Source organism: Mustela lutreola, chromosome 5 (assembly GCF_030435805.1).
Source record: "Mustela lutreola isolate mMusLut2 chromosome 5, mMusLut2.pri, whole genome shotgun sequence".
Taxonomy (NCBI): domain Eukaryota; kingdom Metazoa; phylum Chordata; class Mammalia; order Carnivora; family Mustelidae; genus Mustela; species Mustela lutreola.
In genome coordinates this window covers 48,860,285-49,004,463 of record NC_081294.1, presented here as the reverse complement: position 1 = coordinate 49,004,463, position 144,179 = coordinate 48,860,285, and positions in this window count along the sequence as shown.

Genomic DNA, 144,179 nt, shown 5'->3' with positions numbered 1-144,179 from the left:
CTGGAGAAGGGGTAGACTTTGAAGCCAGCCCATAGCAGATGATGCTGTTGACAACTTTGATTGGAGCAAGTGAAGACAAGCTGAGAAAGCCTAAGTTCCTAGTGTGACCATGACCAGACTTGAGCCAAAGCCTCCCCCAAGAATGCTGCAGAACTATGCTTCACCAGCCACACCATGCTCCAATGAGAAACTATATCACTAGAAGATTGACCATACTCCAATTCCCTCCTCAGTAGGTGCCCAACGAAGATTAATAACCCTTCAGGCTAAGTAAGCTAGCCTTGGGGTTTGGAATAAGTCAAGGGGTGATGGGAGACTCTGAGTTTGCTTTAGTAAGTCATGGTAGGATTTTTTTTTTCTAAAGATTTTATTTATTTATTTGTCAGAGAGAGAGCGAGCGAGAGCGAGCACAGGCAGACAGAGTGGAAGGCAGAGTCAGAGGGAGAAGCAGGCTCCCCGTGGAGCAAGGAGCCCAATGTGGGACTCGATCCCAGGACGCTGGGATCATGACCTGAGCTGAAGGCAGCTGCTTAACCAACTGAGCCACCCAGGCGTCCCATGGATTTTTTTTTTTTTTTAAGATTTTACTTACTTATTTGCCAGAGAGAGAAAGAGAAAGAGAGAGCAAGCACACAAGCACAAGCAGGGAGAGTGGTAGGCAGAGGGAGAAGCAGGCTCCCCGCTGAGCCAGAAGCCCAATGTGGAACTCAATACCAGAACCCTGGGATCATGACCTGAATCGAAGGCAGACTTTTAACCAGTGAGCCACCCAGGCATCCTGTCATGTGAGGATTTCAAGCAATTACATGGAAAAATAAGAAAATTGATTCTATTCACACACTTAAGGTTGCTCCCCAAGCAGTGATATGACAGAATTTTTCTTTGGTGTTTCTCCTGTTAGTCTTCGTATTCTGTTGGTGAGATATGACAAAGGAGTAATTGGAATAACCTGCTCAAGAAAGCCATAACTCGGGGCGCCTGGGTGGGTCAGTGGGTTATGCCTCTGCCTTCAGCCCAGGTAATGATCTCAGGGTCCTGGGATCCAGCCCCATATCGGCTCTCTGCTTGGTGGGGAGCCTGCTTCCCCCTCTCTCTCTGCCTACCTCTCTATCTACTTGTGATCTCTCTCTCTCTCTCTGTAAAATAAATAAATAAAATCCTTTAAAAAAAAAAAAAGCCATAACTCACCAACACAAAGATGGTTTCTCTCCCCTAGCCCCTAGTCAAGTTAGTGTGGCCATATAAGGCTATTCAGGCTGTACACTGCTCAACTCCAAGGGACACTATTCAAATAGACCATGATATAAATGCTTTCTCCAGGAGTTATGCAATAAAGAGACAATGAACTTCACTCTCCCATTTTTAAGAATCAAGCCAGACATATCCTTCTCCACTCTGCCCTCCCCAAAGAGCCCAGCTGATAATCGCTCCCTCTTTTGTACACAGTGTACTCCTACAGTGTATACTCTAAAGACACTTCCTGCCTTGTAGTTACTGCTTCATGTGAATAGCTTATCTTTCCCACCAGACTATGGTTCTTAACCCTTTCAGAGGAGTCCTGGGCCCCTTTGAAAATCCTATCAAAGATACAAACATTTCCCCAAGGGAGGAAAAAAACATGTAATTTTGTATCCAATTTTAGGAAGTTCATGGATGCCCTGAAGTCCATCCACAGCAAGTTAGAATGTAGCTTCCATAAAAGCAAAGACAGTATGTGTCTTGTTTATGATGGTACCCTGAAAATCAGCACAGTGCCTGAGACACAGTAGCATAAGAAATGCCAGCTGAATGAAAAAATGATTGAACCCTGGGAAGGTCTTGAGTGCGGGGTCAGTGTCAGAACCATTTCTTTAGCCTCAAGAAGGTTTCCAAGACAATGGACCCTCAACCAACCTGACATAACACTCAAAAGGCCAGCTGATAAATTAAGGCTCAGTCCCCCTCTGGCATGGGTACCTCAGCCAGCCTAGCCCGTCCAGGCCCAGCCAGACAAGGAAACTTTATCAAGCTCCAGAGTCTCCACCATAGAAAGGCAGTGTCCTTGCTTGGTGAATGGGAAATCTAATCTGACACGATTGGCTCTTTTGGCCACTTAGAATCCTAAGAATTTATGCTTCCCTTCCTTTCTGCCCAAGGAAATAGAGAAGTTTGTTTAGGGACGTGAATGATAATGTTAATAAAATAATAATAACCCCTCTTATAATTTGAAAATTAAACTAACTGCCCTCCACACGTTCACACGCATGAGCTCTTCCAGTCTTCGTACAACATCCTGTGAAACAGGTATTGCTCTCATTTTACAGGTCAGGAAGTCGCGGCTCAGCAAGGCCGAGTTATCCAAGTCACACCGCCTGTCAAAGGCTAGAACTGGGCACCCTGGAATTCTATCTGTTTTCCTAGATTCTTTTGCTGACCTCAGGCATCCATCTGAGCAATTACTGAATCATGTATTAAATGTCTTCCATATGCATATATCAGCTGATTCTGAGTTTAATCTATCTAGGCCATGCCCCAGTCTTACTACATCAAGCTAGCAAAGTTAATCTGCTCAGCGACTATCACCTGCCACAGGCCTCCAGCTGCCAGAGGCTAGGCTAAATCTGACCAGGTACTGCCACGAGGACTCTCTTAGGTCAACGATCAGCAACACAGTGGACTAAAATGGCCCACCTCTCCTCTATTATCAACTGCTGGTCACAGCAACTTCTCAATCATACCTGCTCTCCATCAAGAGTAGGCTAGGTATATCCTCACTCCTGGACCACAAGACAGGAAGGATAGAAATTGGACAATTGGAACCTCAGCTACCACAAAGAACAGTACAAATAACTGAAGGAAAGAAAGTGAGATTGGGAAGTAAGTGAAAAGACCTCTGAGAGCAGGGACCCCTCCTGGAAGGAAAAGAAGTCTGTGGGGGGCACTCCAGGTGTTCTTTAAGGACACAAAGGTCCATGCCTCTGTGGCTGATTTAGACTTGCTTTCTTGCTTTCTATTTAGACCTGTATCAGAAGTAAAGAAAGGTAAGCGCTCCCGAGGCAACAGGCAAATTTTAGGTTAAGTACCAATAAGGACACAGGAGTGAATGAGACTGTGGAATGCCCACCCTCCAACAGAGAGTTCCAGAGTAGGATTTGCAACCTCCAGCATCAAATTGCTTAAGGGCAAATCACCGTGCACTGAGATGAAGTGGTAGATCAACGAACTTCTACACAGGATTCCCTTCCAAATTTGAAATTATATTGTCACCTCAAATCAGGATAACATCTTATAGTTGTACGGACTTTACAGTGTTCAAAGCACTTTTATGGAGATTGGATTGCCTTTGACAATTCTGGAAGATGGTCTGGGAAGAAATTACTATCTCCATTTTAATAATAAAGAGTGAGATTAGGACCCATACAGGACAATGCTCCTTCTAACGCGCTATAGAGGACTGTGCATCTTACCAGCTGGGATTTCAGCTCTTAGCAGCTCAGCTGACAAGGTCTGGACCTTTAATGCCAACCATTTGGATTTCTGAGAAAGCCCAGGGAAGGCCGCGCGCAGACACTGAGGCCTGGGCTTGGACAACAGCATAGTCATAGCAGCCAAGAGTGAGAAATTACAGTGACACCCCTTATCTGGCCGGAGCTGCCTGAAGATAAGTAGAAAAAGTGCACGTCACAGCTACTTCCTGGGTTTGTGTTCAGACAACCGTGGCCCCATAATCCCATTAAAAAAGACTCAGGTCATGAAATGCTCCTCTCTTCCTGCCTTTTTTGTCTTTTCTCTGCTCTTTGCTCTCTTCCAAGCCTCCTTCCTTATCTTACTGATAAGATAAGAGGCATGCTAGTCCTCACCTCTCACCTCTTCCTGTAGGATAGAGAAGCCACTCGCATGATGACAGGTGCTGGGAAAAGTCCCTTGCCCCCAGAGATCACGGCTCTCATAAGAGTTAATGTTCCCAAAATGAAGGGCAGCCTGACATATGTATATTAATTAGTTAAATCGCTAGCAACTTTGTGGGAATTATTTTATCACAATGTGTCCCTTTGCACCAAGAGTGGTTCCATTGATGTATCTAGTCAACAATTATGCTAGGCACAAAGACACATGGCTCTAGACCTCCTGGCAGTCCTGGTCTGTTACACAACTTCCCACAACTCTGTTATAGGAGTACATATCCTAATTTCTCTCAGCCTGCAGGCAGCTGAGCAGCAGACACAGGAGTAGCCTGGCCCCCCATATGAAGTTCTCATTTCTCATTTTCTGTGTGCTGCATCATGAGAAAGGCTGAGTACTGGTCTGGTGGTCAAATCCAAGAATCCTAGAGAGGAAAAGACAACCCCAGACCAAAGAATGGGAGAGCCTAAAGATAAACATCACTTCACAGTGTGTCTGGGATTTACCACCCTCCCCACTGCCACTCCCAGTCCATTCACACACACACATTACAACCCAAGCAAAGAATTGCTATGGACTCTGCCTTTTAACAGCATCTGATCTTGAAATCAGGGACCTGAGAGCCTCTGACCTCCTACTTGCTTCAATTTCCAAGCCTCCTGAGATGTGAGAGGCCCAAGACCACTTTATTACTTAACTTGCTTACCTTCCCTTATCTATACAATGGGTATTCTAATAGTACCTAAGTTGCTGTAGTCTACTGAAGACTAAACGAGGTAGTACAAGGAGATGCTTAATACTTGGCAAATAAGCATTCAGAAATATTAGTAGCCAGGTCTAGAGCCTTTCCGTTTGGATTTGTGGTAGTGTTTGTTTTGTTTTGTCACTAAATTACCCTTTGTGTCATGGAGAGGCGGGCTGAGATGTTTATGATTCACTTCCTGATTCAGGGAGCGGACTGACCCTTTGAAATCTCACCGGAAATGTACTTTGTCCTGCTGCAGAGTTTTGTACCTCCCCATGTCTTTTGTATTTCCCGGTAGCGCAAAGCACACCCCAAACCTGAGGTCTCCCCAACCATTTCTCAAGACCAGCCTCTTGAATCGAATTACAGGAAGATGATCTTTTCAAATGCAACTTTGATATCAAATTAGCCAAAAAGATACAGTGCTCCGGTCTTAGTGACACAATTCTTATCTCACTAGAGATTCTTGCAAAGACAGATATGAAAGTCTCATTCTTCCACAGAAGGGCTTGAGTAGAATTGAAGATTGTGCAGTTCAGGGGAGACTTGCTATATAATATCTGAAATCGCTAGACATTTGAAAGCAGAAATGTCTTTCTCCTTTGAGTATTGCATCCTAACTGCCATCCAGAGATGATTTATATGTGCTCATCCTTATTACAGACTACACATAATAAAGGCATGATAGAAATCATATCTGCATAGATTCAGGCAGCTCTGGGAGAGAGGCTGCCAGTTTTGTTTGACAAGACACTCAATCAAGCAAAAAGGTTTAAAATATTCCAGGAGGATCTCACTGCCTGCTCAAGACTGTATATTTTTATCCAGATAACAGAAATCCTAATTGAGCACAACATTAGTACTCATTTTTCCTAACTCCTTCCTGCAATAAGAAGCACCAAAGGAAAATTATGGAAACACTTTGCTTTTGGGGGCTCGGGTTTGGAAGGAGGAGAGTTTGCCATTCGGTCGTTCTCATAAACTCAGGCATTGCCATTTGTTTGGATGCTTCTAAGTAGAAAGTGAGGTCAGTGCACACCATGCTCAGAAAGAAATACACACAGCTGAGTTTTTTGCTACATTTTTGACTCACTGTGTGAAAATTTGCCTTCAGGACTTCTTCATATGCTTAAATCCCTTTTAAAGTCTTCTTTGCCCTTAGGTTTATAGTGGGGTCTAAACCAGGGGAGGCAAATGAGACACTTACCCAGGTGCAAAATTTAAGGGCGTACCAAAAACTCAGGAATCAAAAGAAATAGTTTAGTGCAATTTTAAAAAATAGAAATGAAGGCCAAAAAAAAAAAAAAAAATCCATAGTGAACAAAATACCAGAATTTTAAATAAAAACAGAAACCCCAGTCTATAGTTGTACAATGTTGCCTCAACTCACCTTATCCCAGCTTCAGCCCTGGATCTGGAAAAATTCATTTGCAAAATCAGGTCAGCTGGTCTGCGAGTTACATTTTCCTGATTTTATTTCTTAATGTTGTATTAAAATATTATTTATCTCAATTCCTGCACTTTTCATTGCCTACTTAAATTTTGCCCAGGAGGAAAACACTTTACCTGCCTCATCCTAGTCCCAGCCCCAAAATAGACAAAGATACTCCAAAACCCTCCAGGAAACTTAAAAACGTCAGATTCACTCATTTAAATACCCCCTCATCACCAGGCCATCCAGTGGCACCGAAGACCTTTAATCCAGACTAAAGGGGAGCAAAAGCGAGGGTGTGGGGCAAAGCCATCATCCTCCTTCCAAAAAGAATCTCTTTTCTAGCCATTATAAGAGCTGACAGGTTGATAAAATGTTTCAAGGCATAATGTTCAAACAGAGAAAAAATTAAAAATGTAATAATAAAGTTAAATGTAACTGTTTTAAAGCATAATTCTTTTGAGAGACGAGTTTTATGTTGGACCAGCATTTGAAGTAGCAGAGTAGTCATTATTAACAGGAACCTCTGAGAGAGAAGATTTAAATCACCAAAGTAATAAAAGCAGAACAAGGACTAGCACCTTGAAAGGCACTTGGAGAGAAGATTGCATACAAATGCAATTAAAACGATGCTTATAAAATACTAAGATGTTAATTGGGTTCGGTCCCAGAAGCCCCAGCAGTACAGTATGTCAGAAGTTAGCTGGTTTGAAGTTTAAAAAGAGTAGTTTAATTTGTACACCTTGTCCTAATTACAGAGCTTTCTGCAGCCCACGTATCTGTATGGTTTATTGTAGCTTGGAGCTTTGTAAAACAAACACACACACCAGTTAATTGGGTTATTGCGATGGAAAATTGGGCTACAGAACAGCAGCCTCTCTTGCTGGCGTGCCTTTACGGCTGGTAATGAACGCTCCAGCCACGTCAGGGAACCCTGATTTGTAAGGTGTGCGGTTTACAGCTTGGTGATTCTGTTGGTCTGAGGAATCGGAGGTGATGCCGTGAAAACAAAGAATCACACCAGATAATGTTCCCGCACCACCATGCTCCCGCCCCAGCTGGCTTGTTTAGAACTTTTAACACAGCCACCCTACTCCCTGGTCCCTGCCCTTTCAAACATCCCAGCCCCCCGTCTGAAGGCCACGTTCTCACATTAGAGCCCTAAGCCCCCGGAATGGAGCAAGGACAAGGGGCTCCTCCAGTAGGCCTGTTTTTAGAGCACCTGCAGGGAGAGGGAGACGCTGTGAGGTGGTGGTTTTTCTCCTAACCAGCAAATAAATACGTAATACTATCAAACTAGGACCATTAAATCGGATTAGGGTGAGTGTGGCTGAATCATTTTCCAGGAGTCCTATCGGAACGTGCTTCCCACGGTTGGGATTTGGGCCATTTCGTGCCGGAGACTGGCGAACTTCCTTCACGAGAGAGGCCATAAAGCTGTGACATATCCCGGGTTTACGGCCTCTTGCAGTCACTCTCCCCGTCCCCTTCTACCTCTAGCTGCTAAATGTGAATCCTAAATGAAGTGAGACGAGGGTACTGGCACTTTTATTCCTAGGCCAACTAAATTATTCATCTCTGGGAGGTTCAGCGTGAGCAATGAGGTAGCAGAGAGTGTGGAAAACAACAAATTCAAGATCTCCAGCCCTGAACCTAGCTTTTGGAAAATACAGGAGGGCCCCTCAGTGTAACCCCGGACAGACCCAGAGCAGTTTTCCACACGGAGTCTGTGGTCCAGGCCAGTGCCAGGTGGCTGACACAAAGCAAACCCAGACAGTCAACACCTCATTGCCACTGCGCTTCTACCTGGGTGCCGGGACGCTGGTTCCTCAAAAGAGAGAGGAACGGGGAGTCTGGGTGGCTCAGTGCATTGAACCTCTGCCTTCGGCTCAGATTGTCATCTCAGGGTCCTGGGATCGAGCCCCGCATCAGGCTCTCTGCTCGGCAGGGAGCCTGCTTCCTCCTCTCTCTCTCTCTGCCTGCCTCTCTGCCTGCTTGTGATCTCTCTCTGTCAAGTGAATAAATAAAATCTTCAAAAAAAAAAAAAAAAGAGAGAGAGAGAGAGAGAGAAAGGAAAGTAATCTGGTAAATGAAGGCACCCTAACGAGCTGATGTCTCCAAGTTTTCTGCAACCAAGAATACTGCAGCTTAAAGGAGAATCGCCATGGGTTGGCCGTGCTTTACACAAATTGGAGTAGGAAGGGCTTGCAAGCCAGGACCCTCACCCAAGAACTCATTCACCATGCAGAGTGAACTTCAAAACTCTCTTAACATTGGGGATCAACTTTCCAGTGTGCTGTAAAGAATCTCAAAATGCAAAGTCTGTCTGGTCAATGAGCTGACATTCGGGAGAGGCAAAGCCTGAACTTGGCTGTAAGGGCTTGTCTGGGGGGTAGAGCAGAGTAGGGATAATTATCTGTACCAACAATCTCCCTGGACCTGAAAATTTAATCTTAAAAGTATTTACTTTGGGTTAATCAAAATCCTAAAGGGACAATTCCCCTGTCCCACAGTCTGGATTTTAAGTAAGCCTGGCCATGGTGACTGCCACTTAGCATGCAGGAGACATGGAGCAGAGGCTCAGCCCTGTGAGTGATCCCAGCCCACTACTCAGCAGCCATGTGGCCTGGGGTACACACTCCTCAACTACTCTCTGCCTCAGTATCCACATCTATAAGCCAGAGACAATTCTATTACCTCTCTCGTGGGGTTCAAAGAACCAATGCAGATAACGTACTTAGGATACGGCCCAGGACACAACAAGCACAAATAAATGTTGCCTGTGATAATTACTACTATTCATACTATTCTTGTTTTACAGACGAGGAATTGAGGCTCGGAGAAGCTAAGTAATATCCTCAAGGTCACACACACACACAGAGGTGAAAGAGTAGAAATTCACATTAGAACCTAGGCATTCAAAGCCCAAAGCCCAAGATCTTAATCATTATGCAGGGCAAGTGTCCCTGAAGTGGGTAGCCCCTCAGACCCCAGGACTCATTTACTCAATCTGGGTCTTTTCCAACCCATAACCTGGAAGAAAGGAAGGGGAAGTCGGGACATTTGAGAATACCATGGTGCCCAAGACAGGGTGCATCCGAAGAGAGAAAAAAACTGCAGATCTGAGAATCCCAGGTCACAACAGACACATCACCCATTTCACAATCTCACTAAGATGGGTTCCAACCCTGGGAATCAGACTTAAGGACAGTCGCAAGGAGAAATTCCTGCAGTGCAAAGCTGCTATGGTTTCTGCTTAAAATTGACTTTGAGGTTGTATTAAGAAGCAAGAAAGCGTCAGCAAACCCAACCTCCCTGGCTCCGACAAGCCTGCGGCAGGTAGGTTATTATTATTATTTATTATTTGTTGATGGATATTCAAAGCCATCAGTCAGGTCTCCCCCTCGGGCCAGGAAACCGAGGAGCAACAGAGCTGGAAATCTCGCACTTGGTTTCCAGAGCTGCTCGGGAAGTGAGTTATTAAAGTACACTTTGCTATTGCTATCTGCTCTGTGGAGTGCTTGACCCTACATCTGACTGCAGGCTTCTGCTGTCCCTGCAGTACAGGCAACAGAAAGTCCTACAAATTGCAAAGAGGGACTCCCGGGAAGGGTGAGGAGGAACTGGACGGAAGCAGCAGAATGCAGGAACTTCTTGGAATGGGGATTTCAAACCCTTGTTTTGAACCCTCTATGCCTTAACCATTCATTACTCCATAACCACTGGACTCAGTGAGATCAGAAGATGAAGAAATTGTCCATTTAAGGATGGATGAGCTGTCAATGGCAATAAAAGTCCACAGAGTAAGAGAAGAGTCACTTGCCATATCATGTCACAAGGGCGAATAGTGACATAGTGACAGTACATTCCTCACCAGCGTCTTTCAAATTTTTTTGACCTTGACTATGACCCACAGTTACAATAACCCCCCAGCACCTCAGGCACATACTCACAAAGTGAAACGGACATTTCACTAAAACAGTACCCACTTGTACCACATGGGATGCCCTCCGATTCTTTCTATCATCTTTTCATTCTCCTTTTTTTTTAAAATCTTGATGAAGATCCATGATGTTAACTTCATAGCCACTGTAGGAATAAGAATCCTCTTGGGATTAAGAATAAGAATAAGAATCCTCTGAGAATGAAGTCAGGGAACCAACATTTTTGACAACAAGCACTCTGATGGTTTTCTTGCACACTAAACTACGCCTTCAACCCTCAGCTGCCTCAGCTCACCTTCTCAAGGAACTAGCGAAATCAGCCAGGAACTCTCAAAGTCTGGAGGTGACCAGCTCTGTAACACCTACTTCCCATCCGTGTTGCTTAATTTTATGTGTCAGCTTACCCGCCCTGTGGTGGCCAGTTATCTGGCCAAACACTAGTCTAGATGTTGTGGTAAAGGCATTTTGCAGGTATGACTTATTGTTACTCTCAGTTGACTTTAAGTAAAGCAGATAATACTCCATAATGTGGGTAGGCCTCCCCCAGTGAGTTGTGGGCCTTAAGAGCAAAAACTGAAAAGACAAAGTTTTCCCGAAGAAAAAAATTCTACCTCAAGACTAAAGAAATCCTGCCTGAGCAGCCAGCCCACCAGCCTGCCCTCCATATTACAGACTTGCCATCCCCCACAAGTGCATGAGCCAATTGTTTAAAATACACACACATACATACAAATATATATGCATATACGCATAAAACTCCTAGTGGTTCCTCCTTGTGGTTCCGTTTCTCTGGAGAATCCTAACTGACACAAGATCCTAAGTCACATTTACCATTCTGTGAACATCTTAAAACAAGAAAAGAGCATGTTTACTCTGGCCACATGGTGCAAACTAAAGGACAGGAAGAATCGAAAGAGACTTGAAATCTGGGTGAGATAGAGGCACCTGAGCTTGAATAGTGGGAATGGAGACAGGAGGGTGTGTTCCCAAGACGTTTATGAGCCATGAGAATTAATGGTTAATTTCTTCAGGAGTTTGAAGGAGAGTAAGGAATACAGAACGACGCCCAGGGTTTTGGCTTGGCATGGTGTGTAGAAATAAAAAACAGAGTGAGCAGTTTGGGAAAGAAAGATCATGAGCTGAAATTTACGCAGTTTCCAAAAACCTGCAGGGGAAGATACCTACTAGGTGGCTGCTACATGTATCCGGATTTTAGAATCAGATCCAATCTAGAGAGAGATTTTGGAGTCATTCGCTCCGTAATAAGCAGTACTTGAAGACATGGGGGTAGATATGTATATTAATTAAGACGTTAGTTAAGACACAAATTGTATGAACCAAAAAAGTTGGTGGATGGGTGGCAGGCAGTAGTATTTTCTGGCTCATATGTTTAAAAATGCAAGAATATGCTGGCATTATATACAGTTGCATAAGGATGTCCAAATATCCAAATAGCATGACTAGGTATCAGCCTCTATTTCTTATTTCAGGGTTTCTTTCCCCTCAAGGTGGGAAAACAAACACCGCCAGTACATCCAGACTGACATCCTACAAATTTAGTAACCTCCGTATAAAAAGACTACCTCTTTGCAAATAAATCCAGCAAAAGTTCCAGGGTTACAGGTTTGGGCTGCTCCCCCAAATCTTACCTGTTTTGCTTCTCCTCATTCAGGTCTGAGCTCAAATGTCAGTTTCTAGTGAAGACTTCCCTGAACATACTGTCTAAGATAGCTTCCTACCTCAATCATTCTTTTTACTTTTATTCTACTTTATTTTATAGTACTTGTCATTACCTGATATTACCTTGTTAATTAATTTATGTACTTAATTAATTGTTTTTATCTATCATCACACTGGAATAGGAGCCATGAGCACAAAGACTATTTAAATTCTATTCACCTTCCGGATTCCCAGTATCTAAAACAGTACCTCCTGGCACATATTAGGTGCTCAATAAACATGTGTTCAAAAGGCACTAACTATGGTGGGCATATTTACACCAAAAAAATGTTTAAAATCATGGCTTCCCTCCCCGCCCCGAATGCTGATTGTCAAACATTCACCAGCATACCAGAACCACATACACTGAGATTAGGAGAGGTTTTGTTGGTTCCCCACAATAAATCAATTCACTTTAACTAAAGGAAGGGTAGGATGGATACAAGGAGGGCCAAAAAAGCAGATAGCCACCATAACAAAGTTGACCAGGAAAAGGTCATAAACCAAGAGAGATATAACAGTGATAAAACCTTGTAGGCTAACCAACATTTAAAAGAAAAGTGGGTGAAGTAGAACCCACAGAGCATATATTGAGAAGGAGTCACCAGAAATGAGAAAATCAAGTCATTGCGATGGCACAGAAGCCAAGGAAAAAATAAATTTGAAGAAAGAAGAAATGGTCCATTCTATCTTACACTGAAAAGTGTAAGATCTTGTAAGATCATGCTTTTGTGTGGTGCCAAGTATGAGGATCAAGGGAGCCTAAGGTAGTAGTTCAAAACTAGGGTCTTCATTTGATTGATGAGATGGCAAGATTATGACAATCACTGGTCCACATTTCTCTATTGGGCGGAATTAACATAGCAAAAGTTATTTAAGACCCCTATCTCTTTTTCTCAACTACTGGGGTTCTTTGTGCCTACAGGAAAAAAGCAGGGCTCTATACTTTATGTGGCTCATTGGAGTACCACTGGCACAACAGATCTTATTCTTTCCTTGAGTGATATCACCTTTAAACCCAATTTGGTTGTGCCAAACACTGCTATCAGATACCTCAGCTTCCTTCCACATCTGTGTATCTCTGCCCAAGATTGAAATGCTGGGAGAAAAGGTCATATACTTACCATGGTGATCAAAGAACAGTGACTCCTCCTAGAAGAATAGTGTGTATATGGTATATGTATATGTGCATATATGGATGTGTGTAATGTAAGTGTGCAAGAACATGTATGGGTATGTGCATATATATGTGTATATACATGTAGCTACATCTATATATGGTACATGTGTATGATTCTATGCATATGAGATTGTATATGTGAGTGTCTTTTATGTTTATACGCACACGTGACTGTGCATACATGTAAGGGAGGAACATGCTGGGAAGATAAAGTCCACAGTCTCAAATATTTTTTGTTAAAATCTGTAAGATATTTTTGAACTTCAGTAACATTCTCTACCAGCTATGTAACTAGGTATATATAGCCTATTATCTTTAAACACTAGTTACTCCCTTTTATAAAATGGGAATAGCAATACTTCCCTTTCAGGGTTGCTCCAAGGATAAAATAAGACATGTATGCAGTAGTGGTACAACTGGTACAATAATCTTAATAAATAGGAGTTCCTATTCTTACTACCTTATTATCTCTGATACGCTATGGTGTTCATAAATAGGTCAAAATCAAGTCCCAAAAAAAGTCCTATTCAATCTCATTGTGTCTGCCCCAAAAGCATCACTTTGGGAAATTCACTCTTGTGCCAACCCCAGGAGGCTACTCCCTCACTCTCATCTCAGGGGCTTTGTTAATGTGCTTCTTTCCACCTGGAATATTTTCCGTTCTTACAATTCTACTGCTAAATTCTTCCCCTTACTCAGAGCTGGGCTTCAACCCACCATTCCCATTTAGCCTTCACTGACCCCTCCAGGCCTTCTTAATCTCCTATTCCTCTGATTGACAACAGTACTTACAGGAAAGATGCGACTAGCTCCAAGAGTTGTGGCCACCTGAGATGCTACGTTGAGAAGGATTCTGAGACTGAAACCATGTCCAGAATCAGCAAGAAAAGAATTACAGGGTCTGACATGGGGTGCAAGAAGTAGATGCTATGAGCTACCCACAACATGGTTGCAATACTTGCCATATTAGTCTTTCATCACACAAGATATTGTACTATTCACCCAATGCTTCATGTGTGCTCTTTCCTTGAAACCAGGGACCTCGTTTCATATTTTTTTATTTATGCCCACTCTAACTAGTGTGGTGCTAAGTATGAGGCAAGCTATCAATCAAGGCTGGTGGGAAGATTAATTCATTCCTTGATTGGTAGCCAAAAAGCATGAGGTCATGTACTACAAACTCAGAGCATCTGGGGACAATGAACAAATGCAATCCCACAACCTCCCCCCAGGGACCACGGGGACAATGGCGTGATCGTGGCTTTTTGACTGAGCTAGACTCCAGTCTACCTATTAGCTGGGTGGCCTAATGGCCAGGTCATGTAACCACGCCAAATGTCAGTGTCCCTATCCAAAAAGAATGGTGCTAATAATATCCACATTGCAGGATTATTGAGAGGATTAGAAAAGATCACACATATAAAAGGCTTGACCCAGTTCTGAATAGAAAAGAGGCATTCAGTGTATCTGAGTTTCATTTTTTAAGATATGAATAATGAATTTGAAAAGAATTCAGAAAATCATCATCATGTGGCAATCTGGTCCCCCAGGAAGACAGTCCACACCAACCCCTTGGATCATGCTTTTGTGTGGCACTTATGAGGAATCCCCTCTTCCGCTCCCACTTGGCTGCTAGCCTACTACCCACCTTCTGCCCTCTCCACCATCCCCTTTGCAGGTAATTTGGAGCTCTTCCTACGAGCACAACAGGCTCTCTTTATAAAGGAGAAGTGAGGACTGGAATGTTCAGACACGTTTTCCACTGAATCAAGCCTGTATTTCTCAGGCAGGAGCTAAGCATACTTAGACATGTGGAATGTCAGCCAGGATCAACAGAGACCCTGGATTACCCTTGCTTATGTAATTTTCTGGGGAAATCCAGGGCATTAAAGTCACTAACCACTTTGCTTCAGTTGAAATAGTGCCTCCTTTTAGAGCCAAATGTCAATCTAGGATAAACCATACATTCCAACCCATAGATAAAACATTTATTTTTGAAAACAGCCACCATTTATTGAGTACTCACTATGTGCTAGGAACTATGGTAAGAACTTAATAGACAGAGTCAGACTTTATCCTCCCAACAATCTCAAGAAGTAGTACAAATTACTGCTTCTCCTCAAATCTATATAAAATCCAGTCATTATCTGAAACGCTGTGTTTCAGTGGTACTTAAAATGCACAGAGACATTGCTCCTCCCTGGGCTATATCTCTGCCCTGCCGAACACTCAACACAATCACCAGGAATCCAATGGAGAGAGATGCCCAGGGACAAAATTCCCAGTCTTGCTCCAGAGCCCCCAGAGATTTCCTCCTACAATATCCATTAGCCCCAGCAGACGTGCCTGGTGTAAATCACCACCCAGCACTAGATGAGAATATAGTTATTATAACAATTGCTGCATTGCATGATGCTTGTGCCATTCGGAAATGTAGGTCTAATTAGCTCTAAGCTCTAGAAGATTTGAGTACGGTAGTTTCATTTTGGCTTAATGCTCGGTGCCTGGTGTAAAATCTGAATTTATTACTCTTTTTTTTATCATTTCTGCATGGCTCAACCAGTTGTATCAAAACTACTGCATGTTATAGACTTTAAAAAGTGATTCCCTGTAGGCATTTTAAGGTATAGGATCTATTATGAGAAGATATATATTTGACAGCATTCTGTTTATTACTCAGTTCCGCTACGTTGTTCATGAACCCAGTGAAAGATGTTCACAGTGGTAAGTAACACTTTATTCCAGGAAGAAGAAACGCAGGCAACTTCCTTCAGTAAGTATTCGAATCAGTGTGTGACAAGACTAATGGTCAAATGTTTCACATACTCCATCAAGACTTCACAAGCAAGAAACTGCTTTAGTGCTACATGGCTCCCTAGATTTTATCCAAAAATATTTTTGCATTAAAAGTAGTGGGTCTCAGCAGTAGATAATCTATGTTGCATTTCTGAACATTTTAAAGAACAAAACCCAGGTACCATCTTCCCTACTAACCCAGCCCCCGAGAATAGCTATTTGGAGTTAGGAATGGAAGACATCCCTGTTACTCCTTATCATATTTATTTCTTTATTCTGTTTGTGCCTGAACTAGTCCAGATCTGGGCCAAGTGTCTTGGGGAAGCTAACCCAGAAGCCCTGACCTCACTGAGCCAAACCAACAAACCCCAGCACTTCCTAACCTCCAGAATTCTTGTGTGCAATAATCCTACTGTTTAAACCACTTTCTCTTGGACACTCTGTTATGTGCAGCCAAAAGCATCCTGATTAAATCACTAGAAATAGTATAATCTTCCATCCTCAAAGTATACAAATAGGTAGAGAAGAACATGTACTCGACACTTGGACCTAGATACACATCTTGACTCTCTCGTTTATGGATGTATCTGTCTCCCTACTGGTCTGTAGTCCTCTTGAGGATAAGGAACATGCCTAGGTTATTCTTTATTTGTGAAGAGAATGTACTAGTCTTTTACAAACTCAAACATCTTGAATGCAGCCCAGGCTCTGCCATTTACTAATTCCGTGACCTTTGAGCAAATGATTTAACTGCTCTAACTTAAAAATAAATAAATAAATAAATAAATAAATAAATAAATAAAAATTAGAAAATTAGTACCATAATACCTACTTTATAGAATTGTAATGTGAACTAAGATAATCCATGTAGTAAACTACTTAGCACAGTACCTGAGACAATGAAAGAATTTTTTTCAAAGACAGTTAATAGTAGTAGTTTTGTATATTTACCACCTGCCGATTTAATAAGAAATTATTGAATCAGTGAGTGAATGAATGAATGCATGAAAGAATTAGTGAGTAAATGGATGAGTGAATATTAACTTTGCTTATGTTGCTTTGAATGTTCGAAAAGGCATAAACCTTAGAGGCTTGAGACACTGAGAATTAACTTGGAATTACTGAGAGGCAAAAAGAAAAAATAATAAAGGAAATTAACTTGGATTGTGATATAATTTTTAAATCATGGACTTCTCAGCTTCATTGTATCAAGTTTATGGTTCCTTATCCATTTTTAAGAATCTCTAGGAAAAATTTGCCCAAAAGCAATCTGTTCTCTTCTTGGGAAGTAGTCTCTCTTGGTCTTGCTCCCAAGGACACAGAGGAGAGATGCCTCCCACTTTCATGTCCCGTATCGGCTTTCCAAAGCTGAAGAGCACCTCTGGCTTCTGAGGCTGCGCTTCTGCTGACTCTACCTATGTCCTCTGCATCATTCCACTGTATCTCCTGGCCTTGGAAAGCAAATATTTTGGAACATCAGCCACATCTCAATCACATGTAGAAGTGCTGTAGGACACCACCCAAACTAACACATTCATTCTCATAGTCTCTGGGAATATTGGCTCTTTCTCCGGCAGCTGCTCACATCCAGAAATGATTGCTCATTTCTGGAGCACAAAGGCCTAATCCCCTTGCTTCAATTCAGGGCAGCCCAAGGTCCATCCCAGTGCTGAGGCCACAGTCTCTGCTGCAATTCTACATCCACCTCTGTCCAATCTTAACTTCCTCACTCCCTCCTAGGTGTTATTCCTGCAAACCTGCCCCAGGAGATACCTTTCTCTTTCTCACTAGTCTCAGAGCCTATTTTCAGGAAATCTGGCCTAAGACAGAATCATTTCAGGTGCCAGAGATAATAGCAGTGGGTTTTTATGGAGGCTTCATTACATCGGCATGATTAGTTAAATCATTGGTAGTTGACAGTTAAACTCAATCTCCAGCCTCTTTACCCTCCCAGGAGGTCGGAGGAGGTGGGACTAAAAGTTCCAACTCTAATCACAGGCTCAGCTCCACTGGCAACCAGCCCCCTTCTTTAGCTGCACTCTAAAAGTCACCTCATTAACCTAATGAAAGACACTTTTTTTGTTCCCATCACTTAGGAAATTCCAAGGGTTTTAGAAGCACGAAGCCAGAAACAGGGACAAAGAACAAATACATAAGTCTTACTATAAATCATAATATCATACCCTTCAATCTACATTTCTGAAGACTCTCAACTGGAAGGAACTACTTTTTCCAGAAGTGAGTTGTCCACACAGTAGGTATTAGGTATTTAGCCAAAGACCCAAGGACATAACAGCTATAAAGGTGGTAAGAAGTAGTTGGATTCCAAATTCAAATTTAAGGTAGTGGCAACAAGATTTTCTGATGGATTATACATGTTTTTAAAAGAAAGACAGGAAGGAAGGGAGGAAGGACAGCAATGACTTCAAGATTTAGTCTGAGCAACTAAAATAAAAGATATTACGGGGAGAAATAGGCTTGAGGAATAAAATTAAATTGTTAAATTTTAAGCATTTTAAGCTTGAGTCATCTAATAGCCACTTAAGTGGAACTTTAAATAAGGAGTTGGGACTCGAGTTAAAGAGAGGTCCAAGCTGAAGATACAATTTGATCGTTATCAGCGTACAGATGGTGTTTAAAGCCCTGAAACTGATGAGATCATCAAATGTGAGTGGAGACAGAGAAGTCAGGGTCTGAGGGCACTCCAGTATTTAGAAATGTAGGTGATGAGAAGGAGCCAGAAAGGATACTGAGAAGGAAAAATAATGAGGTAGGAGGAAAACCAAGTGAGTATGGTGTCCTAGAAGCCAAGTGAAGAAGTACATTAAAAAACAAGGAGAGATCAATTGCTAACAAGTTGAACAAGATGAACCCTAAGAAGTGATATTTGGTCTTGGCAATATGGAACTGAACTACCAGCAACTTGGACAAGAGTTGTTTTTGTCCATAGTGGAGAAGAAAGCCTGCACAGAAGAGTTCATAGAAGAACGACAGAAGGACTCTAGTCAAATGACAGAACCGCCTGGAGTTTTGTGCTAAGACTGTGAAATTAAGCCCAATTCAGAGAGTGCTATGCTCAATTAATGATGTCTGCCATGAGTACAGGATAGGAAAACAGTGGTATGTACAATACATATTTACTATTCTTAATCCAGGCTAGTCATTCATTCCTTATTCTCTGTACACCTTTTTACTCTACAACCCACTTGGGGGACTCGTTAATGGTTAATTCAATGTTGTTCCAATAAACTTCTGGTTTTTCAACATCCAGTTATTCTTGAATAGAAAAAGATTTTTTATTAAATTCTATGCCCTGGTTGGATTGTTTTAAACCAGTTTCCAGTGTACCATGGAAAGTAATTTATGAGAGTTCTGAACGAACTCTGTATGCCTTAAGATATCACATCTCTCTGAATAACTAAATTACTAAGCAAAAAGCTTTCAAAAGGGTTTTAAAAAATCATATTTGGTTATGCAACACATACTTGTATTTCCGTGTCTCCCTTTTCTCTGGGAGTCAGGACTAGGTAAGAGAGATTTTCACATATGCATGTGAAGTTATTTCTTTTCGTTGAAGGTCAAAAGGCCATAATGGGGCACCTGGGTGGCTCAGTGGGTTAAAGCCTCTGCCTTCGGCTCGGGTCCTGATCTCGGGGTCCTGGAATCGAGCCCCACATCAGGCTCTCTGCTCGGTGGGGAGCCTGCTTCCCTCTCTGTCTCTGTCTCTGCTTGCCTCTCTGCCTGCTTGTGATCTCTCTCTCTCTGTGTCAAATAAATAAATAAAATCTTTAAGGGGAAAAAAAAAGGCCACAATGTACAGTAAGAAAAACTGGTAAGAATAAGAGGTACACAGACATATTAAAATTTGATTCAATGACCAATGGATTTTCAATATGACCACATTTTCTCCAAGTCTTATATTTTCTCCTCTTCTCCGAAAGCATTTCTTTGGTACTCACTTCCTTAGGAAAATATTTCCTAGAAGGGTATGTGCTATGGTCTTCAAAAGTTAATTTCCCTTTAAATTTACGTGCCTGCATTCTAACACTCAGAGCATCCTAACTGCTCAGAGTTGGAAAGTTTCTTGAGTTATCTTTTTCAAATATCTATTCTGTGTGTGAATGAATCCTAAGTCCACTATCCCTGACAGATGGACTTCAGATCTCTCGTTAAACACCTCCAATAATGGACAACTCACTTCCTTGGGATAAAGCAGTTCCCTCCAGCTGTCAGACTTCTGAAATGAGAGTTGAAGGGGAGACTGGACGTTCAAATAATTGAAGGGATATGCACATATGTGAGTTTCTTTTCTCATACAATGTGTAGGGTTATATAACAAGATGCTCAGATTCTTTGGTTATCTGGGGTTGACTTCTTTTGATTCTTCTCTGATTTCTGAGACTCCAAGACAGAGTAAACACTCTTCATTTGTCAAATAAATGCCTGCCAACTATGCCCAGACTTAAGAGGGTTTCCACTGAAATAAACTCAGGACTGTCTGATTTTTAAATCTCTTTTGTTCTTGGCCTAACAGAGAGGCATATAGTTGAGCGGGTGGAGGGACAACTGGCATAATGACCTCCTAGTTCTCTAATTATGGCACCAATAATCCCTTTTATATTCTGGTGTTTTGTAGCATGTTTATGGTTTTGTCTTATTTCATCTTTAAGGCCAAACAAAAGCTGACTCCAATTGCCACAAACTCATGAGGCCCCAGCCACAGGCCTCAAGCAAGGAAACAAACAAATAGAATGCATGGGAACCCAGTTTCTCAGATTAAATATGACAATGGTGTAGAGTCCATATGTCCCAGGAAAAAGAGGACATTTAAAAAGTCTCCAGGGTGCTCTGTCAAATAGGATCATCCAGGTCCCATGCAATTGTTCATTTTTCATCCTCAGTGGAATGTCATATGGATTCTGTCCTTCACTTATGCTTCAAGATGGATGGCCAATTGTTTAAGCCTGGTGTTTTTCATTAATTATTCTGCCAACAAAGCTTTAAGTAAAGTCATTTAATTTAGGCTTTGCTTAGTGGGTTATAGAAAATCAGTATTTATTACTATTTTTTTTTTACTCCTCCCATCTTTTATTACTATTTTTTATTAACTTTTATTTTCCATAGGACTCAACCAAAGAGACTAGGGCTTTGAAATTTTACAAGCCAATTCCCCATAGATAACACAAAGCATTAGATTTATTGCCAGGAGTAAGCAATTTTGTAACTTATGCTTAGGTATGTCCAGAGAAAAGAAAGAGTAAGAAAGTAAAACACAAAATTTGTTTTTTTTCCACGTGTGATAAGATAAAGTAAGAATGTGTTTTAGTTCATCTGTGGATTTGAAATGCTTCTTTACAGATTCAAATACCAAAATGACATTCTCATCTATTCTAGGGGCAGAGGGGGATAATTTGGTAAGGACTGGTTTTCTTTTTTTTAAGGCCAGCAAGGCAATCTGGTTATATCCATCGTTACCCTTAGTTAATGACCTACTTGTTTGTTAGCAGCTGCTGTTGCCAAGGAAAGGTACCTGGTTTCTAACAGTAGTACCTCATTGCTAGTTGGAGTGAGAGAATGAGAGGAACCAATGGCCTGCCTCAGGGCCATGTGGGTGAGTGGACCGAGCTTGAAAAGAATGTGCTTTTCTTCAGTTACCTAGAATGACTGTAAGTCTCTCCCTTGGAAGAAACCTAGGAAAAGAACAGTCCAGGTACAGAATTATCCTAAAACTGGACAGAAACAATTTGATAGAAACAAGGTTATGGTGAAAGCATTTCTAGGATTCACATTTACTTGGAAAAGAATATAAAATATAATTTTGACAACAAAATGCCAATTTATTCATTTTTAGTGAGAAAATTATTGAGCAAAATGAAAATATTTGCACTGTATGACTGGGGCATACTCCTCCTGTTTTCAAGCCACATGCAAAGTAAAACATGGGAATTAGAAGGGGCTTGGAGCTCATGGAACCTTAAGAAAAAAGGATGGATAAATGGGTCTTTAATGGCACCCATCTGACAGTGACAAGAATCTTAACAATCGGACCATAAAGTTTCAAAGTCCCTCAGCTAGAACTCCTCTCATTCATTGCCACTAGCCCTAACCTGTGATTGAAACCAAAAATAAACACAAAACTAAAATCAAGCCTTTCCCACTGACCTTTGTGCAGTCTATGGAGAATTTTGCTGCTTCCTTTCCAGGTGATTTGGAAGCAGGGAGATAGCCAAGTTTCTAAGCACAAACACTGACCCATGTATTTGGAACATTAAAGACAATGGAAATAAAAATTAAAAATGCAATCTAGGAATACATCAATTAATACTCAAGTCCTTGAATTTATAACAATAGTTTTAAAAACTAACTGGTTACCTTCAGAGGAGGATAGGGAACCAATTCATTATCTTTATGGTAAATAAAGAGAAAGAGTCAAGCATATCCTGAACTGCACCACTGGGTAATCAAAGAGTAGATGAGGGGAAGCATCTGCTTATAAGTTTTCTAGCTAATAAATGAACGGTAAGTGGTAGAATTAGACATCACCATTTAGTCATTCCCAGTGAACTAATGGATCCAAACATTGACCATTGACTGATGTCAACATTCAAAAAAAGAGCAAAAATTGGATGTCATATGCCTCCTGGTGAAATAGCTCAATGCCACCTGCCAAATGAACCTGAATTTAATCAGGTCTCTAAACACAGTTCCCAACTTGCAGACAATACAGAAGACAGAGGAACATATTGAACTGTACAATAAGTACATAATCAGCAACATCCATACTGTAAAAAAACTCCAGAGGTCAAAAGGTAAATTGTAGGGGCGCCTGGGTGGCTCAGTGGTTTGGGCTGCTGCCTTCGGCTCGGGTCATGATCTCAGGGTCCTGGGATCGAGCCCCACATCGGGCTCCCTGCTCGGCAGGAAGCCTGCTTCCCTCTCTCTCTCTCTCTCTCTTTCTGCCTGCCTCTCTGCCTACTTGTGATCTCTGTCTGTCAAATAAATAAATAAAATCTTTAAAAAAAAAAAAAAGGTAAATTGTAAGAAAAAGAAGGGACTGTATGAGAAATATGTATGTTAAAGGAAATTTTAAGATAATGTCAATTTTTTTTAATGTGTAAGACCGAACTAGAGGGTTTCGGGATGTTCACTTGGATGATGAAACTATATGGGACACAAGGAAGTGATTACCATAAAAGTCAGGTTACTTTTGGGGAAAAAGCGGAGTGAGATTCAATAGAGCAGATAGCTTTCTGGGGTGAATGACAAAATTTTATCTCTTGACCTCAATGGTGGTGAGAAGGGTGCTGCAACCTTAGAACTCATTAATCTATACAGCTATTTTGTGAGACTTTTCATATGTGTTTAACAATAAAAAGTTTGCAGAATGAGAAATCTACTCTTCCTTTTCACTGTAGGTTTGTTTTTTTTTTTTTCTTTTATGGTTTTGTTTCACTTGGCCTGAGGAAGACTTCTTACCCTCTCTATAAGAGACTCAGCCAATCATCCAATCAATCAATCACTTCTCAATGTCAAGATATTTGGAATAACTATATAACGGGCTATGCTCATTGTAATCTGGTGATTTGGATTTGACTGACACCCCTTGGGTTACTCTGGCCCAAAAGCAACATTTCTAAGAGGCTCTCCAGGAATACAACAAACCCAACCCAGGAGCCCTAGTAGGCTATCTCCTAGTGGTGAAAAACAGGACTTATAGTTTGAGATGGTTGAAGTCATTCTCTTTAATAGTCATCCCTCCCATGGACCAGAGTGTGGTGGCAATGTATCTCTTGGGAAAACAAGGGTGATTTCAGTATCCCAGCATATTATCATGCGGGAAAAAAAAATGACCTCCTCAAAGCCAATCAAGAAATTACACAAGTTTAGGACAACAGCTCACAGTTATAACCAAGTGGCAAAGCTACAAACAGTTCATAAAAGCCTTCCAGGGCATGTAGTAAGGTGGGGGAGACGGGATGACTTCAACTGTATCCATTTTTACAGATCCCTCTCCAGCCCCCTCCACTGCCTGAGCAGGTCTTGGCTGTATACATGCCTACCTTGGCTAATAAAATATAAGAGCTCTCACACTTTTCTAAAACAAGCCCATCTCATTCCCAGGCAGTTTTCAGCCAGTGCCTAGAGACAAGAAAACTGGTGCCTTGAAAGAAGAAGTGAAGACTTCAGCTTCAATCCCACAAAATCAACTAACTTGGTTTTGTCGCTCCCTCACCCAAAATCATTTCTATTATTTTCAATAATAATGATTATAAATTATTTTTAGAGTTCAAGGCTCAAGAGCACTTGAGACTGGCTTATATTAAATTGGCCAATAAAGCACCTTGAGTCAATTCAAATTGTGAAAGGATGCAGAGATCGGGGAGTATGGCGCATGGGAGAAGAGGGAGCTATTGGAAAAAAATCTCCAAACAGAAAACACTTTATAAGTTTTCAAAGCGTTTTAAAAGTCAATCTGATATGTAAGTAAAAGCTAACAAACTGCACATTTATATCCCTCACCTAAATCACATTCACACTGGGCATGTAAAATCCAAGATGCAAGATTTTATGGGAGCTGGAACACATAACATGTCTGTGTGTCAGGAAGCTGATGAGACAAGACTTTTAATGACCTAAGGCAGTGGCACTCTGGGGCACAGACAATAGCCTTAACCATCCAAAGCCCTGTAAGGAAGGTTTGACCCCATTATTAAAGGGACAAAGTCCATAGATTCTGTGATAATAATCTGTTATTGGAAGCCTATTTGTCCAACATTCTCAGATTATTAGTGGAGGAACTAAGGTCCAAGGAGGAATGTACTTACTTAAGGTCTTTGAGGTAAACACTAATGCCATCCTCCTGCTCTTCCCAAAGGACAAGGGTAATCACTTCTCATACAGCCATATGCTCAGAAAAGGGGCCCACTGCCACCCCCAAAGAAAGAACCATGAAAGAACCATGGCTGGTCAAATCCAACCTCAGCCATGTCACTGCCATTGCTCAGGCACAGACATGTGACCAATCCTAGCCAACGGGATCTGGAGATAATTTCCTGGGGAATTACCAGTAAATACTTTCCTCCATAAAAACAAGAAAGAAGAAAAATAAATACTGCTCTTCTTCTTCATAGGATACTGTAATATCTGCATACACATGAAACTTCTATAGCCAGAAGACAGCCATAACAGAAAGGCTAAGCAGAAAGATGGCAGTCCTCAATGACATCAGGAACCTGTGATTCTGGACTTCCTGTTACACACAATAGTAAATATCCTTAAGTTAATTTTTGCTGTACTTTGAATTTCTTTCAATCTAGAGGATCCTAGCTGATACAATCTTTCAGAAAGTTTGTGGCAAGGCTAGGATTAGAAAAGGAACTCATCACTTCCAGGCCAATGAAGGCCTCTATTTAAGGGACTGATAAAATCTGTGAACAGGTTTACCAGTCTAGGTAATGCCACGGTAAGAAACAATCCGCATATCTCAGGCGTTTACAAAAACAAGGTTCTATTTCTTGCTTGTGTAACATGTCCATCAGCATTGGCTGAAGCTCTGCTCCAGGAACGCAGCCCAATGAGTAAACTCTTTTCTGAAATATTACTGACCTTGTGACAAAGCAAGAAACAAAGCATGCCAAACCATGAACTGGCTCTTAAAAGTTCCATTCAGAAATTTCACATATCACATTCTTTTTTTTTTTAATTTAAGATTTTATTTATTTATTTGAGAGAGAGAGAGAAAAAAATGAGCAGGATGGAGGGGGTGAGGGAGAGGGAGAAGCAGGCTCTCTTCTGAGCAGGGAGCCCAATGTGGCACTCTATCCTAGGACACCAAGATCATGACCTGAGCTGAAGGCAGAAGCTTAACCAACTGAGCCACCAGGTGCCCTACACGTATCACTTTCACTCACACGTCATTAATCAGAGCAAGTCACATAGTCTAGCTTGATATCCATGAGGAAGTGAAAAAGAACAATTCCTTCAGGCAAACACCACATTTAGTCATATTTAATGCTTCTAAGAAATAGCTAAGCACCCCGGGGGGGCAACTAAAAATGGTTACTGAATTATTTTGGTAACGTCTCTAAACTTCAGGATATTTTGGCAAACACAACTGCCATGCCTTCTTTTTATAATAACCTCTTCTTAAAATATCTTTAATTTTAGAATTAAAATTTTTTCCATACTGTACTATATACTTGACTATTGCTAAGAGACTAGATCTTAAATGTTCTGACCACAAAACAGAAATGGGAATTTTTGTGATAGGATGGAGGTATTAGCTAATGCTATGGTGGTTATCATTTTGCAAAATATGAGTGTATCAAATCACTATATACCTTAAGCTTATACAATGTTAGATGTCAATTATATCTCAATAAAGGTGGGATAAAAAGAGAATTTAAAAAGTCCAAATCTGGGGCACATGGGTGGCTCAGTGGGTTAAAGCCTCTGCCTTCAGCTTAGGATTATGATTTCAGGGTCCTGGGATTGGCCCCACATCAGGCTCTCTGCTCAGCAGGAAGCCTGCTTCCCTTCCTCTCTCTGCCTACTTGTGATCTCTGTCTGTCAAATAAATAAATAAAATATTTTTAAAAAGTCCAAATCAGTAAAAGGTTAAAAAAATAAAATGTTTTGCTTTCCTAATCCTCCCCGTCATAGATAAATCACTAATAATTTGGTGTATGTCCTCTAGTCCTTTTCTATGTATGTTCACATGTCTGTATATATACATACATCTGTACATATATTTGTGGCTTATTGCAAAAAATACCATTTTAGAGGTGCCTAGGTGGCTCAGTTATTAAGTGTCTGCCTTTGGCTCAGATCATGTTCCCAGGGTCCTGGGATCAAGCCCCGTGTCGGGCTCCCAGGGAAGCCTGCTTCTCCCTCTCCCACTACCCTTGCTTGTGTTCCCTCTCTCACTGTGTCTTTCTCCGTCAAATAAACAGATAAAATCTTTTTTTAAAAGTACCATTCTATAGAATTATACATAATATCATGAACGTTTTTGCTTGTAAACATATAGCTTATTATTTTTTTCTTTTTTTAAGATTTTATTTATTTATTAGAGAGAGAGAGACAGAGAGAAAGAGCATGAGCAGAGGGGAGAGGCAGAGAGAGAAGCAGACTCCCCATTGAGCAGGGAGCCCAATGTGGGGCTCTATCCCAGGACCCCAAGATCATGACCTGATTGCTGAAGGCAGACAACTAACTGACTGAGCCACCCAGACACCCTGGCTAATTACTTTTCTTTTTTAAAGATTGCGTAGTATTCCACTGTGTGTCTGCACCATAATTTATATCACAATTTCTCTCAGGATGGACATTTAAGTTATTCTCATGCTCATTATCACAAATAATTCTGTACTGATCACTCTTTTACATATAGACACAGATATTTTCATACTCTTATGAGAATTTCTGTAGAATAAATTCCAAAAAAGGAGAATTGCTGCAAGAGAAGGCATACATATTCAAAAATCTGAGAGATATTGCAAAATGGTCCTCCAAATAAGATTATATAAATTGTGTCTTTTAACTGGTAGGCTTATTGAATCCAGGCAACAGTGTATTAGACAGTGATCCTTTTAGACAAAAAATATGTGCTGACAAAAAATATGTTAATACTGACTGCATATAAATATAAATATTCTGGACATATTTATAGTGGCCCCCTCTCTTCAGGGAGCTTAAATCTAGTAAGGGAGAAAACAAACACATATGAAAATTCTAAAAATACATAAATACTTAGTATAAGAAATTGAATCGGGCACATGTGGAAACAGCTGCAAGAAAGCAGATGTGATAAGAGAATGTTCAGTGAAGTGAAGGTGTCAGTGTAGGGACAGGAAAGGCTTTCAGAAAAGAAACAATGTCATTAATTACAATTGATAGAAGGGGCAGCTGAGCCTTGGCAGGGTGGCTATTGGAGATGGGGTTGATGGTAGCACTGGGAAGGGAAAGGGTAGCTTACCTGGGTAAATGAGCTCACAGGGTTTGCATGCTGGGTGAACTGCATTAGGGCCAGAGTCTCTTCTTCAGGCAAAGATTTTACATAACTAGGTCTATCTTGGGTCATGGTCTGTAGACTCTCTTAACAACAAGGGATTGGTCTGAATAGCCAGTCTAAAGAAGTGAGACTAGAAGAGGTCTGCCCTCTTGCTTAGAATCTCTAAGCTATATACCACCACTACAGCTCAGCCATTTGATCCCATGGAGAAAAAACCAAATCATTCAACAGGATATATCCAAATCCCCCAAACGATATGGATTCTTAGGCCCCTATTGAATAGCTTAACCCTTAGCTTTCACAGCAAATAGCCTAATGGGAGTATCATTAGCCCCTCTGGGAGCCTGGTTTCATGGGAAAGACCATAACCAAGTTCAAGCATTAGGGAGCAGGATAAAAATGTATGAAGCAAATGCTGCCACATGCCCCCTTCTAGCCTAAGACATCTCTGATCATAAAAATTAGACCTAGAAAAAATCCTCAACACAGCCTTCCAAGGAACTACTACCAATCCAATGAAACGGGCACTGGCACTGATGCCCATTTGTCATCCCTGATTTATAGCAACAGATTAACCATTTCCTCGCCAAGCATTCTTTCCCACCTATTACTTCGCCAACCATAAACTTTCTCAGAAGAAGCCATAGGCATTAGGGCCTCATACAGACCTAAACAGCCCACACTGGGAAGGGGGGAAGTCACCCCTACCCACTATGGCATCCACTCCTCCAAGCCCCCGCATTCTTATAAAAGGGTATCCCTCAAAGAGGTTAGCTCTTCATCTGTTTTTACCTCTGTCTAGAGGTGGTTACTTCCATGCATTCTTTCAACCAATATTTATGAGGGCCTACTATGTGCCAAGTCATGTTCTACAGACTGGGGCTATAGCAGTGAGCAACGCAGACAGATCCCTGTGCCCATAGAGCTTACTTGGAGGAGAGAGACACAAAGAAGAAGCAGGTTATTGACACTAAATTCTAAGGAGACCCCAAAACTGCAAGAAAGGGAAATGAGGAGCATTGATTGGCAGGTAGGGGATGGAGAGAAATTTTAAAAAGAGAAAATTTCCCCAGTTGATGAAATGCGACAACAGACCTAAAGAAGGAGAAGGAGCATGCCATTCAGACTGAGAGGAGCAGATCAGGAACAGTGAAGAGGCAGATCTCAATGGACAAACTGGGGAGTATAGAAGGGGGAAGAGCATGAAAAAAGAGGGTAAGTCTGGGGGTTGGGGGTTACAGATCATCAAGTGTCTCATAGTGGGGGGTCAAAAGAAAGTCTCTGATATAGATGGTCTCTGCCTTCACCAAGTTTCTATTTATCATGGAAGACAAAGAGTAAGTACATCATTATAAGTAATTCACTCTAAGTGTAACAAATACAGCACATTTATTAAGGGGGGGAGCTGCAAGGTGCCACAGAAGATATAACAGGACAGCCTGATGGCATCTGGTGATCGTAGACAATTTGCTGAAAGAAGGACTTCTGAACTAAGCCCTGAAGGATAAGGAGGAGTTCGCCCAGCAAAAAAAGGAAAAGAACGTGCCAAGCAGAGGGAACAGGGTGTGTTCAACGAGACTGGAAGTAGAAGAGAGCACAGAGCACAGGAGAGCAGGTGGGTGCGACACCCGTCCGAAGAAGCCAACAGGAACTAGAACCCTCAAGGCCCTGAAATGCTTATTAAGGGTCCTTGACTTTTAAGCACAAGAGGAAGCTTTTGAGAGGTTTTAAGCATAAAAGTGATCTTACCTTTTTTGTAAAAAGATCTCTCTGATTATTATGTCACTCTCCATGCTAACCTCTTAGACCTGTGAGATGACACAATAAAGCAAAATTGTTTTAAAAATTGCTCTTGCTTCTTTTCTAATTAGCATTTTGAAGCCCACTTTTCATCTCTGACCACCCTTCCTGATCAGTGGAGCTGACCAGTGGTCAGTGGAGCTGCTATTCTCCCATTCATTCTGGTAAAATAAAGCCTTGGCCATTCCTCACCTGTCCTGAGACAGGTAAGTCCCCCAAGATGTTTCCTAAAGCAAGGCAGGACATAGATGTATGAGAATACTTCTCTGAGAATAAGGAGAAGAAAAATCTGGTTTACTCTATTTGATCCAGGCTTTTTCCATACAGAAACTCAACAGATCAAAACCATTCCAAAACTGGGATGAAACCATATGGTTTCCAGAATCACACATTGTTTTTACAAGGTTCAATGGCTGAGACTGCCTTTCTCTATCGGTGGAAATGAACCAGACTTTTCCCATTTACTTCTCACGGTCATTGCATGGAGCTTAATTCATTTGTTACCCACGTAGACAACATATAAGGTGCCACAGGTGATCTGGAACATACAAAGCATCAAAGACAACATTCTTTCCTTCTGCCTGAAATAATCTTGGGTCCTGTGTTTCTCAAAAAGCAGTGAATTTGTGCATCTCCAAGCAGCAGGAAAATGTTGTTGTTTCTTGTATCATGTTCTTTGTATTCTACAGTTCTTGGTATATTCCATACTCTAAATTAGGCTTCAAAAATATTTCTGATTAAAAATTTATACAGCTCATGACAGCCTCTTTCTAGAACATAACCTCTAACTAATTCATGTTCACTTACCCTGCAGTTTTCTATTTATAATATTTTAGAATTTCTGTGTATTTGTATTATAAATTATTAAATGACATCAAGGTTCTTATTTTGATGAGAGAATTTTTGATGAATGTGACAGTGTAATTACTTCAGATACTGCTCTGGATTGCTGGGAAAATATTTAATTTTATTTACCACGATGAATAATTAAAGCATGCGAGTGGTGGGCTCTCTTGCTGTGCCTTCTAGCTCCTTACTTCTGTTTGCTTCTCGCTAATTAAAATAGTGATGCTTGTATGCGTAGTGGCTTAAAAGAAATAAATTACCAATTTGGGGCGGGGGGTGGGGTGAGGAAGAAGCAGGCATGTGATAAGGCTTGAGAAACCTGTATCAAAGTAGAGAGGAAGGAGGGAGATGATGAAAACTTGGCTGTGTTTTATTTCATGTTTTTCTTGCAAGAGCAGAGAGAGAGTGAAGAGTAGTCTCCTTGTTTATTTGGTGAACTACCCTCCCAGTTCTAGAAACTTTTCATGTGCCAGCTTCTCAACTAAAACAACAGAAATGGTAATGGCAAGAAAGGCTGGGAAAAGCACCACAACTTCATCTATAAAGCCCAGGAGATTCCTGATTATCATATGGGTTACCATTTTGGGTTCATTGATTACATCTTTATGATTTTCATTTGGTTATCAGAAAACCCTACTAAGGTACACACCAGGTCAACCTTAATATTTCTACTTGAGGATGAGAAAGTTGAGGTTCAGTTCGATGAACAGCCTAGTCCTACATCACTCAGAAGTACAAAGTCCCAGGTTTGATGACTCTTTATCCACAGGGATTAAGAGATCAAGGAATGAAGTTTTTCTTACCACCTGATCTTAAGTAATGCAAAATAACTGTTTAAAGCAAGACAACATGGGGCACTTGGGTGACTCAATCAGTCAAGCATCTAATTCTTGATTTTGGCGTAAGTCAGCCTGATCGCAGGATTGTGAGATGGAGCCCCGGGTCAGGCTCTGCGCTGGGTGTTATATACAGTGCTTGAGATTCTCGCTCCCTCTCCCTCTGCCCCTGCCTGCTCATAGTCTCCCTAAGAAATAATATAATAATAAGAATAATAATAGACAAGAATATGTCCAAAATGGAGTCACTTATGCTAAGCCCCATGTCACCAAGCCAAGACTTAATTAAAGTTTCAGCTCTCCCAGAGATGGAACCTTAAAGCAATCAGGAATTACCCAATCAGCACTAGCTAGGTAATCTGCCTTCCCCTAAAGGAAAGTTACCTTGCAATAACTAATCTGGTTTTTTGCGCAATAAAACATCCTTGCTCCTGCTCCCTTTTGCCTATAAAAGTCTTTCATTTTGTACAGCTCCTCAGAATCCCTGTCTGCCTTCTAGAGTGGATGCTGCCTGATTTAGAATTGTTGAAAAAACCAGTGCAATCTTCAAACTTCACTCCGTTAAATTTTGTTTTGTAACATAATAGACATATTATTAGACATTTGGTATATTTTCCCAAAAGAGAATTTACATTTATATATGTACATGTATATGTATGTGTGGGTATGAATTTCAAGTGCTAAAACACCTGCAACATCAGTGGAAATAGTACCAAAGTGTAGATCAGTACAAGTCACTGCTCTACTCTAGCCCTCAGTTTCCACATCCAAAAATGGGGACAATATTGAGGAGGAGACAAGATGGCGCAGAAGTAGGAGGAGGTGCCGTTTCAACCCATCCCCTAAAGTGAGCTGATTACCTACCAACAAACTCTGATCCCCCATGAAATCAGCCCAAGATTAAAATTATACACTTCTAGATCTCTATGGGGGCAGAAGATGCCAGTGGGCAGAAGCGTTCCAGAGTGCACCTTGCCTGCACCATAGTCCATACATTCAGCTACACATCCGTTCAGCCATCTCTCACCAAAATGACTAGGAGGAGGAATGTCCAACAGAAGAAAAATTAAAAAAAAAAAAAGAAGAAGAAGAAGAAGAAGAAAAATTCAGAGACTGGGCCTTCTGCATCATAGCTATTGGATATGGACATAGACAGTATGGTGGAAAGGGAATGCAGGCTGACAATTATCCAGGCAATAGCCAGGTTGAAGAAAGCCATGGATGACAAAATGGAATTGATTAGGGTAGAAGTGAAAGCCACCAGGGATGATGTTCACAACGTTCTCAATGAGTTCCAATCTAATCTAAATTCTTTAAAAGCTAGGATAACTGAGGCAGAAGATAGAATTAGTGATCTGGAGGACAAACAGATAGAGAAAAAGGATCAGGAGGAAGCCTGGAACAGCTTAGAAGCCACGAAAACAGAATTAGGGAAATAAATGACGCCATGAAACGTTCCAACGTCCAAATTATTGGAATCCCTGAGGGGGAGGACCGATATGGGGATAATATTGGTATCTACCTCTTAGAGTTATAGACATTTAATGAGTCAATGCAGAAAAAGGACTCAGTAAGCCCTAGCTATTTCTAGTTTTCCATGGCATATAGAGTTAAATATGGTACTGGGGGCACCGACCACATCTTGCCCATCTTTGTATCCCAGCCTCCAACACAGAGCAGGTTATTCAATAAATGAGTTGGATGGAGGACTCAGTGGCTTCTGGCTATTCCATAACCAGACTGAAAGCTCCTAATTACATCCTAAGGTCTTTGAAGGCGGGACATTACCTTATTCTTTTCCCCAACTCAGGATATTGCTTGAACATAGATGATACTTAAAAATGCCTGCTGAGTTTTACCGGAAGGGAATACTCAGTATCATCCACACAGAGCTGAGAAGGGTTTGGCAGCAGTTTTCCCCAGGAGCGTTGCCTGAGCCTGGGGCTGTAAAAATCCTGGAAGTGTGGAGGCCACCTTAGTAAAGAACAAGGCATTGTTTGGGGCCAGAACCCCTAGTGAGTGAGGTCTTTTCCAATCAAAGGCCCAGTCACTGGCGTGTGTTCCACAAGCCCCTGGGGACCAGCTCTCATTGTGTGGCAGGGCCACTGGGGGCAGGGACGCCTACCCCTCCCCAGACTGTATCGATTAGCTGCTCCATCTGCCACTCTGCAAACAAGCTGCACGATCCCCCATTGGAGGAAAATGTCACCCATGGTAACAGATCCTCACAGCTGGCATCTGACCACAGGACCCTCAGGGAGGGAATAATCAGATCCTGAAAAGCAGTCAGCCCACACCGAGCTAAATGCAAAATGAAAAATAAATAAATGTCTATTTTAATCTCCCCCTTCCCTTCTCAGCCCCAAGCACCAGACATTATTCTCAAGTTGCACTGCCACAGCAGGGGACCGGTGGCCCTCAAGGCAGGTTGCTTGAGGGTCCCATGTATAGTCTGTGGGAATTATAACTCAGAGACCTCCCCTGGCGCTTCAGGGGCTGTGGAGAATGCCATGAAATCCTGCTTCAGCCACTCCAGTTTCAGTTTTACTCGGGTCTTTCTCCTCGGAGACCTCCCTCTCTTCGTCTCTCTCCCCACTCCCATCCGTGTCCACATCCCTGCCCTTCTCTCTCCCTCTGCCTTCCCACCCGCACGTCTCCTCTCCTAGCTCTCTTTTTCCCTCTCACACCCAACATCTCCCTCTTCTTCCTGTTCCCCCTCTCCTCCTAATTTTGTTCTCTCTGCACAGGACATCCTTCCTCATCCTCTTTCCTGGATGATTACTTCTTCTCCTCTTTCAGACCTCAGTTTAATTACCATTTCCTCTGGGTTTTCTGACAGGAACATGGCCCCCAAACTATGTAAGTATCCCCTGATACTGTGCCCTTCCCAACCTTCCCCTCTCACTCTTTGGCCGCCTGTTTGACCAGGAGAGAAACAACCTTGTCTGTCAAGCTGACTCTTATATCCCCGGCACCTAGTACAGTGCTTGGCACACGAAAGATGCTTAATAACTATTTATGACAAGACTAAACAAACAATGCCAGGTACAAAGCAATTCTTATAGGGCTTCCAGATTTTTCCAGACTCTGAAGATGGGCATGCCATGAGACTGTGTGTCAGTTTCCAGTTACTGAACTAGCTTAAGTCAAAAATAAAGAAATCTGTCAGAAGGGCTCACAAAGGTAAAGGAGCTGTTGATATTTTTGGAGTACAGTCTTCTTTGTAGTCAGGGGCTATGCTGTGCGTTGTAGTTCTACCCAGTAGCACCACTGGATCCCAAAAGCACCCTCTAACCCCCAGTTGTGACAACCAGAAATGTCTCATCTCATAAGGTGAGGATTCCAGAATAACAGGAAAAGGGTTCAGCAGACCAGCCAAAAATAAGGACAAAAGTCCACTGCATTTTTTTCAGTTATGCCAGTGGTTCCCTGGGAACGTGCCTGCCTCTGCTATGATATATTTACAATGTCTGGAGATATTTCTGGTTGTCACAACTTGGGGCAGGGGAGGGAAAGCACAGCTCCTCCACAACAAAGAATGCTTTAGTTATAAATGTCAATAGTGTGGCTATTAAGAAACCCTGATCTACATGGATAAGATAAAGTTTCCACTAGATATTTTAACTTTTCACTTGAAAACCTGAACTATATACTGTTTAATCTTGGATTCCAAAGATACATCAGGGCCCTTGCCTTTTTGTAAGCCAGCAGACACCCCTTTATCCTGGCATGAACGCAGGAGGCTGTCAAGAGACCCAATGAGGCATCTCTGGTGGACGGCATTATGTGGTGCAGTTAACAGTATCATTATGAGTATTACTACCACTATTGTTTTCAGGTTTCAAATCCCAACTCGCCACTTTCTATCCATGTCCTTGGACAAGTTACTTAAGTTTTCTGAAATGTTCTCAGTTTCCTAATCTAAAATATGGAATGATAACATAGCCACAAATGATAATCCAAGGAAAGCACATAACACATTTCTTAGCAAAGAAGGATTATTAAACTATGTTATTTATGTGACAATAAACCATTGCCATTTTATAATACAGAGTTTTGACCGATTCATACTTACTTTCCTTTTCTGACAAGTGCACTGGCCATTATTACTTGCACTATGATTAATCCAGAGCTATAACAGATGATTCTGTATAGGTGAGCATTGTCCCTGGGTACAAAGCTAGAAAGGTAGCAGAGGAGAGGCTCTATTCTGGACAAGAGAAGGTTCTTAGCACAGGAGGAGCTTAAAGTGCATGGATGTGGGGGAATACGGGTCAGCAGAACTCAGCCATACTTTGAGGACAGATCACAAAAGACCCAACCAAGGGATTAGAACTTGATTCCTCAGGGATCAGAGACAAACAGGGACTTTGATTAAGCAGATGAGTAGCATCTCAGGTCTGTCTTTCAGGAAGCTGCAACGGCAGCACATTGGCAGCTGCTCAGTTCCCTCGCTGTAAACCCTACCGTCCTCCCCCAACGGCGGTTCTTCGTGTTCCATTGCAATAACTTTGAAATGTCAGGGATGGGAAAAGGATGATCTGAATTACCACGCATAATACCGTAAGTGAATGCCACTTTTCTGAAGACAGTTTGGCAACGTGTCATAGGTGTCTTAAAAATATGCATGCCCTTTTGCCCTAGAAATTCCACTTCCGGGAATCTATCCTGAGGAAATCATGGAAAATAGGCACAAATATTTACCTACAAGAAAGCTCATTTGCAGCACTGTTTTTGGAAGTATAAAGTTAAAAACCTTAAAAGCTCAATAACAATTAATTGGTTAAATAAGTTAAGGTACAATGACTTGCTATGCAGTCATGAAAGCTACATTACTGACATGTAGAAAAACAGGTTACAAAAGACTGCATAGTGTATGATGCCTTTTTAAGGTATCTATACACACACACACACACACACACATGCATGCATGGGTGCACACACTTATCTTTATACGTTACAGATATCCTTTTGTCCCAGCAAATTATTTCTGATAACTTATCCAAAGGAATGAATGAAGGCAGTAGTAGCAACATATGTGAAATTGTGTGTATACATACATACACCACACAAAATAGTCTGGAAGGGTAGATACCAAGGTATTAGTGCTTGCTACAGGTGAAGGGATTATGGGAGATTATTTTTTTTCTTCTTTTAGCTTTGCCAGATTTTCAAGTCCTTCTAACAGCATTTATTATATTTATAATTTTTACATTAAGAATAATAATAAAGGCAAAGAAATGCCTCCCCAATTACGGTGCCCACCAAAATTTTGTAGCATATCCAATCATACTGTAACTTTTGAATGACTAGAGGGAGACAGGCTGAGCTATACTTTGAAAATTGTTGTTGATTCTTCTTAGATTTCAGTATGAATTAAACTTGGTGTCTACTGAATTTAGTATGGACTGAGCTGCCAATATCTGCTTAGCTGTATCCTGAGTGATGTGCAGCTACAATGAAAACGGAACTTGTATGATTCCTTTCCTCAAATTACTCATAGTCAACCCAGGATAAATGATACATGTGAAAGAGATACTAGGACTAATTCAAGGCTACTCATGGTAAAGTGCTAAATCATAAGGGAGAGCTGCTCTGAGTTGTACAGAGGTTCAGAGAAGGAGAAGATAATTATTGGAGGGGTCAGGAAAATCTTCACACACGAAAAAGATGAGATGGCAGACAAGAGAAGAGCACAGCATCAAAGGTGTAAAGGCAGGAATGATGGGGGGGAGGGGTGGGCTCAAAGACAGCAAGAGGTTAGCTTGGCACACGCATCGGGTTTTAACTGAGGACTGAAGACAGTGAGGACAAATTAAGGAGGAGCCTCCATATTGGGGTCAGAAATTTGGAAAATAATGTGTGTGAAATAAAGCTCTAGGTCTAAACCTAACAAGTAGATAAGTATTTAAAAATACCAAATAGGAACAAGATGTCGATAACTTAAGCCTTCATCACCTAGAAACCACCTACAAGAAGCAAGTGATACAAGGAGGGACAAAGTAACCTCTTTTAAATGAACTCCCAAAACCCCTTCTAAAAACACGTTTTTGGAAAAAGGTAACAGCGGTCCTGTCAGCGGGAAGGAGGCTTCATGAATCCTAAGGAAGTGGCAAGAGAGAAACAGGTGTAAGGAAAGGAAAGTTCATTCTGACACACGGTGGTGGAGAAATTTGGATGAGACCCTAAGTATGTAAAATATGTTTCAGTCCCCAAAATGGGAGTTCTGGAATGAGTGAAATTCATGATCTTAAACTTTTGGCTATGATGTGTAATTGTTAACCTCTACTGCTTTGGTTCAAGGCTCCCTTCAGTAAAATATATTGTTTGCCATCAAAGCTGATGTGGATTAGGAGCTGAGCATGTGCCCTCCCTTTTAGGTTATATTAATATACCAAAATCGATAACATGCCATAGCTTTCAGAAGTAGTAATAAAATACCCTAAAATATTCCCAGAATATGTATATAAATTATTTGTTCAATGTACTTATGTTAAAAAGGTTGTCAGTTACAATGCTCTGGAAGACTCTAAAATTACAAGCCATCGTATTTGTATTTGATAAAGCTCTTGCTGTTTTGGGTCAGAGGGGGTTATGCTGTGGGGGAAAAAATCATTATTTTCCCTAATAAATAAATTACTTGCCTATATTTCATGTATCACTCAGGCCAGCCAGTATTGAAGGTTTAAATAATAAATAACAAATAGCTCCATTCATTTATTAATAATGATGCATCATGTGTGTGACTGTGTGTGTGTGTGTGTGTGTGTATTTGTGTCTTGAGTATATGAGTTTTCCTTTAGAGCCTTGGGGTGACAGATTGAACAGTAGTCATCAGAAAGGACAAAAAGTCATGCCTCTGAGATCATTAACATTTTTCCAGGTTGAGAAAATCATCTAGTGCCAACAGACCTTTTCATTTGGCCAGTGCCTAATGTAGAAAACCATGCTGGGATAAAATTCTTGAAAGGCACAGACCCACCCAACAATACCTTTAGCCTGAAATTCTCTCAAGGGTCCCTTTATTATTAACTCTTCTCAAATGCAGCACCAAGACATAGTTCTAGGGGAAAAGGAAACGATCACACTCTCTTCCAAACTTTCTCCTTTTATTTAGCAGCAGAAGAAAGGAGCTTAGCCACATCTGCTTCGGGCAGTTTACATCACTATTAGTCCCAGTTAATTAACTGACCTCACAGATGTAAGTATCAATCTCCGCCATATTGTCACAAAGTGACCCTCACCATTACCTACAATGCTACTCCTTTCATTTGAAGCAGACAGAGGCAGGTTAAGCTGAGGTACCCATTCCCACAAAAAGCCAGCTAAGAAATATATTGCACTACATTCCATTCCCAAAGGAATACCTGGACCAAGGAAACGGCTGGCAACAGCTGGACCTTACAATGAGTTACTGTTGGCACTAAGCCAGAGCAAAAGCAATCAGCCTTGCACAGTGAATCCTAAAACAGATGGATCCCCTCTGTTTGTCCTTCCCTGCTCCGCACACCTAGGGCAAGCACAGGGCTTGGCGGGAGCTCTGGGGACATGTATATCTATTTAAAAGGAGATAAGTCTCAGAACCACTATTTCATTATAAATTGCATACCCTTTTTCTACATTATGTAGCTCTAGGGCAAAAGATCTTTCACCTCTGAAAATACATATGAAAAATCTGGCCTGCTCCAATGACCTAGCTAATTGGGCCCGAGAATGTTGGGTGGAAGAGTCAAGTTCTGCCTACTCTTTGGAGTCTGTTGCTGATTCCTTTTGCCCTAGGCAAATCACTTCTCATTCTTTGGTCTCTTCTTTATGTGACCCTCACCACCAAACAGCAACACAGAGCAGGGCACAGCAGGGGCCACACCATCATCCTTGTTTAAAGAACAGGGTCAGCTCCTTGCTGTGAACAGATTTTCTTCTGTGGAAACAGGTTCATGTTTATCTTTCAAGTTCCAGCAACAAACTCAGGATCGCCAACATGTGCCGCACAGCTGCTGCAGGGCCTGATTTATGAAGAAATCTGCATATAATTGTGTTGGTTCTTTTTTTTTTTTCTCTCCTGGTCTATTTTTTTCTTTAAATAAAATGGCTTAGTCCAGGCTGCATAAAGCCCCAATTCTAAAGCCATATAATTTTATGGACAAGGGGAGGGGGTAGGAGTAGGAGAGTTCTTTTGTATGGCACCTGAACTCATTAAAATCCTAAATTCCATAATTTTACACTACCATGTGCTACAACTGAACAGCCTAATTGCTTACCGTCTTTATGAGAACCACAAATGGAGCAAGAAAACCAGGGAACAGGTGGGAAGGCCACACTGAGGTTTGGGTCCAAGCCCTGTCAAGAGGTGCTGATCAGACTAGAACTGGATGATTTTGTATAGTAAGACACTTTACTCTCCACAGAGGCCTGAATTTAGCCAAGTTAGTGGTGGTGTGAGGTATGGTCAAAAAGGAAGAGATTCCCAAAATTAGACATCTTATAGTAACCACATAGTTCAGACTTTTAAAGAAAGGGAACTATGGGATGAGGTAAGAATCAATGGCTAACAATCTTACCATCCCAGGTTCCTGGACACAAAGTTAGATCTAACAATTTAAAAAAAAAAAAAAAAAAGTGACTTGGATTTCAAGAAATCAAGTTTCTACCCTGGTCCCTGATGACAGGATCTGGTGATGTGGGAGTCATGGATGTAAAAATTCTTCAGCATCTAATCTATAGACAGTACAAGTGATCGATTAACTAAAATGACTGGCATTTTCAGCATCTTGTTTGATCACTTTGCTTTCCCCACAAAGGAAATTAGTTCCTTTGAAGAGAGTATTATAGTTTGGTGATTGTGGGAAGGAGCCCAGAAATGTGCAATTAGGAAGAAGTCTTCATCATTTTTTTTTTCTCACCTGTCAATTGATAGCAGTGACCAGGCCAACCACGCTCCAACTCTCAGACCCCATTCTGAAGACTGGAAAAGCAAGCTGCTTGTTTCCTTCACTTAAAACAAAGAGGAATTCAACATACTTCCAAAATCCAATACTTCATTCAAGCTCCTAGAAGCCTCACTACTAAAAATTAAGGGTACTAGTATGAGACTATCAACCTAGATATAACCACAAGACATGAGAAGAGCAAGTTGATGAGATCCAGAAATCTATTAAGTTGAAAGAAGTTAGAAGATGACAAAAAATCAGGGAAGATGCCAAGCCATACACCTTAGTAATGGAATCCACAATGAAGACTTTTTCAGAACCAGGGTGAAAATTAACAAAGTCAGCATTAATGTTAATTGAAGGGTTCAATGGATGACTGGATGGATAGATGGGTGGGTGGATGAGTGGATGGGTGGAACAAACAGATTGAAAGACAATGAGTTAAGAAGAAAACAGTCAATGAGTTCTAATCTCAAGGAGAGTCCTAGAGGCGGAAGTGGGAAAGGGGTAGCCAAGGGCATGCTGATGATAATCACAATCAGAAGTTGCTGAGAACACTGCTAGTGAGTGTGTCACCTAAGAGGTGGAGAGAGCTTACCAGAGATCTAGTAAGACCTAGAATCACGGGTAAACTCTTACTCTACAAGGAAACTTTCAGAGCAAGCTCCCAGGCCTGGCCAAAGCTTTGGCCTCTCAGCAGTATTTCCAAAAAGCACTGCCAACTTCTTTAGAAATGTGCAGAAAGATCTTCTCCTCTCTGAACTGGAGGGACAGGATGTTTCAGCTCAGTCCTTTGCCAAGGCCCAGGATCTCACACCAAGAACATGGTGTTTTGCATTAGGAATTCACTGAGACAAAGTGAGGCCAGATGGATGTCTGGTGTGCCAGACATGGTCATGGGGGTACAGAGGTCTCATATTTAGGCCCAGAAATTAGAAAGTAAGACTGGTACAAGAGGAAAAAACACTGAGAGTCCTACTTCTAGCTTTGTTAATTTCAAAATTAGCCCAAAAATACCAAGCAGGACAATTCTTTTTGTTCACCTTTCTTCCCCTCACTTCTCTTTTCTTCACTGCCCTCAAAATCTGTTGCCAGGTACCTGTCCTCACTAAATATCCCAGACACTCCTTACCATTGACCAGCTCACTACTATCTAAGAACTTACTTAGCATTAAGCATTTTGCATTCATTGCTTCATTCCGTCTTAATGACAACCTGGTAAGGAAGATACCATAATTATTCTCATTTAGCAAGAAAGGAAACTGAGGCTCAGCAAGATAATATAATCTGCTTAAATGTAACCTTACCGGTGTTGACATTTCACGTCTGGTCCCTTGCCTTCCTCACCTATTCTTTGTTTTTATGGATCTCTTAGTTCCGAAGAGCCATGGCTTTCTCTTGAGACTGCAAGGTTTCTCTTCACCCAGCTAATGACTTAAGGCTGTTACACTCTGCATAATGGTAATGAATATGAAAGCATTTCATAAACCATAACAAATAATACAAATGTGAGGTCTTATTTTAGTGTGTGTATCTGTATCTATATGTTGCGTTCATTTCTGCTTCTGTCCAGTTTTTGCCTTGTTACTTTGTCTTTTTTCTGGATGCATTCACCTGAAATTCAGACTCCCCAGCCAGAGTAATGCCCACCTCCTAGGCTAGTATTCATACATCTCCAATAGGCCTCGATGCTCCCACTCCTAGTTCCTTTCAAATTTGGAAATGACCTGGGGCCATTTCTGTACCAAACCTAGTAGCGAGGTACTGCCTTGCTGATAGAAATTCTTTATGAAGCATCCTTTCTCCCAGCATCCTCTGGCTATCTCATATGACCCTAAGTCCCTTGCATTGATTCGCACTGCCCGTCAGATTGGTCCCTATGTACCCCTTTAAAAAGCTTGAAATAGCCTTTCTTATTAGACCCTTACATCACCAATAGCAAAATTTGATAGTGACCAAGGAAAACAGACACATAATCATAGCTAATACCATTTGAGCATTTACTACATTCCCAGCACTGAGCTAAGCATTTTATTATGCATTATCTCATTTAATCCTCACAGTATCTCGAGAGATATATAGAATTTTTATCTCCATTTAATGGATGGCAGAACCAAGGTATAGAATGTACCTAAAATACCACACAACTAAGATGCCAAGCCAAGGTTCAGACTGGATCTTATGTTTGCTTCCAAAGCCTTATGCTCGTAATTAGTATGCTATAGTCCAGGACATAAGAGATTTTTTTTTTTTTTAATTCTCTGAAATCAATGAAGGCTTTCCTACTCTTCCAGATTCATCAGAAGTCTCCTGTAATCCCTGATAGTTTCCTGACTCCCAAGTCAAGCATAGTCCCATATTCTACAAACAGAATAGCTTGTGTCCACTCCTTGTGTCAACCTGCAACGTGGTTCAAGGTCCTGTGAAACAACTATTCCCTGATCACACAGCTACTGTCAGAGATTATAGGACAAGAGCACTTACTAATAGGCCCCAAAGAAGGAAAGCAAACATAAGTGGATCTTCCACATAAAGGCAAAGACACACTGTGGGTTTTTTTTTTGGGGGGGGGGGCATGCTTTTGCAGTCAGTAGGACTCATCTGCTTTCTAGATATAGGAACCCAACATTTAGAACCCAATTCTAGACTACTATGCCCATTTCAGTACTCCTGTGCCGATCACTTCATCCCTTAAGTGGTGGAAAGTACTGTAATAAATCCATTCATGTTAGAGAAATGATACACAGTGTTTGCTTCCATTCAACTGACACTTGAGTTAAAGTGTCTGACCTCCTTGGTTAAAATCCCTGCTTCGTTAACTTTTTAAATTTCTCTAAGCCTCACTTTCCTTAGCTATCATGAACAGTAAATGAAATAATGCAAATATATTACTTAGCCCAAAATGACCTCCACAGGTAGGTAAGAAGAACATTCAGATGCTAAACCAAACAAAAACAAAAATAATAAAAATATGTAGATCAAGCCAATGAGAAGAGAAAAATGATGATGGGTGGCCTAGCTGTACTCCTCCAAATTTTCTGTCATAGCCAAAGGGAAAAATAGAAGTGGGACATTAAAGGGCAAGAAAGAGAGAAAGGATATGAAGCTCATCTTTTCCTAGGCCTTCTAAATGGCATTTGGGACTCAAAATGGACCTCCTGTGGGGGGGCCAGGTCTCTGGGTTGGCATGTCTGTCTCCCAGTCGCTGTAGGTCAGTGGGAAGCATAAGCGCTTCAGGCAAGGAGGGAAGTGTTTCAGCCAAGGTCAAGAGCCTGATCTTATTAACCAAATTTTCTTCCTCTTTTAGAGAGGGGTACTCAGGAAGGAAATGAATAAATAAATGGGAAGGAATGATGTGGTGTGAATTAGTGGAGAGTGTGCAAAAAAATCCGAGGCGTTTTCAAAAGAAAACAAATTTTTCATCTCTACATATCAGACATCATTGCCTTGACAGTAAATTAGGACAATCATGTTGTATGAAACAAACAAGGGGAATAAACAAATCCAGAGCTGTGAAACATTCTCTCATGCAGTCCAAGAACGTCTCCCATGACCAGTTCGTCAGTGGCAAAAATCTTAGCATGTCCCCATTTAAGAGCCCATGGAACCTCCAAGTGAGGAACAGCTTGTTTCCTGGCTCTCTTTATTACAATTCCTTCTAATTTAAAATTTATAATGAATGCGAACAATAATCAGTTTGTAAATACTGTTTTTAAGTTCACTAGAGCTTTGCCAAGATATTCCTTCTAGGTAACAAGTATGTGGCTCATTACTCTCTCATTAGCAAGATAGAAATAAAGATGAAAAAAAAAAAAAAAAAAAAAAAAAGAAAAGAAAAAGAAAAAAGAAAGAAAGAAAAGGGGAAAAACACTTCCCAAAGATATTGTTGGAGTCTAATTGCCTGCAAGGAATTCTTAATAATGTTTACTAATCTCCTTTTCAGCCTTGCCAATTTTATAATGCTCATTCCAGATTCCAGGTGTGACGTCTGTGGTCCCTGCTGTGATCTTAGCTAGTGAGTTTAGACACCTAGAATAGCAGCTTTGGAGAGTTTTTAGCCCCATCTTATGTCCCCAGAATGCAATCACACCCACTGGGGCTTTAAAAAGGAAATCTGAAGCTCTGGCATTTTTATTTAAAATTAAATCTCTAATTGGACAAGGCTGGCTCTTTACCTACAGAAGACATGACACCATCTCGACCTGGCACGCTGAGGGCAAGACTCTAGAGTAAACCTTGTGTTAGCTAGACAATGCAAGTGGCTAAAAAGCACTTTTCCCCTTATCTCCTAGAAACTCTGGGAATGGTGGATTCTCCTCTTTTGATACATAGATCCTGTGTTTGCCATCTCATTTGGCGTTTTAGAAATCAAAAAAAAAAAAAATATGGAAAATATTTTACAGAGATGAAAAGTCTATACCAAATATTAGCTTCTTGAATCTCACCACTGTTAAAGCAAAGAACAGCAACAGGACTTTAAGCAAGAAACTACAGTAGTTTGGAGTGGGGTGGTGTTGGGGGAAGCAAGGGTTTTTTACTATTCTGGACAACAAATGAGTTATTTAGGAATAATATATAGGAATTCACTCATTGACCCTTGCAAGAAGAACTCTGTCTGTGAAGAAACTAAGGCAGGAAATTTGTAAATTGACTGCAGTTTAGACCAATCCCCACTGGAAGTTTACCATCACTATTCCATCCCAGAAACTCTCTGCCTCTGAAAGAAATTGAAATGGTCTTCCCAAGCCCATAGGGTCGAGGCTGAGTTGCAGAGCTCTTATTTCAGGAGCTACTTTTGAGATGCAAACTCCATTTCCTTTATGCCAGTGATCCTTTCTCTTACAATTTTATAGTGAGAAGGAGGAAAAGGGGAGGCAAGTCCTAACTCCATCAAAATTCCTTCCAATTCTAGTGTTTAAAGAAAAACTTTTGAACCTGACTTGTTTGCAGGAGTCTGCTGTTGATCACACGTGGAAACCGAGTAGAGAACTGTGAATACGGTCTCCCAACCAGGTTCATAAAACAAGATCCAAGATCGAAAAAAGATTTAAGAAACTATAATTTCAAAACCATCAAGCCAAAAATCAGACACTGTGCCCAGATCTGGATCCATTCCTTAAGCAGGCCAAAGCCTCCAGTGGGCAAGCAAAGCTCCTTTCAGCCCAGGATGGTGAAAGAGTCTTGGGCTAGGGTTTGAGAGTTGTAGGTTCTGCCATCAACTAGCTGTGTGATCTTAAACAAGGCGCTTGACCTCTCAAGCTGAGTTTCAGTTTTAATATCTGCAAAATGAACAGGTTGAACTTGAAAGCAGGTGATATCTGATGCTTGGTTTCAAACCCTGGCTCTGCTACGACTTAGCTGTGTCACCTTATGCAAGATACTCAACCAGAGCATGCCTCAGTCTCCTAACTTGTGAACTAGGAATAACTATAATATTTCCCTCACGGGGCTGTTGTGAGGATTAAAGGAAAAATACTATAGGTAAAGGGCCTAGAATGGTGCCTGAAATGCAACAACCAATAGACATTGGGAACTGCTGCTATTAAATGCTGTTAAATCACTGTAACTCATTGAGACTAACAGGTGCAGGAAGGGCAAAGCAGTAATCTAAATGGACTTAGACTCAGAGTGAAAAGTTTCTGATGTCCTGATGAGTTGTCCTCATCACTAACTGACTCTTCCAGAGACTCAGAAATCCTGATCTCTGCCTCCATGAAGAGGTTTTGGTTTTTTGTTCATTTGGTTTTTATTTAATGCAGGGCTCACATCCACAACCCCAAGATTAAGACCTGAGCTGAAATCAAGAGTCTGATGCTCCACCAACTAAGCCAACCTAACTCTAACCAAAGAGGCATCTGTACCTGCGCCTCTTCCAAAACACACCTGCAGATAGCCAAAGTTTAAATTCCAGATTCTCAGACCACACTCAGCAAACGCCAACTGCTATCCTGGTCTAGCTGCCCTCAAAGGCTCTCTGCAGTTCCTTTCATAGAGAAATTTCTTTTATTTTTTAAGATTTTATTTTTTTATTTGACAGAGAAAGAGATCACAAGTAGGCAGAGAGGTAGGCAGAGAGAGGGAGGGAAACAGGCTCAGACTCCCTGCTGAGCAGAGAGCCCCATGTGGGGCTCCATCCCAGGACCCTGAGATCATGACCTAAGGCAGAGGCAGAGGCTTAACACACTAGCCACCCAGGTGCCCAACATAGAGAAATTTCAAATTCTAAGCTGGATTTTTTCAACTCATTAGCTGTATGACCTTGACCAAATCATTTAATTTCTTGACCAATTTCTTTTTCTAGAAAACAAAAACAAAAGCACAACATCAGCATCTTGCATGACTCTAGAGAGGAGAAAATGAGAAGATAGTAAGATATGACTATCATTTATTGAGCAACTACTAGGCAGTAGGCACTGTAATAGACATTTTACATATGTTATTTCAGTTAAATAATCCTCACAACAATCCTAAAAGGCAAGTAAAAAGCACTGTCACTTGCCAGTTGTTTGGGTCAAAAACCATGGAGACATTTTTGAATCTTCTCTATTACATTCTACACAAATCCATAAGCAAATCTTTGTTCTTCTTTTTAAAAACAGATCCAGACTAATTCTCACCAATTCTATCTCCACCACCCTAATCCCACCAACCTGCCTGGACTCCTGCAATAGCCTAGTCTGCTAACAAGCGTGCTTGGCCCCTGGCTTCATCTGCTCTTACCAGTAGCCACAGTGATCATTTTAAGAATATAAATTAGAGGGCCGTCTGGATGATTCCGTCATTAGTGTTTGCCTTCGGCCCAGATCATAATCCCAGGGTCCTGGAATCGAGCCCCATATTGGGCTCTCTGCTCAGTAGGAAGACTGCTTCCCCCTCTCTCTCTGCCTGCTTCTCTGCCTACTTGTGATCTCTGTCAAATAAATAAAACCTTTTATTTAAAAAAATGACTAAAAGTATAAATCTATGCATTTTAAATGTCTGATAATTGACAAAATATCAAAGACTATTCAACTTCATTATTATTACGCTTATTTGGCTATTTGGGTGAATAATAAAATAAATATGGGGATAATTTATTAATTACTATGCAATCTGTAAGATTCTCCTGTTTTAATTTCAACAAAACTAATCGTGTTCAATTAATAGAAGTAGTCTAAGGTATTAAAAAGTAATTATATTCAAAGTATACAGTAGTTGAATAAATTTTCATCAAAAACTTTAATTAATATAAATTTAAAAATCAAAACCATTAAATTTTTTTTGCAAAAATGCTATTTTTATTCTTAAATATTCAAAATTATCTACTAAAATTTAAAGGTAAAAGGTTAAGTAAAAGGTTAATTATATTAATGAATATAAATTTAAATATAATTATTTAAATGAGCTGAAATGTATTTTTTAATTAATTAAATATATTAAATATTTTTCTAGAAATGAAACCCTTTGTAATTTTGGCTTGAAAGGTCACCTTATCACCAGCATAAAAATTCAGTATCACGAGGCACCTGGGTGCCCCAGTCCGTTGAACATCTGACTCTTGTTTTCAGCTCAGGTGATAGTCTCAGGGTCATGGGATCCAGCCCCATGTGGGGCTCTGCACTGAGCAAGGAGACTACCTAGATTCTCTCTTCCACTGCTTCTGTCCCTCTTCCCACCACCCGGGGTGGGAACCCCCCTCACCAATCCCACTCACGTGCCCTGTTTCTCTAAAAAAAAAAGACTCGGTATCATACCACACTTCACACTTTTTACCAATAGATAGATAGATAGATACATAGATAGATAGATAAGTTTAAGAGTAATATGAATTTCTTACTATTGTAAAACCTTCTTTAGCCACCACATGCAACTGTGTTCATGAGTATTTTCAGAAGCACATTTTGAAATATGAGGTAAAGAAAGGAAATAAATGCTTCACACTGTTGGGAAATAATTTTGTACTTCATTATGCAAAAGTTTTTTGACATCTGAGGGGCAGAATTTATCAGATTAATTTATCTTTTCTTTTACCTAAATACCTCATCCACTCAAATCTTTTCTACACTCCAAATCAGTGCCTATTTACAAAGTCAGCAGCAGCTTATACTTCAACCAAAACTTTATAGAATCTGGATGCATTGTTGACCTTCTGTTTTGAGATCATAGGCCAAGAAACATGGGGAAGGGTTCCTCTGAGGCCTGAACAGTGGTTAGTTGCAAGTCTGGGTTGCTGTGTGCTAACACCGAATGCTGAATTACAAGGAATGTAGGCCTGGGTGTCTGTTAATAAGTTGATGCTTTCTGTGACTGTAGTATGTAGGATCCTCTAGCGCTCTTGCGTGGGGATAAGGACGATACTGCCTACAAGGTCCTATATGATCTGCTTCCTGGGTATCTCTCCATCCCATCTCTTGTCACTTTCTTCCTCTATCATCCCAATGGATTGAGATCTGCCTTCTTTCAGTTCCTGGATCACAACAGCCATGTTGAACACCTCCAAGGACTTGTGCTGTCCTCCTCTACCTGGAATGTCCTTCCTCTAGATATTGAAGCAACTTACTCCCTCCAGACTTCATACTTCTGTTCAAACCTCACCTTATCGAGGCCTCCCTTGAATGCACTATCTAAAACAGCATTCTCATCACTTTCTATTCCTTTACCCTACTTTATTTTCCTCTTCATACTATCTATCTAATAATTTAAAATATGATTTATTTCTTTATTGCCCACTTTTCTGGCTAGAATGTCCTACTTTTGTTCACACAATGTGGTATAGCACATTCTCAATAACTGCTTAGCATATGGGAAGTACTCAGTAAGTCTTGATTTCCTTTTTTTCTGCTGCAATGTATTCTTTGTGGCTTTTTGGTGGTGGTGGTGATGGTGGTAGGTGGGTTTTTAGGGAGTTTTCTTGGTTTTGGTCAGGGAGAGATTTCTTAGATGGGATTCCTTAATCACTGTGAGGAATAATTGCAGTTTCTCATACTTGAAAACAGCAGAGATGCACCAGGTGGAAGTCTGACTTGCAATCCCCAAATGAGGGACAGAAGACAGAGAAGACTGTCTCAAAGTCAAAAGAAGAGAGTAAATAACAGCTATACCGTCTAAGACCAGATGACTTTGAGAGTGAGCCACACCTCCAGGGGTTATCACTGTTGGATCTAGTTAAGGGATTCCCCGCCCCTCCCTAGCCACACCCTTTTCTGTTCCAAAAAAACTGAGGTCACCATCCTTGCTGTCTACATTCCCTTTTCCCTCTTCCTACCACTTACTGGAGCAAGGAGCATATGCCAACCACTGTGCTTAGCCCTGGCCCTGTTCCGCTTCATTTAACCTTCACACCAACCTAAGCAGTTGCTATTGTTGTCCACATTTTTACAGATGAGAAAGATGACATTTAGAGAGAGAATAACAACTTTCAAGACTGGCAGGTATAGAGTCAGCTTTCTAAAAAAAAGTCCATGCTCTTAACTACTATGCCTTCTCTCTCCTCAAATTTACTTTGGTTCTTCAATTCAACCAACATTTGCCAGAAGCCTCTAATGGAAGGCTGTAATAGATGTGTTGAGGACACAGGATAATAAGACACAGTCCATATGCTTAGGTTCTTTTACTCTGAACAGAAAGGCAAGATTTCCGCATGCCAAACCAAGAACAAAGACTACAGTATAGGAGTTCTCGGAGACAGGAGAGTATGGATAAAAAGTGCTCTAGGAAGATGGGGGAAAAGGGAAACATAGCAGCGGACTTTAGTAAGGTGCAGAAGTAACGATGGGTGAACATTTGAACCTCCCCCAAAATATGGCAATAGAGTAGAATATGGCTCTTTGGGCAGAGATACGTGTGTGGATGATGTTTTCATTTATTTGTGTATTTTCTGCACAAGATTTATTGATGTCTTATCACATGCCTGGCAGTATGCTGAGTTCTTGGCAGACTGAAATAAGTGCTTTCCAGGGGAAAAGTAAATGGCCAGTGAAGAGGACATATCTGGGCACTGTGACGAATAGGAGGCTGCTTTCCTGGCTCCAAAGATGCCATTAGAAAAAAAAAAAAAAAATGTGTTCAGCATTCTTTCTTTACTGCTCAGAGCATAAGAACATTTTGTAATCAGGAACCACTAAGTGTCTCCTGGAGAGCATCCATCCAGCACCAGGTCAGGTATCAGAGTTCTTCCTTGTATCTGCCCTACGGAGACACACTACAGTAGTCAGAGGAGCGGGTTTGAATTTTGACCTCAAAACATGAGTTCTGTGTCCCTGGGTGAATGGCTTAACTTCTCTGAGCTTCATTTTTCTCAGTTATAGAATATAGAAGATAATCCTTACTTCACAGGGTTGCAGCGGGGACTAAATGAGATAAAAATCTATATACATGCTGGGCATATAGTTGGGACCCCAAAAATAATAGTTCCTTTCCCCTCTCCATTTTCCTTAGAAAATAGTTTCTTGCTCTCTGAGCAAGGAAGTGTAAAGAACTGTGGTCTGACATTTTCTGAAACTATAAGTTTTTTTATTTCACCCACTCCTAACCAAGTGATTCCTACCATTTAACTTCCTCCCTGAGCTCTCTCCAACACACCTCTAGGCCCCAACCCACCCCACTTAGCTTCATCTTTCCCTTAGGTTCAAAGCTTCAGCTTCCCTACCCAGGGTAAGAATCCACATGGAGTGTCTTAAGACTTATTTGAGCTCATGTAGCAAAATCATTATAATGGGTGATCCCCTGCTTTCCCCTGCAATAATCGGGCTCCCTCATTGGGATAAATGACTTGGCCATCAGGTTTATAGTTTACCCATTTGGGAACTGGATTATTGCTTCATAAAACTGTGCTACATGGTACTATTATCGTTTAATTATGTTGCCTAAAGAAAAAAATAAAAATAAAGATTGCCTTTTTGAGCACTACTCTCTAGCACCACCCTAAGTTTTGTGGGAGCTGACTCCTCCAGCACATTTCCTAGCCTCAAATATCTTTAAGGGTGGAAGGTCATTCTGTCATGCATGCTCTCCTTCTCCAGGCATCTCTCCTCAAAAGAGTAATTTGATCTCTTTTTTAACATGCTGTTTCAAATCTCCCTGAAATGTGCTAGACTTTATGGCAACATTTTTCTTCCCAAAAGCATTAGGTGTCTCATGGTTTTATATATATATATATATATATATACACATATATACATATATATGTATATATATATATATACACAGACACACACAAATATAATATACATTTGTTATTGATATATATAAATATATACACATTGGTCATATATACATGTCATGTATGTATGTGTGTGTGTGTGTGTGTATGACAATGCAAGAACTGAATTTCCTTATATGCTATATGGTTGTTTAAAAGAGCACCTATGAAAATTATTTTTCCATAACCATCTAGTAAAATGCCAGTAGTTTCCCCTCAAAGATGCATTCTTTGGGGTTATTTTGTCTTGTCTACTACAATGCAAGTGCAGTTTAAGATGTCTGAGGAAGGATGGAGTGGGAGGGAGTACAAATGAAGCAATACTTGCCTTTAGGCGATTACTCGGGAAACTGACCAGTGTTATTTACTGACTCAATATACTATTTACTATTCTCTCCATTTTCAATAGGTGTGAAGTTTTTGAAAAGCTGTTGCCCTGGTAGGGGTAATAGATTCAGTTTCATATACATTTTAGTATAAATACATTTATCATGTCTGATTCGATCTTTCATTAAACAAAGCAAGTAATGATGATGGAGATGATGCTTAATGCTCATCTCCACAAGATTGCTGCGGTTCAGTGCAACCGTGGGTTACACCCCATGGAGCAACTAGTAAAATGTGGACCCATGCACTGGGTCACCGAAGGCTTTGAAAGTCAGGAAGGCTTTAAACAGCTGGCCACTTCAAGGTGCTTGAGGGAAGGGTAGAGTTTGTATGGACTCAGGGAGAAAAAACCAGAAGAGTGAAAGGACGTAAGGTGAAGTATTAAGTCCTGGACAGCTTCCTAACTGGTCTCCGGCCCTCAGTGTGGCCTCCACACTACAGTCACAGTAGTCTTTCTAAAACACATATCTGATCATCTCAACACTGCTAAAATCCCTTGTCATCTTTTCATTGCACTCAGAATAAAGTTCCAAATCCCTACTACTTCTACCAAGCTCTGTGTCTGGTACCCCACTCTCTTTAGCCTCATCTTGCACTGTTTTCTCCTCACTCTCTGCTCTCCACCCATAAACGCCAGGAAATACACTAGCATTTTAATAACGGCTCTCTCGGGGTCACCGGATTAGGGGTAATTTCTATATTTCTTTTTTGCTTGTCTTTCAGTTTCTAAATTTTCTACAGTGAACCAAGATTATGTTTTTAGTAATAATAATGTTTTTTAAAAGGCCTAGAAAGTTGTGTGAGAGGAAGTGGTTTAGGAGGCAATTTTGCTAATAATTTTGGAGGCTTTAGTGAGGGCAAGCAGGATAAGAGCTAATGGAGAACAGGAGACACAGAGCTGCAGCGATGAAATGGCCCAGATGTGACAAAAGACAGGGAAGTCCTGGGGGGCAGGCTGCAAAGTAAGGCAAGACTAAAAGAAAGGTAACATGTAACATCTATTTTTATGAAGAGCGTCTGGAAACTCAGGAGACAGAGCAGTGGTTTGGGAGGGAGGCAGAAGTAAAGTCCATTTTTTGTTGCTTTAATTTGATTTGAGTTGAAGATCCTTCACTACTCACCAGGAAGAGCACTCTCCATCTCGGCATCTATCACATGTGGTCTTTCAGTGGTTGCTTGGGCAATGATTGTCAAGGGTTACAAAATATTTTAAATGAACTTTATTTTCAACAAACGTCAGTCAGTTCCCATTTATTAAATGTAAATGTAATTACAAAAATTAAATGTAAATGTAAATACATACATACATACACACATAAAGATGAAACTATCATAAGGATGAAGGTGGTTGGGAAAAGTCCTTTTATTATCAACCAGTGACTCAAGTCTCACTATGTCCAGCCTGCTTTCTTATTTGTTATTTCTCTAATTTCTTCCAGCCTCCAAATCTGGTTTGTTTTGTTGTCATTGTTGTTGCTGGTGGTGGTGGCGGTGGTGGTGGTGGTGTGTGTGTGTGTGTGTGTGTGTGTTTCCCCCTCCGGATCTTTATATTGATGCTAATCCAAAAAAGTGGTTCCCAGGGACCTCTGGAGTCTTTTCAGACCAGCTCACAAGGACTCAATGAGTTAGGAGCTAGTTAAATACATATTTTCAAAGAGCATTTCCCAGCGGTCTCAAGAGCTGGAAAGGGTTATTTAATTACATCACAAAGAGGCTAAAGAAATCAATGCTTGGTATTTTCAAGCTACACAAAAACTCCAAGAATTAACTAACCCAAATCTCATATTTAGAGCAGGAACCTGAAGCTGCAGGGGGTCAAGGATCTCCCCTTAGTCCTCCACAAAATGATGGCTGAGCCAGGGTTGACAACTCAAGTATTCAGACTCTCAACCCAGTGCTCTTTCTATAGACAATCATTTTTCTGACAGTGCTCCTGGCCAAAACAAACATCTCTCTCCTAAACCTCTAGAATTCCAAACTTCCTGGGGAAATGGGCCTGATGGAGTTCTCTTTAGTATTTGTATTATTTTTTTAAGAAATCTTTTTTTTTTTTTTAAGATTTTATTTATTTATTTGACAGACAGAGATCTCAAGTAGGTAGAAAGGCAGGTAGAGAGAGAGGGAGGAAGCAGGCTTCCTGCTGAGCAGCGAGCCTGATGCGGAACTCAATCTCAGGACCCTGGGATCATGACCTGAGCTGAAGGCAGAGGCTTAACTCACTGAGCCAAGCAGGTGCCCCTTATTTTTTTTTTTTAAATCTTAACAGGAAAAAAAAAAAAAACAAAAAAAAAAACCTGCCTTGGAAATGATAAACATGGCACCAGCAAAATAAATTCCCAGCTTTATTGGAACCAGAATTATTCCTTAGTGCTATCTGCTATGTCCTGAATGCTATATGAGACCTATACACTTAATGGAGTAAAATGGGAGTAGATATTAATTAAGTGCTGTTTTTAACAACCTATTGACCAGCAAGGCTACTTCTGCGTTTGGTTGGTTGGCTTGCTGGCTAGTTGGTTGGTTGGTTGGTTGGTTGGTTGGTTTTTCCAGAGCCTCAGAGCCAGATCTTATGCTCAGGTGCAAACAGCCGGCTGATGGACCGTCACCATGCCCACCTGCCCAGGTGTAGCAAGAAGTGTTTTCTTGCAGCAAATGGCAAAATCCTGCCTGATGACCCAGTTCCTTTCTTTGGCCCTCTACAGATGTTTCTAGGTCCCTGCTTAGCCCCTCTGTACTTGGCCCTGCTTCTTAGGAGCTAGTCTTTCTTAACCCCATACTACCTCCTCTGATGACTCCAGTGACATCATAAGGTTAGCCCAGGCCATAAAACTGCACAACTGACTCCAGAGAAGCAACCCTGAGCTCCAGAGAGCAGATGATGTACAAATCCTAAGAGGGATGTGACCTGATTTGGAGGGTAGAGGATGTGCCTTGGCTTTGAGCACCTTTTTCTTTTTAACTGGCCTTTTATGACACAACCCAGGCATCCAGTCACAAGAAGAGATAGCCTAAAAGTAATATAATGAAACTGCTGTCTCTTAAAGAGTGAGCAAATGCATTTTAACCATCAAGTTACCAGGCCTCTGGTGAGAGAGCATCAGGACCTCAAGTAGAGCATGGTCCCCAAATCATAAGCAGGACTTCAAAAGAGATTAGTCCCATTCCTTGCCACCATCTCCCTTTCTCCTCCTTGAATTCAGCCACCTTCAAAGCCCACTGCCCACAAGATAGAGACTGTGGTTTGGAAAAGAGAGTCTGAACACTGGAAAGCTCAAACGTCAACCTGGATCAGTTCATTACGATAGACATAAGTGACATCAAGACTCCCAAACACAGTTAAATTTGACGTGGAGGACCTGCCACAGGTGCCAGCTTAGTATATTGGCAAAAATAATCAAAGATCTTTAGTCGGGGCGCCTGGGTGGCTCAGAGGGTTAAAGCCTCAGCCTGACTTGGGCCATGATTCCAGCGTTCTGGGATCCAGCCCCACATCCGGCTCTCTGCTCAGCAGGGAGCCTGCTTCCCTCCCCCTCTCTCTCTGACTGCCTCTCGAATGCCTACTTGTGATCTGTATCTGTCAAATAAATAAATAAAATCTTAAAAAAAAAAAAGATCTTTAGTCATGGGGATAGTGACCCTATTCCCCAGATTTAGCTGATTTTATTATTTCAGTAAGTCAATTGATTCATAAATTATATCTCATATGTATGCAATGTGAACCAGGAACTAGAATAGCATAGTGAACAAGGCAACAGATTTGTGAGTCAGAGAGAAAAATGGCTTTTATAAGCTTTGAATCTGTTAAGTCTTTTAACTTCTCTAACCTTGTTTTTCTCATCTGTATAGTAAGCATATTCCTGATACTTAACTGACAGGATGGTGGGAAAATGAGAAAAATCATGAAAAATTTCAAAGCAGTATTTATTCAATAAATGTTAGCTTTCACTATATAAGTAAACGTGATTTTATGTTTAAAGCTTTATGAGACCTTGATTAAAAATAAATTTACAGGGATGCCTGGGTGGCTCAGTGGGTTAAGCCTCTGCCTTCTGCTCAGGTCATGATCTCAGGGTCCTGGGATAGAGCACCGCATCGGGCTTTCTGCTCAGCAGGGAGCCTGCTTCCCTCTCTCTCTCTGCCTGCCTCTCTGCCTACTTGTGATCTCTCTCTGTCAAATAAATAAATAAAATCTAAAAAATAAAAATAAAAAAAATAAATTCATAAATCAAATAACTCCTTGACCCCATGATCTAATTTTTGTTTTGGAAACCAGTCATAGTAGACATAGATAACTGGAAGAATCAAGGTAAAGGTAAATTACACAACAGTGTAAATTATACAACAGTGCTTTTCTAAGTACATTTCTTTTTTTTTTTTCCTTTTTTTAAGATTTATTTATTTATTTGACAGAGAGAGCACGAGCCAGGAGAGGGGCAGAGAAGCAGACTCTCCACTGAGCAAGGAGACCAATGTGGGATTTTATCCCAGAATCTGGCATCCTCATGACCTGAGCTGAAGGAAGACACTTAACCAACTGAGCCACCTAGGCACCCAAGTACATCACCTCTGTAGGACTCTAAATCTATTCATCAATGTCTTTTTCTCCTTATAAAAAATGTAATGCCATAGAGTTTATAAAAACAAATCAACAAGTCAAGATAATAACTGAACACAGGTCAGGAGAACTTGACATCAGGCCTGACTGTGCCACTAGTTGGATGACCTGCCCCTGTCATACTCTGTGAGATTTGGCGGCCTCTTCTATAAGGGCCTTGGAATGTGCCTGAAGGTACTTTCCAGCCCTAAGGTTCTAGTGACCACTATTTTCGTGATTTAATAAGGCTCATAAATAGTAGTAAAGGGTTCTAACATTAGTGATTGACTTCTGCTCTTGGCTATGCAGAAAGCCACATGGAAGATGACAAGCAAGTATCCAGACAATCATAGGATGGGGTAAGGTGACACTGATAAACTCAGCAAGGCATGCTATTCAATTGCCAAGATGGCAATGTCCTGGGCTGAGTTTTTAAAGCAGTAGCTATCCCTGCAGCTAGTCCCTCTGTCCCCAGATATGGGGCCTCCACATACCTATCAAGATATTACCCATATCCTTCTGGTGCATGGAGTACTGACAGCAAAGGAAATCCTGGCTCTAATCCAGGCCACCAGGCAAACTTCATCAATACGAGAGTAAGCCCTCAGCTTGTCCCAACATCATTGTTCCTGGAAATAAAACTATCATCAAAATGTCTTCAGATGGAGTACAGCCACGATGCAGTCCTTGACAGTATGCCAAATAAATGCTTCTCCAGACACAGTCCTCAACCATGAACCAATAGCAATTATCATTAGTTCATCACAATACCAAGAACCCAGATGAGTCCTCAGAAGCCTTTTAAATATCAATCAATCAGATGTGCATTAGATTGAAAATCTACTTGTCATAGCTAATACAATTTTAAGTTGTAAAAATAAAATTTTATATATATATATTTATATATATATGTATTCTGATATTAGCTATGCTTTTAAAACATGCTAAAATGCTAACAACTATCTCTGGAGTGGTAGAATTACGGGTCCTTATTTTATTTTACTTTATTTTGTTTTCCAAGTTTTCTGCAATTGACATATATTCCTTTTATATTCAAAAAAAAATTAAAGAGAGTTTAACAACAATCAAAAAAATCACCTTGACTGCTCTTTGGCAATGTTTAAGAGAGACTACCAAGCTCGACCATTCATTTGGGAGATTAATTTGAATGAATTGAATGCTGTATTGAATTTGCTCCTTTGAAATGTCATTCCTGTGGCAATTTAAATCAAAAAGCAGTGCAATATTGTTTAAAAAAAAAAAAAAAAAAACACAAAAATCAGAAGCCCTAAATTCTAATCCTAGTTCTGCCCTCTAACTAGCTTGAGTTAAGACAGTGAGTAACTCACAGCTTGTCTGGGTCTTCTAGTATGGGACTAGAATCAGATTCCCCACATCCAAACCCTACCTCCTCTGCCTTCTGGCTGTGTGACCTCAGGATAGTGACTTTCCCCCGCTGAGCCTCAGTTGCCAATTCAGAAACTGGGAATAGTAATTGTCACTCCTCCCAGAACTTCTGTGAAGATAAAATAAGACAGCCTATGTAGGCTTTTAACCTCATGCCAAACACTCTGAAAGAGCTCACGGAACATTAACTGAAATCATTATTATTACATTTCTTGTCCCAAAGCAGAGGGAAAGCTACAATATTCTTGAGGTGGGCCTTTCATGAAAGGAACTGTGTCTCTTCTCTTCAGTTCTCAGCCAGAGGCCTAGCCAGTTCTTTCCCACAAAGCCCAAACTCTCCACAATGACCAAGCTCTTTCTGTTTGCCCTTGACATCCATTTCTTTCCCACTGTTCCTCCTAAGCAGCCTCTGAGATCGCCAGGTTTCCCTAGGGGACAGGAAGGGGTAAAAGAAAGCACGTAGTGCCTGCTGACATCCATAGAACATCAAGATGACCCCTCTTACCTTTAAAAGAAATGGTTTGCATGTGTGGCCCAAGACAAAGGGAGCAATGTTGACTTTTATTTGTTAGACACTATCTCAGATCCCCTGAGTTCGTTTGATGAATTGTTTTGGGTAGATAAAATAGCCCTGTTCCCACTCTCCCCGATTCTGCCACTGAGAGCAGATTAACAAAAAATGTGCTCTTCACATCGGAAAATGCAGCCCTACAAAAACAGTTCTTGAGGGAGAATTTTTTTTTTTTTTTTTTTTTTTTGTCTCTGCTGATAATTTTCCCACGCTTTGTGGACAGCCCATGCTGGCCTGAACTTGGGGTCACCTTCTCTCATTTGGAAGTGCTAGGAGGACTTAAGGTTGAAGACCCTAAACACAGTGTACAGCTAATGCTGGAACAGATGGAAGAGAACCCCAGGAAACCCATGGGGAATACAGAAGAACAACTCCCACTCTCTGCAACCCATAAGCCTATGACAGAAGAGGACGGACAAGAATGACCTTTTGCTGCCAGAAAATGGAACTCAGAGAAAGCACAAATAATGGTTCCAAAAGGTTATATAGCCTAGGGCTTAAATGCAGGGTCTTTGAAGTCAAACAGACCTTGGTTCCCATCCCTGGCATTGCCCCCCATTCAGGCAGGTAACTTTGCTGAGGCTCAGCCACACAAGGGAGAAGAAGACTAACCTCATAGAAGTTGTTGTAAGGCCCAAAGGAGAAGATGGAGCCCAAGCACCTGGAGGGTGAAAATGGTGGCTTTATTAATAACATGTACATCCTTGGTAGGGGCTCTTCTCTAGAGCAGGAAGCATTTTACCACGATAGCACTCCCTTAAAGAGAACTCTTTTCTTTAAACAAGGTTCTGGGGCACCTGGGTGGCTCAGTGGGCTAAATAATGTTTAAAGAGGGCCATGGAGAACCAATGAAATCCTTGCACATGATCTACACTCTGTAATTATAACTGATATTAAATTATAAAGGCTGATGGTTATGGAGCAGTACTATAAACCAGGCACCATTCTAGGGGCTTTTCACACATCCTCTTATTTGATTCTTAGAGAAATCCTTGTAATAATAAGTATTACTATTATTATCCTCATTTTATTAAAAAAAAATGAGGCTTAGAAACTTTCCTGGGGTCACTCAGAGAGTAGATGGCAAAGCCAGAATTTATCTATGCACATACCTGATCCATTTCATGCATACTGGTTTGTAGTCACTGAAGACTGTAACTCTTTTCTATAGAAAGATGTTGGGATAACCTTTTATCACATCACATTAGTCCTTAATCCATGACCAGACTCACATCCTACTTTTGTACCATATCTTACATTAGGACCCTATTGACAGTGCCTAGAAATCATACTGAAAAGTTTCTCCAGCCCAACCCTGAAAAGCTCTTATTTTATCAATCATTCAATGGTACATCCCCCAAACCCTCAGAGATTATCACTCAGTGTCCCACTTTATAAATAAGAAAACAAGACTTGGAGGGGTGGAATAACTACATCAAAGACAAACAGCCAGCTCCCAGCCCAGCCAAGTCTAGAAGAATACAGCTCTCCAAATTCTTTGCTACAATTTCAAGCCGTTACCTCTAATATCATAGTCTTACATGCCGATAAAATGTGGGCTTTCATCAGGGTCCACCTTCTATCCCTCATTCACAGTATATGTGTCCATATAACAACAGAGGAGCCTTCACCATAAATCTGACAAAATGATACCTGCCACCATACCAATGACAATGCCCGCATGACAGTATGACATAGCTGTCCTAAGTATAAGGTACCCACTCCTTCCTCTGACTCATTTCCTGAGCCCATCCTTCTCTTCTTGCTATCTTGGTGTTTGGGACCCTTAGCTGGGACCATGTTCGTCCAGCATGCTAAAGCGTAAGTCCACTGTGGATGTTTCTCTTCTTATCTACAAAGACCTTTGCTGGTGGGTTCTAGGATATAAAAATCATACAGAGGATGAATGTTCACCCATTCATTTCGTAACTCAACAAATATTTGTTGAGCACCGATCATGCAGCAGGCATTGGACTGGAGTGCTGGAGTAAACAACCAGTTGTGATCCCAAATCAGAACCCATAGCCCAGAGGACGAAACATTAAGCAAACACACCAACAAACAAGATGATGGTGAACATGCAGTGAAAGATACCAAACAAGGTGTTATGCAGAGAATATTAGAAGAGCTTAGCTCAGAGCAAGCACTCAGGACAAGGCCTCTCTAAAGAGGGAATCTCTGACCACATGACGAAGGGATACTTGAGCTCTTTGTAAGAACAGCACAGAGACTTCCCTTCTAATTCTGTCCCTGGATACCATTCCAGATTTTCAGCTTGTCTCAAATCATGTTTAATATTTCTTTAGTTATAAAAATAAGGTATACTCATTTTAGAACATTTAGATACTCAAAAAAAGATAAAAGGAGTAAAGTTAAATGGCCCACAAACTTATGCTCCCCTTATTGTTAATGGACACATTTATGTATCTATACCATTATAAAAAAGAAACTTTCATTATTGGAAAGAAAGTGTATGGACATGGTTTAAAAGAAAAAGAAAGAAAGAAAGAAAATCTAAGGCAAAGAAAAAGGGGGGGGTCTAAATATTAAGATCTTCTACTCTATTCTTCCACTGTAACTACTACCACCCCCAGTTTTATTCCCCAGAGTAAAAGTTTTTGTGTGTGAACTTGAAATATATACGTTTTTACATGAAATGATATTATTCCATAGAACTTATTCTGCTTCTTGCTTTACTATTTAACAATATATCCTGGAGAAGAAATTAAAGATCATCTTTATTCTTTTTTAATACCTATTATGCCTATTTTTACATAGCTGAGACCACATTGTATAATAATCTTGCATTCTGTTTTTACACTTAACATTACATCATTAATTCTTATTTCGTTTCAAATTATTTGTAAAAATTAAAAATATATATATTTTAATGACCACAAAGCATTCTACTATATGAGTAAACCATAATTTACATAAACATACCTAATTATGCATAAAGCCATCGCTCTGTTTCTCTACTTAAGGAATCTTGCATTCGTTTCTATAAAAATTTATTGAGACCTCTTACAAACCCAGCATTGTTCTCTAGTCTACTACAATATACCAAAGATAGATATGATATGCATATTAATATCCTTAAGAAGAAGAAGAATATGCACTGTGCTATATACAAAGGCTTTCTAGATGATCCCATCACCAAGCAGTGTAAATCAGCTCTGCTGCAGGCTGCAAGACTAATGCCTGTTGCTGCTATTTTTGCTCTTTGGCTTACTTCTCCCACCACTGACCTTTGCTCACCCCTAGAGTGATAAGATAAAGAGAGACAAGGACTCAGAAAAAGGGGCAAAGAAGACCTCTTTGACAGCTTAGATTCTAGGCCTTGTTCTCCTGTCTTAGTCAAAACGTGTCCTCCAGATGGTCCCAAGGAATCTATTTTAGGCACAAGGCTAAGCATATGCTGGTAATAAAATGTCCATTTTTATGGCTTTGTTATGGGCATATATCTTTTAGGAACCTTGCGGAGGAATGGCTGAGACCAGAGAGAATGTGAGTGCCCACCTCCATTAGACAGACAGTTCCCTATCCAGAAGCACATAATTTAATGGCTTAGTATATATGAATGCAGGTTCTGGAGCCAGAGGCCACCACTCACTAGTCAAGTAATTTGACCTTTCTGTGGCTCCAGTGTCCTCATCTTTAAAATAGGCAATAATAACAGAACCTACTCTGTTGGACTAATGTGAGAATTTCATGAGTTCATTTCAGGTAAGTAATTTAGAACCATGCCTGGGATATAATAAGCACTTAATAAATATTTATCATTAGAATTTGTAATAGGTGAAAAATGAAGTTGATTGCTTAAGTTAAAAAAAAAAAAAAAACCTCATTAAATTCCAACAGCGTGACAGAAGTCCAAAAGGAATCAATCACTTTATGAAATCAACTGTAAATATTTAACATTCCTCAGCATATATTTAAGAATGGGACTGTGGGGAACATAGTTAGAATAAAGTAATGAAACCATTCCTTAATGTGTCAAACTGTTAAGACCAAGGACTAGACCAAACCATATGAACTCCTTTTTACCCATTACACAGACTTGTGATAGAGGAGATACTACCTATTATTTCAATCATCTAATCAGTTCAATTATCGAATCTTATTTCTAACTCCTCTAGGAAGGAATTGGGGTATAAATTTCTCTAAGAGGCATTCCAAGCAGAGGGAATCATATTACACAGGCATGAAAACATGGAACTACACTGTGTGCTCAAAGATGACAAATGACTCACTGGAGATAATACTCGAGCATTTTGCATGGTTGAAGCCAGAACCTAGCAGAAGAAGATGATCTTTAGAAAGACTGGAATTGGGTCAAAATATGCAGGGCCTCTAAGGCCACATAGAAGTGATTGCATTTATCCAACAAGTATAAGAAAAAAGGTAACTCTTCATATATCTATTTTGAATTACATATATGGTCATGTAGAAAATGTATCAAATGGCAGAAAAATTAAAGGCAAAAAGAGTACTTTAAGATTGTTATGAATTTAGGTCAGAGAGGATAAAAATCTGGTGTAGGGTGATGGCAAATTCAACAGAAAGGGAGAAAGAAATCAAAAGACATTGCAGAGATAGAAACAATGGATCTTAGTGACTGTATAAAGTGAAAGGCAAAAGGAAACGAGAGAAGAGCTAAAGCTGTTCCAAGTCATCATTTAGAAAGATGAATGATTAGAGCACAGCATAGTGAAGTGTTGGTGGTTAGGAAGCATTCATTGTAAGCGGGGGTGTGGAGAAAGGCACATTGTAGTGGTGTTGAGCCACAGAAGAATCCCTGGGTATCCAAGTCATTGGTTTTCCCTGGATCAGGAGATACCTCAAGTGGAGAGAGAGTTCTTGAAACCAGAGACTGAGGCTGTGACAGAAACAATATTTACCCATTTGACTATTGTGCCAAGTGTTGGTCCTACCAAGAAGAATCTTCCTTCATTGCCTTCCAATGCCATGACATTCTCCCAAACCCTCCACACTGCCTCTCTCCACTTCCTACCAAGAATGATGTGTCATTCCTCTGTACCTCCATGGCACCAAGGATGTATGACCACACAATATAATAATTATCTGTTCCTCTACCTAGTTTCCTCTAGACAATGAGCTTCATATTAGCAGGAAATGTATCTTATTTATCTCCAAAATATTGATACCCAGCACAATGTCCAATATACAAGCTATAATCATACTTCTATAATGCAGGATCCTCTCATTGTCTAACACACAAAGATAATCATATGCAGTTGCATTTGTCCCTCACAGATAGTTGCAGTGTTAATGTTCCTTGACCTGTTGAAATTGATAGAAGGAGATGTATAGTCTGACAAATTTTAATCAAGACACTCAGATGTTGTCTGCTGCACACTAAATGCACTATAGACCCATCTGCCTTTTCTCATATTCCTGTCACAACCATTTTGTTATCTCTATTTCTGGAGTCTCACAATAAAAAATTTTAAAATCTTTACCCTACTAGTACCCAGAGAAATAGTAGCAAAGAAAGACCAAATTCAAAATGAAAAGCTGATGACAAGCAATATATTTTTCTGTTTTAATTATTTTATTTATAAACCTGTTAGAAATCTGAATGGATTGTAAAGAGTGTGCCAGGATTTTGAGATTTAATTTGGGTTTTACAAGCAGTGAAAGCAAATGAGGCATTCATCTCAAAGTAATTTCTCAACTGGTATTATTGTCCTCTGTGCATTGACAAGAAAACCAAGACACCGAATAAAGAAATAAGCAGTCCAAAGTCACATGCAGAACCTAGGGACAATAAGAAATGGAATAGAATTCCTGATTCTGAGCAGAGACCAGTGACTTCTAACCTTAAGTAGGCAGAGGCAGAAAAATCACCTGGTATATTTGTTTTAAATGCAGATCCCTAGGCCCCAGCTCAAGCCTGGTGAATCAGACTCAGGAAGCTGTACTTTTCCAGGCTTCCCAAGTGGTTCTTACAAACACTTAAGCTTGAGTGCCACTGATCCAATGGTCAGGGGTCAGAAGCCACACTGAGGGAAGCTACTACACTTGACTCTTCAACTGGTTCTGCTCTATTTAGCTCAGTCAGAAAGCCACTGTGTCAAGAGTCTAAAGGAAATCAGCAAGTGGGCATAATGGGAGGCTCCTCCCTCTAAGCCCTTTGGCTATCGTATCAAGCCAAGCCTGGCCAACACGAACCAGCCCCCCACACACCTAGTCCCATTTCCCAATGCCACTGTGCAGACATGGAAACTTCCCCTTCAGTGCTGCTTCTGAAGAGCTGCTGGGACAGGACAGCTCCCCTTTCCCAATCCTTCTTGCAAGATTTTTTGGGTTTTTTTTTTTTTTCTCTGTACAATTAATTAGCTAATAATTTTTGCTTCTGATCCATTCCTCATTAAAAAGCTGAATCCCCGAGTTGGAGCTGTCGGAACAAAGGTGGGAGAATTTATGTCTTAATTTTGGTTCATTATGGCAGGAAGCCTCTTGCTCCCATCACTCTCTCTCCTCAGCCCCTCCTCTTGGAGCTCTGACGGCTCTGTGACCCTAAATGCCTCTTGCGCAGCAGCCGCCATGGAGGCACTGTCTCTGCCCTTTATCTTCCGCCGCCTCATTAAGAGAAATGAACCTGAGTCTGAGAAAGACGACACAGGGGAAATAAAAATGTAATCCCTTGGTGCCACCTATAATGAATTGTTATGAAAACCATGAAAATATCTGTCTGCGGATATTGTTCTTTGATTTGAAGTCAGTGTTGTAAGCGGTAATTTTTGTCATTAAAGCTGTTAATCTGCTCAGCGCTCCTCATAAGTTTTTATGAAGAAAAACAGCCCTGCTTCCTCCCCGTTCATTGCAGGGTACTTTGGAGGCCAACACACATGCAGAGCACCGTGGAATAATTAGCTTTAATTATGGCTGATACTGCTGTCTGTTGAAAGTGGAGGGACTTCCTGCTGCTAGGGCTGGGGATAGGGCCTGCTCAGCCCTCACAAGGCCAGAGGAGAGGGGCCTACAGCTTAGAGTCTGGGACAACAACCATACCCCAGCCAGGGCAAATGCTCTCTAGCCAGCACATGCGCATACTCGAGCATGCACACACATATTTATGTGCACACACACACACATACAGCCCTCACAACATACACACCCTCACAACTTCATCTCTCTCTCTTTCCCTAGTCATCATGTCCAAATTCAACCAACACAAACACCAATACCATCCATACACACTTCATAACCTATGTATATCAAATTGTGAAAAGACATGCACCAAGACGGGCACCACAAAAACTCAGCATTCACAGCCATATAATTCTTCAGCTACATCATAGGCACACCCCCAAACCCTCAGCCACAATCTACACCAACCACAACACACATTCATCCACCATGACATATGTGTTTGAAATATAAAGCCAACCCAAAACAGACATGTACCCAACTATGAAACACATACCCATGGATTAGCTCTAAAGGGCAGCCAGATAAATCTCCTATATTATGTGAAAAACCTAGTAATAAGTTCTGGAGGAGCAAGTATTCTTCATGTCAAAAAACTCATTGTATGGTCAGAAATAAGAATCTAGACCAAAAACAACTGGCAATTCATTTAGCATCTATTGGTGCTCTGCGCATTGATTTTGTGTCAAGCACAGGGCTAAGCATTCTAGGTCTTCACAGATATATAAGACATGGTCTGTACCTTAAGAAGCTTGTGGCAGACCCTAATTACCTGTTAAGAAAGAATTTGTCCTGGGGCACCTGAGTGACCCAGTGGGTTAAGCATCTGACTCCTGATTTGGCTCAGGTCATGCATGATCTCAGGGTTGTGAGATCAAGGCCCATGTCAGCCTTGCACTGAGCGTGGAGCCTGCTTAAGATTCTCTCTCCCTCTGTGCATCTGCCACACCCCAAACATGCTGTCCTTGTCTAAGAAAGAGAGAGAGAAGGAAGGAAGGATGGAAGGAAGGAAGAAATAAAGAACTCACCTGCTGAGAGTGCTATCTGCAGAGAGCATTTAGCTGCTGCCACTCCAGGGATTATAACAACTCTAAAAAGCTGCCTTATCCAAGATCACTCCCAGCCCAAGGTGGCCACATCCAGGGACTGATTACTATATGAATATAAGAGCTGGGCCATTTAAGCCAATGCCAAGCAGCTCTGACTGGCCACAGCTCCCCTCATCAGTGGGGTTCTAGTAAGGTCTGTTTCTCCCTCTGCCCACTCCTGAATCTTCCTGCTATAGATGTTAGTCCAAAGAGCACGCCTAACAAACATCCTGCCTCACTCAACTCCACCTGAGTCTGCTTCTCAGGGAGCACAGTCTCTGACAGAGCTAAATTCAACATCATCAGGGCTATGTACTAAGTAAGAGCATCAGAATGTAAGGGGACTTTTTGGAAAGAGGGAGGAACTGAGCCGTAAGTGAAGAGTTTCTGGAGAAGGTGAGGTTTAAACTGGGTCTGGAATGAAGTTTAGCATTACATAGCTGAGGAAACAGAGCTTTTTAGAGAAAAATAACTTGGGCAAAGGCAGAGGAGCAGGAAATACAAAGTATGTTCTTACCTTGGGAAAACAGTGAGATGTGAGAATGAAGACAAACTGGATGGAGCTTGAATTTAATTTTGTTTTTGTTTTTTTTTTTTTCTAAGAATTTCATTTCATCTGTTACACCAACTGACCTCAACATTTGGCACTGAAAATTAATTACAAGGCATGTAACCCAAAAGTACATCTGGCAGGATTACTAGGATAGACGTGGGGGAATATCATAAACTGAGGATTATTTAAAAAGACAGAGAGCAGGTTATGGTCATATTCAAAAAGTCTGGCAACCATTACTACAGCAAAAACAATATCAGAGTGCTCTCACTGTGGTTCTCCAGGCCACCTGCCCAACTGTCTATTCAATACTTACTGGAAAAATACTATGAGCAAGTCACATTCCAAATAACTGCCCTCATGGAGCTTAACCTCGAGTTGTGAAGACAGATATTAAACCAAGAAATAGACAAAAATATGGGAAATAATTTCATTTCTGATGGGATAATAAGGTGACCAGAAGATTCAAACTGACCTAAATTGGGGTAGGACAGCAGTCAAAGAAGTTTTCCCTGAATATTAAGATTTTACATGGTGCGACCATTTAGTACTGCAAAGGCAAATAAGACCTGACTCTTCCTGAAAACACGGAAGGGGACAGAGATGCCAAACTGAAGGACTAAAGAAGTATTTTGCCTATTTTGCTTTTTCATAGGAAAACAGCTACTCCTGCACCTACACCTACATAGAAAAGTAGCTAATGCCTTTTGCTTCATTTTTGTGATGGCAGGTAGGGTGGTGGTTACAGATGAATTACAGATTAAGTTACAGTCTACTTATCCCTCCTCAAGTATATATCCTAAGAAGTGATGCCTTGGGCTGGATTCCTAATACCAGACTGACCAAGGTTCATATTCTGTTAAAGTCCTGGGGTGAGGCTGGAGTAATACTGCAACATCAGAAGCAAGAGCTAGAATTTTGCGCCACTTCCAGAGTCTGGCCACCCCAACTCCAGCAGTATGCCTCCTGTTACCAGGAACTTTGCATGGATGAACCATTTGTCCTGGCAGATTGAATTTAGAGACATTTGAAGTTCTCCCTTTGTTCCATTTCAACAGTACTCAAAAAATATATAGCTTTGGGACTGCTCTGAACACATTTCCTAGGGACTTTTAAAAAGAGAAAAAAAAAAAAGACCTTTTCTTTGACTCTCATTCAATTAAAAAATAACATTTGGGTTTGGTTTGACAATTCAAAAAAATTAGTATTCATTTCTTTCAGTGATTTATTTAACCAGTTTCGTTCAAGTTCCTGTAGTTGGCCTAACTTAGAAGAATCTATACAATGAGGCATTGTGGTTACTTAAGATTCATCAACACTTTCCACCAGCTCCCTCCTAGGCCTTGACTTATGGGTCCAGGGGGAATAGGAAGATGGCCCTAGTCTGAATAAATGAAACCAGTGACCTCAACCAAAGAGAACAGACAAATAAAATAATGAATTCTTATTAAGCTAGAAACTGAAGGAAACTTTCTTAACATGGTATTTAAAATATATATCATATAGTAACAGCAAACATATATAATGATGAAAGACTAAGGATATCTCTACTGAAATTAGGAATAAGCAAACACACCAAACCATTGAGATTTGTTCGGGAGGCTTTAACCAATGCAGTAGAACAAGAAAAAAAAAAGTTAAATAAATATTAAAAAGGAAAAGACAAAATTACTTGCAATTATAATTATCTCCCTAGAAAATCCAAAGGAATCAGCTAAAAAAAAACCTATTTAAGCTAACAAGGGAGCTCAACATGGAGTAAGATAAAAGATAAATAAATAAAAATTAATAGCTTTACTATATGTCAGCAAAAATCCATTCAAATATTTCCTATTAAGGAAAGATCCCACTTACATAGAAACTTACAAGGTAAAATTCCTAAGAATATCTTAACAAAAAAATCAAGACCAGTATTTTTTAAATTTAAATAAACCCAGGCATGACTAAAAGCATCAAGCAATCTGAAACTTAAACATACGCTATTAAGGGCTGATAGATCTGAACTTCCTTCTGTTATTAATTTTTATTCTTGAAGAATTCTCTACCTGGAATAATGACTGTGCTTCATTAACAACCAACCCTTTCCATCTCTGGGTCATGGAGATCAATAGAATGCAATTTTAACTTTTTGCCTGCTAGAAGCTTATCAAAGAATATGGTTTCAGAGATTGCTGTACCTCTGACCAACAGCACAGCCACCTAACTATTCAAAAACACTTGGACTTATCCAAGAAACTTGAAGGGAAATACCACAGAATTAAAGTTTATAAATTAGAGTTTACATATAATATAAACACATTAAGTATTTGTTAAATGAATAATGTTTACAAATGTCCAAAATTGTCACATCTTTAACAATAAAATTACTTAATTCTACACAGCACCTTCATGTGCAGTGTTTTACTTTGTGCTCACAAAACTATAAAATAAGTTGTACAAGTGTGATTTTTAAATACTAATATGTATGAAGCACATATCCTGTTTCATGGCATACACAAGCAATGAACTAAACATTTTATACACAATAACTTATTCAATGGTGTCCCATGACATCATTCTGAGGTTGATGCTATTCATTTTATGTTCAGATAGGTTGAAAATCTAATTACAGAGCCAGTAAGTAGCAGAACTATGATGAGCCTAGTTAATTCTGACTTCAAAACTTCACTCTAAATCTCTGTAGTATGTTTCCTCTGAGGGTGATAGTATTATTGTGACTCTTACCACAATCATCACCAGCAGCACCAGCACCAGCATTATTACCTATTGTATTAGTTTGCTCAGGTTTCCAGAAGAGAATAAAACAGATTTGGTGGCTTAAACAACAGAAATTTACCTTCTTACTTCTAGAGTAAGTTCTGTTCCGGAGGCTTTAAGTCCAGGATCAAAGTGTCAGCAGGGTTAGTTTCTGATGAGGCCTCTCTCCTTGACTTGCAAACAGCTGCCTTCTGCAGTTTTACCTGACACATGACCCACGTAAAATTCCTCAAATGTCCTTTCCTCTATGCATGCACACCCAGTGTCTCTTCCTCTTCTTATAAGGACGCCAGCCATATTGAATAAAATCCCCACCCTTATGACTTCATTTAACCTTAATTACCTCCTTAAAGGCCCTGTCTCCAATTAAAGTCATGGTGAGAGCTTCAATCTTGAATGTCAGTCCATAACACCTATACTTAAAGATCAGAAAACTGAGATTTAGGGAAGTTAATGGACTTGCTAAGGGCACATAGCTATAAAGTAAAGGAACTTAGACTCAAACCTAGATGTATCCAAGTCTAAATCCCATGTTCTTTCCACTTCCCCACAGTAATTATTCACACTGTGGGAAGGAAAGTGCTATGTAAACAATGTAAATGAACAGATAATGCAAAACGCATTTTCATTCAGCTTTGGAACACTCAGTTTACATTTCCATACTCCAATTTATCTTCATCATTATTTTTAAACTGCAACTAAAATGAGTTTGCATTGCCTTATGGTGCCCTCCCTGTTACTTCCAACCTAAGAACAAAGAGAGGTAGCCCAAAACCAAATTGACATGCATTGCAAAGACAGCAGGACATCAAAAATCTACCATAGCTAACCACACACATATAAACCAGAACTGACTGTATGTACTTTGATATACTTAGTAGAAAGGGGCTATATAAATTCAAATTGCTCTCCTACCTGGATATTGAATTCAACTTCACAGGGTTCTAGGATGCATGTACAGTATTATTTTCCAGATACATTCATTCATTTATTTTTTTTCAAACAGCATTTACTGAGCAGGGTCCAATTAGTCAATACCAAACTAGTTCATTTAGTCAATGGATAACAGTTGCTGTTCTCACTTTCCCACAGGCACAACCATTTTGGTCAGGAAAGAAATTTGTGTTGGGATTTCCCCTCAATATCTCCACCCATATCCATCCACTCCCAAACCCGAAACCCAAAATAAGGTCATCTATCTCTGTAAGTAACAATGAGGTCTTGTTATTGTATTTATTCATAGATTGAAAAATTGAGACAGAGGGATGATGTTAATGTCATACAACTTATAAACTATGAAGACTATGAATAAAAGATAAATTTAATAGGTGAGTTAATGTATAATATGTAATAAGTAACTAGTGTGGTCAGGGTAGGCTTCATTGAAAAGATGGCCAAGGAGCAAAGACCTAAAGGAGACTGCCATGCTGATATCTGAAGAACTGGCATTCCAGACAGAGAGAAGAGCATGCAGCAAAGCCCCTAAGGCAGGCAGACATAGGAGATATGTTCGAAGGTTACTGAACTAACCCAAGCTAGCGATGATAGTAGCTAGACGCAGCAGTAGAGGTGATAAGTGGTTGAATTCTGCATACATTTTGAAGGCCAAGTCCATAGTATTTCCTGACAGCCTGGTTGAGGGACCTGAAAGACAAAGTATTCAAGCACGACTCCACACTTTGTGCTTGAGCATATGAAAGGATGTAAATGCTATCAACTGCTAAGAGAAAGACTATGGATAAAGCAGGTTTGAGGTGGAAGTGAAAAGGGAGATCAGGAATTCAATTTTGAACAAGTTGCATTTGAGATGTCTGTCAGGTATCCAAGTGAAGAAGCTGGATATGCTGTAGAATGTATAAGTCTGAGATTTAGGAGAGAAGTCTGGCTGAAGATATAAATTGGAAGGTCACCAGCACACAGATAGCATTTAAAGCCAGGTGACCAGTCAAACTCTCCAAAAGAATGAATGTAGATAGAAAAAAGAGGAAGACTACAGATAAGTCCTGGGGCACTCCAATATTCAGAGGGCAGGAAGAAGAGAAATGAAGAAAGGAGATTTGGAGGCAACAACCAGTGAGGTAGGAGGAAAGCCAAGCAAATGTGTGATGTTCTGGAAGCCAAGGAAAGAAAGCATTAAGAAGGAAAAAGTCCTCGGTATTCATCAAAAGCTGCTGAAAGGTCAGATAACAGGAGTTCTGAAAAACAACTACTAAATTAAATAGTAGGGAAGTCACTTCGTAACCTTAACAGAAACCATTTTGATGAGAGGTATGGGGGCAAATCTTGAGTGGGGTAGGTTTAAGAGAGAAAGGAAAGTAAGAAAATTAAAACAGTATAGGAAAACAAAGAAATGGAGTCACAACTGGCGTAAAAAAGGTAGAATCAAAGATGTGAAAAATAACCACATATTTAAATGCTGATGAGAATAATCCATTAAAGAGGAAAATATTGAGACTGTAGGAGAGAAAGGGAAGAATTGCTAAAATAATGTCCATGAGTAGGCACAATATCAGGATTAAGGGCACAAATAAAAGAACTTAGCTTTAGATAGACACATGAGTAATTCATTTATTACCACAGGACCAAAACAGTATAAAGGTACAGATGTTGGTGGACAGAGGGACTGTCAATAAATAAAGACTAGTGAAGGAGTCAGGGCCAGACTATTACGGACCATACAAACTGCCATAAGTGGCCCAGGCTTCATTCTGAGAGCAATATGGAGCCCCATTAAACTTTTAAGCAGACTTTCACATTATAAAATTGATTCACAGAAATATATAAGGTAGACTTGAGGTGCACAAAGGAACCTAAGGCAGGGAGATCAGTTAGGAAGATGTTGAAGATGTCTACTTCACAGAAGAGGATGATTTAACATAAATAATGGCAATAGGAACAAAAGAAGATGACAAATTTGAAATTTTTGAAGCAATGGACCCCAAAGGACCTTATGATCAACTGAACATGATGGAAGAGGGACGAGAGTCAGAAAACGACCTCAGCTTCCTGGCACAGGCCCCTGAAAATAGAAATGCCATTCACTGAGCTAAGGAACTTAAGAGGAAGAATATGATTGGGGCAAAAGATAAATAGTTAGTTTCTGGACCTCTATAGGGTACCCACAGTGAGGATGTCTCCAAGGTTATGGATTATGGAGAATAGGAGCTAAAGAAAGAGCTATGAATTGGAGCTAAAGGCCTGGCAGTCATTCTTGATAGTTACTACTGTAACACAGGCAAGGAAGGTCTCAGGAGTTCATGCATGTGTACAGTGCTGTCTGGTCCTACACTCAATTATCCAGACAACTCTGCTTTCACAGAACACCTCTCTTTGTCCCCATCATGTCAACAGAACTTGCTTTAATTTATTTGTCAGAGAGAAAGAGAGAGAGAGCACAAGCAGGGGGAGCAGCAGACAAAGGGAGAAGCAGGATCCCTGCTGCACAAGGAGCCCAAGGCAGGACTCAATCCCAGGACCCTGGGATCATGATCTGAGTCAAAGATAGATGCTCAACTGAGCCACCCAGCCGTCTCCGAACTTGCTTTTAATCTGCCTTTATTTTACATTTATTATATCTGTATAAAGGCATGAAAGTAGCTAGTCCTCCAGAATAAAATAACGGACCTTGGTCACAGCAACTCAGAGACATTGTCTATTTTCAGTTTTATGGATATGTTCTTGCTCGTTGACGTTTTAGATAAAAGGATGCTTTTACAAAATTCGTTCTAGTTCTAACTATAAACAACTTTATCATGCGCTCTAAAACAGTGTCTCCTAAAATGTGGACACATATCCTTCCCTGTAACCTCAAGACCCTTTTAGGTGGTATGGATGGGATTTAAGATTTAAATAACACTGACTCTCATTATAAGAAAGTTCATTTCATTTCCATTTTCTTTCAATTCTTCTGACCAGGCCAGTACAAGGAGAACGATACATTTCTTAATTCCCACTAATATCCCACTAATATCCATTATAACAGAGATAAAGCAAGCCCTGGATTGAGAGTGTCCACAAACCAGTAAAATTCCAGTTAAAATTCAATACCATTGTTTTATTTTCATTGTATTTCTTTTTTATGCTTAAATTCTATTTCTGGTAAACAGTTTCCACTATATTAGGGATACCAAATGCCCTCCTAAAATAGATTAAGTATTTTAAAGTGATTTCAAGAAAGATATTAAGTAAAATATGGTTTTTGGATACGTCCTAAACACATGAAGATGGTAGTGTTAAAAGATAATTTCCACGATAAAAAGCAAAATTATAAGTTATACACATATAAAACACATGTTAAAGATATCATTTATTATTCAACTCATTAAATGAAGGAACCAAGCAGATGATAAAACCAATTCAAATGTTGAAGCACGAATTGGTGTTATTTTTTTTAAAAGATGGATTTGTTTATTTGAGAGAGAGAGAGAGAGAGCAAGCAAGGGGGAGGGGCAGAGGGAGAAGGAGGAAATCTCAAGCAGTCCCCCCACTGAACAGAGAGCCTGATGTGGGACTTGACCCCAGGACACTGAGATAATGACTTGAGCTGAAATCAAGGGTCAGACACAACCAACTGAGCCACCCAGGCACCCAACAAATTTGTGCTTTTTGAAAGAATATGAAAATGGACATAAAATGACTGGTTGTCCACTGGATAGAACTCAATTGCATATTCATTTGCTTATCAAGGAACAAGAATTATTTTTGCTTTGCTATCTGTTACCTATTCTTTACAAAGTAATAAAACCCTTCAAGGGCAATGAAAGGTGAGAATCCAACAGTCTAGAAGGGCATGACCTAAACAATGCAAATTTTTCCACTGAATTAATGGTCTAAGAAATTTATAGTCCTAGTCCTAAGGAGGCAGCATTGAATGGATAAAAGGTACATAGTCATGGAAGTCTGAAAATTTAGAATCTTAACCCTGCAACTGGGTGAGCTTGGGCGAGGAATTTCTCACTTTGGGCCTCAGCTTATTTATCTATAAATGCAGGACCAGGACATGATATTTCCCAAGGGTCCTACATGTTAGGAAATTCTCAGATTCATGATACTTAAACTCCCAGAACTTCAGGGGCATAAGAGTGGAATTTTTAAAAAGTATCTCTTCTTTGTCAACCTGGAATTGGCCTGCTCATCAACCTTCCTAGAACAGAAGTTGGGAAGCCCTCTTACTCAGATCAGAAGTGCAGTCCACAGGCAAGTAATAAGTAATATTAATGCCTTTGTTAAAAAGAGTGTGTCTTTGTGTTCATCTTGTAATTAAGACTTTGCTGAAATCAAACAAATATACTTCATTTATCATCATTATTAGTATCATTAATAACAAAAGTAGATGTCCCAGCTTCCAATGACTACCACATCACATCATTAACTTCCTTCTCCCTGAACTAGTTGTTGATCCCACTCTTGCTTAGAAAGTTCTTGTGTCATGGGAAGCTTTAACATAGTTAATTTTAAAATAATTTGATATGAGAATTTCAGAGATGCAGTTCAATTTTTGTACCCCACTCTGAGTTTTTCTGGACCACCATTTTGAGGAATTTAATTTGCACTGAGTTCCTCAAAGCACAGTGGATGGAGACAAGAGCAGAGGTTAAGAGAACTGCTCTCCATGATCTTATCCCAGGAAAAAACTCAGGGGGGAGCAAATTCTGCCTTGTTCTCCTCACACACTACTCCTCTATCATCATGGTATCTCGGCAGAGTTGGGGTGAAAAACCAAGAGAGTGGGCTTTGCTGCCAGTAAGTCTTGGATCTTGCAAGCCACTTAACTCAAACAAGTAGATTCATTTCTCTGCGCCTCGGTTTCTTGAGCTGTTAAAAGAAATTATAATTGAATCAGAGGGTTCTTATGAGGCTGAAAATCAGGCACATAAAACACTTAGCATGACGCCAGTAAGCACTTAATAAACGTTACCTGTTGTTGTAGTTGTGGTACTTGCCATGTCCTTGCCTCGGTGCACGTGGAACAGGAAATCAGAAGTGACCACAAAAATAAGCATTCCTTCATCCAGTCGTTCAACAGTTATTTTCTCCCTTACCCATTTTAATTATTTCCTAGCATAAAAAGTGTGCATAATGCAAGTCTATTAATCTTTGCAGCCAATGTTGGAAAGTATATATACAAAGTATTAGGAGTCATTTCTGAAGTGTGGGATTAGGAAAATTTCACTTGCAACACTATGGGATTTTATTAAATAACAAATATATATCATTATTATAAATTTTCTTGAAGATTTCCATTTTGAAAAAATAGAAATGCCAGTCTCATGTGTACATGACAAACAACTTACAAAGACAGAAAAAGAGAGAAGACTCACCCTCCTGTTACTCTAGCTATCATTGTTCTAATTCCTCTGAAAACCCAGGAATATCTTACTCCTGATGAATGTCAATAAAAGATCCTGAATATAGGTATAACAGCATTGGAAAGCTGGAGTTCTTAAAATCTGGAAGGTCATGGATCCCACTAAGTATCTGAAGAAAGCTGTGGACCTTCCTCTAAGGAACAGTGAATACACAAAATAGCTGCATATAATTATAGGGCAGTCCGAAACGTCCCAAGGCTTGTCAAGGTAAAACAAACACTCATATTAATGTCCACAGTATACCATTCACAAGATCCTTCCTCTATCTACTTATTTATTTAAAGTCATACCAAGAAGGTCTCATGACCAAAAATATCTTCCCCACAGGCTTGATTCTGACATCTCATATCATATTATTAGGAACTTCTTTGAATCAAACCATTATTACTTATAAAACAGCAAGAGATCTATAAAATCCCAAGACATTTAACATGTTAAGGTTGCAATATTCATTCATTTTCCCACAAATATTTATTGAGCATATACTATATACTAGGTAACAGGAGAAACAAGATAGTTCTCTTTGAACTCAATCTAGTGTTTCAAAGATGGGCAGAAAGCTGGACAATAAACATGTAAGCAAACCAATTAGTGCTATAACTAATTAGTGTTAATGATGAGTACTATGAAGAAAAGAAAACAAAGTAATAGAGTAGGAAGGCTTGGGGGGAGACAACTTTACACAGGGTGCTCAAGGAGGATTTCTGTAGACCTGCCTGATGAGAACAAGCAAGTATAATGAGTACATCACAAATGACTTTTTGGTTTTGCTCACTTGGTTTATTCCCTTCTCTAGCCCTTTGGGACAGGTTCTGCTATTGTCAGAATGGTTCTTAAAATTCTGTGACAGAAGCAAGGGAGGGGTGAACAAAAGGCATAAAGACTAGCACGGAGAGGTGGAGCTTTCCTATGAATTTCATAAAAATTTTAGAGAAGGAGAAGCTGCAAGGTATGGGGGAGTTAGATGATTAGATGAGAGGAATATTTTTAGAAGAGCTTTTGTAATATTTGTATCCCTTCTTAAGGTTTGAGCAATTTAAATAAAGAACTTGAGTTGTTTGATAGTAACATTTTTTTTTAAACTATGTTCTTTGCAACACAGCTCCAAGACTTGTCTTCAGTAGGGTTACACACTCATCCTCAAACACACATACATGCACAAATAGCAAAAGCTCAACAACCCTGTTTCTCACACCCCTTGCTAACAAGGTTATTGTGATCAGCTTCAGTGTCAACCTTGTCTAGGCATGTCAGAAGGAAAGAGACTGGAATTTTTTAAAGGTCACTGACCTCTGGGTTTACACTACAGTTCAAGCCATGAACTCTGTACTATAAATCATTATTATTAAAAACAGCTGGGGTGTAGGGAAAAGGTCTTGGATTTATGAGCAGGAAATGGGGGTTGAAATGCTATTTCATAGCTTACTAGCTGAATGATCTTAGTACATTCCTTAACATTCCTTTAGTATCTGTAAAAGGGGCATAATAGTACTTACTTTACTAGGTTAGCACAAAACTGAATTCCTTGAATATATGGACTTATACATGTAGAATATTCCTTACTCGTTTGTGTATCCTTAAGATAGTTCATTGGTAGCAAATACGCAGCCCTAATGCTCAACTCCCAATCCATGGAAAATAAAGATAATAAATAATTATAGTTTGTTCCATTAAATCTGGCACAGAAAGGTACCAAATAAGTAAATAAATGTTGAGTGAATGAATGAATCGACTGTTCTAAGCATTCACTACCAACTGATCAGAGCTGGCTCTTGAGATGAAGCACAATTGCCTCTCCTGGTCCTAGCCTTTATTCCAGCATTATCACAATGTATGTAATTGATGCTTGCCCATGCCCTCTAGACCATGGATCCACCAACTATTTTTGCAAATAAAAATGTTTTAGAACACACAACATTCACTGTTTATATACTGTCTATGGCTGCTTTCACATGATAATGACAGAGTTTAGTAGTTGTAGTAGAGACTTTATGACTCACAATACCTAAAACATTTGCTACTGAAGTTTTCACCAAAAAAAAAAGTTCTGCTCCAGAACATGACCTCCTTGAAGAAAGAGGCTGTGTGCTTCATCATCTTATCCCTAGCACTTTGTGAAAAGCAGGCACTTGATAAATGTTCATTAAATTATTATATATTGAGTATTCCAAGAAGAATGTTGGTTGATCTGAAATTAAGAGTCCACTAGAATAGCCATTCCATTTCTCATCAATACTCTCAGGTGATGAAAACAAGACGGTCTACTTTCATTAGGAAAAGGGCTATGGCAAGCAACTGAGACTGCATTGTCATGGTCAAGAGTACAGGGAGTGGTGGTGGAATTGAAGGTGACAGGAGACTGGAGAACAAGAGCAGAAGAGCGTAGAGAAAACATAAAGGACAAAGTCCAAAGTCAAACATGGTCTCCCACCTGTTTCACTGAAAACCAACACTGCCTAATCAATGTAATTTAGTGAAGAACCTTAAAGTGTTGTTTGTGGGCTTACATCAGATTCACTTGAAGTGTGTATTAACAAAATGTCCTAGAAAGCATCCCAGATTTAAGAAGTCATGAATTTTAGGGGTGGGTCAGAGAATCAACATTAACAAACTCTGCAGGTGCTTCTTGTACCCACTAATTTTTAGAACCACTGACCTAGAGAATATGCTCTTTTCCCAAGTGAGAATTCCTAATACATAGTTATCTCAGATGGCTCCCTTGTCACACACATTTTCCATTTAAAGACTTTAAGATCAGTGCATTCTCACTGAAGATTTGAGTACTATCTGTTGAGAGCTACTTTTGCTGTGCCCGCACAATGCCAAATGACGGGTCTACCCAACCAAAACTACCGGATAAATCTGCGCTTCAGTGAACTGGACGGTCAAAAATTGATTGATGATCCAAGAGTTTCATGGAAAGATAGCCCCAGAGAGAGAAAAGGACAGTGGAGGGGGATACATAACAACATAACTACATCTTACTGGAAAGTATCTTTACCCCAAAATAACCAAGATAAATGATTTGTGACTGTGACATAGGACAAAGAATTTCATATAACAGAGTTGACTATGGAAAAAATGCTGCCAGTACAGTAAATCACTCTGTGGGGAAAAACAAAAAGGAAACAGTTCAGACTAAGTGCCTCTAGAGATAAAAATCACCTCTCTGAGATATTTTTGTAAAAAATTTCCTTAGAAATATTAAAAAATAATTTATAGTAGAAAAAAGCTATTATAAGCTAAATAGCCTTCCTACATGATAGCAAAGTATATATTTAACATGGGCTCGTTATACCTTATTTACTGTCAGTTCTAACTAGGTTTTTATTTGCTGCCAAGATTTGGTACCAAGAGTGTTAACTCAAGCCAACCCTTTCTTCTCAAGGCTATAAACATCTATGAAAGGGGTTAAGAAATGAAGATAGTCTCCTCCCCGCCCCCCCCCTCCTCCCAGCCACCTCTGGTACTCATTTCCTGACTTCTCAATAGCAGTCATTCATTATTTGTGTACCTGGGAAACTCAAGCTACCTGCCAACTAGTCCCACTCAGATTCTGGAATCAGAATTCAGAAAGAGCATACATTCCAAAGAATTCTTATTTATTTTTTTTTTTTTAAAGAACTGCAAATGAGTAAAATGGTATTGGGAAAACTGAATAATCATCTGGGAAAATAAATGATGTTTGATTCCTAAATCATTCCCTACACAAAAGGCATTCCAGATGAGCCAAAGATTAAAGTGCAAAATATGAAACCATAAAGTTTCTAGAATAGAAAACACTGAGGGAAATGTTATAATCTTATAACAAGGAAAACATTCCTGTATGTAACCAAAAATTCAGATGCCAAAATGAATTATAGATGAATTTTGCTCCACAAAATTCTGCATGAAAGAAAACAGAAAAAAAAAAAAAAAAAAGCCAAAGACACATAACAAACTAGAGAAAAGGTAGGTTGCAATGCATATCGTAGACCAAAGACTATTTTCATTAATATACAAAGGGCCATTAGAAATCAGTAAGAAAAACCCAACTACCAAAATAGAAATAGGCAAGGACATATACACTTCATAGAAAATTAGGTAAAAATGACTTGTAAACATATTAATCTTATACAACTTCCTCAAGTTAAGAGAAATGAACATTAAAAACTGTACTGAGATATCATATTTGACCTATCAGATTAACAATGATAAAAAATTACACCAATTTGCTTTGAATGTAAGAAAACAGACACATTGAAAATCTGATTGATAAGAATGTGGATTAATTTAACCTCTGAGAAAAGTAATTTAGTGAAGTTTGTCAAAATTTAAAATGTACATATTTTTTAACTCAACAATTAAAGTTCTAGTGATTTTTCCTGAAATTTATCTAAACCTGTATACAGTAATTAGGATTGTTATTATTTATATCCGCAAAAGATTGAAACATCCTAAATGTCCATCAACAGAGGGCCGGTAAAAGAAATTATGGTAAATACATAAAGTATAATATAGTTAAGGTTAAAATTAAAGAGAGAGCTCTGTATAATTATGTGAAAGAAGTTAAAAATATATATTAAGCCCAAAAAATGGTGCAAAATAATATGCTATATTCATATATGATCATACACGCACAGAATATTTCTAGCAGGAAATGCAACAATCAGGTAACAGTGATTGCCTCTAGGGTGAACTGGTGGTTGGGAATAAGGTCGAGAAGGTATCTTTTTATGATACATCTTGTCTTTTGAATTCTGAACCACGAGCAAGTAGTATCAATTCAGAAGATGTTTTTTAAAGAGCTACAAGAAAATTAGACAGATATCCAAATCCTTTCATCATATTCTAAAGGGCTCCTGAATATAGGATTTTTTTCCTGAATGATTTGGATATTATCACTGGGCAGAAAATTTCTTTAAGATATTAATTAGTGTTCTACTTTAATTTTCCTTCCTCCCCCTTCCCAAACATGTATTCTGATTCTTAATATTCCTAGCCTTAGAGAGTTCCACAGAATATAAAACAAAATCTGCTTAAGTGAATGATTCTATCTTTCGTAAAAACCCCAGAACTTTGAAGAGATTGTGGCAGTAGACCCAAAGGGAAGGGAAGAGGAACGCTTTTGAGGAAGGGAGTAGAGAGGGAAAAAGAAAGTTTCTGTAATTTAAAAAAAGAGGTGAAGTACAAGCAAGAGGCAGAGCTCATAGGAATAGATATTTGGTGTACTAGTGGAGTCTCAACCCTGAATTACAGGGGCTTCTGGGCTCATCAGAGTCCAAACCCCAACAGCCAGCAACTGAAGGGTCTGGAGAATCACTGAGAGCCAATCTATACGGACCAACAGGGCCACTTCTATCTGGCATTAAGAAAAAGCCTAAGACCTTGGCAAATTCCTGGTGCAGGGTTGAAGGAACAGCAGGGGTGACTGGAGGAACTCCCATAATGATAGAGGCTGGGTTTTCCTCCAGCCATCAGGATTCAGGGCTGGATTTAAATTGATTTATTATATAGTGGATTTTTTTTTTTCTCAGTGAAGGATCCACACCACTATACAGCAGGGAGGCTTTGTAAATTAGCTGGTATGTAGTATATACTCCATGTATTTTAGTCCCACTGCCCAACTCTTTTTTGATGGCATCACAAGGAAACATCTTTTCTTTTCTCTTTTCTACCATGTTTTGTTCCTCGAATATTTCTACGTTTCTTATACTCTACCTTTGTCTTTTCCTATCTTCTTCCTTTCCTGCTGTCCAAGATGTAGACACACCAAAGGTATCAGCAAGGACAACTTGGCATGAATCCCTCAAAGATGAAGGTGCTCTCTTGAGCTTACAGAATTTGTGCTCTCAAATGTAGGAAATTGTCTCAGAATGGCTGCCTCTTCTGACTAGATTTCTCCATGAGACTGGAGAATATGTTAATGTGGAGGCAGACGATGAAGATGACCCTCTGAGGCTTCCCAGGAGCCTTCGACAGGGAGAGCTCTCCTTCACAGCTGAGTGGAGAACCAGCCTATGGAGCTGGCACTGGACACAACAGTACATTTGAACAGAAATTCAGAGATCTGGTCCTTTTCAGATCCTTACAAGTGGACCGTATGGGACTCCTGAGGGACCCCAGCATCACTAATTATTGAAGAAATGTCACTTAGCTGTCTAAAGAAACATAACAGAGAAATGGAGAAAGTGAATGGGGAACTGAGACCCTGGGGGTGTAGGGATTCCCCTGAAGTGCTTATTTTAAAGGGCCCAGAAAGGCCAATTTTCCCCAGCGCCTAAAAGTTTCAAAAACACTTTTTAATTCTGTGTTTTCATTTCAATGAAAATTTCAAAAGAAAAAATTTAGCAACCATAAGACCAAAACTTCTCTTTAGCAATGACAGTTTATAATTGAAAGTTTAAGTCAGTGTTTTCCAAATGGGGGTTGTCTTCTCTAGAGTTGAGAGAATTTTTCCCTTTAAAAGGGGTCCACACATCACAAAAACTTGAGAAGCCCTGGTTTTAAGCATTGCCTTTTCAGGAAAGTGACATAAAATGTGAAGGTCTTTACGATCTCCCATCCGTGTCTTAGTATTGATCATGTAACAACCAGCCACAGCTTTGGAAAGCAGGGTCCTCAAGACGCTGCTTGGAGGCTTGGAGGAGGAGTGGTAGAGAGTATGGAGTAGCCAGGTGAGACATGAAAGGCAAAAGAAGGGTAGAAACCAAAAAACAAAGAAGGCTACCAAAGTACCATCTAGCATTAGATCAGATGTCAACCTAACAGATTGGTCCATAGAGAATTCTGAACTTGAGAGGCACTTGGTTGGCTCAATCAAGCAACTGCCTTCAGCTCAGGTCATGATCCCAGGGCGCTGGGATCAAATGCCACATCAGTCTCCCTGCTCAGCATGGAATCTGCTTGGGCTTCTCTCTCACTCTCTTTCTCTCCCCACCCCCACCCCTCCTCCCCTTTGCGTGCTCTCTCTCTCTCTCTCAAATAAATAAATCTTTAAAAAATTAAAAAATTAAAAAAGGAACATGAGCTGAATCCACTCAAACAACCTTCCCCCCCACCATCACCAGGGTTTTCCAACTGCCAGTGTATATACATCAGCATCCCATATGCCCAAAATATAGACTAGTCTGAGACTCCTGCTCTGCTTTTTCTAAACCCATCTTGTCTTCAAGGCTACCTTCTTCCTGACTTGATTCAAGTTATTTTACCATTTGTGGCACACACTTTATTACTTACCCATAAACTGAACTACTTACTGCTGATCAACCTATATTCCTCTTGTCTACCTAGGAATTTTGTAAGATCCTTGTGGGTAGGCCCTAGAAAAGCACAAGCCCACCATAATAATCCCCACTGCTTTCATTGACTACAGAACACTTTTTTGCATATTTCCTTATTTTACTCAAACATCCGTCTTATTAGGCAAACTGGACAGAAGTAGACTATAGACTTCTATGAAGAAAAGCAAACTGAGTCCCAGAACAGTATGGTGACTGGATTTGAATCCATTAAGTGAGCTCACAACATGCTAATAAACTCCTTGGTAGCCATCTTTATACTGATCTCGGAGCCCTTTTGATAAATATTTGCTAAAGAATGGATTCTACCTCAGCCAGAAGACTGTAAGTTTCATGAGAGTAACACACACCTGTTTTGCTCACTACATGTCCTCAGCTTCCAAATAGTGCCTAGCACACAGTAGGCCCTCATTAAATATTTATTGATAAACAAATCCATTAATCAATGCCTAAGTACCCTCCTGTGAAAAGCATTCATGGTGCCCACAAACATATTTCTTTTAAACATCTACTTTATGTCAACCCCCCAAACCAGGGCAGTGAACCCAAAGCAGAATAAAATTACTTCCAATAAAATGAACTGTTCCCCAGTTGCAAATTGGCTCTGGATGCCGCTGCTTCTCTCCCATTTACACTCTTTTCAGGCAGCTATTTCAGGTGATGGCATTATCATCGATGGAATTCAATAAAGCGACTGGCTTTCCCCCCCTCGACGTTTATTTTCTATAATCCGTCTTACAGCGGGAGACCATTATCCAGTCAAACAACGTTCAATTTCATCGGCATTACCGCTTCGAGGAAACATACAGAGGGTTTGCACAAACGGGTGTGTAGTAAATTTAGTCTTTTAATAGGTTCATTCTTTATTAGGTATTTATTTCGGGAGGCAAAGTCCTAATTAGATTAAGTGGAGAAAACTAAAAAGCTATGGAAACACACAGAGAGATTCCAGAATTAGATGGATTTGGTTTAGGTTTCCTGTTTTCCTTTTCTTTTCCTTTCTTTTCTTCAGATGGCTGGAGAAATCCACACTGCAATCTCCAGCCCCTCAGATAAGAGTTTGTGAAACGAAACCCCTGTCCACATTTTGTGTGAGGAAGTCACATTTGTCTTTCTCCCACACAAAGTTATTGTGGGGCCAGAATCTAGGAGAAAGCAGCTCCCGGAGCCAATGGTGAACCCAATTTACTGTGGCAGATGAATATAACAAAGGTGGTGGTCTAGATGTTTGGCCTCAAGGCACAATTCAATTTTCAGCTGTTTCAAAGCTATTATGTCAAAGACTGTTTGCATAAACATAATGTTGCCAGGTAATCTTGGGTAGGCAGGAGTAGAGACGACTGCCCTCTACTGCCTAAAATGGAAATAGCACCGGAGGGCTCTTCAACCCTGAATAAAAGCTACAAGAAAGTCTACAGGCTCCCAAATAATGGGCCATCTCTAGAACGTTCTGAAACCTTTTTTTCTCAAGCTTTATGATCAGATGTGATTATTTCGAAGGAGAAAATGAAGTAGACTGAGGATGTGATGAGTTGATTGATGATGTGGGAACATACGAGAAAGCTATTTCCCTTCTTAGAATTTAAAAGAAAATTCCCTTCACCCTTCCATCCACCCACACATATATATTTATATTATCACACTGATATTTAATATGTTTTTTTAACATAGAAAGAAGAAACAGACAATGAGTCACAGGAAACAAATCAATACGTTTCTGAGTGGGCTAAAAATGTCACCATAAGAAAAAATGTTTCATGTTTATGAGGGCAAAAGTGGAAAAAGGATATCTTTTCAGTTTCATGTAAAATTCTAGCTCTTTCTTTGGGTTTCTTCCTTTTTTGTTCTTTCTCTTAAATAAAAACTGTGCCAAGCTCTATGTTAAGCACTTTGTACTCTCAGAGAACCATTGTCAATATTTAAATGTTTTCCCCTCCAATTACAATTAATTTTTTAGTGAAAGAGGGGATGGGCCACTTCCGGGGAAGATTTTTTAAGTAGGGCCCTATAGTGGAGAGTCCCCAGACAAAGAGAAAGGTCATGTGCAAATAGATGGAAGACATGTTCCAGAGGACACTGACGTAAACCCAAAACTGTATAGAGTCAGTCTTGAACCAAACATAGAACAGAATACTGTCCATCAGATGATGTTTGCCCCAAATGACAAAGAATTGATCCCCGACTGGGCTTTGTAAACTAATATCCCTATATCTAGAGTGGTCCTTATGAATTTTTTTATATTCTAAAATGTCCAAATCTTGTTCAAGCCAGTGAACACAGATGTTCCTTCTTTATACCAAGGTCCCCAATGAGGCCATGCATCAAAATCAGACAATATAAACACATTCATTGAGTTCACAGACTAGTAGAGTTTATAGCTCAGTGGACTTTATAGTTCAGTGAAAGAGACTGATATTCATCAGATAACACAGTCGAGGATTAATTACAAAATGAAGGACTTGTTTCTTTATAAGGAGTTTTTTTTTTTAACATAGTGTTCATAGGGCATTTTTTAATAGGGTACCTAACAAGACCATCCCTATGGTGGCAAAATGTTAGTCTGTAATAATAAAAATACGTATTACTTATTGGTGTCTTTCTTCATTCCAGGCACTATATGAGGTCTTTATATTGTTTTTCTCTTAGATTCTTCAGTAAACCCCATGAGGTAAGCATACTATTACCCCATTTTACTGATGAATAAACTGAGGTTCAAAGAAGTAAAATAACTTGCCCAAGGTCAAGAGCCAATAAATGGTTCATATCACTCTAAGTTCAGGGTCAATGCCCTTCACAGCTTCCTACTTTTCTAATTATCTCAGCTAAGTATTCCAGAAAATTTAGTCAATAAGTTTAAGTTGAGAATCAACAGTGTTCACTTTAGACAGAGCTACTGTATTTATTTTCTTGAAGTTTTAATGGCAAAAAAAGAGTTACCTATTTTTAAGCAACCGGGGAATGGGAGGTTACTGCCCAGGGTAGTTAGCAAGTAAGTGCGCTTTCTGAGGCCAGACTGCTTGGATTCAAATCCCAGAACTACTAAGTACCAGCTGTGTGACCCTGGGTAAATTTCTTCATCTTCCCATATTCAGTCTCCTTACTTGTAAAATAGGAATGATAATAATAGTATCTTGTCATGGTATTGTTTGTGAGGATTAAACAGGTAATCCAATGTATCTGAAGCACCTTGAGCAGTGTCTGGCACAAAGCAAGCACTCTAGGGACGCCTGGGTGGCTCAGGTGGTTAAGCCGCTGCCTTCGGCTCAGGTCATGATCCTAGGGTCCTGGAATCAAGTCCCACATTGGGCTCCTTGCTCAGCAGGGAACCTGCTTCTCTTGCTGTCTCTGCCAGTCACTCGGTCTGCATATGTGTGCTCTCTCTCTCTCTCTCTCTCTGACAAATAAATAAATAAATAAAATCTTAAAAAAAAAAGTAATCACTCTATTTTCGATTCACAATGAAAACACAAGTGCTGGTCCCTTGGGTTCAAATAGGTTCTTGAAAAGATTAAATGAGATAATATTTGTAAAATGCTTAGAACAGTGCCCAGAACCAAGTAAGTACTTCTTAACTGTTCAGTGAAATCCCCTGCAGGCTGCCTGTGACTTAGAGGAAGGGGCTCAGCATCCCTTCATCCCTGTGGCAACAGTCAAAGCTTTGAGATGAGCCGCGTGTGGGTGGCCACCTAGCTGTCTGAGGCCAGGGCATTTACCAAAGGCTCTGCTCTAACTGAAGAATGGCTTTATGATGTACATTCATTTGCATTTGTTAGGGAAGTCTCAGTGTCGGGACTCTATAGAACTGCCCTACGTGGAGAACAATTAATTAATTAAATAAAGCAAGAGGTTCTTTGGTTTCTTTCTGCATTACCAGTGGTTTGCCTCACTCCCCACAAAAAAAACAGGAATTCAGGGATTGGGTAACTTACATCTTCTCAGTTGGTATAGTAAAGGATGAGAAGGCAGAATAAAAGAGTAATTAAGGACACAGAATTGGAGTCAGGCAAAACTGGGTTCAAATTCCATGGGGCGCCTGGGTGGCTCTGTGGGTTAAAGCCTCTGCTTTCAGCTGGGGTCATGATGCCGGGGCCCTGGGATCGAGTCCCACATCAGGCTCTCTGCTCAGCAGTGAGCCTGCTTCCCCCTCTCTCTCTGCCTGCCTCTCTCTGTCAAATAAATAAATAAAATCTTTAAAAAAAAAAAAAGTAAAACAAACAAATTCCTGCTCCATCCCTTACTCACATATGACCCTGATTGAGTATCTTACACTTTCTGAACCTGTTTTCTTATGGACAGGATGTAAATAAAAATAGTATTTTCATTATTATTTGTGAAAAGAATAAAACAGGGTAATAAAAAGTGTCAGTTATTAAAAAGATTATATAAAAATAGTAATGCCCAGTATTCATTTAGTGGGAAGTATGCCAGGGAACTTTGAGGTCATATTTATGCCTCACCAGAATCCAGCCTCAGTATTGCTCTTGGTCCCGCTATACAAATGACCTTGAGATAACTAAGTCATTTGCTGGCATATTAGATATTTTAAATCAAGTCTGATAGAATCTAGGACATAATGTTCTATAAGTGGCAGCTGTCATTTCCTTCTGTATCACTGATTCCTCAATTATTCAAACCACTAAGTATTGTTTATTTGCTTACTTCTGTGACGTCAGGTCCTGTGAGAAAAAAACCAAGCAGGATAAGGCATAATTCTTACCTTCATAAAGCTTTTAGTTTTATTGTTTAAGTTGGATATAGGCACCTGATGAGTTATTGCTCCCATTCTTTATCTTACGAGATATAACCAGAGTTCTCCAAATGAAATATTCAACTTTCCACCTCGTTTGACTTCCCCAAACCATATCTCCATTACATGAAGTTAACATTATTCACCATCAGCATATTGGTTAGGAATTCTAAAGATGATCCAATGTACTGGGGAATATGATGGTGAGAAACATATATTTACTACTATACTCAGCACAGACATCTATTATTTTTCCACCCAGTATCCATATATCCCTCTTCAAATAACAGCATCCCAGCTTTGTTCAGGAGCCCCCATCTCTAAGTCTTAGTTCATATGCTTTGGGAAGGGTTGATTCTGCTTCAGTCTCTAGGGGGCCCTCTTTGAGGGGTTGGAGGCGTAAGACTGATATTAACTCAGGCTTGGTTGATCAAAAAGCTGCATTCTCTAAGCCAAGCAAGTGACTTGGGGAATGGGCTCATAATCTAATCAGAGTCAGGGAGGCTTTTCCTGGGACTAGGGAAAGAAAGGCATCATGTTTTCCCATGGGTCTGTTAGCAGGAAAGAGAATTTGAGCCTGGAGATTCCAGAGCCATCACAAGAAGCCTGGGAATGAAGCCAACGTGGCAAGAGGCAGAGCTGAGAAATGAAGAGAGACCAAGTCCTCATGACATCAGTTGAGCCCTTGGACCATGTCACCCCTGAAGCATACCACTGGAAAGAGACAATTTTTCACTGTTCCACAAAAATTACTCCTCTCCTTAAGCCAATTTGAATTAAGTGTGTGTCACTTTCAGCCAAGTAAATTTGGACTGAGAGAGGGTTCCCTAAGTATAAATTCATTCACTGATAGTAGTAGAAGTAGGAATTGATTGTATATACTCTTCCACACTAGTCATCTTTTGAGTATAGGCAACATCCCTGTGAAATGTCTCTCCAGAGTTGAGAATGCTTTCTAAAAAACAAATTTGCATCAAAAACTAGGAATGAGACAAAGTAACCTCGCTACATCTTGACTCCATCAATGTGAAAACATAACATTGACTTTAGCACTCAGCAGGTATAAACTTCATGAGGAAGTATGTAATAAGTATGTGAAATTCAGGCTGAAAAGTTAGTTGACTTATTAATTCCCAAGCAACTGATTTGAGAAAAGCAAAGCCTAAGACTTAAAGAAGATTCCTTTTTAGGAAAGCAGACATTGTGAGTCAAAGCAGTGTGTTTTATACTCACACAATTGTCTGAGAAATTCATTTATGTGCTTTTCTTTCCTATCTTTTCCTTCTTCCTTTTCCCTGTACCCAATCAGGTACCAAGCCCTGTGCTTCCCTAAGGGAAGGTCTGTGAATATGAAACACTTTCTTCCTTGATTTCTGCTCTCAATAGCCTGTACTGGTGATGACAACCTGATGGCCCATGGACAATTTGATCTGGCCTACACAGATTAGTTCTAAAGACTTTAGCTAACATTTGACATAAAGGAGGTTGCTCCCAAAAGTCTGGATTTTCAGCTTTTCTTGAAAAATCAGAAGATCCGACAACACAGGGCACCATGAATGACAACAGCAAGCCTAAACTAAGTAGAAACCTCCCCTTTATATAGACCAAGCTGCTGACAAGCTGCTTTACTCACTTCCATTCCTATCCAGCCTCTGTGGGCATTTGAGTTTGCAATTCTTGGCCTAAACCTACTGAAGAGAATATGCCAGGAGTCTTTAATGCATAAGAAAATAGGGCTGGAGACCAGAGGTAATTCACCAGATAGAAACAAGAAGAGAAATGAATGATCTCAAGAGGAAGAAGGAGATTCCTAAACATGGAAGGAAAAGACAGAGAGGGGCACCTGGATGGCTCAGTGGGTTAAGCCTCTGCCTTCGGCTCAGGTCATGATCTCAGGGTCCTGGGATGGAGCCCCACATTGGGCTTTCTGCTCAGCAGGGAGCCTGCTTCCCCCTCTCTCTGCCTGCCTCTCTGCCGATTTGTGATCTCTCTCTCTCTCTCTCTGTGTCAAATAAATAAATAAAATCTTTAAAAAAAAAAAAGAAAAGAAAAGACAGAGAGTGTTCTCTCAATGAGGGGAAGACACCTGAAGGCACTACCTGGTAGTGTTCTGGAAAAATAGCAATACTTTAGCAAGGAATGGCTGCGTGGTTCCCTGCTTTGACAATGATGTTCTTTTCCCACTTGTGACACAAAAGCAACAGGGCAGGAGTCACACCATGTGAGACGAGTTTATGGGAATCTCAGCAAATAAGGCACGTTGATGGCTGATGACCTGGGCCATCCCCAGGAGCTGGTCCCCAGAATTCAGCAAGACTAGATTTCTGGTCTACCAGTGAAATGGGGACTTAGGTTGTTTTAAAGAAAAGAGAAGAGCAATCTTTCTTGAGCACATGAAATTGAGAACTGCTGTAATTTCCAAGTGTTCCAGGAAGTCACAAACCTACACCCACCCTCACACGACAAAATTACTTCTCCCTTGGTTTTGTTCTGTTGTTTTGTGATTTTTTTTTTCGTAATCTGGGAAGGTTTTCTCAGATGGCCATTCCTGTCTGCGCTGTTCCAATGGCTGCTATGGCCTTGGCCTACAGAGGCCTGGGTTTTATAGCATCATTAGCCCCAGCATGTTTGGAAGTTTCTCTCTGTTGCTCTGACCTGGACACCATGATCTTGAGATGGCACAGCAATCTGCACGTTCCTCACATACTGGAATAAGCCCAGAGGATAACTTTTTAGCTGCAACAGAGTTCAGCTCAGGCAAGTCTGCAAATGGGGTGAAAAGATACTTCCTGTGGTTTCTCTAGAACTGAAAGAAAAAGAATAGACTCTTTGATTGCTCAGAGGCTATATTTCCACATAGTCATTAAGAGCACCAGCTTTAAAGCCAGACAAACCAAGTTCAAACCCTGGCTCTGCCACTTACCAGCTTTATTCATTTTTTTTTTAAACTTAGGCAGCCTCAGTTTCCTCAAAATTATAGTACCCACCTCACAGTTCTGCTGGGAAGATTCAATGAGATAATGTACAGAGAGTGTCTAGTTCATCACCAACTAAGGGTTAGTGACTAAAATAATAATAATTATTGCTAATGGAAAACTGTCCAGACCCCCCTGGGAATTCAGAACCTGGATACTGAAACCAGCTAAACCAACATCTGCCCAGTGATTTCATCCACAGAATATACATTAAAGAAAACATAGCATACAGCATCAGTACCTGGTCATTCCAGCCTCTGCCAAATCCAATATAAAGACTTATTTGCCCCTCACTGTCCTTAGGGAAGAACCAGAGCTCCCCTGTGCTCAATACATGTAAGGCATATAAGAAAAAAATTTCACAAGGCCTGTTGTTGGCTATTCCAGGGAACACAAAGAAACCAAAGTCAGCCAGCAGGGTCTAATGGTCAGGGCCAATGCCATTAGATAAAACTGTGAAAAATATCAAGGTGCTGTTCAGTTCCTTGTTATTCTCTTTATTTGGTATCCTCCCAATGAAGCACCCAGTGCATCATAGTGCCCTTTTGATGCCCAGAGTCTCAAAGTTAGCTAAGGTTCTCTTTCAAGTACTCTCATGTACTCTCAACCTTCAGATAACACACCCCCTAGTCAAAATATGCCAAGTGGGGACACCTGGGCGGCTCAGTGGGTTAAGCCTCTGCCTTCGGCTCAGGTCATGATCTCGGGGTCCTGGGATCAAGCCCCACATCGGGCTCTCTGCCCAGTGGGGAGCCTGCTTCCTCTTCTTTCTCTGCCTGCCTCTCTGCCTACTTGTGATCGCTCTCTTTCTCTCTGTGAAATAAATGAATAAAATATATATGCCAAGTGTTCCCTTCCTTTGAGACTCTACTCTCTTTTTACTAATCTGGAAAATTAATTCATTCTAAACTATTATGGGTAGATGGAAGTTTCCTCCATTACCACTTTTATCAAATCTGCATTTTCACCAGGCTTTTAATATCTTAAGAAGCAAGCATTAGGCCTACCACAAGAATGACTAAAACTTGGTATGGAGTAAATAGGACTGGAATTATGGTTTGGTTTTAAACAGCAAGGTACTCCATAAACATGACAAGGTCTGAGCTTTCCTGAGAGAGGCACTGTAGCACATACCATGGCAGGATGGTGAAAATACCTCAGATCTGTGCAGATAAATCTTCCCACCCCCTTCCTCGCACCCCAGTCTCCTCAGCCATGCTGAGGCCTAGGCATACCGAGACTGAAAAGAAGGTAAAGGTGGTCTAATCGGTAGATCAGTCCTAACAGCTTGGGGAGAGAATTCATGGCCCCTAGAAAATCCCACTTGTAAAATCACCTCTCTCTGGTCCTCTCATAACATAATAAACATCTATGAAAAGAAACAGGGGAATTTCCTTTTGAATTAACATCTAAGCTCCTTGAACACATTTATTTCTTTATCATGTCATCTGACACTTCTTTGGCCCTTGAAATCTCAATAGAATTACCTCAAAATCCTAATTCTGTGGTGTGGGGGAAGCCCTACATCTCTCTCAGATACCTGTAATTCCTCAGACTCCCTCAGCTGCCCTTCCCTGAGTCCTGTGTCCAGGGAGTCATCTAAGTTTTCCACTGAAGGCACCCAGATGTGAACTTCAACTCCTCCTCAGGTTGCCCCCAAAATATCCAATCCCAGAGAATTAGGAGAAAACAATGACAATTTTACTAATGATCTCAGAGAAAGACAGTCTGTGGCCTCCAGTGAGCTACATTCGAAGCCACGTTGAATGACCCCTGTCTGACCAGCCACGCTTCCCATAACCTCTGTACAACTCATAACTGATGCCCAAACATTGTTATTCCCTAATCTTGTTTGGGACAGTTGTACTGCTATTGTAATTATGTAATTCAACTAAATATAAACAGATAAAATATAAGTATAAAAATACAGCTCTCACTTCTATCAAAACTGAGGCAAATGCATTGTATAGACTCGATAAAGGTTGCACTGTTAAAGGAATTACTGTCAGGTTCAATTTTTGAGAAAAAGAGTAACTACAAAAGATGGGGGATAATAGTAAACCTGGAAGGACTCTGCCCTGAGATAACATCCCAAGTTTCTTTTAAGCTGACAATCCAATTTTACAAAATAAAAACTAGAATTCACAGATGATGCATTATAGAGTGCCTGGTGCAAGAAAAGCAAGGAACTTCAATGGCAGGTGACTTGATCAGGAAACAAAGACCTTCACTGGACATCAAATGATAAGGAGATGAACATTTGCTTTGTGTGTCTTTCACATTAAAATAAAATTTGTATAATTTTATAATTTGTATAAATGTGTTTTTAAATGATATCTTGACTTAAACTCTTTTTTAATTAACTGTACACTGCTCCTATCCTACCAGATTAGAGGACTTCTGCTAGCCTCTCTTTTTTATTTAAATCCAGTTTAATTAACATATACTGTATTATTAGTCTCAGAGGCAGAATTTAGTGATTCATCAGTTGCATACAACACCCAGTGCTCATTACTTCAAGTGCCCTACTTACCCCATCCCCACCCCCTTCTCCCCATATTTCCCCCAGCAACCCTCAGTTTGTTTTCTATAGTTAAGAGTCTCTTATGTGGGACTTCTGCTATTCTTAAAAATACACTTAGGGGGCAAATAATAAATTGTATGTTAATAACAAATAAATATAAAAAATACACTGAAAAAATTTTAAAAACTTAGGGGCGCCTGGTTGGCTCGGTCGTTAAGCATCTGCCTTTAGCTCAGGTCATGATCCCAGGGTCCTGGGACTGAGCCCCGGCATCAGGCTCCCTGCTCCACGGGAAGCCTGCTTCTCCCTTTCTAACTCCCCCTGCTTGTCTTTCCTCTCTCACTGTGTCTCTCTCTATCAAATAAATAAATAAGATCTTTAAAAAAAAAAAAAAAAAAACTTTAAAAAATAAATATATATTATACAAAGCAAGATAAATAAATAAATTTAAATTTAAAAATATACACAGTTGACAGTTTCGAAGTCCCTTCTCAGGTACTCTACCCCTAGAGTGTCCCCTACCTAGCCCTTTCTCTACCCAACACCCAGCTGCCCCTGTCATCTCAAATATTCTCCCTTCAGCAATGCAGAATAAGCCAGCACTCTATGATTCTCAAACATATCATTAGAAACACTTAACCTGGGTTTTCACTCAGCAGAAAAATAAGAATAACAGCCCACATTTATGTAGTGCTCACTACCTACCAGTCACTGCTCAAAGTTCCTTGTACTATTCACTCAACAATCCTACAAAATAGCATTTTCCAGGTAAAGGATTTGATGCACAGCAAGGTTAATTACCCAAAAGTCACCAAGCTAGTAAATAGCAGAGATTTCCTACCTAACCTGCTCTGCCCTTCTCTGTGAAAGGCAGTTTCAAAAACAGCAATAACAATGACTCCTTTTTATACAACATATTTATGTGTAGGTATACTTATATGTTTATATTTATTGAACACTTACCATGTGCCTCAGGTGCTGTACTAGTACTGAAGATAGAGCTAGACTCCATGCCTGGCCTCATGGCCCTTACGGTCTAGTCAGAGGGGCAGACACTGAGCAAGTAGTTATAAATATGACAAGCATAAGCGTGTAACAAACCACTCTTCATAGAGAGTGACAAGAAAAGCCACAACCTGGGAAGTGACATTTGCAACATATATAAGTAACAAATCTAAGCAATAAAAATAGAAAATTGGCAAAAGACATGAATGGCCATTTTACACAAAAGGAACCAATGAATGGCAATAAGCATATGAAAAGATACTCAGCCTTATATGTGTTAACAAAAAATGTTTTAACCTCAATGAGACACTATTTCACATCTACCATATAGACAAAAACTAACAACTCTGACCATACCAAGTGTTGGTGTTGATGTGGAGTAATGGGGTTTCCCATACACTGCTGGTGAGACTGTGACTTCTCTTCTTCTTCTTCTTCTGAGACCTGCAGAAGCAATCAGCATAGAGTGGAAGCTATATCTGTTCTTCAACCCAACAATTCCACTCCTAAAGGTACACCACAGGGAAACACTTGTCCTTGTATATCAAGAAGATATGTGTAAGAATGTTCATAGCACTGCTTGGAAAAAAGAAAAAAAGAAGAAGAATAAAAAGAAAACCTGAAACAACCCAAATGTCCATCAGTTATCATAAATAAATAGGTCAAAATATATTTATTCAATGGAACACTGTATAACAGTGAAAACAAAGGGCATACACATGTCTTTGAATGATTGATGATATTCTAGTTCTTAGGCTGTATGGTGAGTATGTGGTTATTTATTTATCATCACTCTCTATCCTGTCCTTGTCTGTTATATTCAGCATCTTGTGTGTATATTTCATGATATTTTCTAAAAGAGAAAAAAACTAGCAAGTGCTATAAAGAAAAAGGAGCGAGAACTAGGTAGGCATATGCTTTTTCCTATCTTCTATTTCATATCTCCCAGATTCGGATGGGTCTGGGACCTGTCTCAGTTCTTCATATGGGAAAATAATAAATATGAAAGTTCAATCAACTTGATCAATTTGGACCATCAAAGCAGATCATTGTGGCCTCAAAGTGGATTTAGAAGAAAGCTTAAATTAACTTAGTGGATGAAATTCAACATAGAGACGATCTCATCTTATGATACATAGACACAGGCACTAATCTTCCTTCTATCAATCAATGTACTAATCTCCTGAAAACTCATCTGGGGAGTGATTGGAGGTCTACAGCTCCCTCATCACCTATTTCTTGAATCTCCTCAAATGATGTTCACAGGTTTTGCCAGAGAAGAATAAGGAAAGTTGCTTCAAACTTGGACGATTTTTCAGAATCCCTATTCTTAACCAGGAATTCGTGGGATAGGCTTCAAAGAGTCCAAGAAATTCCTGAAAATATATGCAAAACATAGATGTGTATTTTTAGGGAAAGAGTCCACACCACTATCATCTGAATTTCAAATGTTCTAAACAGCAACCAGACTGCTACCTTAACAGAGTAAAAAATCATGTCCATGTGACTGTCCTGATTTTAGATTAGAAGTCCTGTGTCCCAGGAAAGCCTGTAGACCTAGGATAGCTTCATCATTCTAATACAGGACTGCCAGATAAAATGCAGAATGTCCAGTTAAATTTGAATTTGCAGTTAATAATGAATAACTTTTTAGTATAAGTATGTCCTGAGAAATATGTTTTGTGTATCTGAAATTCAGACTTAACAGGCATTTGTATTTTTATCTGTAAAATCTGGCAACCCTACCCTAACAGATTATTTAGTAATAATAGTAGGAGTAGGAATAGTAGTAGCAATAGCAGTAACTAACAATTATTGAATGCTCCCATCATGTCAGTCACAGTTTCATATTCAATGCTAACCACTTCACCGGAAGTTAGGAATGATTATGCAATGTCCATTTTATGGATACAGTAATTAAGGATTAAAGAGGTGAATAGTTTAGCCATAAAAAAGAATGAAATCTTGTCATTTCCAACACGGATGGAGCTACAGAGTATAATGCTAAGTGAAATAAGTCAGTCAGAGAAAGACAAGTACCATACGATTTCACTCATATGAGGAATTTAAGAAACAAAATAAATAAACAAAGTGGAAGCAAGAGAAAGAAAATGACAAAAACCAAGAAACAGACCCTGACTGTTACCAGAGGGAAGGGTAGTGGTGGATGGGGATAAAATTTGTGCGGAAACACAAAAGACCCCAAATAGCCAAAGCAACTTTGAAAAAGAAAAGCAAAGCTGGAGGCATCACAGTTCTGGACTTTAAGTTCTATTTCAAAACTGCAGTAATCAAAACAGTATGGTACTGGTACAAAAACAGCCACATAGATCAATAGAACAGAACTCAAAATCCAGAAACAGACCCAAAATTACATGGTCCATTAATCTTTAAACAAAGCAGGGAAGATATCCAATGGGAAAAAGAGAGTCTCTTCAACACATGGTCTTGGGAAAACTCGACAGCAACAAATAAAAGAATGAAACTGGACCAGTCTCTTACACCATATACAAAAATAAATTCAAGAAAGATTAAAGACCTAAATGTGAGACCTGGAACCATAAGAATCCTAGAAAATCCTAGAAAAGGCAGTAACTTCTTTGACATCAGCTGTAGCAACTTCTTTCAAGATATGTCTCCTCAGGCAAGGAAAATAAAAGCAAAAATAAACTATTAGAACTACATCAAAATAAAAAGCTTTTGCACAGCAAAGGAAATAATCAACAAAACTAAAAGGCAACCTACAGAATGGAAGAAATATTTGCAAATGATACATTCAATAAAGGGCTAGAATCCAAAATATATCAAGAACTTGCACAACTCAACACCCAAAAAACAAATAATCCAATTAAAAAATGGGCAGAACGGGGTGCCTGGGTGGCTCAGTGGGTTAAAGCCTCTACCTTCGGCTCAGGTCATGATCCCAGGGTCCTGGGATCAAGCCCCACATTGGGCTCTCTGCTCAGCAGGGAGCCTGCTTTCCCCTCTCTCTCTGCCTGCCTCTCAGCTTACTTGTGATCTCTGTCAAATAAATAAATAAATAAAATCTTAAAAAAAAAAAAAATGGGCAGAAGACTTGAATATACATTTCTCCAAAGAAGATATCCAGATGGCCAACAGACATATGAAAAGATGCTCATCATCACTTACCATCAAGGAAATGCAAATCAAAACTACAATGCGTTATCACCTCACATCTGTCAGAATGACTATAATCAACAACACAAGAGGGATGCCTGGGTGACTCAGTTGGTTAAGTGTCCAACTGTCCAACTCTTGATTTAGCTCAGGTCATGATCTCATGGGTCCTGAGACAGAGCCCTGAGTTGGGCTCCAGGCTCAGCAGGGCATCTGTATGAAGATTCTCTACCTCTGCCCCTCCCCCACTCGTGCTTGCACTCACTCTCCCACTCTCTCTCTCCAATAAATAAATCAAATTTTTAAAAATAATATAAAATCAACAACACAAGAAAGAACAGGTTTTGGTAAGGATGTGGAGGAAAAGGAACACTCATGCAATGTTGGTGGAAATGCAAACTGGTGCAGCTACTCTGGAAAACAGTGTGGAAGTCCCTCAAAACGTTAGAAATAGAACTACTATATGATCCAGTCATTGCAGTACTGGGTATTTCCCCAAAGAACACAAGAACACGAATTCATAAAGATACATGCACCCCTATGTTTATAGCGGCATTATTTATAATAGTCAAGATATGGAAGCAGCCCAAGTGTCCATTGATTGGTAAATGGATAAAGAAGATGGGTATATAGTGTATATGTATGGCATATATATACGTGGTATGTATATATATGTGGTGTGTGTGTGTGTGTGCGTGTATGTATATATATACATATATGTATGGTGTATACACATATAATACATATATAGTATATATGGTATATGTATGTGGTGTATATGCATATGGTATATGTATCTATAAAAAATAGAAAACTATTCAGCCATAAAAAAGGAATGAAATCACACCATTTGCAATGACATTAATGGTGCTACAGAGTATAATGCTAAGTGAAATAAGTCAGAGAAAGACAAATACCAAATGATTTCCTCAACAAAACAAACAAGCAAAAGGAAAAAATAAGGGAAAGTGAGAAAAACAGACTTTTAATTATAGAGAGCAATCTGATGGTTACCAAAAGGCAGGAGGGTGAGGGAATCAGTTAAGTAGGGGATGGAGATTAAGAGTACATGTACCATGATGAACACTGAGTACCGTACAGAATTTTTGAACCACTAAATTGTACACTTGAAACTAACGTAACACTGTATGTTTAATGTACTGAAATCAAAATTTTAAAACTTTTAAAAAATAAAATAAAGAGGTAAAGTAGCTTATTCAATATCATATGGTTAGTCAATGACAAAATCAGATTCAAATTCACCAAAAAGCACGTTCTATAAAAGAAGAAAGGGAAAAAGCTCTACCTGGAGAAAGCCAACGCTGGCTGAGTTCGCACCAGGGCTCCCCGCCCCCTACCTTTTGCCTTCCCACCCCGCCCCTTGTAATCAGTAATTTATCTCCAGCCTCGGAACACAGGCTGTGCATCAGAGGCTTACAGATTTAAAGCATTAGAACCGTGGCTTGACAAGCATCCTGTTTCCTGCAGGCTGCTCTAACTCCCCCACTTTTCTCACAGGCTTTATCAGGGAAACTTCCCTTAAGCCTTTCAGCCCACAGAAGTTGACAGTGGCTTAGATCATCAGCTAATATTCATTTGCCTCCTCAAGCTGCTTCCTGTTCTCCCAAAATCTATGAACACTTTGCCCAAAGGGTCTCCAGGTTGGAACTTGCACAGAGGTGACCAACTGTCCCAGCTTGCCTGGAACTGAGAGATTTCTGAGGATACAGTACTTTCAGTGTTAAAAATGAAAACCTCACAAGAAAAGTGGGACCACTGGTCACCTTACCTGTCAAGCAGATTAACCATACACTTTCATTATTATTAGCTCATTTGTCCTCAACACAATCCTGGAGCAGAACCTATTTTACAGATGAGGAAAGTGAATCACAGAGAAATTCAGTTATCTCCAAAGCGTGCAGCATTGTGAACTGCAGAGCTGAGCCTGCCAGATGGGCCAAGAAGTGGTTTAATGACCTGGGCTCTGGAGCCAGACTGCCTAAATCCCAATTCTGGTATCTAAAATTAGGGGTGATATTAAAATGTACCACCCCATTCTGTAAAGATTAAGTGAGGTAATGCATTTAAAGCACCCAGCACGATGCCTGGTGCTTGATAAGTACTCATTGATGGAAACTCTCATGACTCCATCCTATTGCTAAAAAAATGAGATACAGAAAAGAGTTCCGTCTTCTCTGTATTAATGTAAAAGGTTGGGAATATCCCCAAAACGTCTTTCTTTCCCTTCATACCTAGTTATCCATCTATCATCAAAGTATTTTCCTAAATATTTTTAAGAGTTACATTTTCAGCTTTTACTGTGTCTCTGAGTTCCATATTCTGATCAAAGTTGTTGACTATCCAACTTTTATATCAACATGGACGGGACTGGAAGAGATTATGCTGAGTAAAATATGTCAAGCAGAGTGAGTCAATTATCATATGGTTTCACTTATTTGTGGAGCATAACAAATAACATGGAGGACATAGGGAGATGGAGAGGAGAAGGGAGTTGAGGGAAATTGGAAGGGGAGGTGAACCATGAGAGACTATGGACTCTGAAAAACAATCTGAGGGTTTTGAAGGGGTGGGAGGTTGGGGGAACCAGGTGGTGGGTATTGAGGAGGGCACGGATTGCATGGAGCACTGGGTGTGGTGCATAAACAATGAATTCTGTTCCGCTGAAAAGAAATAAATTTTTTTAAAAAAAGAAGTTGTTCCTATTAGGGCTTTCTTTTATTCAACCTACATTTAGTTGCATCTTGCACACACTCAAAAGGAGGAAAGATCAGTCAAGGTCTACTTAAAAAACAAATCCTCCTTGATCCCACCTCAAGTGACTTGGTGAGCACAGAGTCTGAATCTGCTTTAATCACTTCTGAGTTACCTCTGGTACCCCAATCATTTCAGGTTCCCAATAAATATTTCTTGTATTCATTAATTCATCAGTCAATATCATTTCCCCCCCTTATCAGCCATTCTTGCTACTCTGTGTCTGGAATAAATCATTCCACCCTGAGTCTCCTTTTACAGTAATTTGTAATCCCCATCTTATAGTTGCTAATTTTCTAAAATTTACAAACAAACTGAGTCACAAGAAGAAAATCATTCAGAATTAAAGAATCAAAGAATGAGTGAACGTGAGGTAGAAGGAATACCAAACCAGAAGTCAAGAAAACCGGCAGCCAAATTTGCCATTAATCCCCTCTGTGCCTTTGGGAGGAAAGAAAAGGCAATGAGATAACATTTGTTTAGCCCTTGCTATGAGCCAACTCTGTACTAAAAACTTTCTACAGAACTTTTTCAATCTAATTCCCCTGGTAAGAAGGTGTTTCTATCCCAGTTCTAAGAGTAAAGAAATTAAAATTCAGGGAGGTTTTTGTTTTGTTTTGTATTTTTGTTTTTTTTACCCAAGTTAGACCTAATATGAAGACTTGAACCCAGGTTTATTAATTTGAAAGCACATATTTCATTTTTCTCACCACCACCAAGTTGCCTCCTTAAAATGAGAAATCGTAAGAAAATTGCTTCATTCAGCCTCCAGTTTACAGGCCCAACAAGCTTCCCTTGAATCTGATCATGCCATCTATTTAAGCCTTAGATTTCCTCCAGGTAAGATGAGGAGGTTGAACTAAATGATGCCTTTCACATTTTAAATCCTATGACTTGGTGCCAATGTTCTGAGTTTCACTCTGAAAAAAGAAACTGCTAGTTGGAGCCCTCAGAAGAAGGCAGCCTGTGTGTTCAAGCATCCATCCTTCTAGCATTATCAATCTGCCACATTAATATGCTAATTGCAAGGGAGGAGATGTGGAACTAATTCCATGTTTCATTCAAGTAAGGGCATCCAGGTAGCACCAAGACACTAGAGAATCAAAACCAGCATGACTGCATTGACTTGGAGTGTGTCATGGCGGGAGAATAGGAAATAGGTTCTTCCATCACACCTCCTTAACATGTTCATTCCAAACAGTCCAACAGAAAGAAAGCTCTTCTCTCCATTTTCTTCTGGTGTTGGCATTGTCCAATATATAAGTCACACTGGAAGCCTCTTCCAGCCCTCTAGGAGCCCATCAAAAAGTAATAACCTTGATGCCTTGGGGCTGGGTAAATCTGCTGCTCTCAGAATCCCCACCCAGCTTTGAAGAGTTGGCTGACTTGAATAGATGGAGCTAAAAGAATGTTCCAATTGGCTTTTTCAGAATCTCGACTAATTGAACCATCTGGTGGAGGACAAAAACCATGTCATCTGGGGCATGATGATTTAAAATAAGCTACCAGCATGTGCAGGATAAAAAGGATTGGTGGCATATTGGTGATAGTTACAGGAGACCCTAGCTGATATGCCAAAATGGACCTTGACATACAACTTCTTAGATGCAAAATTACCCCTTTTTCCTCCATTACCCCTCCATTTCCTCTGATCCATAAAACCAAATACATGCTCAGATTATTTTTTACATCCATTGCCCAAATAAGGGCATTCCTAGAGTCTTTTTTTCCTTCCTTTACTAAGACGAAACCTAACACATTAAAACATAAGTCGTCTACATGGCTCAATTCACAAGGCTCATTAAAGTCCCCCTGTCTTATCCCCTATACCACCTACCCACAAAAAAATGTATACTAAGCACTAGCTTTGCCTAGTGGCTGATATTCCCATTGTATCTCCCCTCCATATTAAATGCGTATTATCTCTCTAAGATGTGGAAACTTAGTGTTTTAGGTGGGGCTCCTTAGAAACAGAGTCTGGGAGGGGCAGGGAAGGGAAAGAAATAAACACACTCTGGGAGAATGATTCAGGGGCAAGTGATTTGTTAAAGAAATGTTCCCAGGATAAATCAGTAAGGGAGAAGTAGGACGGGGGGAGAGAGAGAAGCTAAGTTAAGGCTTGATTTCTGGCAAATCTGCATGGATATAAGAATAAGTCTGATCCCATAGGGAACCCTGGAACGTAAAGCATATATACCTCAGAGTTTGTCTCAATTCAAGGCAAAGAAGCTGGGCTTTTGTACTCCTGCACAAGTCAGTTGTTGGCAAAGAGCAGCCCTGGGCAAGTAAATCCCAGGCATTTCTACCCCTCTGAGAATTGGGGTAAAGCCATTGCAATCATCCTAGAGTGTCCCTCAAAAACACTAACAACTTCAGGTCAGAGAAGAAAAAGCACTGAGGGAAAGGTACATGAAAGAGATCCAAGGGGATCTGGGGGAGCATGACAGTGTCTGCTACACACAATGTTTTTTCTCTGCCCTCAAAGGTTTACTGCAAAATAGGAAGGTTAGCCTTAGAAAAGAAAAGGATCCAAGAGGAAGAATGCAGATGGCAGGAAACTTAAGAGACAAGAATGAGGAGGTGTTCCTGAGTAAGAGGAGATGGGGCTCTGTGAAGGGGTCTCCAGTCAAACCACTTGAGAGCTGAAGGAGAGGCTATGGAAGGACATGGAGATATCCCCACATACAACACAAACATCCATGGAAACAGCTATAGTGAAAGGGAGGGAGAAAATAAAGAGTAGACAGAAAGACAGCAGATCAAGACGGGGTCCTACTCCTGGTCCGCCATGAACTCTCTGTGACTTCGGACAACCACTTTTTCCTCTCTCTCTCTTTTTTTTTAAGATTTTGTTTATTTATTTGACAGAAAGAGAGAGGTCACAAGCAGGCAGAGAGGCAGGCAGAGGGGTAGGGGGAAGCAGACTTCCTGCTGAGCAGGGACCCCACCCCCACCCCCGAAGCGGGGCTTGATCCCAGGACCCTGAGATCATGACCTGAGCCAAAGGCAGAGGCTTAACTCAGTGAGCCACTCAGGCGCCCCCATTTTTTCTCTCTTAATCTTGGCTTCCTCCTTTGTAAAATGAGGGTTAACCAGATTAGGACTTTCCAGTGCCTATTACAAGGAGTACCAGGGTTCCATGAGCTATTAATAGTTGTTCATGGAAAAGAGCTCTGAGGACATAAACTTTGGGGAATATTCCTGGAAATCCACATTAGCATCGTAAAAGTCCTGCCTTGAAGAAATTGGTTTAACGATTTGAAGTTATTGTTTATTTACTTGACCACGGTACTCTTTTGGGTCCAAACATCTAGAAACTTCTCTCAAGACACTAATGTTATGGGAAACTGAGGGATCTTTCCTGCCCTAGTGTTGAGTCCATTTCACAACTGAACAACTCTTGCACTGAAAAATTAGATGAAATAAAAATATGTGACACATACACAAAAAGATTATGTGACAGAGATTCATGACTATCAAAAGATAGTCATGAATTTACAGCTACCAGGTATCGAGAAGTTAACCTAAGCCAGTCACTACAGCAAGCACTTCATAAATACTGTTGATTTGATTTCCATAGGGACCTTGAAAAATATGTTTAGCTCCATTTCCCAGATGACATAACTGAAGCTCAAACAGGTTAATAATATGCCTTGGTCTCACAGTAAGTTTTAAAGCCAGAAGCCATACCTTAGCAGCCTAATACCATGCGTTGGTCTGATCATTACCCCAATTCTGTGGGCCTTTGTTTCTCATACCTCTCAAGCCACTCTTCCTGTGCTAGAACCTTTGTCTTTTGTCACTTCACCTTTCATACATCATCCATAAAATGGGAATAACAGTACCTGTCATCATGTATATTTGGAAACTCTCACAAAATAATTATAAAATGGGGGCACCTGGGTAGCTCAGTTAAGCGTCTGCCTTCAGCTCAGGTCATGATCCTGGGGTCCTGAGATCAAACCCCACATTGGGCTCTCTGCTCCATGGGGACCCTGCTTTTCTCCCTCTCCCACTCCCTCTGCTGTGCTCCCCACTCTCTCACTGTATCTCTCTCTCTCTGTCAAATAAATAAGTAAATAAATAATATTTTTTTAAAAATCATTGTAAAATGCTTTCAAATAAAAAGGACTCTAAAATGTTATCACCCTGCTAGAGTAGTGATTTGAAGCCAATGTTAAAGACTAAAAAAAAATTAAAATTCCATATTTAGCTATATGACTTTTGAGAAAACTGTTTTTAATGAATCAATGAGGGGAATTATGTCAGCATTATAGGGGAGAGACATGATGAGATGATGAGTAAGCACTGACATTGTTTGGGATTAAAATCAAAGGTAATTTTACTGAAGTCTGTTATGTTTTCTCTCATCCTTTTCTTTCCATCACCTTCTACTAGACTACCTTGTACAAAGTCTAAGAGACATTTCCCTGTCACTGTATTATTCTAGAAATGCCCTTTGTTATTCTTCTACCTACCTGGTTTTAAGACCTTATTTAGGTCTTGACTCCTCTACTATTCCAGAACTGAATGCCATAAAACCAAAATTTAAGTAATGTTTGTTTTTTTCTCCTTGAGGGCAGAGATATGTCTGTTTTACCAGTTTACCCTCAGAATCTGCACCGTCTCTAGCACAGAACGAATTCTTTTAAGAAAAATTGCTGGTCAAGTGAAAGATTAATTAAGTGGGAAATCCTCAGCTAATAATAATAGCAACAATGACAACATTCATTTGCCACGTAGCAGGATTATGTTTATATAATATATATAACCACCTGTGTTATAGTCACAATCTCATCTGAGCCCCACAACAATCTGTGATGCTGGTGCTATAATTAAGCCTCGTTTAGAGATGGAAAAACTGATACACAGACAGGCTGAACCCCCCGCCCAAGTGTCATAGCAGTTAAGGATATAAACACAGTCAGTCTAACTCCATGACCCATAATCTTAATGATGAAGCTAGTATTAGTATGTGGACATCCTGAAACACCTGTATAACATCCCTGGAAATGGAAAGGATCCAGAAACAAACTCAGATTTTTCAAGGGATCTAAGTCACAGAATACAGGACTAACGTTTCATAAACTGGCCCTCAGTGCAGTTGCTGGGTCAACATGCTGCCTTATGTCTGACACACTGATGGGCAAAAGACAATGAAGGAAATTAAGGAAGTCTCCGCGCCACTGGAGAGGCACGCAAGCAGAATGTGATGCCGATACTCCACGGCGCGGCCACCAGGAGGGCCGATCCATTTACTCATTCACTCAACAAACTTTTCTTGAGTATTCATGTGGGGAACACATGAGTATTAGAAATACCCTAATGAATAAGACAGTCAAGGTGCTTACTCTCATCAGCTGTCATTCTACTAGGAGAAAGCAAGCATGATCCAGTAAACTAACCAAGATAATGTAACACAATGGCAAAGGCTAGCAGAGCAATAAAATCAGGTAATAAGATAATCATGAGGGGATGAGGTGGAGGCTACTCTCAAAAGAGAAAGCAAGGAAACCCTTTCAAAGCAGAGACTTGAATGAAGTGGAAAATACATATCCATGCAAAAATCTGAGGGAGGTTATATGATCAGTTTTGGTTTTGAAAAAAAAAAAAAATCATTGCAGCTGTTATGTGGAGGAGGAACTGTTATTGGGCAAGAATGGAAATAGAGCAGTGAAAAAGCTTTTCTCAAAGACCAGGAGAAATGGTCATGGCTTATTCTTGGGTGACAGGAGTGGAGACGATAAGGAGCAGAAGACACAGGAGGCTCTAGAGAGGGAAGGAAAGGATGTCACCTCGTATGCAGCCCTGGGAGCTGCCTTAAGGGAGAGAGTTTGGGGATACCAAAACTACCTTTTTAATCCCTGTCTTCTTCCCTTAACCTGCTTGTCTGTCCATTTCATGAAATACTCAAGTTCATCAACATCGAGTCATTAACCAAATGCATCAACAGCATAAAAGACCTCGAACTCTTCTAGTCCCAACGCTTTCCAGACCCCAAGTCCAAATTCTTCTTAGACAGGGGATCAGCCGATATTTCCTACAAATGGCCAGATAGTATTTTCAGCTGTGCCGCCTCACGGTCTCTGTCAGAACCACTCAATTTGTACAGTGCAAAAGCAGCCACAGATAATAACTAAACAAATGGGTGTGGCTATGTTCCAATAAAAAAAATGTTACAAACAATGAGATTCTGATTTCATATAATTTTCCCATGCCACAAAATATTCTTCTTCTTTTGATTTTTTTTTTCAACCATCTAATGTAAAACGCAAAAAGCCATTCTCAGCTCATAGGACATGCGGTATTTGGCCCAAGGGGTATATACTTGAAGCCAAATTCCTGCTCAAAGAAGATGCTGGCTAGAAGAACAGGATCTCTAACGGCCCCTCCCCATGTAGTTTCTTATGTGGCATCACTCCTATGGGCTCAATATATGTCATAGTACATATATTACATATAAACATAAGCCAGATTTTTTTATTCCCCTCCATGGAGTTCCCCTGGGGCCTCAAGAGTCTAATAGCCAGAGTGAGCACATTTTGCCAACAATCCCCACTTTCCATAATGGAATTTAATTATTTGGCCTGAAAAGCATTTAAGCTTCACTATACAGAAAGAGTCAAATAAATAAATAATAAAGGGGCACATTTTGATAGGACCTGCCTCAAAGATCTTAAAGGCACTGTCATGCCTGCTTTAATATTTTATGGTGTAGAAATGTGACTGTTACCAGGTCATAAAAATATACTGCTTTTTATACCAGGTCAAAATCTAGGGCCAGCAGTCCTGTTTTGTGGCAGGATGCAGAGAGCCAGCCAGAAAAAAGGATAGTGTTACCTTTTTTGAAATCTGAAAAGAGCTATTTGAAGATGATGGACCAGATAAATGCATATTGGGTTCTCTCTCTCTCTCTCTCTCTCTCTCCCTCTCCTGCATCTCAAAACAGAAGGTTTCAGAGTCTGCCGGCAGCTGGTGCAACATTCATTATTTACCACTGAAAAGCCAAGAATCTCAGCCTCTGACCCTCCATTGTTGCTTAGGCGTATTCTGGGAAGAGCCAAGGGGCAGGCAGGTGTTTCCTGGAGCCAGTAACACATGGTTTCTATGCAAACGCTCCAAATCTTCAAGTTGAAAGTGACACTAACAATGATCTACCATGGCTTCCTACATCCTGGAAGAAAGATGCACAGCATTACTGACTGAGGATGATACCATCACGGGACAGGGAATATATCCACTCCCTGGACAGCCTTAGTCATCACTGGAGGCAGAACAAGCTGTTATTTAATTTTCACAACAATCCCAGAAAATAGGAACCATTTTAATGTCTGCTTTAAAGAAAAGGAAACTGAGGTTATCTAACCTGTCCAAAAAAAAACACAGTAAGTGGCCAAGCTGGAGTTTGACCCCCAGTTTTTCTAGCTCCTTAAGGAGACAGCTACCAGCCTTCTCTCATCCTCGCCTCCTGCTTCTCAAAACTCTTTGGTGTAACAAAGTCCTCCTTAATACAAGAGCTGCCCAGAGTTCCTACTTAGGGAAAATGACATTTCCAAGATAGAGATGAAAAAGAGAACGAGAGAGAGGGAGAGGAGTAACAATTCCGCCACTAGAGTTAGGTACTAACAAAGCTAATAACTGATGTACAAGCAAACAAATGCAGAGAAAGGTTTTTGGCTTTATAAAACAAAGATTAATTAATACTAGATTACAATGGAATTCCTATAGAATTACATTTGATCCAGACCCCAGGATAACAAAGGAATTCAACATGATTAATGCTTCGAATAGCAAGGAACATCAGAATGATTTACCTCTTATTACTAAAGAGGGCTGCCAGATTGCTTAAAAAAGCTCTGGCTGGCTCAGGATACTGCTATCTCCAATGCAATCAGCAATCTGAGTTTACTCATTTGACAGGAGCACCGATTCTTTGCCAGCTCTGCTTCATTTCACAGATCTGTTTTTCTCCCTTCCTCCCCCTGGCCCCACCCTCTCTCCCAGTTTGGAGGAATTGTGAAATCCCCAACCAGCTCAGCCGAGGAACCAGCTGGGTGCTGGGAAGAATCAGTTACAGGCAATGGGCAGCACAAGCAAAGCCAGACTGGACAGGAGCACCAGCTGTTCCGCCAGCTCTGAAGGGGCTCCTTTATTTTATCTTCTCATTTCTCCTGTTCGGAAAAATCTCTGCTGGTGAGTCATTTGTGGCCATAGGTGTTTAAAGCACTTATATGAGGAGAAAGACAGATTGATGCCTTTAGCACAGCCTGCCTGCTCTGGTCTAAAGAGAGGTCAGGAGGATGACAAGAATACTAAAGCTTAAGACGACAGAGTCGGCGCCAACATGCATTTAAGCAGAGACTAAGAGTCCAGAATTCCTGGACATCATAAAGAATCTATTATCATTGTGGTCACTTTCAGCAAGACTGATTTCATTACCATCTGTCTTCATCCACCACTGCTTAGTGAATAAATATTAAATATGGAACTTTTCCTGGACTCAAGTCACTGAGGCTGAGAGGAAAGCAGTTATGTAACCATGTGATCTCTGCACACCTCATAGCTAGAAGGAGAACAGATGAGGCAAAGGGGTTGGGGGAGGGGAGGTACCTGGGGAGGGAAACACTGTGGACTGAGATAAGATCATTAGCTCTACTGAGTCGAAAATAAGGGTTCAGTTCTCGGTTGAGTAATAATTCTCTTTTCAAGGTGGGCAATATTTAAGCAATCATCTCTTGAAAATTGGTCATTACCACCAGCTAATAACTGATTTGTTAGTTAATAGCCCAAGGTGAAGCCAAAGGCAGCAAATGCTCTGGCATACCATTCTCTGATGGCAGGATTAACAGATTTCAAGGGCATTATTGCTATTATGAACCATGTTCATTGATTTATAATAACACTAATATGTTTTAAATAAAAAAAAAAAAAGTGGGTGCAATGTCCTGGAAAAATTCATCATTGTCTGGTGCTCTGAAGTCAAACAGCCACTATAGCATGTCCAAGAGAGACACCCTCTGGTCCAGTTCTGGGCATCATCAAGATTTAGATATGCACAATGTGGGATTACAGAATCCAAAGCAACATCACTCAGAAGGGCCCAGGCTATAGTTCTGATTCCAAAAATGTCATTTCTTCCCCTAAACATGTCCTGATTGTGTATTTTTGTTAAACCTACCACTATAATGTCTAGAAGGATAAACAGTAATATTTTATAAGGGGCACCTCTAAAGAGTGGGATTGGCATGGGAGAAGAGCATACTCCTTCATTAACTTTATTAAATTTATTAAATTAAAAATTTTTAAAAATCTTGAAGCCAAAGCTTTCCTAGGAAGCCTGGAATTGTGTCTCCTTCATTTCTCGTGCAAGTCCTTTCCCCTTTATTCCTTGAGGTCACAACTCAAATTGTATGTTCCAAAGAAGGTAGGACCTCTCCCAATTCCCAAGAGTGAATCTTAATTAATCTAAGCTAATCATGATAATCCCAATTCTCTTCCAGTGATTAGTTTGAGAGTGGGCATGTAATCCAGTTCAAACCAGTAAGATTGAGGAGAGATTAGTAGAGGGATTTCTGAGAAAGCTTTTCTTGCTCCTAAAATCAAATGCTGGAGAAGAAAGAAGCCAATGTTTTCCACTCTCAGCTTAGCTGGTGAGAACATGATACCTGGAACTTCTAGGGCTTTACTTCTAGGGCAGCCAAAAAAAGATGTCAATCCAAGGACAAAAGCAAATATGCTAAGGATGGCAGAGCAGAAAGATGGAAATAACTGAGGAATTTCACTTGGTTGAGCCTCCAAATGAACCAACCCAGCAAGTCTCCTATCTTCAAACTTATTTGACACAACAGAAATGTCAAGATTATTTACACCATTTCTCATAGGGTTCTTTTTATTTACAGTTGACAACACCCAATCTGATACACTCCTGTAGCCTGTCTCAAGAGATGTAAGACCCACAGAGAAGAAAGTGTGGTCAGGGGCGCCTGGGTGGCTCAGTGGGTTAAGCCATTGCCTTCGGCTCAGGTCATGATCTCAGGGTCCTGGGATCAAGGCCCCCATCGGCCTTTCTGCTCTGCGGGGGAGCCTGCTTCCCTCTCTCTCTCTCTCTGCCTGCTTCTGCCTACTTGTGATCTCTCTCTGTCAAATATATAAATAAAATCTTTAAAAAAAAAAAAAAAAGAAAGAAAGAAAGTGTGGTCAGCATCACAACATATGCCAAGGATGCAGGATTTAGAAAATCTGAGAAACTTTGAGTTCCATACAAATGAATGATTCCTTGTACCCTAAAACTTAGGTGGGGTCTTTTCCATGGCAAACACAAAATGAGTATGTACATTAACCAGGAAAATTAACACTTACCGTGCCAAAGCCCTCAGAAAAATCAGAGTGCAGCTGGTGGAACTCAGTTGGGATGCCCAGTGAAAACCAATCCATACCGGACAAAGTTAGAGGACTTTACCTCTAAGCCAGGGAAGAAGGAACATGGTGTCAAGGCAGGTCAAGTCAGGCCTGGAAGTGGCATACAACACTGCAACTCACATACTAGTGGCCAGAACTGTCATATGCCCACCTAACTGCAGAGGATGCTAGGAAACATAGTTTAGCTATCTAAATACATGGGAACAAAGTAACAGTGAGCAGTATCTGCCACACCCTGAAACCCAGAGGGATGAGAATTGTGCAGTCACCACCACATGGACCCGTGACTGACCCATGGCTACTGCAAACTACATCTGACCAGACTCGAGTCGTTTGTTTTCTAAGAGCTTCCTCTCTGGGTTTCAGTCTGTGAGACTTGACAAAGATCTTTTGCTTGACCAAACTTTAGTCAGTCTAGCTGAACATTGTCCTAGACCCATCTGTGCACTTCCTTGTGAAATCCAGTTTTAGCAAGAACCCAGCCAACTCAGCTTACCCAGAATCCTCCACCCTGGATATCTGATCAGCTTCCTCACCCTCCACCCCCCCCACCAGGTGATATCTGATCCCCCTGGCCTATCTTCAGCAAGAATCCTGTTAGGTTGCTTGAGCCAGAACTCCCCATTACACCTGATGTTTTTTCTAGTAATTTTCCATCCACTGATCCCCACTTGCTCCTTGGCTTTAAATTCCCACTGGCCTCTGCTGTATTCAGAGCTGAGCCCAATGTAAAAGCCACTATAAAATCCCACTGCAGTGGTCCCTATTCCTATCACAGTGGTCCTGATTAAATCCTGCCTTACCATTCTAACTTGCATCACCGGATATTTTTTCCTTAACAAACTAAAAGCATGACCCTTGGAGAGATAAAGGCTGGAGGGTTGGATACTCTCAGACATGATGGGTTCTTCTGGAAAAATTATCTTCAGTTTGAGAAAAATTATACACCTTCCAGAATCTTTCACCTTTCCAGAAAAACTGATTTTCCCCTTCAGGAATTTTCTGTTCCATTTCCCAAAAAAATATATCCATGAATATGTAAGGGGAAAACTCCATACTGAGTTTAAATAGCTTTCTTTAATGGACCCACAGCATTTTCTTTTGGCTGTCCACTCCATAGGAAAAATAGAGAAGTCCTAACCCAGGGATTACAAAGACTCTTTGATCTAGGGATCATTTCATCAAGGTATTCACCACTCACAGTCCAATCCATCCACTTCATCCTCAGAAAACCTTCCCAAAGTACCTGGAAGGAAATTCACTGCTTTCAATTAGACATCAATGAGGTGATGTCTGGTTTGTATTCAATAGGATAATTATTAATTCAATATCAAATTATTAATTTATGCCAGAAACTAAAGTATGGATGCTGTCATATCACAGCATGAATAATAGAGGAGACCAGACCTTGGGCCACACTTTGAGAATCTCTAATGTAATTGACTGCCATTCCAAACTGGCCCCTCTGGGCAGAACTACATGACCAGTTTGCCCTCTCAATCTAAGCAGCACTGATTGAAAGGGACTTCTATTTTGTGAATGATCAACCTCACTAAAGATGGCTTTTTTAAAAATATTTATTTATTTATTTGAAATACAGGAAGCATGGGGGGAGGGAGGGGCAGAAGGAAAGGGAGAGAGAAACTCTAAGCAGGCTCTGCACTGAGCCCAGAGTCCAAGGTGGGGCTTGATCACAAGACCCTGAGATCACAACTTCAGCAGAAACCAAGAGTTGAATGCTTAACAGACTATACCACCTAGGCACCCCTCAAAGATGACATTTCTAGCACTGAAGATAAAAGCAAATGTTGACTAGTGAAAATGTTAAAAGCAAAAAAAAAAATTTTTTTGGCCTTAAGGTGAGTCTTTCTACCCCATAATTTATGTATCTTATAATCTCTAGATTTATTGAGTTCTTACCATTTGCCACAAATAGTTCTAGAAGACTTCCCATGTTTTATTCCATTTACTCCTCAGAATAATCCAAAGAAGTACATACAATCCCTATCTTTAGCAGACGAGGACAGTGATGAATTTACTTAAGGTCGCATTAATACCTCATATTTGTATCCAATACCACAGGTTTTAAAAATACTTTTACTTGCCTTATCTCACTTGATACTTATTAACAACACAGGAGGTAGGCAGAGTATGTCACATATTTCCCTTTTAGAGATGAAGAAACTGATGCTAAAAGAAGTTAGGTAACGTGACCAACATCTCTGAAGAAATGATGGGGCCAGGACTCAAACCTAGATCTTCACACTCACAATCTCATTCTTCTACATCACGCTACTCTATTTTTAAAAGCACCCACAGTGGGGGCATCCGGATGACACAGTCTGTTAAGTGTCAGACTCTTGATTTCAAAGGCTTACGTCATGATCTCTGGGTCATGAGATCAAGCCCCACATCAGGCTTAATGCTTAGCTGGGAGTTTGCTTGAGATTCTCTCCCCTCTCCCTCTGCCCCTCTGTGCCTGCATGTTCTCTTTTTCTCTCTCTCAAATAAATAAATAAATCTTTTTTTAAAAAAATGCACCTGATGTTTCATTTTAAGAGAGTGGACTGAAGGGGCACTTGGGTGGCTCAGTTGTTAAGCGTCTGCCTTCAGCTCAGGTCACGATCCCAGAGTCCCAGGATCGAGCCCCAGGTCAGGCTCCCTGCTTGGCGGGAAGCCTGCTTCTCCCTCTCACTTCCCTCTGCTTGTGCTCCCTCTCTCACTATGTCTCTCTCTGTCAAATTAATAAATAAAATCTTTTTTTAAAAAAAGAGAGAGAGAGTGGACTGAACCAAAAAATTAACTTTGGAACGTATCTTCAAACTCTTTGATAGAGACAACCCAAAGTAACATGAAAAGAAAACATAAATGATACAAAATGCTGTCTGAACAGTGGTGTTGAAAGAGCCTTTCCTCTGGCAGAGAGAAGAGAATGTCTGTAGGAAAATCAGCTCTATTATGTCCACCTATGAGAACATATAAATTGGACCAAAGGACCCACAAGCATCGAGTCAAGAGCAAACTCAGCAATAAACTTCAAACCCCAAAGGTATGAAATACTGAAAAAAGCCCCTGTCCTTCAGGAAGCCCTTCGCAACCCCTCATCTCACAATGATTCTTCCTCCTTGTGAATGTATTTCTCTCACAGTCTATATCACACAATGTAATGCCTGAGGGTATCTGGGATTGACTGTCTTCTATGTATTACAAATACATGTCTAGCTATTTGACTTTTAGAAAGTAGAGACTACACCTCCCTTATACTTCTGTATCCACCAAAAGATGAGCACCATTCTGGGTCCAGAAGAATGATTACTAAAACTTGAAAAGCATTTCTAATGACAATAGCCATTCTGCTAAAACACTAATACTGTATGATAAAGCTAACCATTTATGAGTGAGCCACATTGTACTGACATGTCATTCTGTGATGTTTTATTTCAGTGGACATAATCTGAACCATGTCAAATATTGTGCATCCAGCACTACACGATAAAGGGGCATGTTTAAGATAGTTTCCCCACATTCATGCAGATGATAATCATTTAAAACCTACTACTAAATTTTGAAATCCCAGAAATGAAACGAGAGAGATGGCTGGTTAATTATTTGGTATTTATACACAAAAAGTATGTAAATCAACCATAATAAAGACACATTGTAAATACTCCCACCCACCCAGCAATTTTAACAAAACAAGCATTTAAATCTCTATTACTGTTTAAAGAAAAATGAAACTATTTTTACAACTCAGTTACCTAATGAACTGTATGTATCTTTTCCTTTGTCTTGAAGCATGAGCAGAAATGGATAGGAGAGGCTATGCTTGGCAATGATATCACTGATTATTGGAATATCTTTTACTACTGCCTTTACTATACAGACCTCCAGTGATTTACACACTGAATTTGTGAGCATTCATATATAATAACATATAAAGTGGTTGACAGCATAAAAAGGTTGATGGTCAGGAACCGCCTGCAGAAAACCCTGTTCATCGCCATGTGTCATGCTAGGAACAGAGGATAAAAACAAATCATAACTCACTGTGCTTTATCTCTTCAGAAATACCTCCACATGATCTCCCTCAGTCTGAGAACCAAGGCCATGTCCCTGGACAAAAAACCCCATTTACTTAAGCAAAACATCCTGCACAATAAGAAGTCGACACGCTAAGCCTTTCTGTAGGTATACGCCGGATGCGTGCACATTTGCCAAGACCTTGAAAATGCCTATAACCACGTAATACATACGGCTACACATTAAAACTACTGTTTCCAATCAAGCTCAATAGCACAAGGAATTATTCACAAGCTGGTCCATGAGTACAATTCTTTTTTTTTTTTTTTTAAGATTTTATTTATTTATTTGACAGACAGAGATCACAAGTAGGCAGAGAGGCAGGCAGAGAGAGAGGAGGAAGCAGGCTCCCCGCTGAGCAGAGAGCCTGATGCGGGGCTCAATCCCAGGACCCTGGGATCATGACCTGAGCCGAAGGCAGAGGCTTAACCCACTGAGCCACCCAGGCGCCCCCATGAGTACAGTTCTTGACCTAACTAGTCTGACTCATTGGTATCCCTAAGCTTGGGTGCATTTATGACTATGATCTAGAAAAGCAAGTGGGAGGAAACATAGACTTCCTCACAAAGCTAGAAGAATTCCCAAGTCTAGACACAATGAAGGCTGCCTGCCAGTCAGTCCTAAGGAAATAGTACCCAGTGCCCAAGACCTTTATTTACAAAACTGACCTGAAAAACAACTCCAGATTCTGGTACCTGTTAAAGCAAATACTTAAAAATAAGAATTGGAGAAGCACATTTGGGCAATTATAGGACAGCATGTGTTTCCAACATAGATTGAATGTTTGAGCCACAGAGAGAAAAAAAACATGAGTTGAGACACCAGTTCTGATAGCACCAACTAGTTACCAGCCTTAAGCAAGGTGACTGAAACTCTCTGGGCATTTCTTGCCTCACCATTCAAATGATGATGAGCCTTCATCAAATGATGAAGAATCATCAACAGCAGTCATTTGATAAATTAAAAAAGTACAGCCATTACACTCATTGGCTATCTTAGTTAGTGTTACTATAACAAAAATACCATAGACTGGGAGGCTTATAAACAGCAGAGACTTATTTCTCACAGTTCTGGAAGCTGAGAAGTCCAAGATGCCAGCAGATCTGGAATCTGTGAGAGGCTGCTTTTTGGCTTGTAGATGGCTATATTTTCATCATATCTTCACAAGGCAGAGAGCTAAGAAAGGAAGCAGCAAGCTCTCACGTACCTCTTATAGAGGCACCAACTCCATTCATCAAGATTCCACTGTCATGACCTAGTCACCTTCCAAAGGCCCCATCTTCTAACACAATCACATTGCGGGGGTGGGTAGGATTTCAACATACAAATTTTGAGGGAACATGAATATTCAGTCCATGATACTGACCAAAGTTTTGACAGCTTTTCCCATCAATGCCTTCAAATTTTTTAGGTGGATGCTATTGAGTCCTACAAGTTTTTATAGCTTTATTATGCCTTAAATCTAAGTATTCTGAGACAGTATTTCCCAAAGCATGTGCTGTAGACTGCAAGTTCCAAAGACAATCCACAAAGAAAAAAATCTGTGATAAAATAAATTTGGAAAACATAGTATACCATAACCTCATTTTAGATACTCAGTATCTACACTAATATATTAAAGGCACTTAGAAGTCCTGAAATAAAGAAGCCTTTGCTTTGTTTTGCTCATACCTCTTGACTCCTGTTGGCTTCCACGGTCCCTATTTGCACCTCTTTGTCTAAGGCCTCTCACTCCTTCCCTCTTGCTCTCCCTCAATCTCTCCATCCCCCACCCCCACCCCAAGCCTCAAAAGATTATTCTGTCTGCTTGCAGAGCAGGCTGGAAGTACCAGGAAATTAACTCACACCCCAAGAGCAGCCCCTCAAACAAAAACTGGGTGTAATTATGCCAGTCCTCTGCTGCTTGGTATGGATAAATCTGAGGCATGTGCTCTATACAACGTCCCATAGCTTCGCCATGAGATTAAGTTCTCTCTTCTTCACTGTCTTACTTCCCCACTCCCCACTTCCCAAATAAACTACTTGCACACAAATCTTTTTTTTTTTTTTAAGATTTTATTTATTTATCAGAAAGAGAGAGAGCGGGCACACACATGAGCAGGCAGAGGCTGAGAGAGAAGCAGGCTCCCTGCTGAGCAAGGAACCTGATGTGCGACTCGATCCCTGGACCCTGGAATCATGACCTGAGCCAAAGGCAGCGGCTTAAAGGACTAAGCCACCCAGGTGTCCCTACTTGCACACAAATCTTATTGCAGGGTCTACTTCTGAGAGAACTCAAACTAACAGGCCCATGGTTTCCCACACATGTTCAATGACAGATCAGTCAAAACAGCACACTTTTTCAATTAGCCAAAACTCTTGGTGGCAAGTGAGAGAAGCCCAGTACAAACTGACTAAAACAGGAAAATTAAATTTATTTAAATCCAAGGATAGGTTGGCTTTAGGCCTAGAGGACTCAAGCTCTTAGAGAATGTCAAGTTGACTTGCTCTGTCTCCATTTCTGGACTCTACATTCCTTTGTGCTGGCCTCATTCCAGCAGGTTCTCTCCACAAGGCAGAAAGATGACCATTAGCACTGAGCTTACGTCCTCTCTTTTCAGGAACCCCAATGAAAAAGGGGCTTTTCCTTCCCAGTGGTTCTAAAAAGGGTCCAGGACGAATCTCAGGAAACCATCTTTAATCATATTGGTCATCCTTGCACCAATTCCCAAGACAGATATGACAGACTTATGCTGACTGAACAGTCCTAGGCCATCTACCCACCCCTGGACCAAGCCACACCCAAACCACTTGTACCAACAGTGAGGAGAAGGAGTTCCTCAAAGCAAATCAGGGTGTTATTATCAGAAAGAAATAGCTTCAGGAGAGTCACAAATAACAGGTGTCCACTCCACTCTTTAACATTCTACAGAAGGTACTTTGGGAGATGCTGTTCTATCACATTCACAACTACTTCTCCAAAATTCCTGAAAAAGCCCTTCTCAGAAACAGCTGAAAATACACTTTGAAAAGAACTGAGTCTGTCTGACAACTTCATGTCAGCCCAATACACTCTTTATATATGACCATTTTACTGGTGTTACCAGTTCTCTCTACTTGGCTTTTTGCTTTGGATATATTAAAAGAAGTATTAATTATCAACTCAATTCCTTTCCATCAACCTAGATCCTTATGATAAATTTCTTTACCATTCCTATCAAAAAAAGGTGATCAAATAGCCGTAAGCAAATGGGAAAACACATTCACAGCAATGAGAAGACTAATAAAAGAATCCTGGAGGTTAGAAATGTACACTATAAATCACCCATCCACTAGCGGAATTTTTGTTTTGTTTTGTTTTTACTTTCTTCTCTTTCCCATAGGAAAAAAGATTAAAAACCTAAAAAAAAAAAAAAAAAAAAAAAAAGGGAAAAAAAAAAACACAGAAGAATTTAAATGCACACTTGTGGTTATACTGGTCTTCCTAGAATTTACTACAATGCCAGAAATTAATTTATAAATAATGGCAAGCATGGGATCTCAACCACCATCACGTGAAGAAAAGGCAAACACCTCAAAAACATTCTAGTTGGCAAGGAAACACTCATCTGTGGCTGAAATAGCCAAAAGAGAAGGGTGAGTTTCACATATCAGCCCTGAAAAGCATTATTGGTTTTCAAATTCTTTTTTTTTTTAAGATTTTATTTATTTATTTATTTATTTATTTGACAGACAGAGATCACAAGTAGGCAGAGAGGCAGGCAGAAGAGATTGGAGGAGAAAAAAGAAGAAGAAGAGATTGGAGGAAGCAGGCTCACTGCCGAGCAGAGAGCCCCATGTGGGGCTCGATCCCAGGACCCTGGGATCATGACCTGAGCCAAAGGCAGAGGCTTTAATCCGCTGAGCCACCCAGGTGCCCCTGGTTTTCAAATTCTAAGACAATACAATATTGTCTTGTCAATTCTTTTTTTTTTTTTTTTTACTACTTCTTTTCTCTGCTCCTAAACTCACTCTCCTGGATAAAACTCACTGAAACAGGGAGACTCATCTGTATTATTAAAGGAGGCATTATGCTAATTTCTTCCATCTTGCTTTGATAATTCTTCATTTTTTAAAAGAAAGCTCCTGTGTCATTTTTATTTTTTGGCTCCCTTCACAAATATAACTACTGATGTTTATCATAAAAAGATGCACTACATTAAAATAATATGATTTCAAAGTTCTTTGGTCTACCAATGATAAACAGCTTTTCAAATAAAGAACAAAGTCTCCTTTTGACATTTTTTCTGTAATGTCTACTATGCTCATGCGTGTGTGAGCTTGGAGAAGGGCATGAATTAATTCCATGTTGCCATTCATGCTCCAACTAGCTCCGCGCCTCACAGCCAAGTGCACTCCATGTGGGCACACTCCCATTTCATGAGACTCTAGTTTCCCCCGTGTATCCTAGGACATCCTCAATATTAGGTCTATGTAGCCCATGCAAATGGAAACTTACTTATAAAAATATGAAAAGACTCAACATTAGGAGGCTAGCAAATAAATAGTGGAACATCAATCCCATTCAGTGATTTAAAAAATATTCTTCCAAAAGATATTAATGATGAGGGAAAATGGCAACAATAAAACTTTGTGTAAAGAATGACAAGAAATATACTCAAACATTAATCAGTAACATTCTGTCTCTGGATAATAAGACTATGAGTAGCATTTTTCCTTAACAGTTTTCTGTTTTTCCCATGTTTTCTACAATGAATATCTGTTCCTTCATAATCAAGGGGAGGAAAAAATAAAAGATAATAACGGGAAGTACATAAAAGCCTCTGAGAAAAGTCTATAAAATTCTGGAGCAAAGCTGGTGGGACCAAGTAGATCATCACCATCAAACTCAGAGCCCTAGATTCCCCCTCTACAATTTTAAATGCTTGCCATCACCACCTCATGATATATATTACATTGGAACCTCCTGGACTATCAGTGCCACATCTCAACTCTTTCATCATCTTAGAAATGCTTAGTACAAAACAGGTGTTCAAGAAAGGTAATGTAAATTGATTTATGAAAGCATGGTGATTACAGGATGGACACGAGCAGGCAAGGACCATCAGGGGAAAGAAAGAATTAAGGGTCCAGGAGTTCCAGAGCCTTGAAATTTCAGGTAAATATCTGAAATCAGAGAAGCTGATGGAAGAGTCAAAAGTCCAAGAAGTCAGGCAGGGTTTTGGGGATTAGGGTGTTAAAAAAAAAAAAAAAAAAAAGCACCTAGGAAGTCAGTTGAGTCAAGGGCATTGAAAGTCAAGACAGCAAAGCACCCCTGAGACTGCTTTCAACTTTCTTTAAAGCAGGGTGGTCTTAAAAGCAAGTGTGCTCTGTGGTTACCCAGAGTTGCCCTGCATACACCAGGTCCAGATGGTTTGACTGAAAACAATCTGGCCACAGAACTTTACTCAACTGAGCAATTTATGCCAACAATAGAAGATTCATTGGAACAACCTAGTCTTACAATAGAACTTCTTTTTAAATGTCATTTATTGTTTTCTTCCCAAATTTCAAAAACAATCCATTCTTGTTAGCCTAATGAGCATATCAGACTTAAAATATACAAGCTCCAGATCTTGCTTCCCAAACTCTATCTTCCTACAAACCTCCCTGTCCAATTAATGAAGTTCAATCCCAGTTGCCCAAGCCAATAAAACCCTGGATTCATTCATAACTATCCTCTTTACCTTATACTGCCCCTACCCCACCTCCCACCTCCCAACCACCCCCCCACACACAAGTCCTGATCCCCAGGAAACACCTTTTAAGTTTGCTCTTCCTTCTGCTATCCTGTGTTTTCCCCCAGATATCCACCCGGTTCATATCCTCATCTCCTTTAGATCTTTACTCAAAAGCTACTTAAACAAGAGAGACCTCCCCTTCCCCAACACTCCATTCCCCTTTACATAAGGAGAGGAGAAAGACTAGCCAACCTTCAGCTATTTAACTCACGGCTCATCTTAAGAGAAATGAAAAGAGGAAGGAAATAATATTCTGAACCTGTGTGGCACGCCCTGGGCTGGGGCTTTCACAACGTGTTATCTCGGTTAGCCCTCACAACCAGCACATTAACAACAACCACCTGTAATATGGGTATCATTAGACCAATTACACAGATGAAAATGTGGCTCCAAGAAATGGAAGTAATTTCTAAGAAGCAGTACCAAATTTTGGCATTTTCCTAAAACTTCTAATTCCCAGTTCATTGCCCTAGTCTAGCCATGCTGTATTTTTGGTCTTCGAACTTAAATGGAACAGTGGTATCTAGAGTTGTGGAAAATGGGAGGAATAAGAGGTGACCGCTAAAGAATATGAGCTCTCTTCTAAAATTGGCTGTGCTGATGTTTGCCTTGCTCTATAAATATACAAAAATCCACTAAATTATATACTTTAAATTGGTGAGTGGTAGGGTATGTGAATTACATCATAATAAAGCAGTTAACAAAAAATAATATTTAGTGGAAGGCTTTCCCTGTTTTCCAATGAAGTCACAAATTCTTAAGAATCAGTGTATTCTGGGGCGCCGGGTAGCTCAGTGGGCTAAAGGCTCTGCCTTCGGCTCAGATCATGATCCCAGAGCCCTGGGATCGAGCCCCGCATCGGGCTCTCTGCTCAGCAGGGAGCCTGCTTCCTTCTCTCTCTCTGCCTGCCTCTCTGCCTACTTGTGATCTCTGTCTGTCAAATAAATAAATAAATAATCTTTAAAAAAAAAAAAATAAATAATCAATGTATTCTGGGGCTCAAAGACAGTCCTTTATATCTCTTCATAATCTTATATGGTGGCAATAAATCAATGGCTCTTGACAGAGATGACGAAACTGATCTGAACTTCCCCACTTCAACTGGTGGAGGAAATGCCCATTAACTGCAACTGAATGGAGGTTAAAATCATAATCCCAAGTAGAAACAAGACAGTAAAATTTTCTCCAGCATAGACCAGCTCCCATTTCAATCATCTGCCCTTACTCCTCACATTTCCTCCTTTTCCAACACCACCACCATCATCTTGGGGTTATACAATTTCGTTCAGAGTCAGAATTAGAAATTAGCTAAAGAAGCTGTGATATTCTCCTGATCCTAATTTCTTTAAGATGAATCAACAATTTAATAACAACCTTCCAAGGAATAAAAAATGGAATATTACATTAAGCACATACATTGTATACTAACTGAACATCTCGGAAGTGCTCAAATGTCACAGAAAACACACCTTAAAATTTTTCTTTTAAATGGAGTAATTCCCATGGAAGTGGTGATCTAGTTAACATATGATTTCTCCATATCTGAAACAAAACAGAATCAGAGTGCTGAGGAATCTTTAATAAGAGAAATACAGCCCTGAGACTACAGAGAAAACAGTGGCATTTATTGCTGGGTTGAGTGAGCAGCTTCCTAGAACCTAGCAAATGCTCAAAGGCCATGCCTTGCTCATTCATTTTGGCGGATGAACCTTCACTCCCATTTTGCAGGGCTAAGAAAGGAAGGGGGAAAAGGGTGTGGCTTTGGGCATGCACACTGAAATCTACATGTTCTCAGAGGCCTGAAGAAGTGTGCCCCCTTGCTGGGACTTCATAGCCATCTCCAGCGGGCTGCAGAACTTTCAACAAAGAATTGGTCATTTGGACCACCCAAACTCTGACAAACTATAAAGACTAATTCCTCATTGTCCACAAAAGTAAGTAAATAAATAAAAATTTAACAAGTTAAAATTTTTTTTTAAATTAACGAAGACTACTTAAGAGAGAGCAGAAAGGGAACCAAATCTTGCCCATAAATGAATGCTTTGGCTCTTTAGTATTGGTCAGCCCCTTGCAAGTACAACTTGGGTTGGATATCTGCCACTGGCTTAATCATGGGAAAGATTTGCCCAGCCTAGCACCCCTTGATTCTCTTCTGCTGAAAGAAGTAAGACCTGGGAACTCCCCTCACCACTTCAGGGTAGAGTTTAAATCGTTGTGCTGCTCTTGCCAATAACTTGATTTTTTAAATTCTGGACTACCTATACTCCCTGCCTATTCCATCTCCTGCTGGATTTAAGCCTGCTGAAACATTGGGTATTTGCTTGATAGAGAACCCAGGAAAACTCCAAAACCATCCCTATATCCACATGATGAAATTTTTTCATGAAAATGGCACTGTAAAACTCCATCCAACTGGGAATAAGACAAGACTGTCAATAGTGAGTTCCATAAAGGCAGAAACTACCGTAAGTGCTAGAATAGAGGTTGCAGGTATACTTTGCATAGAGATTTTCTAAGAGAAAATTTTTACTTATATTATTACATATGAGTTAAAAGTAACTCTAAATTGTAATGATGTAAGATAGTATTATTTTGTTTTATAAATATAGCATATTTCATGTTGGAATTCAGTAAGAATGCATATATTTTGAATTTCCAGTAATATTAGCTTTGAAAATTATAATTCAAATGGCTAAAAAGTTGGTATCAGTAAATATAGGCACACAGCAGAGCTATAGTAAAGAAGTCCTTATATTCATATGACTGAGACTGGTAGTTGGCCAAATAACATTTATTAGTATAAATATATTTATTAATTTATTAGTGATAAAAATTATTAATTAATTAATTAATTATTAAATTTATTAATAATAAAGAATTATACATAACAGGTACATCACAATTTTATTTTAACTTTAGACATGTAAATGTACATTTGTTCAGTGATTCATATAAACTTATTCATTGAGAATAGGTATGTTGATTGAAATTGGTCATTTTTTTTTTTGCATAAACTAAACTCATAATGCAGTGTCTACAATTTCCAGCTTAGGTTTCCTTAAAGAGTAATGAAATCTTAAAGACACTTATGAAAAAAATCAAAAGGATACAGAATCCATTCTGGCTTTTACAACATTGTTAAACCAATCTTTTGCAGTTATTTCTCACACTTCTAATTCCACAGCTATATATATTTTTAATGATCAAATTAATGAGCTTTTAGAAAGTATCCAACCTTATCCTTACATGTATGCTAACTTTACTTTTACACACACATCTTACTGGTTTTCTCACTAGCAAACAAGGATAATTTCTCTATGGAGAAACAGTGCATTATAGTAGGAAAAGAAAGGGCCCTTATATGTAATTATATCTCAATAAAAATGGAAAAGACAAATAGACAAACAGGCAAGCATACAAACAGTAGCTTTGTAGAATGGGAAGGAACTATAATTAGATTGATATAAGTGAAGAAACTAACAGGAAAACAAGTATAGACATAATTGCAAAAATATACATGAGAGTGTAAAGTAAAAGAATGTATAACAAATTTAGCAAGTGAAGCAAAACAGAGTGCTTAGAAACATAAGACCTAGTTCAAGTGTCTGTTCCACCTCTTTCTAGCACTGTGACCTTGAACAACTCAAAGCAGCTCTCTGGAACTTGGGTTCTTCCTCAGTAAAATGAGAGGGTGGTCCAAGATCCAGAATTTTCAAACTATAATCCTGAGTTCTGTATATCAGGCTGATAGATGCTCTGTCCTAGCAGAGGAATGTGAGGCACTCACGCCCACATTCACATACACTCTTTCACACCGGTACCCACATGTGCACATCCTCAATACATAACGGCTCGAGGCTATCTGCTTTACATACCAGGCATCAGGGGAAGATCATATTTGTTTCCTGACCTAAAAAACATTGGAAACCACTGGAGTAGATGACATCAGAGTTCAGGCCAGCTCTAACTTTCTCTGATTCTTCTTTCCATACTGCCATTTGTGCAGAAGGCACTCAAACAAATATGAGTTGCCAATGGTGTCTGATGTGAGTGTTGTAAAACTGAACACTCAACTATCAAGAGCTGCTGGAATTAAGCTTCTCTCTACATGCAAGACCCCTCCCAATTCTGCACATGTTTGTGATTTAAAATGTGCAGCCTAATTAGCAGAAAAAGAAAAAAAAAGTTAAAAACCTGGCTGCTTAACTTTGGCACTGCCTTCAAATTATATTCCCATTTGCAAATTTTACCACTGGATTTTTTTTCACATGTATTTGACATATTATTTCCCTGCTAAGACAAAACTCAAGGGAGAAGAAAAGGGAAGGGAAAGAAAGGGAAGGGAATGGAAGAGAAGAGAAGAAGAGGGGAGGGGAGGGGAGGGGAGGGGAGGGGAGGGGAGGAGAGGGAAGAAAAGAGAAGAGAAGTAGGAGGAGGAGAGAAAGAAAAAAGAAAGAACCAAACAAGCCGCACGTAGGAGGCTGGAAGAGAACAGCTTGATAAAGATGACTGGAAGACTGCTGCCTCTAGAAAGTTCAAGAGCCTTGTAATAAATAACCTTGTATAATTCTAAAGAGGTCTGAAATGTTTAACTAGTTTTTAAATGTAAGCAAATACACTTACACACAGCAGTCTAATATGCTTTAGTCTCATGTCCTGAACACTATAAAAATGTCCCATTATTGTGTTCACAACACTTTAAAAGCTTGGATAGATTATATCCCTTAGAGGGAGAAGGCAGCTACAATGCAAGATTCAAGTTCCTGAAGTTCAGATAGTTTTAGGACATTAAAAAAAAAAAAAAAAAAAAAAAAAAAAACCCTTCCCATAGGAAGAATTAATTTCAAGCAAAAGACAAGGAGTGAGAATTTGTTCAATTAATCCCATGTATCAGACAGAGCCAGTGGAAATTCTCAGTCTCATAGGCGACTTTGGCAGAAAGGCTTAAACCAGCATTTTCCCAGGAGGCCCTATCCAGGTGTGTTAAAAGTGTACAAGCATGAAAATATGGAGGAGATTTGCATACCCATTGCATAAAATTTACAAAAACTGACAAAATTCAAACAGTTGATTCTCAGGCATTTTTCAAGTTCACATTTTATTGCTGCTACCTCTAAGTTAGGCATTTGGAAGATGCACTCATCTATATTCCTTCTCACTTGGCTAATAATACGTCTTGGGTCCTGCAAGGGGATGTACATTACTTAATTTATAAAATTGGAGGTAGGATTAATGAGATATGAACATTGAAAGAGTTTTGTTCTCCACCTCTCTGACATACAGAATTAAGGAAATAAGGCAAGGTCATCCAAAATGTTCCTATGATCCCTCAAAGTTGATGAGTCACAGTTTGGAAAGCCCTGAGCCAAAGGGGGAAAATGCACAGAAATCCACCTGAGTTTGGAGTACAGATTTTGAAGTCCAGTGACAATGGGTCCTCGTCCCAGCTCTGCTTTCTGCTAACTAAAATTTGGCAAGTTATTGAACTTTCAGAGGCTTTATTTTCTCATCTGTAAAATCAGGATGATGTTAAAGACTGTTTAATAGAGTTCTGCAAATTTAAAGAGATGCCTACCAAGTGTCTACGATAATGAAGTAGACCTTGTTCATTATTGTTTTTAGAAGCATTAATTCTATCCTTTGCTGCAAGACTCTGATGTTTAATAACATCAAAAGATAAGAGAATTGCTTCTGACTAAATGTCTGTGGGCAGACCTTTTATATTCCACATTAGCATAAGAACTAAGATTACTCAGGGAATGAATGCATATATCCTTTAAAAAAAATTGTTTTGGCAAAATCAGTTTATAGGTTATTAATCCAGTTACATCACCAGCGCTATCCCTTCTCATGTTTCAACAGTAAGCTAAGAACACTATGCCCTTCTGTACCACTTCAGAGCCCCCCAACACTTTTCATGGTCATTACTCTTGTTTGTGTTCACTTTTTAAAAAGAACCATTTCTGAGACATTTCAGGAACAAGGGTACAATTAGGCATTGATTGTTTTCCCCCATCTCAATTCTTCCATGTTAAAAAGGGGATAAAGAAACAAAACTCAGCAACTAGTAGGAAAGAGGATGTTAGACCCAGCCCTTGGCTGAATTTAATTTGAGGCATTTCAGTATGGTTATTTCTCGGAGTCATTGAGGGCTAATGGTGCAATCCGATTTTGCCCAGATGAATTTCCCATGACAAACGATATTGGCTCATCATTTGTGGTCGTGACTGTGTGCCAGTATTTTTCTTCCTCCAAAGCTTGGGTAGGACAGCATGGAGCTCTTATGTTCCTTGGGACATTTGTTTCCAATTTTGCAAACACTATGAATGTAGTTATTTTTGTAGCTCTGTTAGGAAAGTGCATGGCATTTGGTTTTCTTGTTGGAGTTAATTATAAATCATTAGGGTTCCAGTGCCCACAACAAAGTCCTTGGACCTTGAAGCTCAATCACTGGTGATTGCGATAGTCCTGCCCACACACACCCCGCCCCCCCCCCGCCAAACCTCTTGCTAAATCCTCCATTTCTCATTATAGAGAAGGAGGGAGAAGGGGGCGTTATTTTAAGATGTTTTTATTGGCTTCTAAATGTGAAGCTTTGGTTCCAAGGTCTTCTTTTTTCCCAGAGCAAGATAAACTTTTTTGGGTTGTAAATCATGGGATTTTTGCATCACTTGACAGGGTCCATGTTGCCTCACTGGTGACTTAGAAGCAGAGAAAGTTGCCCACGCATCATGAAAAGGACCCTTTCAGTAGCACTGGGCCTACACCCAAATCTGTTGCTTTAGGATAATAAATCATTCTGTTTTCACCCACTCCCCACTTCCATCCCCCATTTATAGGAAAACACCACTGTGACCTGACCAATAACTTTAGTTCAAGCCACTGGTAAAATCGGGAGGTTTTAAGGTGGAAAAGCTCAAGATGGGAGGCCCTTGTCCACCTCTGAACTGACTGCTTTCTGCTTGAAGTCAGGAACCCACATCACCAGGCTGTCCCAAGTCCCCTATAATTACCTACCTCATCTCAGACATTGTCCTAAGTTTTTCCCATTAAAATATCCCTGTCCCAAATGTCATTTTCCCACAGTGTTTTGTTTCCTGCTAGATAGTAAATAAGTATTCTAATTTAAAAAAACACCTGCATCATGTATCAGTAGGTGCCAAATGGATAATGAAGAGAGAAGAAAACTTGTTTTCTACTTTTTTTTTTTTAACCTCCAAAGTCTTTCTTCATTCAAGGCCTTCTTTGGTTGGATCAGAGTGGACAACTGATACTCTCTTGGTCACCTCTACCCGCAAAGCTTGGAACAGTATCTGGCACCCAGTAGGCTTCAAGAACTATTTCATAAGTGAATGAGGGCCCGTACAACTTTTTCTTCCTTTCCACACCCCTGGTAGACCCTGGGGGTGAGATGGGCTTGGAGCAGTGCTTACACACTACAGAGTTAACAAAATATATTCAAAAAGCACACTAGTCTTACCTTACCACTTCATAGACAAGGAAACCGAGGCCCAGAGAGGGGATGTTTCCCTCCCAAGGTCACACGGTGAGTGACTAGAACAGGATCTGATTCAAGTCCCTTGACTCCCAGATCAGGGCTTATCCTCCACATGGTTTGTTTCCATGTTCTTCACTTTTTAACATAAGCCTTCTGGAGAAGAATAACTTGAGACAAGTGTTCTCAACAGTTTCCTAATAAGGATTTACTTTTAATCACAGACACACACACACACACACACACACACACACACACAAGACTTCTGATTATGGAAGGAGCAGAAGCTTCTGGTCCTACATGTCCCCAACTCCTTTCCACCCCAGGAATCTCCACAAAGCAGAGACAATTGTGACAATCAGCTTGAAAGCAAACATGAAGATTTTGGAGATCATCTTAGTGTGGCTTCCCTTCAAAAGCACACCCAAGGTAGAAATCCTAGGAAGCACTGTGAGGAAATGAGGGAGGAAGTAGGCAGAGAAAGGAGGAAAGCCCATTAAGGATGTTTTGAGGTACCAGTCACACAGTTACTGAAGACTACTGGGGCCTCTGTCCCATCCATCACATCCAGAATCCTCTCAAAGGCTGTGTCACACACCTCTGGAATGGTCCACTGAAGGGTGAGGATGCTAGGGTCATCTACCCTCTAACTCCTGTCCCGTATCAGTAGAAAACCAGTAAGCAGCATTAAATCTCTAGTGGTCCTAGCCTTACCCACAAGACCTCCATAGTCTCTGCAGCCAGACAGCCCAAGCATACACAGGCAGGAGACATCATAGATGTCCCCTGTATCTGCTGCAGAGAACAAACAGGTCATTAAAAACTACCAGTACTCAAAAAAAAAAAAAAAAAAAAAAGTTACCTACTCTTGAGAAAAACCTATGCAATTGGAAATGGGGTTTTAGCAGCACAAAGAAATTATACAAAACCTGGTGAGAGGCTGACCTCTTTTGCAAATAATATCTTTATTCCCAGAAAGCTCTTCCTCCTATTCATTCTTCAGGTCTCATCCTCAAAATAAATAAATAGAGTGTACTGTGGAGGCTTTCCCGGCCTTGCTCTCATGCTCTTCCCTTTGGTAATACTCTTGCTTATACGTATGTATTCAGGGTCTATCTTCCCCCACAGATTCTACGTTCTGAGCGCAGGACATGTCTTTCTTACTCATTTCTATGCTGCAAGAACCTAACACAAAGCCCGACACACAGGTGTGGAATAAATATGTAATGTGTGTCATTTGCAGCTTATATCTAATGTAGCTTCATCATGGGTCATATTTGCTTAGCATGGATGAATTGAATTACACTTCTTGGCTTGTTCTTGCCTCTTTATATTTGGTCAGCTGAGCTGCTTCTGTGGTTAGTAGGTGAGGCTGTTTCTCAAAGAAGCTTAGGTCAGTAAAAACTCAGGTGAGAGGATCTCATTAAGTTTCATTAAATGAAACTTGCTAAAACTTCCTCCCTCTAACCTCTTTACTGTCAGGACCCATTTATAAAGTACAGGGCTACAACTACAGAGGATTTAATCAGGTTTCCTCTTTTCTCGAGAGAATGAAAATTCAGCTTCTTCATAGTATAAGCTGTATGATGTTATCACTGCCTGTTTGGGGAAGGACAAACCTCCTCCACCTAATGACTAGCATTTTCTCTGGATTTTATATTCTTGGAGACTTTCACAGCAGTAGCCAATGGTGAACTGGCAGAAGAGCTGCCCCCAGAGAGTGGGGGGAGAAATGCACAAGTCATTCTTAGGGGGTCATCCTTTGATTTTCTACCAATGTGTTTTTGGTCAAGACAAGTAACAGTAACTCACTCATACTAACTCAAGTAAAGGGTGGAGGTAGTTTTGGGAAGACCCAGAAAAGACAGGAAACAAGGCATCTTTGGGGTTTGGTCTCTAACACTCCCTCCCCACCCCACTCCCCCACCACTTTCATTCTCCACTTTCTTCTCTCTAACAACCACCTGGCTCATGATTTCTGCTTGCACATAGCTATTATGTTCCTCTCTTCATAAGTTAATATTTTAATTCTACCTCCTACCACCGACTGGCAGCTAGCTCTTTGTTTCTCAATTCCATATACCTAAAAGAGGAATGTGATCTACCCTGCTAGTTTGAATTGGAACAAACTCTAATAACAAGTCATGGGTTATTGGCAAGCCCTCAGCACTACTAACTTTAAGGTAAGTTTGTACCCTGGTTCCATCAGTATGGTAGGAAAGACAGTAGGAAGAGACTTCCAAGACAAAGAATGCAGACATACCCATTCAAGTGAGAGTAAAGGCAGAATTTCCTAAAAAAGGAGTGTAGATGGTACCAACAACCCAAAATATTAAGTACTCTAATCCTCCCCCAACATGGGTGGGTATCTTGTGGGGCTAAGGATGAAGAAATGTAAAACTTGTTAAGACTGTTGTATCAGGGACACTGGGTGGCTCAGTGGGTTAAAGCCTTTGCTTTAGGCTCAGGTCATGATCCCAGGGTCCTGGGATCAAGCCCTATATCGGGCTCTCTGCTCAGCGGGGAGCCTGCTTCCTCCTCTCTCTCTGCCTGCCTCTCTGCCTACTTGTGATCTCTCTCTGTCAAATAAATAAATAAAATCTTTAAAAAAAAAAAAAAAAAAGACTGTTGTATCAGAGCCTCTCCTCCACTCTTCTTCTGCAGGCTGAGCACTTCCAAAAACAAGCATCTTTGACCGCCCAGGGCTTTTCTTAGTCATAGGTGCACACTCAGACCAAACTAGAGGTGCCTGGTTGATGGCACCAAAAGCAGCATTTACTCAGTGGCAAACAGGAGTTGGTAAATACCGCAGACACTTTGGCCCTTAGGTTGGACAACTCTGAGGCATGCTCTCCTTTCTTCCAGAAGTCCAGAATATAATTGAGCCCACAAAGATAAGCTGCTCGATAAGAAAAAATTTTCCAGATTAAGAGTTTGAACTTTGTCTGGACTGTCCTCCAGACCTTGCTCTCCTTCCTCTGCGTCATGGTCTCCCTGCTCTTGTTCTATGAAGTAATCACCAAAAAACATTTAGGGACAGCAAGGCAGTGAAAAAATCCATACATGTATCATTTCCTACAGTAAGGTGTGTTTGTTCATTATAAACTCAGAGCTTCTCAACTTGTGGAACACATGTATCAGAGATAAAAACAATAATTTATACCAGCTTAACAAATGAACCCCGTGGTCCAGCCTCAGAAAGATTTTCATAGTCAGAAAAATTCAGTCCACAACCAAAAAGTTAATTTAAAAACAACACAAGTTCTTCAACTGGAAAGGTATACTACATCCATGCTTAAGAACTCAACATCAACTTCATAGAGATGTCAATCCTGCCAAGTTAATACATAAATTTAATGCAATGCAAATAAAGATTATCAGCAGTATTTTTGAACTATTTTCATATGGAAAAATAAACAAGTAAAACTGGCCAGAAAAATCTTATTAAAAAAAGTAATGAGGTCAAACTAGCCCTGCCAGATATTAAAATATGATATAAAGCTACATTAATTAAAGCAACATAACAGAACCCATAAATAGTCATATCAGTGGAATATTCCAGTAATAGACCTAAAAACATACAGGAAATTAATATGTGATAAAGATGTATTATTAAAGAAATAGTACTCACACAATGGGTAGCCATTTAGAAAACAAAAAATTGAATCCATTCCCCTAACCTCAAAACAAAATAAATTACAGATGCAGCAAACATTTAAATGTAAAAACCAAAAACCACAAAATTATTAGAAAAAAAGGCAGAAATTGTTGTGCAATCTCAGAGTAGGGTAGGCTTTCTAAGCATGACATGTAAATCAGAAGTTTTGGAAGAGAAGACTCACAAACTTGACTACACAAAAATTTTAAAAATCTGTACAGCAAAAACCTCCAGACATAAAGTCAAAAGAATACCTTTTTAAAAATGCGATAGACTTGTGCAATTCATATCATAAAGAGCTCAGTTCCCTGGCATATAAAAAGCTCCCAAAAATTATTATGCAAAATCAACGACTCAATATTTGCCACATGACGTGCCAAGGTTGCAAGCAGACAGTTCATAGAAAAGAAAGTACAAATACTCTGAAAACATGATTGGTTTCAGTTGCAGTCAGTCTAAAAGAAAAATAACCTCTTTTGTCTCTCCTTTACTCTCACGCTACTTCACTTCTAAAATCAGTGGTGTGGGTCTCCCACACATCAAGCAATTCTGCAACTCCAGCTGGGTGTCCCATGATTTAACTCAATTCTGACACTACCTACCTGAAGATAGCATTAGCTCCCACAGGTGAAGGGCTCAGTCCTACAAGACGGACTGTCCCCACATCAAAGGTGAATCACCAATCCAGATTGTTATCTATGCTTCTGATTCTTTGGCTATATATGGGGAGGTTCCCAATATCCCCTCCTTCAGTTCATTTAATCTGCTAGAGCAGCTTACAGAACTCAGAAAAGCAGTTTACTTGCTAGATAATCCGTTTATTATAAAAAGACATAACTCAAGAACAGCCTGATGAAAGAGATGCATAGGGCAAGGTATGGGGAAAGAAGCACAAAGCTTCCATGCTCTCTCTGAATATGGCACTCTCCTAGCACCGCAACATGTTCACCAACCCAGCAGCTCTCCAAACCCCACTGTTTTGGGGTTTTACTGAGGCTTCCTTACTTCCTTATGTAGGCATGATTGACTGATTGATTCAACCTCTACCTCCTCTCCCCTCCAAGATGGGAGGGAAGGGGACTGTAAATTCCAGTCCTCTAATCCTGGTTGGTTCCCATAGCAACCAGCCCACCCACAGGAGCTTTCCATAAATCACCTCATTAACATAAACTCCAGTGCAGTTAAAAAAGGGGTGTGTTATTAATATAAAAAATGCTCCTATCATTAGGAAATTCCACAGGTTTTAGGAGATCTGTACCAGGAATCAGGGACAAAAAACAAATATATTTCTTAATATAACTAATACCAAATCTTAGTACTAATAATATAAATGCAATTAAAACTATAGTTGAAATATCATTTTTCACATATCAAATTGGTCCCATGAAGTTTGATGTCACTCAGTGTTGGTGAGGATACTGGGAAACAGGCAATCTCACACATTGTTAGTGCAAGTATAAAGAGCAAAAATCTACCAAAATTTAAACACATGTATCCTTTGATTCAGCAGTTCTATTTCTGTGGGCAATTCAGAACAGTCTCTCAAACAGTGTTCAGCAGGCAGCAACCTCTTCCTCCTTAGCCACAGCAACTTCTTCCTAGAAGCATCGCCAAAAGCAAAGGAAGCAAGGGAAAAATGAACTATCAGGACTTCATCAAGATCAAAAGCTTTTGCACAGCAAAGGAAACAGTCAACAAAACCAAAAGACAACTGACAGAATGGGAGAAGATATTCGCAAATGACATATCAGATCAAGGGCTAGTTTCCAAAATCTGTAAAGAACTTCACAAACTCAACACCCAAAGAACAAATAATCCAATCAAGAAATGGGCAAAAGACATGAACAGACATTTCTGCAAAGAAGACATCCAAATGGGCAAGAGACACATAAAAAAGTGTTCAACAATCACTCAGCATCAGGGAAATACAAATCAAAACCACAATGAGATACCACCTCACACCAGTCAGAATGGCTAAAATTAACCAGTCAGGAAATGACAGATGTTGGCAAGGATGCAGAGAAAGGGGAACCCTCTTACACTGTTGGTGGGAATGCAAGCTGGTGCAGCCACTCTGGAAAACAGTATGGAGATTCCCAAAAGTTGAAAATAGAGCTACCCTACAACCCAGCAATCGCACTACTGGGTGTTTACCCTAAAGATACAAATGTAGTGATCCAAAGGGGCACGTGCACCTGAATGTTTATAGTAGCAATGTCCACAATAACTAAACTATGGAAAGAGCCTAGATGTTCATCAACAGATGATTGGATAAAGATGTGGTATATATACACAATACAATACTATGCAGTCATCAAAAAATTATGAAATCTTGCCATTTGCAACAATGTGGATGGAACTAGAGGGTATTATGCTAAGCGAAATAAACCAAACAGAGAAAGACTATTACCATATGCTCTCTCTGATACGAGGAGTTTGAGACATAGGATGGGGGGGATTGTGGGGTGTAAGGAAGGGAAAAATGAAACACGATGGGATCAGGAGGGAGACAAACCATAAGAGACACTTAATCTCACAAAACAAACTGAGGTTTGCTGGGAGGTGGGGAGGTAGGGAAAGGGTGACTGGGTTATGGACATTGGGGAGGGTATGTACTAAGTCAAGTGCTGTGAGATGTATAAGCCTGATGATTCACAGACCTGAACCCCTGAGGCAAATAATACATTATATATTAATAAAAATAATTAATTAATTAATAATAAAAACCGTATTCGGGTCGCTTTTAGGCAACAGACTTGGGCAAGACAAAAGGTCCCAGAGTGACCGCTAAGCTGATACAAACAGGCTCAATAAGTGACTCACATTAAAACAGCCATGAGCCCTAACCAACCAATACAACCAGGCACAGTTCCTGAGATTACCAAAAAAGAGAAAACTCCCTATGCCCTCGTACTCCTCATTCCATCCATAACTGTGGCCACTTACCACAACTCAGAGCAAACAATTTCTCCTTTGCTGCCCTGCCTGCTGATTCCTTGCAGTGTATTTAGCAAACTTTTGTCTCATTTGTTCTGCCTTGAATGAATTCTTTCCCCCCAATGCCACCAGCCCCCACACAATCGGATCACCCACACAGAGTCAGTCAACTTTTTCTGCAATGGGCCAAAGAGTAAATATTTTAGGCTTTGGGCCATGTTGTCCTCATCTCAACTATTCAACTTTGTTGCAGTATGAAATCAGTTACAGATGGTAAATGAATAAATGAGCATGGTTGTGTTCCAATAAAACTTTATTTACAAAATAGCTGTATGTGGGATTTGGCCGTGGGCCATACATTGCCAAATCTTGCTTCAGAACACAGTAGACTCAGAAAGGCCAGGCACACCCCACTGTGGCAGAGACCATTGCAGTCCCCAAACTTCATTTCTTCCCCATAGTAAAAGATCTGCACCCAGGACCTGGAAGGCCTATCAAGGGACTGCATTTCTCAACCTCCTTTGGAGATTGGTGATTATCTAACTAGGCTCTCAATGATGTGAAGTTCTAATTCCGACCTCTCTCGTTCATTTGCTTAAGACTAAATCTCTGTTTTGACAGTGACCAAAATGGCATTAAAGCCATATACTGAAAATGGAGGAGCTGCCATCATTCAGGATGCCTAAATGACCAGATGGGACAGAGTGGCCCACAGTCCTACACATAAGAGAAATTGTTCCAAACCTGGTCTGAGGACAGAATCTTTTTGCTTCACAATCTCTTTCTGAGAAGTTAGCATTCCTGATAAGATGTGTAAGCAATTTCCTGTGAATTTGAATGGGATTAAGGTTTGCTCTGGGAAACCAATTACCCACATGCACAATTACCCATACACTTGGTTGCCATCTGTCAGTCAAAGGTCTAGTGACCTTTAACCAGACTTTCTTTTCTCTGTGTGTCACTCTAACAGTGATTAACTAAACCCTTTACCTATCAAGGTTCCCTGCCAAAGTGAATTTGGGAAGTGGCCTTCTAGGGTCCATTTCCCTTATATGCATGATCGTAAGACTCTGATACATGCTTATAGCTAAATTGTCTGAGAAGTTTTCTTTAACACTTGGAACACACCTGATACTGTAACAAGAGTGAGAAATTTTTTTTTTCTTTGAGGCATTAAATTTCGGTCTCTATTTCAGCCACCTAATCTACCTTAATACAGTCACACTTCATAAATTAGTTTAATTTACTAAATGCTTACTATATGCCAGAGACTATACTAAACAATTGATATGCATTCTATGTCACCAAACGCCATTTCTTCTGCATAGTAAAGATCTGCAGCTGGACTGGACATCCTCTTGACTGTGCTCTGATATGTGACTGTGTCCTTGAAACAGGAAAAGGCTCAGATTTGCAGTCTTGGGAGCCAAAGCTCTGTGCACCCTCTCACCCTGGCCCTGAAGAAATGGAAGCCTCTATGACCCTTTCAGTGATCCAGCCTCTTGGGATTTCAAAGAATTCGGCTTCACCCACAACAGAGTCTGGCAGGAAGAAAGAAAGAGAGACTGGATATCCACCCATCATTTGAGACTAAGAAAAACTCCTGGAATTCATGGAAATGTTCAGATCATGTCAGTCTCAGGAGAGATATTTGGAGTTATTGCATATAAAGTAGAGTTTACGCAATCTATTGAAAAATCAACCATCTATGTATCGATCCCTTCACTACGCAAATAATTATTGAGCACTTACTATGTCCTAGGATGAGCAAAGCACTGAGCAGTGGTGAGAGAAAGTGTTAAACAGGGAGGTATTGGTGAAGAGTACAAAGTTTCAGGTATGCAAGATTCAGAAGACCTAGAGACCTAGAGATCTACTGTACAACATGGTGCCCACAGTGAACAATACTATATATACTTAAAAATTTGCAAAATGGGTAGATCTGAAGCTGAGTATTCTTATCACTAAATAAGTAGGATGGGAAGAAACTCTTAAAGGTGATGGACACACGGCAATGATTGTGGTGATAGTTTCATGGGTGTAAACTCATGTTCAAACTCATCAGGTCGTATATGTTAAAAATGTGCAGCTTTAACCATAAGTGACTCTTAATCTCACAAAACAAACTGAGGGTTGCTGGGGGGAGGGGGGGTCGGGAGAGAGGGGTGGGGTTATGGACATTGGGGAGGGTATGCTATGGTGAGTGCTATGAAGTGTGTAAACCTGGCGATTCACAGACCTGTACCCTTGGGGATAAAAATATATTATATGTTTATAAAAAATTAAAAATTTAAAAAAATAAAAAATTTTTTTAAAACGTGCAGCTTTTTGTACATTGATGATACCTCAATGAAGAGGTTTTTCAAAAAGACCACTAGCAATACAACAGTGAACAAGATATCAAAGAGATGTGACTATATTTGTACCTTGAGGTTGTGGGGCAGTTGATATAAGCCATCAAACACGGGATTATCTTGTAACGTCAATTGTGTATTTTTTAATTGACACTTGCATCCCCCCACCCAACTCCCACAGTGCTATCTACCCTCACCCAGGGGCAGGGACATCCATATATAGTGATAGTTATATACAGACAAATGCTGGCTTCATTGGCCAGCCCCAAACTGTAATTCTCCTCAAGGAGTCATTTCTCTGGGTTCAGACTGTGCAAATGCAAAAGTCCCCATTTAAATGCAAATAGTCCAACAGCCATGACACATTACATCATTGTCATTCATTAACACCTCTCAAGTGTAACAGCAACCAGGAGGTCTAAGAAATCCTGAAGAGAGAGAGAATCTAATAGAGTGCTTCCAGGAAGAAAAAGGCTAGCTGGCCAGCCCTAGCAGGGGGATCAGACAGGGCTTACCAAGAGACTGAATAAAGTGAAGTGAGCACAAAAATTCCACTTGGAGTGGTTGAAGGACTCTTTGGAAGGAGAGACCAGGGGCAACGAGATAAACTGTAACAAAGTGAATGATGTCTGGCATTCTGTAGTTAACTACTCCTATATATTTTTACATATAACTGAACCTCTTAATGGTTCACAGTCATTTTTGGAAGTAGGGAGGATATACCTTAGTAACAATGAGAAAAATCTTTACTCAGCAGGAGAACCCACCCACCCAAATAATTTTAGTCAGAGGAAGAGCTAAATTGGAAGCTTTGATGAGGGAGGAGTTCTCCAAGAGACACTAGATGACCACTCTGGAGCTAATTCCAGGGTTTGGTTTTGTGGAGGGGGGGGGCGGTGTGAGCTATAAATTCGGGACATAAGCTGAATAGCTTGAATAATAAAGGAGTCTTCAAAGCTATTTGGAATCAGAGACAGGGAATGACTGGTTTGCTGGCGGAAGACAGAACAGGGATGAGACCTTTATTTGCTCTCTACAACATGGTCCATAATGGAAATCATCTTCCTCATTTCTTCATGAAATCTTCAATAGAAAGTGCATTTTTGTTTATGTGTCCTAGAACTGAGGGTTACCAAAGACTCTCGTGAATAGCAAGAGAACCAGCTTTCCTCAGGAGGTCTGCTGAATCTGGATTCCAATTTTAATTATTTAAACACCTCGAGACGTACCAGACCCAGTGCGTGGAGCCTGCTACTTAATACAGATTTAAATATAATTAAATTAATATAATATAACAATATAGATTTGGAGATGGGATTTTTTTAGCAGTAGTGAAAAGGGCTGGGTATTCAAAATACAGTGTTTTTAAAGATTTTATTTATTTATTTGACAGACAGAGATCCAAGGCAGAGAGGCAGGCAGAGAGAGAGGCAGGCAGCAGGGTCCCCGCTGAACAGAGAACCCGATGCGGGGCTCCATCCCAGAACCCTGAGATCATGACCTGAGCCAAAGGCAGAGGCTTTAACCCACTGAGCCACCCAGGTGCCCCAAAAATAAAGTGTTTTTAATAGGACAACACCAATCATTGCTTCGTTTTCCAAAACCAGTTTCCTACTTTTTAAAAATGAAGATGCCTAATTCTCAAAGCCAGGTAACATAGTAAGCATAATTTCCCCATTTTCAGGAGAGATGTGACTTTCACTGGGCAAGACTAGAGAATTCCACCAAGGTCACTTTTTCCAGTGATGACAAGAATCAAAGAACCTAGCTCTCCACTGAGAGACAAACATCATCCATGGGGCCTGGGAGCCACATTTGATCATAGAACTTCATGAGCTGATCTGAAAGTAAAATCCATTTCCCTTCCATCAGAAGACTGCTGAGACACCATTGGGTGGCACTATTGCTTACATTTTGAAATTCCAGATAGTCAAGGCAAGTCGTGTTTCAAACCCAGCAGCAGGAAGAATAGCAACGCATTCTCCAAGGAGCCTAGCAGTTGGCATTCCACCACGGTGTATCACCAAGACAGTTCAACTACAGAAGGTTCAAGGCAAGTAAAATATAATGTCTTAGAAAATAGCCCAACTCACATAAAAGACACGATCTACAGATTCAGTGAGCATTAGCAACCTCATTACAATTTCCATGCAATTTGACATCCTAAAAAGCTCTACTCTTGGTTCGAGATGGATTGCCAGCAATTGCCACTCACTTCTGCTTAGGGGATAATGGGGGAAGGCATACTGTTTTGTGGCTTTTGCTTTCCGCAAACATGCTTAAGCCTTGGTGAGTCGATTACCCCCATGACTCCTATATCCATTTACAGTAATTTCTATTAAGAAAAGTTCCACCTCTTGCACTAATGGGAGCTTTGATGATCAACTCAAGGTCCCTTGCTACTATGTTTAGCTACTATTCCTGCTTGGACTTCCAAGACCTTTCTCCGAATTACAGAAAAAAATCCATCTTCAAGGAATTTATAGTGATTCTGGTTCCTCCCCCTCTCACATGCACCTCCCTAGCAGACAGAAATCAGCATGGGTGACAGCCAGGAAATCAACACTGAAAACAACAATCGTTAAAGTCGTCATTGTCTGCCATAACACACACAGGCATGCATGTGCCACACACAATGGGATTTTATTCAGCAGAGCAACCCTGTATTAATTATACGTTTCACTGTTAATACTTTTTCACTAATTTGAATAGCTCCTTCCATGCTGCTTTCCCAGAGTAAAAACAGACATGCCCACTGTTAACTGCATTACAATAAAGATTCCATTATCACAATGAATTACATGTGCCACCTTTTTTCAGGGCAACATTCCCAGCTCATGACAGCCAGAGGAGCAATAGGGGAGAAGAAAAAACCAAAAACATAAGTCATATATAAAACAGGAGGAAAAAGACAATAGAAAATTAGACCAAGTTTGATGCAATGACTACCACTGGTGGTGGGAACCTTCCCCAATCAAGCCTGATTCCTAGAAAACTAAAAAGAAGGAAAAGCTCCAAAGAAGTAACTTTAAGCAAAGTCCTCTCCTTACTACTCAAAGTGTGGTCCACATCGTAGCACCAATGGCATTGCCTGAGAGCTTGACAGAAATGCAGAATCTCAGGCCTTACTTAGACCTACTGAACCAGATTCTGCATTTTAAGAAACACGCAGGTGCTATGCATGCACATTAAAATTTGAAAATTACTGCCATTGTCAACAGTCACAAACACAGGCTCAAATGCCCCCACTGCACTCCATGACACCACAGGAGCCCATCAGTACTCAGATGTCATCTAGAGATAAGAAGGCAGGCAGACTATTCTGACTTGCCGGACTATGGCCAGAATAAACTAGTATTACATTTCCTGGCATCAAGCAGAATGAAGTCTCAAAAATAAGACCAAGTTAAGCTATCAAGAACGAGTGACTTTTTTTTGCACAGCTAATTGTTAAATCCACACCTTTACTGTTATCAGCCTTCAAGCATCAGTCCACATGTTTTTCATGGGTCAGTTATTTAATTAGGTTCTTTGTAAGACAGTTCACATTTCTCTATCATCCATGAAGACCTTCCTGATAGGCCCACTAGGCTGTGTTATTCACTCAATACTCATTACACATCATCTTGCATTGTTAGGGTTTTTTTTTTTTTTAATTTATATAGCTTATGTCCCCACTAGACTGTTACCTCCTTGAATTCATTAATACTTGAATTTGTTAATGCAAGCCTTTTTTTTTTTTTTTAGAGCATCTACGTAGGTTAGAAATGCGTTCAGCCCCAAGTAGCAATGCATATCTTACAGCTGCTTGTAAACTTTCACCATTCAATGCCCTTTCTGGCAGTTTCAGCACTGACACACAGGTTTAGCAATGTCCCCCAGCATTCAGTCTCCCTACCTTTCTTCTCTTCAGTCTTTACCATATTATCTTTTTCTATTTGGGCTGCTTGCTTCAGCAACATGGCTGACTCAAGTCCAAACATCACATCTTCAAACAATCACATTTAAGACAAGAAAGGAGCTAATCCCCTCACCCATCTCATTTTACTCAGAAGCAAAATCCCTCCCAGAAGACGTCCTTTTACGTCTCATTGGCCACAAGTTGATCACGTGGCCACGCTAAATCTCTGGAGCAAATGGGGAATGGGATTACCAAACTAGGTTTGGCCCCTGGACTCAGAGGAAGTGGTTCATATTCCCAGGTCATACTGCAGGATGAACAAAACTGGGGGTCTCTAAACCCAGGAAGAAATGAGGAACAGATGCTATGTAAGCAGCCAACAGTATCTGCTTGCAACCACGATGCTCAAGGTATCCTTCTAGTCACTGTTTAGAATACAAAACTGAAGGCCTAACTCACAACACTGGTTATTTGTACTTAATAGACACTTGGTGGCCTTAGCAGACACTGGGACCCATGATCTCTGCCCTCCTAAAGTCCCTTTTCCCCATCCCTAAACACAGTCCTCAGAGCTAACCGTTCTCCGCAGTTCAATGTATATCTGTGCCTGCGGATACCCGCACATTTATTTTTATTAAAATCAAAGTCTTACCAAATACTTACTATATGCCTAAGACTATCCTAGATGCTTAAAAGAAAACAGTGAATGAGACAGATGCTACAGAAGCATGCTTTGTTCACAATAAGATCTGTTTTTTTTTTTTTCTCATGGTCATCTCAAAGGCCTACTTCTTTCTTTGTAATGGTTTTTTTGTATCACATTTTATGCTTCTACCAAAACATACAACTGTTCCCTTTTCAACCGACACTAGGGTTCCAATTTCCTACCACTGATGGCATATAAGATCTTAATGAACTTTCTTTAAATATATCCTATGAATACATACTGGAGTTTTTCTGTTGGATAACTTTCTGAAGTAGCTTGTTAATTTGTTTCCTCAACACGAGGCATAGTATTTTACACACAGTAGGTGTTTCAACAACATTTACTGAACGGTCAGTCTCCACCATCCCACCCAATCAGAACTACTTAAACTTTCAACATGACTTTTTTTTTAACCTTTCAATAAGAAACTAAATTCTTGCATTTAGAATACATAAATTAAAAAATTTAAACCCTAATTCTATTTTGTACATTTAAGTTATAATTCACTCCAGTTTATTAAGAGAATTCTTTTGTACTTTCCCAACAACAACTTGGCATTTTTAATATGTTTTTATTATTAATTTTTAAAAAAAATCTATGTTTTAAGGAACACGTTTTCAAACTGGCTTTTGAAAGGGTCCCCAGAGAACCATTGTGGATAGCTACTGACGTGAAGAAAACCCAACATTTACCATGTGAAATTATCATCTGCATATCCACAGGGTCCCTTCCCAGAGGCTGTCTGGAGACCAGGGCTTCACACATGGCACTCACACTGTGTGACAAACAGCAGGGAGAATGTCTTCTTCCATAGCTCACCCATTTGATTGGGTGCCAGTAAGGGACAAATGAGCACAATTGTTATTTGTGTTGATCAGGATCTATGGGGGCTATCACCTAATACAGTGCTTATTACACGTGCACATTTTTTTGTCATTTAATAATCAAAGGGAACTCTGTACTTGCAAGATTGTGAAGAGAACTTCAAAGGCATGCAGCACTGAACTCGGAACTCACCAACCAAATCTTATAAAAGGTATGGAGGGTAAGTCAGGGATGGTTGTGAGGGAGCAAAAACAACAACAACAACAAAATGTTGTACTTTTTTGGGATTTGGGATTTGTGAACTTGGAGGATGAGTGGAACTTCTTCATATTTAAGAATGCAGAAACTAGAAGCACCTGGATGGCTCAGTTGTTAAGCGTCTACCTTTGGTTCAGGTCATGATCACAGGGTCCTGGGATAGAGCCCCACATCGGGCTCCCTGCTCAACGGGGAGCCTGCTTCTCCCCTCCCACTCTTCCTGCTTATGTTCTCTCTCACACTGTGTCTCTCTCTCTGTCAAATAAATAAATAAAATCTAAAAAAATAAAAAAAAAAGAAAGCAAAAACTAACAAGAACCATTTAGACACATAAAAATTCAAACATAAGAAGGGGCAGAAATGAATGTATGAGTAGCTTAGCGTAGCGTTTCTCAAACATTTTTTACTGCAACCCACAATAAGAAATACATTTTACATCATGACCCAGTGCAGACGTGCCACATACATGTAACTGAAATGAACGTTTCATAGAGTAATACACTTACTACATGGTATTTTCCATCCTATTCCATTCCATTTCAGTTTTTTTTAAAGACTTTATTTACTTATTTGACAGAGTTATTTAGAGAGATCACAAGTAGTCAGAGAGGCAGGCGGGGCGGGGGGGGGGGAGCAGGCTCCCCGCTGAGCAGAGAGCCTGATGCGGGACTCGATCCCAGGACCCTGAGATCATGACCTGAGCCAAAGACAGAGACTTAACCCACTGAGCCACCCAGGTGCCCCTCTATTTCAGTTTTTAATGAGGTCTCTGCTCCACTAAATTGATTTCAGGATTTACTGATGAATGGTTTATCATTGATGGTCAGTATGTACCCACTGTGACTTTTTTTAAGTCATCTTCATGAAAGACAGGAAACTCGGGCACATAATCATCACAACCTACAGTTTTATTTTATTTTTTTTTAAAGATTTCATTTATTTATTTGTCAGAGAGAGAGAGAGAGAGAGCTGGCACAGGCAGACAGAGAGGCAGGCAGAGGCAGAGGGAGAAACAGGCTCCCCTCCAAGCAAGGAGCCCAATGCAGGACTCAATCCCAGGATGCTGGGATCATGACCGAAGGCACTCAACCCACTGAGTCACCCAGACATCCCACAACCTACAGTTTTAGAATCATAAAGATCTGGGTTTTTTCTGGGCCCCTGCTCTATTACTAGTGTATAACTTGGGGAAGGTGCTTAAATTTCATAAACTTCAGTCTCTATGTCTGTAAAGTGGGGATAATAACAGTATTAATCATATAATGGACTCTCAAATGATAGCTACTATCTCCAATATCAGGAGGATGGCAACGATGGTGACTTACTCCTTTATCCAGAAAAATGTCCCAGAAATGGGAACAT